The following is a 134655-nucleotide window of genomic DNA, read 5'->3' as shown; positions in this document are numbered from 1 at the left end:
TGTCCCAGAGTGCCTGATATTGGGATGTTTCTTGTCTCTCTTTTGGGTGTCTTTCCTTCTTCTTGGGGGAGGCATTTTACTTGTTTCGTTGAACCTTAGGGGTTCCAAAACTGAACCACTCATTCTGTCTAAAGTTTAATCTTATCTAAGATAGGAAACATGTGCCAGATCATCTTGCCCTTTCTACTATTAAGTCTATAATGGACTTATTACTACTTTATAATTTTCCTAATGGTGTATCATGTTGAGTGCGGCGGAAAAATACAAATATTTTCATCCTGTTCCTTGGTAGAGATGCCCGTCGCGCATTCTTTGGAAAGCATGAACATAGACCTCGATAGCATGTTTAGCCCTGGAAGTAAGTGAATCTAAGGCGTTGACATATGGATATGGGGCTTCCTACGAGAATTAATTGGCTCATTATCTTTATACTTAATTATCTGAAATGATGTTGGAAGGCTCTAGGTACCTGCTTGGGTTATGGGGCGCCGTATGCACCTGATGCGCTCCAACAAAAGCTAGCTCCATAACGGTGCATCATCTGCTGCCCATCCACGCCTCAGGATCCTTGTCCTGGGCCACGCAGTGCTTCAGATGCTCGTGATACTCTTCCTGGCTCTGGAATCGAGGGTTTGTCGGTGGCTTTATACCCGGGGGGCCATAGTAATATCGCTTGATTTGCATGATTACATCGCCACCCAGCTTGTCACTCAGAATAAGGGGCCCAAACGATTCCTTCCTCAGTAATTACAGACCCTTGAAGGAAGAGGACAGTTTAAGAACATATTTACATCACTATGTGATTTGTTCCTGCGATATGTTCTCCAGTTTGATGTAGAACTAGGCGTCGCTGTAAAGAAACAAGGGGTGAAACTTAGAGGGGGCCGGTAAAGGTGAATTAACAACTTGAACTCCATAACCACCAGGTCACTCATAGATTGATGATTTGTTTTGATAAAGTAACAACTTGCGATATACTCCAAATAACTAACGCGTTGGCAGAACTATCTAATGCTCTTCCAGCTATTAATTGTCACCCAGTGCTCGGGGTTTTCTTCTCAGGTAGCCTCTTCCTGTCCAGTACCTTGCCTCCTTGCGTGTGATGGGAATAGATAAGAGCTGTCCTGCTGTGCACTGGTACGTATGTCTGTCAAGTGTTCCTTCAGTTCCAACACGTTGGTGCGGAGCGTTAGTCGATGATCCCTCGAGGGAGTAGGAGAGGCTGGCGCTATAGGGGCCTGGATGATAAGGCTGTTGGACGGGGACACATATAGCTCAAGTTCTTGGTCTTTATGCGGTTCGCCTGTGTAAGATCCCACTTTCAGCGACTCCGGGGGCTCGCTGAAGCTGCCAGTCTGTGGCAGGGGAACCACCAGCATTCGATGCGCCACAACACGGATCAGGTCCCCAAGTGACGTACCCTCAGTCCACACTTCATGCTCCAAGAAATCATCCAAACACCTCCGTGTAGCCTCATTGAGCTCCGCCTGTGACGCATTCCAGGTTCGAGCTTCTTAACATAGAAATAAGCACCGAGGCCCACCACGTCCCGGGTGAATCTGTCCAGCTGATCTTGGCCCTTTAACAGCCAGACGATGAACTCTAAGAAGATGCAGCCCAAAGATCATACGTCTTAGAGTCTAGAATGGGGACTACTCAGTGATTGTCACAGCTTCGGGGGCTTCATACGCTATCGTCCTAACCCTGGTCACAGTCGGTTGCGATCTGCACCGAGTGCCTTGATGATGGTACTTGGCTTGCGCCAAGTCTGAGATTTTCAACGTCCCGAGTCGAGTACCTTTCTCCGTGAAGTTGAGGATGTTTTCCGGCTTTAGGTCTCCGTGGCGCCAGTTCACTGGATGAATACGACAAGGTGACGCGACGCGTATGGATCACGCGTGGTTGTGGCTAAAAGTGAAGACCATAAACCCGACCTTCCTGTCGGAAGACCTTGATATGATGAAGGGAAAGGCCAGTAGTCTTGATGGTAAGCCATCCAAAGTCGATAGTTCTCGTGGCATGCCACGTCGAAGGGCGAGATCGCATCGGCAGTTTAGAGCATACCATGCTAACTGAAGCGTACGGATGAAGGAGCCATGGCGCGTGGAGAGCTCGCAGCGGCTTCCTGGATAAGATCAAGTGGTACTTCGGAATGACTGGGTGGGTGGACTCGGTTGGTCAGGATGCAAGGGTTGGAAGTGAAAAGGAGTTAGAAGTTAAAAAGGAGAAGGGCACAGAGCAGATCAAGCCTCATCAAAGGAAGAGGCAACCGCCAGAAGTGAAGAGTGATCTAAAATGAAAATAGAATAAAAGAATCGACAAAAAAGCTAGGATCGTCCCGTGCAGGAATCGAACCGTAGGAAAACCCCCCTTGAATACTTCAAGCCAACCGCCAACCGGGGATTTTATCTAGCCTCTTTTACGCAGGAGTTTACATCTGCAACCGCTCGGCCAACTGGGACAGGGGCCCTACTGTGCGAGTTGGCGGTCTTTGCGTTGTGGCTGCTGAAATCGTCAGCTATTAGGAATTATATACCCTCTGCTGCATACCGTCCTCTGGCAACAATCAGTTGCCCCCCATTGCCCCCTCCGCCCGTACTGTAAATATCAACGCCAGGCTGAAATCAAGCAACTCTGACTAGTGGCATCTTATCATGCCTGTCAACGTACCCTCTCAAAGAGACGTAGGTGCTGCCCAGATTCCTAGGAAAAGTGAGAACGAGGTGACCCGTTGCTCTTCGAGGTTTCCGTTTCGGATCGGATCCAGCCGCTGACAGACACGGTGTCCTACCCTGCCAGTTGCTCAGCCAGCATTTCTTTCTTAGAATTGACCTGGTTCCGCCTCGGGAGTGGCTGATGGACATCACGGGAACCACCACTCATGTGATCACCTATGGTGCCCGACCTTGACGAGCTCATCGCCCGCTTGCGACTTAAACCAGGCCAGAGTTAGCTCGGGACGATGGGCCGGCCACCTGCAATGTCTGGAATACGAATCAAGCACCTTATTGAGGCTTTGATAGAAGATGTCATGGCAGTAGAATGGTCTCGAACTAGAGACGTCTAACGATCATAGTTCTTTTTGGACATATTTATTACCTCTATCGCGTCGGCGGTGCTCCTGTTCTCGTATCTTGACTTCACCTCCTTAGTCATCTCCGAGGCCCTAGACATTTTATCCAAGTAGCCGGTGTTCGAGAATGAGCTGTTTCACAATACGAGGTGGGTTGAAAGTTGATAGTTAAGACGGAAACTAAGAGCCTGAGATGACAGCGATAATAGTGTAGAAGTCATACTTGGGTTTTGAAGATCGAAGTAAGAAGCAATAGAGGGGCCGTGCTATTCGGTAAAGAAGAAAACCGTGCTCTCTTAAACTTGCCCAGGGCCCCTTCTGAGGCTCGGCCGACGCTCAGATCTAGCCGCAAAGTACCCGCACGAGTCAGTTCTCCCGCTACGAAGACCGGCTCAAACTTTCGCCGCTTGGTTCGAGAAAGGCAAAAAGCAAGAGGCGGGCACTATGCGGGCGACCAAAGTTTGATTCGGAGGTTTGGAAACAAGGTGAAGAGAGGATAAGAAAATCGCTAGTATATCGAAGCGCCTTTTCTTATCGGCCCGGGTCATCAAAATGAACACAAGGTTCGTTCTTGGCGGGGGAGAAGACCATTAGAAGCTTTCCGCGCCGGATCAATGACTCCCCTTTCGCTCAGGAGCGGAGTTGGAGCTAAACCACTTCTAGATTTCGCCCGACTGGTGTAGTCCTACCCAACGGCAAAGATCCCCCAGCATTCTCTCTTCATGGCCAGTTTGCGACAGAGCTCGTCGACGGGCCTTTTTAGTATCCCCGATTGGAATTTCTTCTCGGGAGAATCAACCACGAAACACGGCGATCGCATTGTTTTCGTTAAGTAGTTATCTCTTTTCGGGAAACCTCTGTCTGGGAAACGTATCATCTCAAATGACGCAGCACGCTCTTTCGGCACCATGGAGATCCAAAGCGACCCCATATCTCCGCACACGCCGCGCGATCCGGAGGAACCGGCCCCGCCGGAGCAGATGATACACCTCCGGGACTCCAACGGCTTCTCCATCATCGCGATGAACGGCGCCGGCGCCCGGATCCGCACCGACTGCATGGACCGCGAGGAGGTCGCGAGCAAGATCATCGCCGCGCTGGCCACGGCCAAGCGCGAGCCCGTCGAGGCCGCGCTGGAACTTTCCGAGAACCGGTTCGGGCAGGAGATGTCCCGAAAAGGACGAGGCGCAGCTCGTCCGGAAGTTCGATCGGCACATTCTGCCCATCATCATCCTGCTGTACCTTTGCTGCTTCATGGACCGCATAAACATCGGTGAGTAGGGAGGAACCGGTCGGGAGAGGGGTACTTGCTTGCTTGTTTGTTTGACACGAGGTTTGTAGGAAACGCTCGCCTGTACGGCCTTGAAAAGGAGTTGGGGATGGATGGCCATGACTTTCCGCTGGCCGTCTCCTGCCTTTTCATCACCTACGTGCTGGGCATCACGCCGGCGAGCCTACTCGTTAAAAAGGTAAGAGACACCAGACGGTGACCCTGCGATGGAAGAAAATGATGTTGACAGTACTGCACCTTTCAGATACAGCCACGAAGATTTAGTGGGTGGCCGGCCCCCATGCAAGCTTACAATCTCTCTCAACGTCGTACTAACTCCGCTGCTCATGGCAGTTCCAATCTTGTCGATAGGATGGGGTACTGTTTCTTCATGCACGGGCCTTGTACGAACGAAGAATGAGTTCTTTCTTCTTCGGCTTCTCTTGGGCCTGTTCGAGGCAGGCTACTTCGCTACCGTCTGCCTCTACTTCACATTCTTCTACCGGCGGCGCGAACTAGGGACGCGTATCTGCTATCTATTCGCCACGACGGCCTTCGCCGGCTCCATTGCGGGCCTGATCGGCTACGCCATCAGCTCCCTCAATCTTTACCGCGGTATGCTAGCCTGGCGATGGCTTCTCATCATCGAAGGCGTCCCTTCCATCATACTTGGCGCCATAGCGTACTTCATTCTCGCGAACACGCCCGAGGACGCCACGTACCTGACCGAGAAGGAAAAGAGCTTCCTCGCGGTGCGGCGGCAGCTGGACGGCACGAACCTGGGCATCCCCGACTCGCGCGGCATCATCCAGTGGGACCAGGTGTTCGCGGCGTGGAAGGACTGGAAGGTCCTGGTCATGGGCATCGCCCAGGTCGGCGTCGCGTCCATGCTCTACAGCTACAGCAGCTTCCTGCCGACAATCATCCACGGCATGGGCTTCGGCCCCGTCACGTCGCAGCTGCTGTCGATCCCGTGCTACTTCTTCGGCGCGCTGACGTACCTGCTGTCGGCCTACTTCAGCGACCGGCTGGGCCACCGCGGGAGCTTCGTCGTCGGGGCCTGCCTCTTCAGCATCACCGGGTACGCCATCCTGCTGGGGACGTCGGCGCACGAGGCGCCGCGCGTCCAGTATATTGGTTGTGTGGTCGTGGCCGGGGGGCTTTTCGTGTCCGTAGGTATGCCCATCAGCTGGAGCGCCAACAACCTGCCTAGTCATTACAAGAGGGCGGCGGGGCAGGGGACTATCCAGATGGTGGGGAACCTGGCGGGGGTCTACTCCCCCTTTTGTACCTGCCGCAGTACGGGCCACGCTTCATCGTCGGGCATGCCGTCACCGCTGGCTGCATTTTTTATGCAGGCGTTTTGTTTGCCTATGTCAGCTATAAGCTACGGCAGGAGAACTTACTGCGGGCGAGAGGGGGGCGGGATTATCTCTTCGAGGGAAGGTCCGCGGAAGAGGTCAATAAGCTGGGAGATAGACATCCGTGGTATCGCTACATAGACTAATTAGACAAGTCTGGTACTTGAGACATGACTTCTAGATTAGCGGTAACGTACCCCATAAGCGAGCTACGCAAACAAGCGAGCTGCACACTTTTAATTAACTTTATATTAACTTTTTTTTTTTAATAAGTATAGAATTAAAAAATAAAGAAAAAAGGTTTAATTTAATACTTTAAACGTTTTAAAATAATCCGAAATTAAGTATACGAAAAGCTATAGCGATATATTATATCTTAGAGTCGACGTTATGTAGCCGACGACGCGGAATTCGATTACGATCCGAAATCTTTATAAACTTTCGAAAGTTTTCTAATTTAAAAAAGAATTAATTATTTAATATATTATTAATTTAAATACGCGATCGTTTTTTTCTAATTAAGTAATATAAAAGATATAGCGAATTAATTATTTAATTTACGCGACGCGAGACGCGTCGGCGTTAATTAAGCCTTTAACTTTATACGATAATAACTAGACTTCCGGACGCGTTTTAACCGAAGAATCGATTATTAAAGAGTCTTTTATAAAGATCTTAATACGTATCGCGTATAATTTATTCTTATATAAAATATAAAAGGAGGGTATATATAATTTTAATAAGACCAGGGTTTTTATAAACTAAGTCTCGTTCGAAATAATTATAACCACCTACGATTAACGCGGAAAGCCTAGGGTAAAATAATAAAAGAATTAAAAATAAATTATAATTATTTAAGGCGTTAGGTTAAACGGTTACGCTATCCTTTTATATATTATTTTTATTAAGAAAACGTACCTCTTTTTTTAATATAAAAATAACTTATTACTAAAGGATAAGGTAATCGCAATTATTAAAGATAACTAAACTATAAATAAAAAAAGCGAGGATTAAATTTAATACTTTAATTAATATACCAGGTCTTATATAAAAAGTCGTTATTATCTCTTAGTTTTAAATAGCTACGAAAGTTATTACTTAATAACTTTCGAGCTATATTATATAAAGAATTCGATTATTATATTTTATATAATTTCTTATTTATTATATAAAATTTAACCTTTTAATACCGGTTATTTTTATATATTAAAAAAACGTATAAAAAAGAAATTAAAGGTTTTATACGAGCGTATATTACTTATATTTTTAAGAAAGATTTCTTATTAGCGTTTTTAAAAGCGTTCTAAGCGATTTCTACCGTTTCGAATATATAAAAAGGTTTTCGAAAAATAAGACTTATTCCGTATAATCCGGAATATATTATTTTATAATTAAATATAAAGTTACGTACTATAATACTTCCGGGGACGTTTTTTAGCTTATTTTATTAAATAGACTTTCGTACGTACGTATAAGTGGGTTCCGGGTTTAATCGGGGTTATATTATTATATTTTATTATTTATATCTATTTTTAATACTAGCTACGAGGGGTATCGTATACCCCTCTTAATAAAATAGAAAAGGGGTTCGTACGTATAAGTACGTAACGCTTTTTTTTAAAATAATATAAAAAACCTTAATTCTTATTATTCTAATATTAACAGTTTTTTATTTTAGCGATAAAATTAGCCTGTTCCCTTTTTAGATACGGGCTTTCTTTTCCCGAGGGTCTCGTACGGATAAGTTATACTAATCCGGTATTCGGTACTTATTTAAGTCGTATAGGTAATATTATACCTTTTTAATATTAATTTTATTAAATAATAAATCTTTTTACTTAATTATATTAATTATTTAATAATAATAAAGGAAGTTATTATATATTAATATATATTATTTTTTATTATAAATTAAAAAAAACTGTTTAAAAATAGTAATAATAATAAGGGTGCCGTTATATATCGCGATATATTATACTTTATCGTGGATATAGGAGTTTAATTTCTTAATATACGTTTTTATACCTACGGTAAAGCTGTTTATCGAGATTATTTATTCGAGGGCCTTGTTTAAGGATACCTTAATAAGGGCGTCTACCGGGTTATCCTTATTATCGATATAATAAATCTATAAGATCTCTTTTTCTTATACGATTCTTAGAGGGATATAATATTAATTATAAGCTTTTTATTTATTTATTATACCTAGCTTAATTAAATAATTATAATAAAATTTCGAATTTATATAAAAAATTATTAATATATTTTAAAATTTTAAAGATCGTACGCTTTTTTTAAACGTAATATTTAATATAATACTGTTATTTATACTAGAAATTATACCGTATAATTTATTAATTAATACGCTTTATATAACTCTTTTATATTTCGTTAAGCTTTAATAAATAATATTACTTTAAATTTCGAACTAGTCTTTTATACGATTTATTTTTTAGCTTAATAAGATTAGGTATTTAAGTTAAGAAGTTAAGTCTTTATTATTTACGAACGAGCTGTCGATAAAGATATATATCTTTATATAATAAAAGTTAAGCGGGATATATTTTAAGCCGCGTATTAAGTTTTAAATTTATTAATTAATATGCTAGTTTAATCTCCTAATATCTTTATTTTTTAAGGTTTAAGCCAGCTGACGGTGCTACGGTCACCCCATGTAACGGCGACCCTAAAAACTAATAATAATACTACATAATAATAATACGAATAATTTAATTAAAAATTAATACAAAATTTTAAAAACACCGTTTTAATTTCGAAACGCTTTTATAATACTCTTAATCTTAGATTTAGAATTAGATTTAATTATAACGGCTTCCGGCGTTAATAATAAAAGAGTAATAGCTTAAAGTTCTAATATAACGCTATTTATTTCCTTTTTAATTATTATAATATTTTATATATATATAAACTTTTAATTAGGGTTAAATATTACTCTTTTCTCTTTTTACCTCTTTTTTTCTCTAAATTATTTTTTAAAACTAACTTCTCGTGCTCTAGTTAGCCGATCTAGCCGTTTAAAGTATTTAAACTCTTTTAGAACTTCCGGAATAAAACCCGGCGCGTCGCGCTATTAAAAATAATATTAGTACTACTAAGCGTATCCGCTAACTCTTTAATTTAGCGGTTAGTTATAAATATTAATAACGCTATAGAGAAGAATTATTTATTAAAAACGTCGGGGGGAGGCTTAAATAGTCCTGCCTTTACTTAGTTTTTTAACCTCCGCTTCCGGCTATTAAAGGGCTTATTAATATCGCGAGGAAATATACTAGTTACGGCCTAGTCGCTAGCTATTATATACGGCCGAAAAATAAACTTTTTAGCTAGCTCGTAATACCGGAAGAAATCCCTCTTACTTATATTTATATTATTAAGCCTTATATAATATAAGGTTATTTTTTAATAATAAATATTTTTTAATATATTAAAAGGATTAAAATCTAGAGGTTATAATAAGTACGACAAGTATACCGGAAAAAAGAGAAGCTATATTTTATATTTTAAATACGTTATAATAAAGTCCTCGCTTACGTAGCTAGCGTAATTATTTAAAATAATAAGCCGTTATTAGTCCTCGTTTTTAAGCTTTATATAAAAAATAAAAACCTTATTTAACTATAATAAAGCTAGCTCTCTATTAGTCCAGCCTTTAGGGGATGCCGTAAAGACCTAATCCTCTATAATATCCGTTAGCGAGTCCTCTTTCTCTAAAAACTATTATTACTAGACCTATTAACCTTTAAATATAATAAAAAGAGGTAAATCTTAGCTTAAAACGTTATTATATTTAATTATAAAAGCTTATTTTTAAATAAAAGAGTTTATAATTAATATTTTTTTTATTTTAATAAATTTAATAATTATTATATTCGTTTTATAACCGAGATAATAACTGATCTCGTTAACGTTAAACCGAAACTCCGAAAGGATCGATTTTAAAATAGGATTATTAAGCCGCTTAAAAAACTCGATAATTGTTTTTACGAAAGTTACGTTAAGGTTTAAAAAATTTATCCTTTTAAAAAAAGTAATATTAATAAATAAATAACGAGTAATAAATCTTTTAACTTAATATTTATTAAGTATTATATTAATCCCGTTAACTTAAAGAATCCGTTAAGCGAATATTCGGAAAATAATATACGCCGGTAAATAGCTTAAATCATACTACGTAAAGTATTAAGTTACGATCTAAAACTCTTCCGTTATTATTAAGACTTAGAAGGACTTATTCCGTTATTTCATAATCTTACGAGCGTAAATCCGAACCCTTAAAATTATTCTAGGGATATTATACTTCTCGGCAACTTATTTTATTAACGAGCTATTTATAATATCTTAAATCGCGTATTATAATATTAACTCGTTAAATTTACGGCTTATCGAAAAGAGGAAAAGAAAAAGAAAAAGATAGTATTATTTAATTAATTATAAATTAAAAGCTAACTAGTTTATATATTAATTTATATATGGTTATTACGACCTGACCTAATCATGCGGCTAAGACCCATAAAAACCACCGGGCCGGATTTACGATGCCCCGCCCAGGGTACAATGTCACGGCCACCGACCGCGCCGCCAGCTATACCAATATAAGCGTACCAATACTGTAAAAGCGCACGGCGACCACGACGACAGTATCCTAAACCGCAGTAGGCTGGACACGGCCCAAGGAAGCAACAAGGATAACGTCACGTGATGGATCACGGGGATTACTGGGAACGGCGAAATAAGTCGGTAATCCAACCAACAAGGGGACCACCCGGATCACTAGAATACGAGGGTGAGCCAAGTAATTCAACCGATCAGGAAGGGAGGAGATTAAATATATAACGACGGATGTTCTTTATATATTTTATATAGATATTCTTTACTTTAATAATTAATTTAAATATTAATCTTAACCTATTAATAAAATAAATAGCTTTAACGAAATTATTACGAATACTTTTAAACCTACGCACTTTAATTACCTTCGTTTTTATAAGTTATTACTTATTATATTAATAAAAGCGACTTTTATCGTATATTTAAATACTCTCTTATATTATTAATATAAACCCCAGTACGTTTTACTAGGTTTCTTTTAAAACCTAGATAGCGTTCGTTATATTTTAATTACTTTTATTCTTACGAATTATTACTTAAACCTTTAAATAATAATACCATAAGAACTATATTTATACCTAGCCCTAGTAATACTGTCCGATAAGGAAAGACTCTTATCGCCACTTTTAATACCTCTTAACGGAACCTTATTATAAACGTTAATAGTAACGATAATAATAATAAGCCTATATAATAAGCGTTAGTTAAACGAATTAAAAAACTCGAATAAAAAAGGGCTAATTATTAGTATTATTATGTTAAGCTCGAAAAAGAGCGTAACGAGCTCTTAATTAAAGGTATTTTAAAATAAATACTTTATAATATTAATAAGTTATGCGAAAAGGTACGTTTTTTTTATATAATTATTAATATTATTTAAACCCTTATTATACTAAAAAAAGGTATAAAGATTAATACGTTAACCCTTTTTTAATAAAATAAGCGGAAATTTTCGAAGTTTTTTTATTTAAATTAAAACCTATTAACGGTTCTATAAAAAAATATTCTAAAACGTTACTTAACGAGTTATCCACGCCGCCTCGTTCTTTAAAAATAAAGTACTCGTTTAATTCAAACCTTATTTAAATAAACTCGTAAAAAACGACTAATAAGTTAAGTTATACCGCATAAAGGTATAACGTATTTTTGAAAGTTACGACGGCTTCGAACAAGCTTTTAAATCACTCTTTTAAAACCCCGACGAAAAGCGACAAGCAGAAAAGGAACTTAAAACTTTTAAATAAAAAAGATCAGCCGCTTTTTATATAGTCGAGTTCTAGCGTATTATAATTCGATTAAATTATACCGAAATTATAAAAATTATAATATATTATTAAGAATTAAAAAATAATATTAAAAACGAACTTAGCCGGTTTAACGCCTTTAATAATTTCTTTTTATATATAAAATTTATTATTAAAATTAATACCCGTATATACGAACAATATTATAAAAAATAAGGCGGACCTTAGTAGTAAATTAGTTAAACTTAAACTAATACGGGGCAACCATATTAACATAATTATATACCGCTTAAAAATATTATAACATACGGTTATTATAATAAGCTTATAGATTTCGACGTTACTAAATATAATAAATAAAATAAAAAGCCGCGTAATACTTATTATAATTATTAAAAACTAGGATATTACGTTTAAAAATATTAAGTATTAAAAAAAAAAATTTTAACGAATTTTAAAAAAATAATATATTAATATTATTAAAATAAAAAATACTTTTATAATAATTATTAAAAATAATAACGTTATTATTAAATATAATAACTTATCCTAAATAGTTTATTATAATAATAAATATATTTTTTATTTAATAAATAAAAAAAATACCGGATAATTCCTTAAAACCCTGAAGAATAAAAAGGATTATAGCCAAAGCGTCACGATAATACGAAAGGAGTAACCGCTTCTTTATAACGAAAATAATAATTCAATAAATAATATTATAAACTAATTAAAATAATTAATAAATTACGAATATTTAATAAATATATTAATAAATAAGTTAATAAACGAGATTATTAAATTTAAAAACTTTAAAACCGACAGATAATTAATTATCTCTAGTATTCTTTACCCTAACTTAAAATACCTACGCTAAATACTTATTACGGCCGGTTTTAATCAAAAAATCCACGGTAATTACGTAATAAGGAATAATTTATAAATCTCCCTTATTTACGAAAAAACATTTTACGCTTTTATAAATTTCGTATATATATAATATTTATATAAAATACTTCGCAAAAAAGCTTAAATATAAGTAATTCCCTTAAAAGATCGGTAAATAACTTATTATATAACTATACCCGGATTATATTATTAAAAAGATTTAAACGTTAATTTTAAATAAACGACGCGTATATTTATTAATATAAAAAAACTTACAATAATTATAATAATATTACTTAAAAAAACGAAATTAAAGGAAATATTTTAAAAACTAATACTTTAAATACGCCTAAGAAAAATCGCGAACTTATAAACGTTTAAAAAAAAACGCTTAATACTTTTAAAACATATAAGTATATATTTAATAAAAGGACCTCTTTATTATATTAAAAAACTTATAAAACGTTTATAAATTACCGCGAATTTAACAAACTTTCGAATTATTAGAAAAACCCGAATTTTAAATATTAAAGATAGTATTTTATATAAGGAAAAATATAAAAATACCTCCGCTAACGTATCAAAAAATACCCTATAAAGAACAAAAAGAATAACGGCGATAATACGAGGATCGATTATAAAATATCGTTAATAACCTATAGACGCAACGTTTGAAAAATAGACGCCGCCTATTATAAAAAAACGATAACGGGCAGATTAAAATAGGTCCTTATGCTAAATAACGAATAATCGAGCTATCTATAAGTATATTATATTAATACTAAACGTAAAAAGAGTTTATATTAGAGCGTTACTCGATAACGGAGCGTAAAAAAATTATATTTTATTATGAATCGTTAATTGCCTTAAATTCGAATAATAAGAGAAAAACGCCCCATACCGACTTAAAACTATTAATAAAGGATTCATAATTTACAACGATAAAGAAGTACGGAAGGAAATCGCGAACCTTTTAATCGATATTGGAGAACGCTATAAACGAATTACGTATAATATTACGGACGTCGCAGGATACGATATAATTTTAAAGATACCTTAGTTACGAGTAAATAATTTTAAAATTAATTAAAAAATAGGTTAACTTTAATAAAATATATTAAAAAGAGGTTTAATTAATAAGTAACGGTTTAAAAAACAACCCTTTAATAAATTTAAAGTTTTTAAAATATATATTATTATTAAAAAGCTTAAATTAAACGTTATAATAATTATATTAAAAAAGTATTGATAATTCGAAACACTTTTTAATAAAAAATTAAAAATAGGTTTACCGCTTTATATATAATAAAATTATAAGATACTTTTTAAAAATAAAAAGGAACCCTTATTTATATCTATATATAAACTTAACTAGGAATATAAATAAGCTTTAAAAAAAAAATATATTACGGAAAATCTTAAGAAAAGAATTATTTAACTATTTATATTATTAATAAGCTTCCCTATCCTTTTCGTTTTAAAAAAAAAGTAAGGATAGGAAACCTAAATAACGTATATATATCGATTATTAAAAACTTAACGAAATTACTATTAAAAACCGGTACCCCCTATTTTTAATTAGCGATTTATAAAATAAACTATTATACGCTAAAATCTTTATAATATTCGACCTCTTAAATATATATAACCTAATCCGAATTAAAAAAAAAAAGTGGAAAACCGCGTTCCGAACTAAATACGGCTATTTCGAATATTAAACTATGCCGTTTAACTTAATTAATATATTAATTAACTTTTAAATTATAATTAACTATATTTTACGAAAATATCTCGATAAATTTATTATAATATATCTCGACGATATCCTTATCTACTCCGAAAACAATAAATAATATCAAGAGTATATAAAACTAATACTTTAAAAGCTATAAAACGCTAACCTACTAATTAATTTAAAAAAGAACGAATTCTACCAACGATCCGTCACCTTTATAAGATACGTAATATTCCCGGGCGAAATTCGAATAAAACCTTTAAAAATTTTAATAATTAAAAAATAACTTACGCCTATAAACGCTACAAAAATTAAATCCTTTTTAAAACTAATTAATTATTACCAGATTTTCGTCCCCGAATTTAATAAAATAGCGACACCCCTAACGAACCTAATAAAAAAAAACGAACTATTCTAATAAATAGAAAAAGAAAACGAGGCCTTTTACAATATTAAAGAACGAATCCTTAATAAACTAATACTTCGCGTAATAAACTCGTTTAAACCCTTTAAAATTAAAACCGACGTATTAAACTATATAATCAGAGGGTAATTAAGTTAACGAAACAATAACGAAAGGTCGTACCCCGTCGTATTTTTTTCGAAAAAGTTTAACGGATTAAAACTAAATTATTAAATTTATAATAGAAAATTAATAACTATTATTAAAACTTATAAAAAATAGAAATATTACTTTAACGAAATAATAAAACTAATTAAAATCTATACCGATTATAAAACCCTTACAACGTTTATTACTATTAAAGAATTAAATAAATAATAAATATAATAGTCCGAATTCCTATTAAAATTTAACCTTATTATTATCTATTAAAAAAGTAATAAGAACGGTCGCGCCGACGTATTAAGCCGATAACCGGACCACCAGGAGGAAGTCCCGCCTAAAACGCGGATAATCCTTACCTACGATTAAAACGGTAACCTCGCACCTTTAAAATAATTAAACGCTACGAACCACGTTTAATATAACGACGAATAAGTTACTAAATTCCGATAACTTAGCTAAAACCTCGACCCCGCGAATTACTTTAGGGATTACCTTAAAGACCGCGACGGTTTTACCTTTTACCGAGATAAGATCTATATCCTTAAATAATATCGCGAAAGCTTTATTTAAAAATTCTATGAACACTTCGTATATAAATACTAAGGAATATTTAAAACCTAGAAAATGATTATTAAACAATTCGATTATAAAAACCTCAAGCTAATCGTGGCTAAAGTAATCGGCAAATACAACCTCTACAATAAAGCAAAAGCTACCCGATACCGGCCGTACGGAGAGCTACAGCCGATCTTACTACCGGATAAAATATAAAAAGCTATTACACTTAACTTCGTTATTAAGCTGCCCCTATTAAAAAAACCCCTAACTAAGGTTAATTACAATAGCATCTTAGTAATTACGGATAAACTTATAAAGTATACCTACTTGTTACCGTATAAAGAATTTAGCGATACTAATAACTTAGTATACATATTTATCTAAATAATTATTAATTAATACGGACTACCTAAAACGATTATCTCTAATAGAGATAAACTATTTACCGCTAAATGCTAAAAGTTATTTATAATATAACTTAAAGTTAAATATAAACTATCTATGGCTTACCACCCTTAAATAAATAAATAAAACGAGCGGATAAACTAAACATTAAAATAGTACTTACGCTACTACGTTAATTATAAATAAAATAATTAAATATAACTATTATTTATAACTTAATTCGCCTATAATAATATAAATAACGAAGTTACGCGTATCTCACCATTCTAAACGAACTATAAGTATAACCTGGAAATTATTAGAAAACCTTTGAAAAGAGAGCTAATACTAATTATAACCATATAAATTAAAAAATTAAAAGAACTCTAAATTATATTATAATAAAACCTTACCTTTCTCTAATAACGAATAAAAAAATACGCTAACCGGATAAAGTTAAAGGGACTAACCTTTAAAAAAGGAGAAAAAGTTTACTTCTTATAACGAAATATTAAAATAAAACGATTAAGTAATAAATTAAATTTTAAAAAAATAAAATTATTTAAAATTGTAAAAGTTATTTTAAAAATTAATTATTAATTATTACTATTTAAAATAATACGGATATACCCTATATTTTATACTTTATTATTTAAACTAGCGGCTAAAAAAACCCTAATTAATATATATCTAAAAGTCGAAACGGATTAATATAAGTACAAAATTAATAAAGTTATTAATAAAAAAAAAATAAAGTTTTTAATCTCGTTTAATAAAAAAATTACCCGCTAAAAAATAATATTTAAAAGCTTAAGAAATATTTAATAAACGCTGCGGAAAAATTATAAGCGTCTAAAACAGAACGAGGTTAAAATTTATCGCGTTTTAATTCATTATTTTAAACGCTCCGAAAAATTACGCCTTAATAACCGCCTCGGACTTAACGTGCTCGGCCGCCTTTAATTCGTTTAAAAAATAAAGACCACGCCTAGCCATCTCTACATTACGCGTTATTAAAGAGTTCCGCTATTACCGAATTCGTTTAAAGCGTTAAAAGGCCTTTTAAGCTTCTCGATAAACCTTCTTTAAAGCCGCGCTCGCCTCGTGTAAAAAGTTACTAGCCGCTTGCTCCTTAAAGCGTAAGCGACGGGACTTATTAATAACCCGAGATATTATAAAAACTAATAAACTAGAACTATTATAAGATCGAATATAACGAATATATTCTTTATAACGAGAAATATTTTCTAATATAATTTATTTTTACCCTTTTTTTAAATAAAAAGAGTACGGTGTAACCTCGAAACTAAACTCGTTAAAAAAAGTAATTAAGTTATAACGTTATTTAGTTTTTTTAAACTTTATATAAAGAACAGATTTTTTAACTCGACTTAATATAATAAATAAATATTATAATAAAAAATATAACGGAAAAAAGGAAGGAGCTTATTAAGGACCGATACGATAAACGGGTAAGGATATTTAAAGAACCTAGCGTTTTAAAAATAAAGTAATTAGGAGAGGGAAGGTAATATTACGACCTAACCTAATTATACGGCTAAAACCTATAAAAACCACCGGGCCGGATTTACGATACCCCGTTTAGGGTACGATATCACGGCTACCGACCGCGCCGCCAATTATATTAATATAAGCGTATTAATATTATAAAAGCGTACGGCGATTATAATAATAATATCTTAAATCGTAGCAGGCTAGATACGGTTTAAAGAAGTAGTAAAGATAATGTTACGTAATAGATCACGGGGATTACCGGGAACGGCGAAGTGAGTCGGTGATTTAACCAATAAGGGGACTATCCGGATTACTAGAATACGAAGGTGAGCTAAATAATTTAACCGATTAATAAAAGAAGAGATTAGATATATAACGACGGACGTTCTCTATATATTTTATATAAATCTTCTTTATTTTAATAATTAATCTAAATATTAATTTTAACTTATTAATAAAGTAAATAGTTTTAATAAAACTATTACGAATATTTCTAAACCTATGCACTTTAATTACTTTCGTTCTTACAAGCTATTACCTATTATATTAATTAAAACGACTTCTATCGCACGTTCGGATACTCTCTCGTATTATTAATATAAACCCCAGTACGTCTTACTAGGTTTTTTTTAAAACCTAGATAACGTTCGTTACAATAGTATTATTAAGGGCTATTTAAATTTAGGGGTCGCCGTTATATGAGGTGACCGTAGCACCGTTAGCTGGCTTATATTTAAACGGTAATAAATAAATCGTACGCTATTTTTAATTAATAAATAAAAGTTAAATATATTTTTTTTATTCGATAAGAAATATATTATTAGTTTTTATTAATAACTTTTAAATCGATAGGTTTTAATTAATTAGCTTATCTCTTTTATTTAAAAAGGATATTATATAATTTTAATTAAATCTTACCTCCGTTAAACTCGATTAATATATTTTCGGTTAAAACATTCTTTAGTTTTATATAAAATTGTTCCTTTGCTAACTTTTCTTCCTCTTTTTAAGAAAAAAAAGGCTATAGCGAAGCTGAAGGTATTATTAATTTATATTATTATAATACCGAAAATATCCGGTCTCTCCGTAATAAATAATAAACAGGCGTTATATATTAATAAAGTTTTAATTTTACTAGTCCGTATAAGGGTAATACGATTTAAAATAGCGTTCTTTTAAAATATTAAATCTTTAACCTTATTAATAAACGTGTATAAATTAGTCGGTTTAGCTTATTATATAATTAAATATATACCTTTATAATATTACGTAACTCGCTTTCGTATATTAAAGTCTCGGATCACGGTTAGTTCGAAGGCTAAAAGGAGTCTTTAGCTTATCCGCTAGATTATCGGTAATTAGGTTAAAATAGCCTCCTTTTCTATATCTTTATAGCTCTATATTACGAGCTTAAATTTCTCGTATAGCTTCGTAGTTTTACCCTTAATCTCTTATACGAGCCGTGTTTTAAAGATTTTTCGCCGGTATATTTACCCGGGTCGAAACGAATAAATTCGAAAACTTCTCGTACGGCGAGATTATTAATCTCCTCCGCGTTAGACTTTTAAAATAAATATCCGGACGAGGTAATAACGCCGTTTTATTAGAGCTTAACTATTAAATCGTAATTCTTTTATTTTTTTTAAATAAAAAATACGGCGGTTAAAGCGTTTTAAGGTAGATATTTTTTAGGTCGTCCTCGGCTACGTTATATAGGAATTACCGTAATTTCTTTAGTTATTAGTTTAGTATTTAGGGTATTTACCGGCTATTTCGGATCTGGTTATATATCCGGCTTATCGTACGGTTTTCCGGCCTCTTCCCGGTAGTACGGCTTAATTTAGGTTACTCGAAAGGCTTTCAGGCCGTCCGGGGTATTTACCCGGATTATATAGTTTTTAATAGCTATTATTTTATATAGTCCGGTTTATCCTTCTTTTTTTCGCTAAATTAGGACTTTATTTCGAAGCGAGAGTATTAAGATATTATGGATAGCCGGTCCATTCCGGGTATTTAAGGCTCGGTAAATATCGATATCCGTATATATCTTTTAAAGTATCTTTATTACTTTTTATATAGATTCTCCTCGTACCTAGATCTATAGTAACGGTAATAAGTTCCTATTAATACGAGGATATATTTTAAATACGAGCAAGGTAAGTATTAAGCCGTTGAGGCTAGCCGTATTATTTAAAGCTTTAATAGCTATTTAAAGTATTATTTCGGTATTTATTTAATAACCGAGATCCTTTTATAAAATATCGAAGGCCCTACGTAATAAAACGTGCGTTTATTTAATTTTATTTATTATTTAATAGGTTTTAATAAGTATTTATTTATAAATAATTCTTATTATTTATATATAGTTTTGAAATTCTTTTTAAAAATACGTACCCGGACTATACGAGATATAACTAAAAGGATTTTAATCTATATATATTTAATATTTATAAAAGTATTTTAAATATTTATACGTTAAACGAATATAAGAATATAACCGTTTAAAAAACATATTCGAATTAATTACGTTAAATATGTTTTATTTATTAATATAAATAATATTTATAATAATTTCGTAATTAAAATTATATTCGTTTTATAACGAGAATTTAAATCTTTATAACGCCGGATTATATAATTAATATTAAGAGTAAGATTTCTAGATCTCGTTAAGAATAGTAGGGTCGACGTTGTCGTAGCCGGCGTTTTTTAAAAACGTATAAAGATTCTTTATACGAAGGTATTTAAACCGTTAATAAAAATATCGAAACTATTTTTTCGGTAAAATATAACGTCGTTTTTATACGGCCGGTATTAAAAAACAAATGTCCTTATTTTTTAATTATAAAAAATATTTTGCTGTTTTTTTATATAATAAGATTAAAAATATTATTATAATACGTTTTAAGCCGATTAATATTATATAACGAGAATAAAAAAGGGGTTATAATATTTAAAATATAATACTTAATTACTTTTAATCGGTTCCGTATATCGATTATTTTAATCGACGAAGTAGGCTTTAAACTTCCGAACTTAATTTCGGCGCTCTTCGAGGTCTAATCGATTTGTACGTTTAGGGTTTCTCCTATATAAAACTTTACTTAAAACTTTTTAATTATTATTAAAAATAAAACGGCGCCGGTATTTTAAAGCTCTTTTTAATATGTTTAATTATATAAGTTATTAAGGTTAAATTAATCGGTGTATATAATAATTTTTAAAAAATAAATATCTTTATTAATAAGCCGGTAATAAAACACGGCGTTTATTAAATAAATAATACCTTATTATATATTTTGCGGATTAAAGTAATCGTACTCCTCTTCGTTAATTTTTAGCTCCTCTTTTTTCCCTTTTTAGTCTCGAATAAAATCCTTATATTCGTTTTAAGTAAGGAGTTTTTATTTAATATTATTATATAAGTTTATTTTTTAATTAAGTAATCTATTAATTAATAACTTTATTTATAATAAATTCGGCAGGTTTTTTATTCGAATTATCGAGTTTTATATAATAACTTAGATCGGAATATATTTATAAGTTATTAATTCTTATCCTATTTTAATAATTAATTATTATATAATAATTTTTTATTATAAATTAATTAGTTTCTTTTTATACGGTTATTTATAAACCGTTTATTAATTAAATACGTATTTATAACTAAATTTCGATATAGTTCCTCCGTTAAATATCGTTTTAATAGCCTTTAATTTATTATTATATTTAATAATACGCGAAGGTTTTAAAATAACGGTTCGTATATTAGCTTTTAATTAATAAAGGCCGATATAAACTTTAGAATTCCTCGGTAGGCTCGTATAACTAAAGTAGAAAAAATAATCTCTCTTTTAAATCTTTTTCTAAAGGCTCGTTATACGAGTTAAAGCTTATTTAATAAAAGTTTTAAAACCTTAATAAATTATTTTTTAACGTTTTTACTTTTTATTTATATAAAAGAAGTTATTATTTAATTTATAAAATATTATACGTAATTTATTATCGTATTAAAATACGAGCTTATAAGGTGGTATATCTCGTTTTATTTTTTTTAAGTCTAATGTAATTAAGATAAAATACCTCCGTATAGCCGGAAAAAATATTTAAAAAGATCGTATAATATTAATCCTTTAATATATTTAACCGTTAATATATTTTAATAAATATCTATACTTTATCGTAAAAAATATTATATAATTTACCGGTATAATTCTTTTCTTTTTTTTATACCTTCGAAAAAGTAACGACCTTATTTTAATCGATTTTATTATTATAAATAGCTCGGGTTAAAGAGATATCGTACTTTATAACGTATACTAAATTAGATAATCGTACGGTTTAATCCGGCGGTACCGGAGTCGGAGAAAAAAAAGGATAATATCTTGCAACGTTTAGGTATTTATAAATTTAAGGTTAAACTTCGGGCTTAAAGTGTCCCGTAATATCGCGGATAATTATTCCGTATAGAGACCGGGTGTCTTTCGTTTAGGCGGTGGTTATTTAATTATTTATTTTCGGAAAGAATATAGAATATCCTCTTTTCGGGTTTCCGAAATCGGTTCTATTAATCGGTCCTATTAATATATAAAAGCGGCCGGTAACGTTAAGCTTACGAGCTTAGTTTTAAAGAATCTATTTATTAATATATTAACTCCGTATTTTTTAAAATATATAGTTAATTTAACTGAATTAGTATTTAGTTTATTCGTTAAACTCGGTAATAAATAATTTTTAAAAAGAGGTCCCTTTTATTTTTAATATATAATAATTTAAAAAATATTATATAAAATACGTCGTAAATAATTCGGGTATTATTTTTTCGAAAAGTATATTTAAAGGTTCGAGTTTTTAAAAAGCGAGGTTAATATATCTTTTCTAAACTATTAAAAAAATCCCGATATTTTAAAAAACTTCTTTATACGTAACGTACTTTATAAGCGAGCTACGTATATAAACGAGCTACGTATTTTTCATTAACTTTTTTATAATTAACTTTATATTAATGTTTCTTCTTTAATAAATATAGAATTAAAAAATAAAGAAAAATGGCTTAATTTAGCGCTTTAAACTCTTTAAAATAACCCGAAATTAAGTATATAAAAAATTATAATAATATATTATGTTTTAGAATCGACGTTACGTAACCGACAACGCGGAATTCGATTACGATCCGAAATTTCTATAAACTTTCGAAAGCTTTCTAATTTTAAAGAGGAATTAATTATTCGATATATTTTTAATCTAAATACGCGATCGTTTTTTCCCTGGCTAAATAATATAGAAGATATGGCGAATCGATTATTTAGTTTACGCGATACGGGACACGTCGGCGTTAATTAAGCCTCTAGCTTTATACGATAATAACTAGATCCCCGGACGCGTTTTAATCGAAGAATCGATTATTAACGAGTTTTTTATAAATATCTTAACACGTATCGCGTATAATTTATTCTTATACGGAATATAATTAATAAGTATAGGATATAAAAAGAGGATATATATAATTTTAACGAGACTAGGTTTCTTATAAATTAAATCTCGTTCGAAATAATTATAACTACCTTCGATTAATATAGAAGGTTTAAGGTAATATAGTAAAAAAACCGGGAATGGGTTATAATTATTTAAAGCGTTAGATTAAACGGTTACGTTATCTCTTCCCTATATTATTTTTACCGGGAAAACGTACCTCTTTTCTTAATATAAAAACAACTTATTATTAAAGGATTAAGTAATTATAATTATTAAAAATAACTAAATTACGAATAAAAGAGGCGAGGACTAGGTTTAATACTTTAATTAATATGTTAAGTCTCGTATAAAAAATCATTATCGTCTCTTAAGTCTTAAACGGCTACGAAACCCATCACTCTATAACTTTTAAGCTCTATTACGAAAAAAACTCGATTATTATACTTTATATACTTTCTTATTCGTCGTATAAATTTTAACTTTTTAATATCGGCTGTTTTCGTATATTAAAAAGGGCGTATAAAAAAGAAATTAAAGGTTTTATACAGGCGTATATTATTTATATCTTTAAGGAAAACTTCCTACTAGCGTTTTTAAAAGCGTACTAAGCGACTTCTATCGTTTCGAATATATAAAAAACTCTTAAAAAATAGGATTTATTCCGTATAATCCGGAATATATTATTTTATAATTAGATATAAAGCTACGCACTTTAATACCTTCGGGGACGTTTTTCGGCTTATTTATCCCGTAAAAATTAAAAACCTTAAATAATTCGATTAAAAATTAATTATAAATTAAATATATTTAAAACCGTATTATATAATATTAAAATAATTTTTTAATATTTATTTTAATTAGTTTTAATTAAATCGTAAAAGTTATAACGTAAATTATATACCAAGTTACTTTTTTAAAAAGTAATAACGCGATATTTTAAAAAGTAAATAAGATATTTAGCCGGCGTCGCCGTACGAAAGAAAAACGGTTATAAAATAAAGAATTATTTTATATATAAATTAAATAAAACTTATAGTTTTAAAAAGATATTAATAAATAATTATAAAACGAATCGCGTCGAAAGAGTAGTTATACGAGGACATTTAAGATACGCTTATAACGTTATAAAATTTACGGAAAGCTCGGGCATAATACGCGCACTTAATAAAATAATATAAAAACCTTTAAAAATAATAATTATTAATATATTTAATTAATTTTAAGCGTTATAATCGAATTAATTTATAACTTATAAAGCTTAAAAATAAAAAGTGCGTAGCTCGTTTATATATATAGCTCGCTTATAAGGTATATTAAATAATTCGAAGTTTAAAGTTATTAGTTTATTTAAGTTTAATACGTCTAGGCTCGGTCTTAATTCGCTAACTATAATTAATTCGATTTTAATCAGGGTTATTATTTTATATATTATATAATAAGGTTATTTAAATATATAATTATACATAGCTTAGCTAGTTTCGCGTATAATTCGACAACTTGTCTCCTCCTTATAATATATATTCGGGAAAAAGGGTTCCTCTTTATACGGTTAATTTAGTTCGGCTCTTCCTCCGAATCTCTAACGGCCGGAAATTCTCGGGGCTCCTTAGCACGGTCGTATTTATATCGATAAGGGCGTAAAACCGTCTCTTTACTCTTATTAACTTATAATTATTTTATATAATTATTTTATATAATTATTAATTAATATTAAATAAGTTTTTATATATATATATAAATAAGTTTCGTATTTAATCGAGGTTATATTATTATATTTTATTATTTATTTTTATTTTTAATACTAGTTATAAAGGGTATTATATACCCCTCTTAATAAAATAAAAAAAGGGTTCGTAAGCGCAAAGACGTGGCGCCCCTTTTAAAATAATATAAAAAACCTTAGTTTATACTATTTTAATATATTTATCCTTTAAAGATTAAAAACTTTAAATAATTCGGTTAAAACTTAATTTTAAACTAAATACGCTCGAAACTATATCGTATAATATTAAAATAACTTTTTAATATTTATTTTAATTAGTTTTAATTAAATTATAAATGTTATAATATAAGTTATATACCGAGTTACTTTTTTAAAAGGTAAAAACGCGACACTTCGAAAAATAAATAAAATACTTAGCCGGCGCCGCCGTATAAAAAAAACGGCTATAAAATAGAGGATAACTTTATATATAAACTAAAAAAAACTTATTATTTTAAAAGGATATTAATAAATAGTTATAAAACGAATCGCGTCGAAAGAGTATTTATATAAAGACGTTTAGAATACGCTTATAACGTTATAAAATTTACGAAAAGCTCGGGCATAATTATTACAACCCGACCTAACTATACGGTTAAAAAACCCCACTCACCGGCACGGACCTACCATGCCCCGAACAGGCTACGATACTACAATTACGGACCGCACCGCCAGCTATATTAATACGAAGCTAAACCCTCCTTAATAACGAGTAACGCCACCACCGCGCCTAGCGATAAAGCGAACGCGCTTATAAAATAACGGCGACCGTTAATAAGTCACGTAGCACGGTAAACGATTAAAAGAAATTACTAAGTAACGCGGAGCGTAATTAAACGAGATTATTAAATAATGTAAAGCGTAATTAAGCGAGATTATTAAGTAGTGTAAATTATAATTAAAAAAGATTATTAAATAATAATAAATTAATAAAAAAAAGATTAAATATATAATAATAAACGTCTTTTTTATATATTTTATATAAATATTTTTTATTTTAATAATTAATTTAAATATTAATTTTAATTTATTAATAAAATAAATAATTTTAATAAAACTATTATAAATACCCTTAAACTTACGTACCTTAATTACTTTCGTTTTTACCCGTTATTATTTATTATATTAATACAAGCGATTTTTATTATACGTTTAAATACTCTTTTATATTATTAATATAAACCTTAATATATCTTACTAGGTTTTTTTTAAAACCTAAATAACGTTTATTATATTTTAATAACTTTTATTTTTACGAGTTATTATTTAAACCTTTAAATAATAATATTATAAAAACTATATTTACACCTAGCCTTAATAATACCGTTTAATAAAAAAAAACTCTTATTACCGCCCTTAATACCTTTTAATAAAACCTTACTATAAATATTAATAATAATAATAATAATAACGAGCTTATATAATAAGCGTTAATTAAATAAATTAAAAAACTCGAGTAAAAAAGTACTAATTATTAATATTATTACGTTAAATTCGAAAAAAAGCGTAACGAGCTCTTAATTAAAAGCACTTTAAAATAAATACCTTATAATATTAATAAATTACGTGAAAAGGTACGTTTTCTCCGTATAATTATTAATATTATTTAAACCTTTATTATATTAAAAAAAAGTATAAAAATTAATATATTAATACTTTTTAATAAAATAAGTAAAAACTTTTAAAACTTTTTTATTTAAATTAAAACTTATTAATAATTTTATAAAAAAACGTTCTAAAACTTTATTTAACGAGTTATTTATATTACCTCGTTTTTTAAAAATAAAATATTCGTTTAATTTAAACCTTATTTAAATAAACTCGTAAAAAATAATTAATAAATTAAACTATACCGTATAAAAATATAACGTATTTTTAAAAATTATAACGGCTTTAAATAAGCCCTTAAATCATTTTTTTAAAACCCCACCGAAAAGCGACAGGCGGAAAGGGAACTTAAAACCTTTAAATAAAAAAGATTAGCCGTTTTTTACACGGCCGAGTTCCGATATATCATAACTCGATTAAACTATACCGAAACTATAAAAATTATAATATATTACTAAGGGCTAAAAAATAACGTTAAGAACGAACTTAGCCGGTTTAACGCCCCCGATAATTTCTTCTCGTATATAAACCTTACTATTAAGATTAATACTTATATATACGAACAACGCCGCGAGAAATAAGGCGGACTTTAACGGTAAACTAGTTAAACCTTAATTAATATAAAACGATCACGTTAATATAATTATATACCGCTTAAAAATATTATAATATATAACTATTATAATAAGCTTATAAACCTCGATATTATTAAATATAATAAATAAAATAAAAAATTACGTAATATTTATTATAATTATTAAAAATTAAAATATTATATTCGAAAATACCGAGTATTAAAAAAGGATTTCTAACGAGTTTTAAAAAATAACACGTTAATATTATTAAAATAAAAAATACCTTTATAATAATTATTAAAAATAATAACGTTACTATTAAATATAATAGTTTATCTTAAATAACTTATTATAATAATAAATATACTTCTTATTTAATAAATAAAAAAGGTACCGAATAATTTTTTAAAGCTTCGAAAGGCGAAGAGGACCATAGCCGAAGCGTCGCGATAATACGAAAGGGCTAACTCCTTCTTTATAACGAAAATAATAATTCAATAAATAATATTATAAACTAATTAGAATAATTAATAAATTACGAATATTTAATAAGTATATTAATAAACGAATTAATAAACGAGATCGCTAAATTTAGAAAGCTTAAGACTAACGGGTGGTTAGCTATCCTTAGCGTTCTTTACCTCGACTCGAAATACTTACGCTAAGTACTTATTACGGCCGGCTTTAATTAAAAATTTATAATAATTACGTAATAAAGGATAACTTACGAATCTCCCTTATATACGAAGGATACTTTACGTTTTTATAAATTTCGTATATATATAACGCTTATACGGAATATTTCACAAAAAAGCTTAAATATAAATAGTTTCCTTAAAGGATTAGTAAACGACTTATTACGTAACCATACCTGGATTATATTATTAAAAAAATCCGAATATCGATTTTAAACGGATAACGCGCGTACCTACTAATATAAAAAAATTTACGGTAACTATAATAATATTATTTAAAAAGACGAAATTAAAGGGAGTATTTCGAGGATTAATATTTTAAATACGCTTAAGAAAAATCGCGAGCTTATAAACGTTTAAAAAAAAACACCTTATACTTTTAGGACGTATAAGTATATACTTAATAAAAAAACACTTTAATATATTAAAGAATTTACAAAACGTTTATAAATTACCGCGAACTTAATAAACCTTCGAATTATTAAAAAAACCCGAATCTTAAATATTAGGAACAGTACTTTACACGAAGAGGAGTATAGAAACACTTCTATTAATGTATTAAGAAGTACTTTATAAAAAATAAAAAGAATAATAACAACGATACGAGGATCGATCGTAAGAAATTATTACCTATTTATAAGAGCAGTATCCGGGAAATAGACGCCGCCTACTATAAAGAGACGATAATAGGCGGACTAAAACAGGTCTTTATACTAAATAATGGATAATCGAGCTATCTATAAATATATTATATTAATAATAAACGTAAAAAGAGTTTATATCAGAGCGCTACTCGATAGCAAAGCGTAAAGAAACTATATTTCATTACGAATCGTTAACTGCTTTAAATTCGAATAATAAGAAAAAAACGCCTTATACCGACTTAAAACCGTTAATAAAAGATTTATAACTTATAATAATAAAGAAGTACGGAAAAAAGTCGCGAACCTTCCGGTCGATATTAAAAAACGTTATAAACGAATTACGTATAATATTACGGACATCGCAAAATACGATATAATTTTAAAAATACCTTAATTATAGGTAAATAATTCTAAAATTAATTAAAAAATAAGCTAACTTTAATAAAATATATTAAAAAAAGGTTTAATTAATAAATAACGGTTTAAAAAGCAACCCTTTAATAAACTTAAAGTTTTTAAAGTATATATTATTATTAAAGAGCTTAAATTAAACGTTATAACGATTATATTAAAAAAGTACTAATAATTCGAAGCTCTTTTTAATAAGAAATTAGAAATAAGCTTATTATTTTATATACGGTAAAATTAAAAAATATTTCTTAAAAATAAAAAGGAACCTTTATTTATACCTATATATAAACTTAACCAGGAATATAAATAAGCCTTAAAAGAGTATATTACGGAAAATTTCGAAAAAAGAGTTATTTAACTATTTATATTATTAACAGGCTTCCCCATCCTCTTCGTTTTAAAAAAAAGCAAGGACGGAAAACCTAAATAGCGTATATATATTAATTATTAAAAACTTAACGAAATTATTATTAAAAACCGGTACCCTTTATTTTTAATCGGCGATTTATGAAATAAATTATTATACGTTAAAATCTTTATAATACTCGACCTCTTTAATATATATAACTTAATTTAAATTAAAAAAAAAGGAATAAAAAACTACGTTTTAAACTAAGTATAACTATTTCGAATATTAAACTATATTTTTTAATTTAATTAATATATTAATTAATTTCTAATCTATAATTAATTATATCTTATAGAAATACCTCGATAAGTTCGTTATAATATATTTTAACGATATTTTTATTTAGTATAAAAATAATAAGTAATATTAAAAATATATAAAATTAATACTTTAAAAACTATAAAATATTAACCTATTAATTAATTTAAAAAAGAGCGAATTTTATTAACGATCCGTCACCTTCATAAAATACGTAATATTTCTAGGCGAAATCTAAATAAAATCTTTAAAAATTTTAATAATTAAAGAGTAGTTTACGCCTATAAGCGCTATAAAAATTAGATCTTTTTTAAAACTAACTAATTATTACCGGATTTTCGTCCCCGGATTTAACAGGATAGCGATACCCTTAACAAACTTAATAAAAAAAGACGAACTATTTTAATAAACGAAAAAAAATAAAACCTTTTACGATATTAAAGAATAAACCCTTAATAAATTAATACTTTACGTAATAAACCCGTTTAAACTTTTTAAAATTAAAACCGACGTATTAAATTATATAATTAAAAGATAGCTTAATTAACGAAATAATAACGAGAAATCACACCCGGTCGTATTCTTTTCGAAAAAGCTTAACGAACTAGAGCTTAATTATTAAATTTATAATAAAGAGTTAATAATTATTATTAAAACTTATAAAAAATAAAGATATTATTTTAATAAAATAATAAAACTAATTAAGGTTTATACCGATTATAAAAACCTTATAATATTTATTATTATTAAAAAATTAAATAAATAATAAATATAATAGTTTAAATTCTTATTAAAATTTAACCTTATTATTATCTACCGAAAAAGTAACGAGAACGGTCGCGTTAACATATTAAGCCGACAACCGGACTATTAGGAAGAGGTCCCGCCCGAAATACGAACTATCTTCACTTATAACTAAAACGGCAACCTTATACCGTCGAAATAATTAAACGTTATAAACTATGTTTAATATAATAACGATTAGGTTACTAAGTTCCGACAATTTAATTAAACCCCCGACCCTACGAGCTACTTTAAAAATCGCCTCGAAAACTACGACGGTCTCACCTTTTACTAAAACAAAATCTATATCCCTAAGCGGTATCGCGAAGACTTTATTAAAGAGTTCTATAAATATCTTATATACGAATACTAAGGGATATTTAAAACCTAGAAAAGAATTACTAAGTAATTCGATTATAAGAACTTTAAACTAACCGTAGCTAAAGTAATCAATAAATATAACCTTTATAACAAAGCTAAAGCCACCCGATACCGACTATACGGAGAATTATAGCCGATCCTACCACTAGATAAAGCATAGAAAACCATTATATTTAACTTCGTTATTAAGCTGCCCCTATTAAGGGAACCCTTAACCAAGATTAATTACGATAGCATCTTAATAATTACGAATAAATTTACAAAGTACACCTACTTCTTACCGTATAAAGAATTTAGTAATACTAATAATTTAGCGTACACATTCCTTCGAATAATCGTTAACTAATACGGACTGCCTGAAACGGTTATCTCCGATAGAGATAAACTATTCACCGCTAAATTCTAGAAATCGCTTATGGCATAACTTGGAATTAAGTATAAACTATCTACGGCTTACCACCCCTAAACGGATAAATAAATCGAGCGAATAAACTAAACCTTAAAATAATACTTACGCTATTATATTAATTATAAATAAAATAATTAAATATAATTATTATTTATAGCTTAATTTATTTATAATAATATAAATAACGAAGCCACGCGTATTTTACTATTCTAAGCGAATTATAAATACGACCCGGAAGTTATTAAAAAACCTTTAAAAGGAGAGCTAGTACTAATTGCGACTATATAAGTCGAAAAACTAAGGGAATTCTAAATTATATTATAATAAAACCTTACCTTCCTTTAATAATAAATAAAGGGATACGCCGATTAAATAAGGTTAAAAGGATTAACCTTGAAAGAGGGAGAAAAAGTCTACCTCTTACGACGAAATATTAAAATAAAACGATTAAGCGATAAATTAAACTTTAAAAGGATAGGACTATTCAAAATCGTAAAAGTCATTTCAGAAACTAATTACTAACTATCGCTACTTAAAACAATACGGATATACCCCATATTTCATATTTTATTACTTGAGCCAGCGGCCGAGGAAACCCCAGTCGACATATAGCTAGAGGTCGAGACAGATCAGCACGAGTACGAAGTCGACAAAATCATCGATAAAAGAACGAGCAACGGCCTCGTTGGTCTGGCGCTGGAGCTCCAGAAAGTGAGCCTCTGCGGCGGACTCTTCCCGAGACAGGCGGTCGTGCTCGTCCTGCACACGCCGCAAGGAAGATAGTAAGACCCCGGTGCTATCGTACGCATAGCTAGCACGAGTGTACTCCTTGTACTTACTAACGTCTTCTATTATTACATAAGACTACCCCTTTGTAAAATAGCGACTGTAAGGTATAACTTCGAAACTAAATTTAGAAAAGGCTTCGATAAAGTCCGTATAACGAACGGTGAAGGAACGATTAGGCTTGATTCGAGATTTTTCGACGCGATTATCTATAATGAGCATATATTATAATAAAAGCGATAAGAAACGAAGAACTTATTATAAAACTATAATAAACGAATAATTAAGGTATTTATAAAGTTAATACTTTAAAGATAAAGTAATTAAAAAAAAGAGAATAGTATTATAACCCGACCTAATTATATAGCTAAAAGACCTTATTTACCGGTACGGAATTACTATACCCCGAATAGGCTACGATATTATAGCTACGGACCGTACCGCTAGCTATATTAACACGAAGCTAAACCTTCCTTAATAACGAGCAATACTACCACCGCGCTTAGCGATAAGGCGAACGCGCTTATAAAGTAACGGCGACCGTTAATAAGTTACGTAGCACGGTAAACGATTAAGAGAAATTATTAAACAGCGCGGAACGTAATTAAGCGAGATTATTAAATAATATAGAGCGTAATTAAGCGAGATTACTAAATAGCGTAGATTGTAATTAAAAAAGATTATTAAACGATAATAAATTAATAAAAAAAAGATTAAATATATAATAATAAATATTCTTTTTATATATTTTATATAAATACTTTTTATTTTAATAATTAATTTAAGTATTAATTTTAATTTATTAATAAAATAAATAACTTTAATAAAACTATTATAAATACTCCTAAGCCTACGCACCTTAATTACCTTTGTTCCTACCCGCTATTACCTATTATATCGATAGAAGCGACTTCTATCGCACGTTTAGATACTCTCTCGTATTGCTAACATAAACCCTAGTACGTCTTACTAAGTTTCTTTTAGAACCCGGATAGCGTTCGTTATAATAATACGCGTACTTATTAAAATAATATAAAAACCTTTAAAAATAATATAAAACCCTTTAAGAATAATAATTATTAATATATTTAATTAGTTCTAAGCATTATAGTTAAATTAATTTATAACTTATAAAGTTTAATAATAAAAAATACGTAACGTATCCTATAAACAAATATCTCACACAAGCGAATGTCTTACTTTTATAAATTTCTTTATAGCCTCATCTTGTTTTTATATTTTTTTATATCCGAAAATGCTATAACTTTAAAAAGATAATAATATAATTCTAGCGTTTTAAGCGTTTTAAGAAAACTTAATTTTAAGTATATAAAAAGCTGTATTAATTTATTACGTCTTATTAAAAACTTTATAGCGTAAACGAAATAATTAACCTATACGATATAAAATATTTACGAATTCTTAAAAGCTTTTAAATTTTAAAAAAATGCGATTATTTAATATATTATTAATTTAAATACGCGATCGTTTCTTCCCTAACTAAGTAATATAAAAGATATTATAAATCGATTATTTAATTTACGTAACGCGGGACGCGTCGGCGTTAACTAAGCTTTTAACTTTATATAATAATAACTAGACCTTCGGACGCGTTTTAATTAAAGAATTAATTATTAAAGAATCCTTTATAAAGATCCCGACGAGTATTACGTATAGTTTACCTTTATACGGAATATAATTTATAAATACGGGATCTAAAAGGAGGATATTTATAACTTCGACGAAACCGGCTTTTTTATAAACTAAATCTCGTCCGAAATAATCGTAACTACTTCCGATCAACGCGGAAAACCTAGGGTAATATAGTAAAAGAACCGGGAATAGGTTATAATTATTTAAGGCGTCGGATTATACGGTTACGCCATCCTTCCGTATATTATTTTTACCGGGAAAACGTACCTCTTTTTTTAATACGAAAACAGCTTATTATTAAAGGACTAGGTAATCGTAATTATTAAAAATAATTAGACTATAAATAAAAAAGGCGAGGACTAAATTCGATATTTTAATTAATATACCAGGTTTTATACGAAAGGTTATTATCGCTTCTTAATCTTAGACGGCTACGAAAGCTATTACTCGATAACTTTTAAGCTTTATTATAAAAAAATTTAATTATTATATTTTATATATCTTCTTATTTATTATATAAATTCTAACTTTTTAATATCGGCTATTTTTATATATTAAAAAAAGTGTACGAGAAAGAAATTAAATATTTTATACGGGCGCATATTATTTATATTTTAAAAAAGGACTTCTTACCAGCGTTTTTAAAAGCGTTCCAAGCGATTTTCACCGTTTCGAATATATAAAAAAGTTTTCGAAAAATAAGACTTATTCGGTATAATCCGGAATATATTATTTTATAATTAAATATAAAGCTATATACTTTAATACCCCCGTGGATATTTTCCGGCTTATTTATTTTTTAAGAATTAAAAACTTTAAATAACTCGATTAAAACTTAATCTTAAACCGAATACGTTCGAAACCGTATTATACGGTATTAAAATAACTTTTTAATATTTATTTTAACTACCTTTAATTAAATTATAAAGGATATAACATATATTATATACCGAGTTACTCTTTTAAAAAGTAAAAACGCGATACTTCGAAAAATAAATAAAATATTTAGCCGACGCCGCCGTACGAAAAAAAAACGGCTATAAAATAGAAGATCACTTCGTATATAAACTAAAAAAACCTATAATCTTAAAAAAACATTAATAAATAGTTATAAAACGAATCGCGTCGAAGGAGTAGTTATATAAAGACGTTTAAAACACGCTTATAACGCTATAGAATTTATAGAGAGCCCGGGTATAATACGCGCACTTATTAAAATAATATAAAAGTATTTAAAGATAAGAATTCCGATTAATTTTAATATATTAAATACGTTATAATAAAATTAATTTATATTTTATTAAAAAGGGTATAAAAGAATGGGACATTCGCTTATATAGGATATTCGCTTGTGAGATACGTTACATGTGATTATATAGAACCAGGAACCCCACTCTGCACTGGACAGACCATCTCAGCCTGTAAGGTCCTCGGGTCCCTCCTGGGTCTCAACCAGTGCATCGGGTATGGGAAAATCAGCCTCTAAGTTCGCCATGCGGGGGGGTGGGGGTGGGTGACCCTCCGTAGGGACGTGATGTAAAGTAGTATTGTGGATGATCTCAAAATACCTATTTTGACCGCGTGAGAGCCGGTCTTTGCAATCCCACCAACATTCGCCCGACCCGCTGTCGGACAGCCTTGACTAGTATCGGTACTTTCCGCCAGCTGACACTGACCTTGGTGTTCCGAGTAAAGTAAGAATGGTTACATTGCTTCTCTCCTGGAACACAAGCGCGCCGGCGGGTCCGTTGAATGAACGCATCGTAAAAACTCGCGCCCTGCTCCGCAGATACCTCCATCGCCCCCTTTGCCCGGAATTCCCCGGCCACTTAGAGTGGCGCGCCTCGGACATCCCCATCGATCTAACCCTCGGCGCTGGGTGCGGCTTTTTCCTGCAGCCTGGGAAGGGGGAAGGGGGGGTGTTCATCTGATGCAGTGGCACGATGGGGAAGTTTGTAAGTAATACATCACTGCACAGTTTTAATGGGCCAAACACGTGTAGGGTGAGCGCGAGTAGCCCCCTTGCGTTCAAACCCCTTTTCCACATCTGGGCGCCTTGCGCAACTGTCGCTGTCAGGCTGACGAAGTTGGTAGAGTTTCTTTCTCCTGCTTGGCATAATTTGCGTCAAATTTGTAAGCGTGGCTGGGCCATTTTGACTTTACTTGACATGACCAAACTCTACCCATCCCTGCAGGCCATCAACTGCATCTTACAGAACAATCGGAGGGAGGTTTGGTCGTACGGGCCACCAGCGGCGGCGCGATATATACTCGAAGGATGCGACCAGGAGATAACGTTTCTAGCTTACACAGCCGTCTCTCCACGACGGCGCAATCCCGCCCAGACCACGCGATGCCGTTTCGCGCGCAGGGCAAAGAAAGAGCCCCTCGTCTACGGGTACGGAGAAAGCGCGAAGAAAATATCGCGGAGGGAGAGCCTGTCAAAATAAACTTTCTGGGCTAATTCAGCGACGACAGCGCCGGGTTGCGACCTAGGCCGGTTCGAGACTTCGTGAGACTCGAATGTGGATGCGCGTTTGATCTCCCAAGACCTTTTGACCGGGGTCATGCTGGGCACCAACAGGGGTCCAAAAGGGAGCTGGGGGCGCTGTTGTTCGAGAACTTTGGTTGAAACCACGGCCCAAACCTAATGCAATTGCCAGAGGATCCAGATTCCAGAGTTCTCTGTTTCTTGCGGTCTGGCCAGATTGAATCCCATCAATCAGATCTATCGAACATGAGACGAATAGAGCGAACGGAACGGAATAGCCGCCAACGGTGGTGCATATAGTTCCCGCCTCATCCTATATTTCTGCAATAGGACGACCTGAACTGTTTCCCACACAAGGCTTCATCCTCTGCCACGCTCGTCATTCTTTACAGATCAGCGGTTTGCATACCACTCTTTTTCTTAGTTTTCGGTGCCGGTACCCGTAATATTTCACTCCTTTTTTCAACTCGTTTCAAGATGTACACTCAATCCTCGCTCCTCGTGGCCCTGGCGTCACTCGCCAGTCTCGGCGCCTCGCAGAAATGCAAGCTCCAGTTCGACGGCCGCGTCCCCACGGGCTTCGCTGCCGCCGAGTTCGACGCCGACAACGGCATCTTCAACCCGTCTAATGTCGTCGGCAAGGGCCTGAAGCTCAGCGAGGTCATCAAGATGGGGGTCGTGAACGGGTCCTTGGTCAGTTCGCATCCGGTACTCACTCTGGCGCTTAGGAATACTAACCAGAACTACGATAAATAGTTTGACACCAAAACCCAGCCCGTCGAGGTGACCATCAACGACCAGTCCATCTTCGCGCCCAGCGCAACCAACGTGCAGACCGGCTTCCGGCGCGCGGAGCTGCTGATCGCGAGCAACAACGGGACCGACGCATCCACGCAGGGGGTCAAGACGCTGCACTTCAGCCTCATGAAGGACGCGGCCCGGCCGCTCAACTTAACCCACGAGTACCAGCTTGTATTTCTCAGGACAACTCCTTCAGCACCAACCAGTTTGTGCTCAAGACGGGCACGATCCTCGGCGGCGACGCGGCGGCGGACCCGGATACCCTCCAGCTGTTCGGCAACGTCAACAGCAAGCCGCTGCAGACGCTGTTCAGCACCAAGTTCACCGAGGGCGTCTTCCACAACTTCGCCGTCACCAACGACTTCAACAAGAAGTAAGTCTCCAACTACTGAACCAGACGAGTTTCGCATAGCAAACAGTGTTATTAACATTCGTTGTCTTCTTCTAGGACTACCCAGGTTTTCTACTCGCAGGACACCGCTGTGCTCAAAGAGCAGACCAAGGCTCTCGCCAACGACAACAGCGGACAGGGCCAGTTCCACTTCGGCGTCCTGAAGAAGGGCCTTGGCGGCGGCAGCGACATCACCAAGGAGGGCATCCAGGAGTCAGGCATCAACGAGGGCATCGTCTATGGTGGAATATTCATGGAGGACAGCTCTACCGGCTGTGTCAGCCTGTCACCTTGAGTGGGCCGATGATGTTTGACGATGCTCTAGTCAAGTCGGGTCCCAGAGTACGAGTAAGGGGCTTTCCTTAATTAGACTTACTTGGGGGCTACTGGGCCTCTAACACCGTGGGTACAACACCTCGGCTGTACATATATTACGATTGATTCGTTCCCTCCCTTACTTAGGAGTCGCTACATGCGGATTGCATCCTCTACTGTATATAGAGCCTGATACAACTTGTCAAAAGACCCTATAGACCCAAGCCCCGTGACACAGTCGTACCCCTTCGTCGCCTCATATCCAAACTCGACGTCGTCATGATACACACACTGGCGGCTGGTGCCTCCGACCACGTCATCCAGCGCCCCGCGCACGCCGGCGCTCGTGTAAAGCGCCGGGTTCAGCCAGCCCAGACTGGCCTTGCCCGCTTTAAGTCGCGCGTCGTCGATGAGCGCGACCAGGGCCGCGATGACGGGCGTGCTCGCGCTCGTGCCCAGGATACTGGTCTGCAGCCCGGCCCACTGGATCAGGTAGTTGATGCCGATGGTGCTGAGGTCGGGCACGGTGCGGCCCGTGGCGTTGTAGAAGCCCGCGTGCGAGGGGCCCATGGCGGCGACGTAGGACGCGGCGTCGCGGCGCTGCCAGGCGGGCGTCGCGAAGTAGTTGCTGAAGCCGCCGGCGCTGAACGAGGCGGCCTCGAAGGGCGGGCCGCCGCTCGCAAGCGTCGCGCCCACGGCCGTCACGTAGGGGCAGCTCGCGGGGGAAGGTCGGGATGAACATGGGCCGGCCCTCGCCGTCGTTGCTGACGCATTGCGTCGCCTGGCCCGTGCCGCGGACGCCGCCGTCGCCCGAGGCGACCAGCACCGTGGTGCCGCGCGCGGACAGCTGCGCGAAGAGGTCGCACACGCGCGCGGCGTAGGCGCGAGGTACCGACTGCTCGTCGTCGGCGTAGGAGATGCTCAGGACGTGTGGGAAGTGGTCTGAAGCAGCGGGGAGGTTCAGAAGATGCTCCAGGAACTCGAGGTACGGCTCGTTGTCGCTCCGGTCTGAGGGGGCTCCCTGGTCGTCGAGCTTGGTGCCGCGCCCGCCCGTCGGGAAGTAGGTCACGCGCGACGGCCAGGCCAGCGCCACCGCGTATTCGACGTCCAGGCTCGCTTCGGTGCCAGCGCCGCTTGAGGGTAGTTGCGGGTTTTGGCCCCCGTTCACCAACACCACGTCGAAGCTACTGCTACTACTACTACTGTTGCTGCTACTGTTTGTCGTGGTGGCGACGTAGGGCGCGTACTTCTGGAAGAAGACGTTAGTGTCGGCATAGTGGACGTACTGGTCCAGGAAGCCGGCTATGCCGATCCGCGCGAGGGACGAGTGCTGGGTCCCTGTGGGCACTTCGGGAAGTCCGAAGAGCTTTCGCAGACAGCCGGGCGTCACGGAAGATGGACATGTCTGTTCTTGTCGGTTGCGGACCCGTGGGGCACCGGGAATGCCCTGAGAATCAGCACGGTTCTGGACGGGAGGGGTGAAATGCGATATTGGATGGACCAAGTCGATGTGGTCCGCCAGGTGCGCAGGTATCGAGTGATGGAGGGATCTCAAGCTCGTCATGGATCCCTCGAATGAGTACTCGGCCACCTCGGCGTTTAAGAGCGCATCGATCACCGATACTGGGGCGGCGAAGTCGATGTACGACATCCTGACTTTCAGATTGTCCACGCCATTGGCTCGCAACCACCCAGTGACCGACTCTACTGCATTTGAGTCCGGCGCACGGTATTTCTGGAGATCCTCCCGAGTCAGGTGAAAGCCGTAGTCGCCGTGGCTTGGATTGCTGATGATGTCCAGCCGGGCCTTCAGCGTCGCCATTTGCGGTTGGTGCAGATGGATGGACAATGTCATGGTATCCTCCGCATCCGCCTTTCCCTCGAATTCCCATCCTCGAGGCAATTGCTTCACCTGCGCAAGCAGGTGTCGCTCACCCACAGCTGCCCCAGAAGTAAGGCAGCTCAGAGCCAGGAGGCGGTAGATGAGCTGCATGCTGACATGCAACAGACAAGAACAGCTTGTGAGCAGGGCAAGAAACCTAGCCTCCAAGAAGACTCTCTGTTGGTGTTGATCTTGTAGTGGTCTGCCGTACTGTCTAGTCCGGAGACGATACAAGCGCGGAGCACATCCCCGGAGATTGTGTTATCGCACTTCTTAGTGATAGGACAGTTGAGTGCTTAGCGACGAGATCCTCTGCAACCTTCCTGGATCCTGCTGCAACCTTTCGATATGGGATATCCACTAATGTCCTTCACGCCTTACCAGAAGGGCAAAGATCTGTGGCGGAGGATACGATAATTGCCAGATTGCGGGCATTTAGCCGGACTCGCTCGCTACCATCTCCAGAGCTGACAGGGCTCATGACGCAATCCCGATGCTAAATTCGAGGTTCGTTAGCTTCAAGAACCTCGTCTGAGCTTACGATGCCTTCATCCCTGATTTGTTCTTGTGACTGCAAAAGGAGAGGTACTTAGATGGCGTTCCATCCTGAGTACTTAAGTATGTGTGCATGGCCAATAGTGTGAAGCCGGGGTGGGAGGCGGCTAGATCTACCCAGGATCAACATCGTGTACAGTAGGTAGCACACTGCTGACCCACCCAGCGCTACAGGGAGTCTGAGCTAGCTGCCGAGCTTGTAGAGAGAGTATGTAAGAGAAAGAAAATTCAGTATCGCCATACAGATTTAGAGTATGTGCACTTGTTTAATGGCAATATAGGTAGCAAAGGGGCTCTTTTTGCTCGTGACGCTGTCCACAAACGCGTCCAGTGCTGGCGTGTCGCTACTGCGAGTGTCGACGGCCCCGAGCTCAGTAACCCACTGACCAAGCCCAGAGCCTCCGTGTTGGGTCAGCCATAAAAAGTCAACATGCACTACACTAACTCCGATAACGCTCGATTGAGTCATTCTGAAAAGCTTTCGAGTAAATATGCCTGGGAGCCAATGGAGGGCAGAACATAAAGAAAGTCATAAATCGCATCCACCCTTTCTATACAATCATCAATAAGCCTAATCCCTTACATTCGAACGACAAGATCCACCTCTAAAGCATCTTGGCGCAGGGGAAGCGCGCCGGGCTCATAACCCGGAGGTCCTTGGATCGAAACCAAGAGATGCTAATTGCCTTTTTCTTTTTTTTCTTTTTTTCTATTCTCACAGGCCCTCCTTTCTCCCTCGTCGAGTCTTCCAAACACGTCCATGTCTGTTGGAATTTTTTGGTAGCTGTACAAGCTGTGTCAAGATCCTTCCGCCTGGCCAAGTCACTTGCTCGAAAAGTGCATTAGTCCCTCGTAATGGTATTTTGTGTCTTTGCCCTCTACACGCGCAACATGCCCACACTGCATGGTCCGGATCGTCCAGGTTGCCCAGGTATGTTTATATTCATTAGTCGACGCGTGCTCTCAGACTTCAAGTCCACCTACTCTGCCAGCTTTGTCCCGATCCGCGCCACCATCGCCCTCATTGTTGTGGCCTGATTACAAGTCAAACTTCTCCCCTATCAGCTCCTCGCTTAACCTCCACAGTTTCTCTGCAGATTCCGCGTTCTTGGCCCACGGCGCTGGTTCCGCGATCTGGCAATCAGATACGAATGGCTCATTTGAGGCTGCAAGGTGCAGAGTGAGTAAATGGCAACTGCGGTGATCAAATCCAGGGGACTACTTACCGTTGAGCGCGGGTCCAGGGCCGCGACAAGTGTCGTAGCTGATCCCTCGTCCAGCGTTTTCCAGTACGTAGCTGTTTTTGAGATTGCCTCGGCCATCTCGGGGTCATGTTCCCGACCCAAGTTGGTGTCGATTGCTTTGACAAAGTTAGCAACCCGCTGACAAGCCTGACGAAACTCCATATCGCCGAAAGATAGGGGAGGGGACGACGTAGGAAGAAGACTCACCTCCCGGATGAACTGCAAAGGACGCAATGCCCGTGACTTCAATCGCTGCTGCAGGGCCATAGTGAACAGGATGTTGGCGCTCTTGCTCTGCCCGTACGCGACGATGGGCATATAGCCGTCATCGTTCACGCGGTTGAAGGCGGGAGGCATGCCCGACGGCTGCTTCTCCTCGTCGGGCACTTCTTTGCCTTCAATGTTGATGTCGTGGAACCGCACCGGGGAGCAGCGGTGTCCCTGACTAGACAGGTTCACAATGCGCGTCGCGCCCGCCTCGGAGGCCTTCGCCGCCGCCTCCAGCAGCGGCATCAGCTGCTTTGTGAACAGGAAGTGCCCTACGTGATTGGCGCCGAACTGCAGCTCGATGCCCTCGGCCGTGAGCCGCCGCGTCATGACGACGGCGCCCGCGTTGTTGATGAGGAGGTCCAGCTTCGGGATGCGCGCGGCAATCTCCGCGGCGGCCTGGCGGACGGCTGCCTGCGACGCGAGGTCCAGGAGGACGGTCTGGATGTCGATGCCTGGGTGCGCGCTCCGGAGCTCCGTGGCCGCCTGCTCCAGCTTCGCCTGGGTCCGGGACGCGAGGATGATGTGGGCGGGCCCTGCGCCGCGATGGCGCTCGCTGTCGTCTGCCCGATGCCGTTGGGGGCGACACCGGTGATTACCACTTTTTACAAGGGGCTAGGTTAGCATCAAATTTACAGCATCGTGATGATGTCCAGGCGGGGTGTGCTTCTCGTACCATTGCGACCTTTGACCTGGTCCGCGAACGTCTTGGCTACCTCAGACCCAGCTGTCTTCTCTCCCCATGTCGGATTTGATGCCATTGTCAAAAAGGAATATGGATGCACGATGTAGTGTCTTGGTGTTGCATAGAGTACTACGACCCTAGGTGTGTATATCACTTTCAGATGGCCTTGGGATCGATGACGCAATACGAGTGGATCGAACGATACGCCAAAGATTCGGGAACTGTGTTTATCGCCCAAGTCTCATCATATAATCCAACCTCACTTCGTCTCACGGCATTGTCGCCAATAGCGATCGTCGTCAAATGTATTGTCGGTTTCGGCTGGGTCCTCCCGCGGTGGCGTCACGCTTCTTGGCTTTCTGCAGCAGCCCGACAGGAAAACCACCCTCATTGACGGCCATTTTTCTTCTTCCGATGAAGCCTGATCTGCGCGGCGCTCATGATCTATTTGGGACTGTCGCACAAGTGCCGTCGGCCGTCTATCCTCTTCCGACGTTTCGGCATGGTCACGTTCTTCCAGATTCCCCCTTCCGCTGGCAGGGAGCATAGGCTAAGCTTAGATCCGCCAATCATACAGTAACATGCTCGATTCCATGGGCTCTATCAGCGCTGACTGAGGGAACATTCCCCGCGTGAGTCGGGGTAACTTCCCTGTAAACCCCACCCCCGCATGCTACTCTCTCAAAGGGGGGGAGGAGGGAGGGGGCATACCATGGGTTGCATATCAATAGCGGGGCGTTTGGCATGTGCGAGGTCGTCGTCGGAGATGCTACCATGCGAAATGTGACGACAGCAACTTACAGGACGTACACTGCCCTCTCTCATTGACTGGCGATTGTGGTGCTTCTCGGTCTATTCCCATCGCTGTGGCTATAGCTGATTCAAGACCAGAGCGCAAAGTTAGAGAACGTTTAGAACATCACCCCATTACATCTGCACAATGACAAGCAATGGCACGAAGAATGGCTCGATCCATAGGCCGAAAACGGGCATCAAAGTCATCGTAGTGGGAGCCGGTAAGGACAACCCGAAGACACTCATCATCTGCAGCAACAATATGTAATTAGAAGCTCATGACTGTGTCACCTCAAAACAGGCTTCGGCGGCCTCGGCGCCGCGATAGAATGCCACCGCAACGGGCACGACGTCGAGATCTACGAGCAGTTCGCCGAGCTGAAGTCGCTGGGCGACATCATCTCGTTCGGCCCCAACGCGGGCCGCATCTTCCACCGGTGGGGGACGGCGCCGGGCGAGGTCGCGGACCGCATGCGCGCCTTCAGCATCGACCTGCGCGCGTACGGGTTCAACATCCACAAGTACGACACGGGCGAGGTCGTCATCAACCAGCGCACGCCCGAGCCCGACCGCGCGGCGCCCAACTTCAACGGCCACCGCGGCGAGCTGCACGCCATCGTCTACGAGCACGCGACCGTCGAGCTCGGCATCCCGATACACCTGGGTAACAAGATCCGGAACTACTTCGAGGAGGAGGGGCAGGCGGGTATTATCCTTGATAACGGGGAGAAGGTAAGTAGATTAACAGCCCGTAGGACGTGATGAGACATGCGCGCTTCAGCTAAACAACTGGGCTAGGTTGCGGGAGATGTCGTGCTAGCTGCCGACGGCGTCCGTTCCAAAGCGCGCAAGATCGTGTTGGGATACGAAGACAAGCCCAAGAGCAGTGGGTACGCCGTTTGGCGTGCTTGGTAAGTCGCATACGCCCTACCAATGTCATATACCCCCCTGCCAGCGGGTTCTCCCTCCTTCACTTGCTAATTTATACTGCTTTATCGCTTGGTAGGTTTACCAACGAGGACATGCTCGCAGACCCAGAGACGGCGCAGTTCTGCAACAACGGCGACACCTTCAACGGCTGGATCGGGCCCGATATGCACCTGCTCTTCAGCACCATCAAGAACGGCGCCGACTGCTGCTGGGTGCTGACGCACCCGGACGAGCACGACATCGACGAGTCGTGGTCGTTCCCGGGGAAACTGTCCGAGGTGCTCGAAGCCCTGAAAGACTGGGACCCCATGTGCCGCCGCATCGTGGGCAAGACGCCCGCGTCCCGCCTCGTCGACTGGAAGCTCGTGTACCGCGACCCCTTGCCGACCTGGGCCAGCCCGGGGGCGCGCATCTTGTTGTTGGGCGACTCGCCCACCCGTTCCTGCCCACGAGCGCGCAGGGGGCCGCGCAGGCCGTCGAGGACGGCGTCACCATCGCGACGTGCCTACGGCTCTGCGGCGGGAAGGAACACATACCGACGGCGGTCCGCGCCCATGAGCGGATCCGGTATGAGCGCGTCCGGGAAGCCCAGAAGACGGGCGAGAGCACACGCGATATGTGGCACAAGACCGACTGGGACAGGGTGAAAGATGACCCCACGGTCATCCAGTTCCCGCGGCTTGCTTGGATCTTTGAGCACGATGCCGAGAAGCATGCTGAGAAGGTATATGAAGAGGTGGCGAAGCAGGTGTTAACAGATGGTGCTTGATTAAGGGGGCTATTCAATGAGGTCCAATTACTTGGCTCTTTTTTATGGTGTGTATGAGCTAGAAGACATATTTGGAGAGACATAGATCAGCTTGATGAATATGATAGCCATTGGGGTGAGAATATCGGTCGTGCCAAAGCTTCGATCCCGCACCATGCCGAACATTCCCACATAAGATCAGCCAGTCAGTATCTACACTAACCAACATACACCAGGTGTGAAAGGGACAAATGCACACATTTAAGTGGTTTCATAGGCACAACAAAAAGTGTAATATCACACATCGTACCAGAGTAATCAGATGTCACAGGAGAACGTATTTAGCACGTGCGGGCGACCTCTGGTCCTCTATTACCATATTATAGATAAAAATTATACCCTCGTCCTCGCCATCCCCCTTGAAATATCACCCGGACAGCCGCCTGCTTCAGCATCACACCTATAAAAGGGGAGATGACCGAAGCCAAAGAAACCAGAAACTACCATTTTCTGTAGCTGGTACCAACGTCGTTGCCCTTGGGCTTGACCACCAGTCTGCTGTTGCCCTGCGAATTAGGCTTGCCTTTGGCACTCTTGCCCTGTCCGAGGTTGGACTTCTCCACCAGCTTGCCGTGAATGGATTGCGTGCCGGGATCACATGCAAGATCGAAGAAATGCATAAGTGCCTCGGAGCTTCCTTCGTATCTGTTGGCGATGGACGGTTTGCCATCTTCGCTGACGAGTTTGAGGGGTACACCGGCGGCTTGAGGCTTCGGGGTCTTCTCCAGTAGCTCTCTCTTCACAAGGCGGCCATACAGCTGCATGCTTATGTTAGCGCTGCACTGAAATGGGTGCGGGATCTCCGGGTACATACCTGCCATTCGTACCAGACGTCCCAGCCGCCCCAACCAAGACGGATCCCGTTGGGCCTGACATGAGCAGGGTGGTGCCCAGAGAACGTCAAGGTCCGAAAATCGGCCATTTCACCAGGCGAAACGTAGTCCGGGCTATCGGAGATGCAGACGCCCTTCTCCTGCTCCGAAGGATTCATGAACTGGCCCTGCTCCCAGTCGCTACGGACAATACCGGCCTTCTTGAGTCTATCGAACGCAGGCCCCAGGTACTTGTTCATGGTTTCCCAAGGCTTGTCAGAGCCGTTGTCGTTGATACGCTGCGACCGGCGCGGATCGTACTTGGAGTCTGCGCCCTTGGGCTTCTGATGTGGCCGATATGGCCTCGGCGGGTGGTTGTACTCAACGTAGCCCTTCTCCAGCTTGCTATAAATCATCGTCAGCATTTGAACTATGAAAATACCATTGAGAAAAAGTGACTTACGAAATACTCCCTAGTGGAACAATCTTCTCTGGTCCTGGGCCAGGGCCGAAATTGACGTCTCTAGGCTGGGGGACGACGACAATATAGACATCGTCCCAGAATCTGGTGTTACTTCCTCCAATGCCCGCGTATTGCGGACAGAGGAACTTGGTTTGATCATTGTTAACCATCGAGTGGCCTAGATACTCGGGCCATAGCCTGACTCGATGATCTTCATGTCGTTCAGGACCTTGGCGAGGGTGGCCTCTTCGTTGCTGGGGCGGGTACGCCATTGAGCTGGGTATCCGTGGATCAGTTTCTGGTCCTCTTCCGTATAGGGTCGTTGGGCCAACTCCTCGAATCCGGTCTTCTTGGCAAGAGCAGTGGGTGCGGATCCCACTGTCGAAGAGCAGACGGCCGAAGCCAGGGGTTCCACGGAAGCAGTGCCGGGACGGACAGGGACAGTCACTTGTTGTGAAACGGCAGCCTGTTTTTAATTATTAGTATGACCCAACTCAATGTGCAGTTGAATGGTTCTCACAGTGGCTGGTGTTCTCATATCATGGACGCTAAGCCTTTTGCCCTGGAACTCGGCGCCGTTCAGCATTTTGGCTGCCATGCCTGCAATACGCTCATTCGAGAAGAACCGGACACATCTGCCTGTCAGTACTAACCGCCAAAGTTAGCGGAAATGTCATTACACAGAAGTTTGGCAGAGTGCTAACCGGGATCATCACCGAAACGGTCGGCTGGCTTGGACTCTCAGTGAAGGGTGCATTCAGGGACCTCGTGCTTCGAAAGGTAGTATTCGAAGGCTCCCTTGGAGGTTTTGGGGTCGATGCCCGATAACCAGACACCGCGGCGTCCGGCTTTGACAGATTCAACCCAGCCCTTCTGGGACAAGTCAAGGTTGACGTGGGCGAACATGTTGGGTGTTTTATAGATACGCGAGTAGGGATCAAGAGGGCTGGAGAGGGACGATCGGGGTTAATTCTTGAGCTACCTCCTACCACGTCACAATATGTCTTCTGGTGATTGGTTTTCAAATTTTATCTGTATTGTTCTCGGTCATGGCAGAAATAGAAACATGTGTTTTACGACACTATAAATCAGCTACATCCAACCAGTATTGATTTTACTTGGATTTGAATTTAAAAAGCAGATTTTGGAGAAAATGACATGCTCAAACTGTTGGAACAGCAGGAACTAAGGTTTTCCATATTACTCCAAAAGGGGTGCCACGTACCTGCGCGCACGAACCCCTTTTCAGTTTCATCAAGAGGGGCATACGATGCCTTTCGCAGCTCGTACTGAAGATAGACATGAACAACAGAATACAGCAATATAACCCCGATTGAACCCGGAACCCACTTGTACGTACGTACGAAAGCCCATTCAACACAAACCACACTTGTGACTCTTGACAGTGTCGACACAGACCTTCTAGGACTTTCTCAAAGTGATGGGTGAAATCAAAATGCATGGTAGCCAGAGTCCTGAACCTAATACTGGCCAGTATCCTGAAGGTATTAACACTATCATCCACCTATTGCCATGTTCTGTATACTACGTAAAAGCCCGACTTTTGAGGTATCCGTCCCCAAGAAGACTATCAAAAAAATCGTCTTCTAGACCTTAGCGTCGGCAACAACGTGCTGCTTGGTGGTGGAGGAACCGCCGTCTCCCTCTTCGTGGGTGGCATGCGGCATCTCTGCCTCTTTATCTTTCTCGAGGGCAGCATGTGCGCCAGTGCACTGGTAGCCGCGGAACTTCCTCGCCGGAACACGGGCTTCGAACTGTTCGGGAGTTTGGACAGTTAGGTGTCATTGGCCCCTTATGTCATTTCGAAAGAAATAGCAGAGGAAGGTTGCTGGAACATGGACATACCATTTCATCTATCTGCTCAAGGGTTCGATCCTTGGCTTCAGGGAGGTAGAAGTAGATCCAGACCATGGTGATGAAACATGAAGGCGCCCATATGTAGCCGTACTTGGGACCCCAGTTGAGCGAGTCCGGGTTGATGAAGTAGGGCGCCGTGAACGTCGTAAGCCACTACCAAAAATCATTAGTAAAACTCAAAGGACGATGTATCCTATTTCAAGGGAATGAAAATGGCTCCTTGTTTGTCATATCTAAGAAACGAAAGCGAGAAGCAACAATATGACTCACAGCACCAAAGAACCCAATCGCAGTAGCGATCCCGAACGTGTACGAGCGCAGCCGCTGCGACGACAGCTCCCCGCCAGACAGCCAGGCGTAGGGGCTGATGAGCCCATTGTAAGCTACGATATAGACGACCGAGATGGCCACGATGACCTTGCCCGTCCTCGCGGTGCCCGGCTCGACCGTGTAGACGATGGCGATGATGAGCTGCGCCAGGCCGCATAGCGCGAACCCGGCCATCATCATGGGGCGTCTATACCCCCACCGCGTGATGACCAGGTTGCTCATGACCAGGCCCGCGACCCCGACGCCAGTGAGGATGCACGAGTTGGTGAAGGCGTCGCCGACGTCGGCCATGGAGAAGAAATACGTCCCGTACGCTGGTGCACAGGGCCCTTTTGTCAGTATCACTTGTACTTGAGAGGGGCGGGAGGGAGAAACTTACAGATCAGGAACATGGCGCCCGAAGCCGCCTGCGTCGTCAGCCCCAACACGGCGATGCTAGTGCGCCGGCGGTCGATGGGGTTGCGGACCAGGTCCAGCAGCCCGATGCTGGACTGGAGCCGGGCCTCGGACGCGAGGGCCGCCTCCATCTCGGCGAGCTCGTCGGCGACGCTCCAGTGCGCCGGCGGTGGCCGGAGCCACGTCAGGCTCTTCTCGGCCTGGGCCGTCTGGCCGCGGGCCGCGAGCCAGCGCGGGCTCTCGGGCAAGAAGAAGAGGGCGAAGAACAGGATGCCGGGCACGATGTGGACGGTGCCCAGAGGGATGACGTAGGAGCTCCGGTCGGGCCTTTCGGCGGTGCCGTAGTCGACTAGGTTGCCGACGAAGCTGCCTGTAATGGGAGGGTTCGGTTAATTAGCATTATTGAGATCCAGAAAAAGATGCGGCAGGAGTTTTGCTGAAAACCTTACCTAGCGCCACCCAAAGAGTGAATGCCGAAATACCAAGACCTCTGAATTTCGCTGGCACAATTTCCTATACACAACTATTAGACCAATAGCACGCCAAGAAACACGTCAGAACCGTTCTCAGATTGCCAGCTTACCGTGATGTAGAGCTGCGCATGTGTCATGAGCAGCCCATTCGCCAGCCCAAGGATAAGCCTCCCGGCGTAGAGGCCGCCGATGTCGACCGTGGCTTGCATGATGGCAACGGATACGAAGACAAGAACGCAAGCGATCCAGAGCGACAGCTTGCGGCCGACCCAGCGTGACGTGAATCCTGCCGAGGAGGACGAAACGAAGGCCCCTATCGACTCTCAGCGTCAGTATTGTTCTTTTTGGAATAACTGAGATGTCTCAGGTGGGAATAAAGGCAACTCCTTGAATAAACGGCGAATCCATCCCCCCGAGACACTGGGATAACAAGAACTAACGACTAGAACGACTTGGACTAACGACTGGAACAACGACTAGAATAGGAAGGAATAAACCCCGAAAGTCGCTTACCAAGCACCATGAGCGAGGAGATGAGCTGTTGGCGCTCCGATGAGAATGTTCCACTTGGGCAGCGCTTCCGAGGGAGGCTCGCCAAAGACCTGGAGATCTCACTGTTAGCCCACAGTGACATGTCTGTGCTAGCATTGGCTCATCATAGAATACGGAACCTTGGCATCGGTCGGAACTACCAAAGGAGTGAAAGGGGTTGACGCGCCTTGAGAAAACCGACCATCGCCTGGAGACCACCGATCACGCCAAAGTCGAGACCATATTGGAACGAGCTCAGTGACACGAAAGTCATGGCCACCAAGGCTTTGATATGAAGCCTGGCGCCTGCCTCTTTGTTCGTGTGTATTGGAGCCATGATGAGATAGAGAAAAGCCAATAGCTCTATAAATTGGAAAGAATACCGATGATAGAGCCCATACTCAAAGTTCTACCATTTGAAAAGAGGAAACGAAGTCAAGTCAACTGAAAACCCTAATCAGAAATCTCCAAGTGATACCCTTCAGCTAAGAGGAATCACCAATAATGGCACATGTGCCGGTCCCGTATCGACAACGGCTGCACGGCATCCTTTAAAGTCCCGATGCCCCAACCCAGCATCTAGGTCACACACACACACGCGCGCAAGGTTAGATCTGCTCAAGTCTTGCTTAATTGCAGTTGCATAACAGCGGCGCACACTCCCCTTCAGGTTAATTCTGGGGCCGATCGCCATTGAGTGTCCACGGATGGGGGGACCCAGTTCGGCAGATCAACTTGGACAGGGGGTCGCTGAACTAGACTTCCCCGCACTCGACCACTTGGCTGCTACCTACCCCAGATCCGATGCCATGCCTCTGTGGAGGGTTGAGGGTGTTCAAGGACTTGTTTACATAAATGTATGGGTAGCAGCAGCAGGTCATATGGCTGATGGGGTAGGATTACAATACGTGTGCGACATATGCATCTGTCCTCGGACCTGTCCCCGATAGGATATGAGTTACACGAGATGCTAGGTCTTTCCTTACCCCCTTCGCTTACAACAGATCAAATTGCCCGCAAGTATTCCTCAGCCTGATACTAGATATGGTATTGGTGGCTTTTCTCGGATGCTTGCATATGGTCATCGCCACAGTGTGGAGTGTCTCGCCTGTTGGTGAGTCCAGAAGCTAATGGATAGCTGCACAGTGGATGGCCACGTATATACCTAATGCATGTCATTTAGTCGCTGTTGCCACTGTGGGCTCGTAGTGTCACTGATTGAAGAAGTGCGGTGTGTCAGGCATCTTTAATGTGAAGTGGTGCAGGCCAGGGGTCGCATCATTTGCAGCGTATTTCAATGCTCAGGGGCTTACAAGAAATTTCAAATAGTACTAGAAGGAACATGAAATCGACGGGACAACCTATGACCGCCGACATCATGAAGTTAAGGGATAGGAAGGGAAACAAGTTAGGAAGAGGGAGAAGGAAAGAATTAAAAAAAATAAAAAAAATAAAAAAAATAAAAAAAATAAAAAAAATAAAAAAAATAAAAAAAATAAAAAAAACCTTGAAGGTATTAGAATTATGTTTGTTATGGCTACTAATTCTATCTATCATGGAGTACCTGGCTTCTTCTACACTCCATGCCCTCTTGTGGGTATGTATCATTCTATGGCTCGTATCTAGTGAAAAAAAGGCGCAATCTGCTCGCAATAAATCATCATCTAGGTCCTTAGACCATTGTATGGAGATGCATCTCCTTCACTCTGCTGATTCTTCTCCGACTCTTTCAGTTCTTTCCGTTCAGCCCTGGCGAGTGACCTCTGTCTTCGCTCCTCGCGCCATTTAGGCCCATTTTTCTGGATAGCCCACAGTACAGGTCCACCGGGTATTAAGAACAGTGACGCTATGATGGTGTACGACCATCCACGCCCAATTGCCCTGATCATGATCTCGATGATGGCGGTCGCGACCGCACCGGACAGACAGCGCACAAAATTGTTCGCCGCGGTCGCCGTGGCCGGGGCCTCCGGGTATAGGTCCACAATCAGGGTGTTGATGATCTGGAAGCTGCCCGTGACACAGAGGCCGATGAAGAAGGTCAGGACCAGCGGCACGGCCACGTGGAGCTCGGCCTGCAGCACCCAGCCGTACGCGATGTACACGGCGCCGCCCACGAGGATGAGCGGGAAGATGAGCTGGATGCGCACGCGCTCGATGGGGAAGTCCTTCAGGTTGTCGCCGCGCTTGCGGTCGATCTTGACGCCGAGCTTCTTGGCCGTCCGCCGGTAGTTCCAGTCGAGGATGAAACCCTGCGAGATGGAAGATGTCATGCACGCGACGCCGACGGGTAGGTAGCATAGTCCGAGCTGGATGTTGTTGTAGTGATAGATGTCCGCGAATTGGGTCGACAGGGTTGCCGTGCAGGTCATGAAGCCCACATAGATCAAGGCGTTGTAGCCGAGCACCAGGGCCATATCCTTGTTGCCCAAGACGCGAAGAGTGTTGAAAGGATTGGGGATGGGGAACTTCCTTTTCGCTTGGGGCGGCCTTGATTCGTTGATAGGTATTCGTCGAAATCGGATGTAATCGAGCAAGGTCATGTTCCATCCTTGAGGCGGAATCGAGCCGTTCCCCACAATCTTCCTCCCGTTTCGGGGACCGCCAGGATGTAGGGGACCAGGAAGACGACGGACACGATGACGCAGAACCAGAAGACGGACGGCCAGCCCAGATACTGGGTCAGTAGACCGCCGATGACGGGGCCGAGGACGGACCGACGGTAATACCGGCGCCGACGATGCCCATATACCGACCCCTTTCGGAGCTCGGAGCTATGTCGGCAACCACACCGTACACCAGAGCAATGGTGCCACTGCTGCCACCGCTCTGCATCATGCGAAATACGAGCAAAGCCGCAAAGTTCCTTTGGAGGGCCAATCCGATGTTGGCTCCCAGGTAAATGACCATGGCGATGATGAAGGCCGGTCGCCTGCCGGCGGCATCGGCCAGATCGCCGAAAATGGTGGGCGCCAGGGCCTGGAAGATCATGTAAGTGGTAAGCGACAAGTTCGCCTGGCCGATGAGCACGCCCAAGTCCTTGGCGATGGACGGGAGCGCGGGAAGTAGATGTTGGCGGTGGTCGGGGAGATGAAGGCCGAGATGCAGTTCATGGCCACAATCCAGTAGATCATCTTGGTGGAGAAGACGGTGTAGGCCGGTCCGCTAGAGGCTCGCGAGACCACCGCCAGGTCCTGCTCGGCCTGGTCCGCATCGTCGCGGACGGTGCCGTTGAGGCTGGGACGGCTCGAGCTCTGGGAATTCCTCGAAGACGAGGCCGCGGGTGAGGTAGCGCTCGGGTGAGTCCGAGCCGACGACGGGCGCTCATCGTCGTTGGAGAATGGCTGGGCCGCGGGTTGGCTCTCGTGTTCTTTCGTTTCGGCATTCATAAGGACGATGGGCGGAAGGTTAGGGGACGGGAATGCAAAATTCCATGGCGGATGAAATAATTTTACCAGTTCAGCCGGTGAAGGGGGCAACGGTGTAGATAAAAGATGGACCGGCAATGGTGGGGGGCGATTTCGGATCTCAAAGAAGCATGATAACAGGAGCGTCCATGAGAGGGTATTTTGCGCTGTTGGGTTATTCCCGTAGAGGCCAACCCACCCTTTGGCGGGTATTCGGATTTATTACCGCCATGCTGCAGGGGCGATTTGCGATTTGCTGGGGATTGCAACGGTCGTGAAGGCCACTAATCCGTCCTAGTGTCGGCTCTTAGAATTTTTCGTTACGTTTATCACCTCGGTGCTCGGTGTCCATCTTCGGTCTTAACTGAGCCGCCTGACACTTTTCTCGTGAGAAAGAGAGAGAGCTGGTGAGGCTTGAAAATCAACTAATACCGAAAGGTTACGCCTGAATGACCAGACGACGTTCAAACGATCAGTCAGCCAGGGGCATGCATACTGTACCTTACTTACTTAAAGTTCAGGTTTGAACGAGACTGGACGAAGAGCCGCCTCCATTGGCTGCGACTGATTGACTGATTCCTGCGCTGTTGTGGCACTATTTGCAGCCACACCTCAGTAAATCTGTGGCTAAGCACTAACGTCAGAGCTCCGTACGTGCGCTACCACCCAAGCTGCATCGTGGCTTCCTTGTTTAGGTAGAGAGCAGCGAGCGCTGTAGAATAAATTTGGTCAAGTGCTGATCAACACCACCCGGACAGCGACCATTCCAACATTCTACACTGTAATACGGTTAATGGCTAACGACTTAATGATGTGATGCCAATCGTTTCCACTATATCAAAATGACCGACATCACGCCCCTCTTCGACAGCTTCCTGTCGCAACATAAAGCTCCGCCTACCAAGCGTGCCTTCAGTGCCGATAGTCTTGACGAGTTCCTCAAGGAGGCCTACAAGATCAACCAGGCCATAACCTCACTGCATACCGACTTGCGCAGCATCCGCCAATCTTATCTCTCCACCGCGCCTCCCCGAAGAACCCTCATCCGCTCCGCCCAACATGACCGACAATCTCGGCCGCTCACCGATCGCGAGCGCGAGGAGATCGACGCGAACTCCAAGTCCATGCTGCGTCAGCTGAATGCGAAAATCCGCGAGCTTTCCGATGCCGAGAATACGCGGCGGGAGATGAAGGCCGGTCTGATTGCCAAGAAATTCGGAAGGGGATTGGGGGCTTTGGGAGCTTGGGCAGCCGGGGGTGGAAAGACCAGCAAGACGGTGGAGCACGCCACGGCGGAGGACAAGGCGAATACGCTGAATACGCACCGTGAGAGCGTGCTCTGGACATTGCGACAGCGGCTACAAGAGTGCGTCAAGACGCAGCAGGACATGATGGAAGTGCGACTGCATCGCGAGATGGAGAAGAACCGTAGCGTACTCGCAAAGGCTACGACATCGAACATGGCGAGCCTGGGAATTATGCCTGAAAGCCCCGGCAAAGAAGGGAGAAGCAATCTCAGTCACTACCACCAGGACAGCAACCATCTAACGACGCGGCGCAAGACTTGTCACCCGAGCAGATTCAGATGTTCGAGCAGGAGAACCACGATATGCTGAAGCATTACGAAAGCACACTGGACCAAGTCAGGTACGTAGAGTACCTACCATCTCCCACGGTTTAACTGTTTTCTTCACGATGCTAACTCATCACCCACAGGACGGCCGAGAAGTCCTTACTAGAGATCTCGGAATTGCAAATACAGCTTGTCAATAACCTAGCGACACAATCTGCACATATCGAACAACTAGTAACAGATTCGTTCAACACGGCGGAGAATGTCGGAAGGGGAAACACGCAGCTGAAGAAGGCGACTCAACGGCCGAGCATGGCCAAGTATATGTTCTACACAACGGCCGGACTCTGTTCATTCCTAGTTGTCTGGGATCTCATAATATGAGCCAGCGACATCGTAGTCGAATAAACCACCAATACTCGCATATTCCATATCGTCACATGCCTGAACACGATGCCGCTGATATACCCATAAATGGATACTGGCTGCTAAAGTGGTCGGTCAAATCATCACATGTCAATACCCAGATCGGTTGAGAACGGGACTGTTAGTCTCAATATCGGGATTGGTGCGCTTCAAAGGAGGTAGGTCCACTCCGGTCGCGGCACCTTTCCATCCTGTAGGAGAATTTAGTGGTCTGGTCAACCTCAAGGAGATTTATCTAGGATTGGTAGTATCTGTCAAACTTGAAAATGAGGTTCGAGAATCTTATCTTATGTAGTGTTTTACAGAGAAACGCAGGTAGACAGCCACTACAGCCAACAACCGAAGATGCCGACGGTTTAACGTAACTTTTAGTAGCGAGTGAGCTGATGATACGATTTTGGGGCAAGGGAAAATGCCTCGGCGCCGGGTGTGAGATCATAGGCGACTCAACCCCCAAACCGGGCAAACCCACTACCCACCACCACCAGCACATGACATGATTGAGCTGTCTTAAGGAACCGGGCGTGTCATGACAGGAACCATCAAGCCGACAAGGTCCCACGGCTTCTTCCCCAACCGGGTATGCACGGTATCAATTAGATCTGACAGTGGACGGGTCTGCGCGGGCCTCGCTTCATGTTTTTCTGGGGAGTTTATTATTAGTTGACGTTGTTTCAATACTTGCCCATCAATAGTCGCCTTTCTCTCACGCGTCCTCGACGATAATTGCCTCAAGAAACAAACACCACGACGCCGCCCAGACGGACAAACTCCAGTTTACCGGTCCTAGCATCTCCTTTGGCCCCTCACCCAGACTGCCCAGACTCATGCGGTTCTCCCCTTAAACAGGAAACGATTAGCAGCTACCCACGGAGTTCAACAGTGAACCCCTGCGTTTGAGACCCTACAGGCCCCACGGTTACCTCAATCAGCCCATCGAAACGACCTGAATCCAATCCTCCTACCCGCCTGTGACCAACAAACCAAACGACTACAGCGCCAGCTCCAGCTCCGGATCCTTCCCCAGCCCTTTCGCCCGCGTCCCTGCTGCCAGCCAGCGTTAGCGTTATTCTTAGTACCTATCCCAGTCCCTCCCAGTCCTCTAACTTATTAACCTAGTCGCCCGTGGGGGAGAGAGCTATATCTGCCTTCCCGTTCCCGTCTGCCTGCCTGCTGTCTTTCCAAAATGCCCACCATCAATCCCAGCAACAAGTTCGACCCTTCCTACCACGCCAATTCAGTCCGCCGAGTGCACAGCATAGTCAAACAGATGTCGCCGCCGTCAGCAACCAGTTTCACCGCCGAGGTCGTACCTCAGGCACCCGAAGATCCTCTCTTTGGCCTGATGCGAGCCTTCAAGGCCGATGAGAGTCCCGACAAAGTTGACCTTGTGAGTCGTACCACCTTTGGCATCACGCGATCGTGCGCGCGAGGGGTATCGGGATTTTGCCTGACAATTCCCAGGGCATTGGTGCCTACCGCGACAACAACGCAAAGCCTTGGGTTCTGCCAGTAGTCAAGAAGGTATGTGTTTTATCTTTCTGTGATCTCTTCATTTACGTCATTGTCGACATCGGAGCGCTCCGACGAATGGCCTCAACCCACCCCACCTCCACTTCTCTCGATGACCATGATAGCTAATTGTACTATTACACAAACAGGCAGACGAAGCCCTTCGCAACGACCCCGAGTTAAATCACGAATATGCGCCGATTGCCGGACTCCCGTTTTTCACCAGCAAGGCGGCCGAGCTGATCCTTGGCGGCGCCGACTCGCCTGCCATCAAGGAGAAGCGAGTAACATCAGTGCAAACCATCTCCGGCACCGGTGCCGTACATCTGGAGCCCTCTTCCTCGCCCGATACTGGACTGGCAACAAGAAGGTGTACATTTCAAATCCCACATGGGCCAACCACAACCAGATCTTCGGAAACGTAAATGTGCCCATCGCCAGCTATCCCTACTTCTCCAAGGAGACCAAGGGTCTGGACTTTGATGGCATGAAGTCCGCCATCCTCGGCGCTCCCGACCGATCCATCATCCTACTACACGCTTGCGCCCACAACCCTACTGGTGTCGACCCGAACTTTGAGCAGTGGAAGGAGATTGCCCAGGTCATGCGATCGAAGAACCACTTCCCCTTCTTCGACTGCGCCTACCAGGGCTTCGCCACGGGCGACCTAATGAAGGACAACCTGGCTGTCCGTCACTTCGTAGAACAGGGCTTTGAGCTGGTGATTGCCCAGAGTTTCGCCAAGAACTTTGGTCTGTACGGCGAGCGAGCCGGGTGCTTCCACGCCGTGACTGGCCCCGCGCCCGACGCCGAGTCGACCATCACCCGCATCGCGTCGCAGCTGGCCATCCTGCAGCGCTCCGAGATCTCCAACCCGCCGCTGTACGGCGCGCGCATCGCGGGCACCGTGATGAACGACGCGAAGCTGTTCGCCGAGTGGGAGGAGAACCTGCGGACGATGAGCGGGCGTATCATCGACATGCGCAAGTCGCTGCGGGCGAAGCTGGAGGAGCTCGGCACGCCTGGCACCTGGAACCACATCACGGACCAGATTGGCATGTTCAGCTTCACGGGCCTGACGGAGACGCAGGTGATGAAGATCAGGTCCGACGCGCACGTCTACATGACCAAGAACGGCCGCATCAGCATGGCGGGTCTGAATACGGGGAATATCGACTACTTCGCTAAGGCCCTAGATAAGGTGGTTCGGGATACGCAATAGTTAGTGGACGATGGATGATGCGCTAATTAATGGGGGGGGCATTTTCGGCCGCTCAGTGAGCTCAGCTTCTTCCGACCCAGGCGGATGGATGTATTGATGTCGGGAGATCTTCATTTTCGTCTCCATAGATGGCAGGACCAAAAGTTACGTAGTTCATGAGATATGCTCTTAGGAAGATCAATATATACTTGAGTGCTCAGTAAACATCAATATGCACCTTGATCCGTTCCACATGTGAATGATTTAGGTCGTGAATGGATCCCCAGTCCGAGATGACCAAGAACCGTAAAACTAAGCGAACACCAATTTGAGTTAACAAAAACTATAGTGGTTTATTAGGACATGACAAACTCTAAAGACGATGTGCTGTTAAGGCGGCGAAGTTGATGGGTGTACCATGAAATGTCCTTAACTGAGACGCGTCGCGTATCGAGCTTCATCAATTCATGTTGCTCCAGTGAAACGCCGAAAACCCAGGTCGCCCAGTCCTAACCTGCATGTACCTAACCCCTAGCAAGAAAGAACGTCGATGTACAACACCAATAATTTCCATGCCTCGGACGAGATTCATTCTCTTGCTACAACTCAATCGTTTTTGGCGCCATTTGCATTATGAATATTCGCTCTAGTACCTTCTTTCCCACGAAACAACCAGGTTTACAACCGTAAATCATGCCGCGTGTCCTACTACCTGGAAGCGCACTGGCGCTGCTGCTGCGACGGCTTCGTCCAGTGCCGCACCTCGTGCAAACACTACGCCAATAAAGGCCGATCCAGACCGAGACGCCAAGGCTTCACCAGGGCCTTCTGCCGCCTCTTCCAACAAGAGGAGTAGACAGTCGAGAGCTCGTATGACGAAACACTGCACTGCTTATCCTTGGAATAGGTCGCTAATGATGCGCCTAGGTCGCTCTGGTTCCACCTCGCCGCCACCAGAGCCACTACAAGAGAGGTAGGCATATATGTGACTTACCACATGGTGCGTATCGGATGCTGATATACTGCAAATATATAGCTTCATGGTAGAAGGCTTGGATAACGATGATCGCTACCATATGGTCGAGGACGAGCTCCTCGCGGCAGCTCGGCAGTTCACAGCACACCTACACGCTGCCGAATACCTGCGGCTGAAGGCTGCGGCCAAATCCCAGAACGCAGCCGTCATCAGCCAAATCGCGCGTCCCGTGGTGGGCGGCATGTCGCGGCTCGCCGAGAAGAAGCAAGAGCGAGCGGATCTGCGTAGGAAGCAAAGCGCCGCTCTTCGCAAAGCCAACCAGGACGACTCCGACTCGGACGACGACGACGACGTTGCTCCGAACAGCGCGCTCAAGGGGACGTCGCTGTACACGCTGATGGCGAGTCCGCGGAAGCATGCGCCGCGTTTGGGCAAGTTCGCTGGCTTTTCGACAGCAACACGCGCGGCGGCTGGGTTCGGCGCCAGCTCCAGCGAGGTCGCGGAATCGTCGCGTCGGCCCTCGCTGTTTTCTTCATCTCCTACGCGTCGTTTGACGGCTTCAGCTATAGGTGTGGACGATGAAGACAGCGACGATCTGGACGTATCGCGACGACCGCCCAGTACGAAGAACAACAACATAAGGCCGACGACACACAGCAGCATTCGTGATGGCAATCGACCGCAAACACGTGATCCCGTCTCGACTGCAGGCATGAAACGGCCAGCTGCTGTTACGAAGACGCCGTCATCATCTACGTCAGTCTCGCAAGCGACTCCACCTGTCGTAGGGAAGTCAGGTGAAGAATCAGACGACGAGTTTGACAACGATCTCTTTGGTATTAAAAACAGAATCACAAAGCGCAGCACGCGCGACCGTAAACGGGCTAAAACCACACAACCTAAGGAGAACATCAAAAGTACATCTTCATCGAAAGACTTCATCCCAGGCTTCTTGTGACCCTAATAGCCATGGAAAGGGGTCTCGTACGGCCTTTCGGCTTGGGGCGTGATGCGCGCCAAGTGCCGTCGCTGCTTGTTCTCCCAGTCCACCAGAGCCGAATGTTGGGTGACTCGGTTATCCCAAACGACCACTGTTCCCTCTTCCCACTTGACGCGCACGTGGAAGTCGGCTCCCCACGCCAGATGACTGTATAGGAAATTCAGGATCGCATCCGACTCCTCCTTCTTCATACCGACAATGTCTCGCGTAACTGCGCAACCGATTGATTAGCTTCCAACAGCCTGCTTTTCGATATGCATCGTTCTTTGTTTGCGACTTACATTGGGGATTGACATATATCGACTTTTCGCCTGTCGCTGGGTGCGTTCTCACAATGGGGTGTACATTTGCGACCGGCTCCCGGCGGACGATGCCACCCCGCGCATGTGACGCGGCGGCTTGTTCAAAGCCCGAGTGTGTCGCCTGCAAACCATGCAAACGCTCCTGGAACAGCGGGCTCAGTCTGTTATACGCCTCGACGGTGTTGGCAAACAGCGTGTCGCCGCCCGTCTCCGGCTTGTCGAAGATGTACAGGAACGTCGTCCCGGGCGGCTGCTCCTCGTACGAGACGTCCGAGTGCCAGGCGACGGAGCTCGTGCGCGACGCGAAGAAGGCCTTAGAGGACTCGTCGCCCTCGCCGCGGTGCACGAGGTGGACCTCGGGGTACCCTTTCGGCGCGCCCGATGCCGGGTGGATGTGGTGCCGGCCGAAGTAGCCGCCGAAGTCGAGCGCGTCCTGAATCGGCAGGTCCTTGAAGTCCTGGTCGCGGAAGGCGACGACCTTGCGCTCGGCGACGAGGCGCGCGAGCTGGTCCTTGCCCGCAGCGGTTAGGCGGCTGAGCTGGATCCCGCGGACTTCGCTGCCGGCTGACGGCGTGAGCTTGGTCGCGGTGGCGCCAGCGGGGAGCAGGTCGGGGTAGGTGGTGTCGGCGTCCTTGCCGTGCTCATAGTGCTCGAAGGGTTCGAGGGGCGGGTACTTGGTGTCGACGTCCCAGGTGGGCAGGTAGTGAGGGTACTGGACAATTGTTTATGATGAGCGGTTTGGGTTACATTACATGTTTTCTTGGGGATACAGCAACGACTTACGGTGGCGCCTCCTTCTTCGGCGTCCTTGTTGTACTTGGGCGGCTGCAGCTCCTTGTAGGCGCCGAAGTGCTGGGGTGTTTTGAGGTTCTTGGGGACAGAGACGGGCTCGGCCACGGTCACGGTCGAGGTCACGGATGGTGCCATGATGGTGAGGTCTTGGTCGAGGTCTGGGAATACTCAATCTTGATTTGATTGGGATCTAGGTTATGGCAGTACCTCAAGGAGAACGGAACGACTTTATGAATACATATATATTTATATGTGTGTATATGCGATCGAATGCAACATCCAACCCCCGCTTGGAGTATACCTGCTTGCTTGGTGCAGGTATGGTGCGCATCACGCAATCTAGGAGCACTATCACATACTCTACCCTGACGAGGCCCGATCTGCGATGCGACACGCCCTATTGCCATGTCTTTGCCCCGAGTAATTCCCGGTATCTAGACAATCGATCATGACGATGCCACGATCTACCGCGGCGCGGCCATTGCGACTTCACATAGTCCTGGCAGCCTATAGGATCCTTATCGCCGTTGGCATCGGCATTGATATGCCTGTTTTGGAGAGGTCCGCGTTGGTAAAGGAGGGTTGATGTTGCTATCGGGGTAGCTTAGCACGCCATCCATCTCCTCCCACCATCCCCCTACCCCCCCGGTTCCAAGGTTTTGGGGAAGACGAGCAAAATCAATCCCGATAATTTGCTTGCTGGTGCTTTCGGATATGTCCACTGCTGCTGCTGTTTACCAATGAAGTTTTGGTTTCGGAGCAAATGCTCGAATGGCTAGGTACATGTCATGCTTCTACATCGGTCCTGTCCCACAGCGTTTGTTGTGTTGGTGGCAGTTGAAGTTCCAAGGGTGCGTGGCGGCGAATTGAAGAATAGTGCTATATACTTATGAGGTGCGCGACCAATCTAACCAAACGTATCTTGTCTCAGTTGCCCCTTCTCATAGCATGCGCACCCGATCACGGCCGTCTGCCGCCCCCCGGGGATGTAATTTTCAGGACAGCGGTTGTCCGGGGATTACCGAAGCGAGTGAGTCGGTGGAGCGCGGCCAGAAATCTAACACACACCCCGCCAAGAGACAGATATCGAGTTTCAAGTTTTGATCGCCAATCCTACAAATCCCCTTGATGTGTACCTGCCAGAATGCCTGATGATAGAAAGAACAAATTGGGAAGGCGCGGCTGGTAAGATTAGGTAATTGGGCGCCAAATTGGGGGAAAGAGCGACAAAGATGTTGCAGGTGCAAATGGAGAGGCAGATCCCCAGTTTAGCTTCTGCGCTCAGACAGCCTGAGACAGAACTATTGATCAGTAGAAAAAAAATCCACTCTCTCACTATTACTCATTTGGTATGTAGACGAGAGCTGCCCCAATGACTTCGTCTTTCTTCTTTTCTTCAAAACCTAAGGCTCCTCGCCATAGTTTTCTTCTTTGGCAGAACTAGAGACGCCTGCCGAGCCAAGGCCTGGCCATGTCCGGATGGTGTAAGACCCGACCGACCGTGGGAATCGACTCCAAACGCAGCGTCGCCCATCTATTTCAAACCCGGCCATGTAACACGCCTCAATTGCAGGAACCGCACTGTTGTCTTTTGAAAGTACTCGACCATAGACATGTCAGCAACAGATCTTCGTCATGACAAAAAGACCAAACAGATGGAGAAGCACGGCCAGGCATTGGATTTCGGGAAACAAGCCGAGCTCCGGTCCGGAGACCCCTGCCATTATTGATGGAAGACACGGGGTTCAGGTTCCATTTTTTCGAAGGAATTGCATGCGACAGGTCTACGGCTTGGTTTGGATGGGATATGCGAAGAATACAAGGCATTGCATCTGGCTAAGGTGTGCTCGATATCATCCGGTCTGAGAGACGCCGACGCAACGGAGTCTGGTGTATTCGCGCATCCGTCCTTGATCATATCGGCACATAAACATTGCGAAACACCGGAGGATCTCTTTGCGCCCAACGAACCTTCGACACAATGCGCCATGTGCCAAACACTTCGAAGCCAACGCATGCTCTGGTTCTTCAAGTCGCCGGCATCATATTTATGCCTCTTCGGCGGCCAGACTGTACTACGGGCGATCCAGGATACCTCTGGCACTGGAACGCAGCACTGGATCTGGCATCAAAGATGATATCTTCTTCTGTGTGCTTCTTGACATGCCTTAGTCAACTACAGCATGGTTGACAACAGTCGAGGCTGGAACCTTTTTAGCAGCCAAGACTTGCGAGTACCCGAAGCATCGCGTATCCGAGGGAGAGTTTGAAGATGACGATTCAAGCCACTACAGATGGATTTGAAACTCCAAGACCGTTGACTTTCTATGGGTTTAATCCATGAAAACCGGCGACTCTCTTGTACCACGAAACCTGGGCTGCATGCCCTCTCACTTCCGTCCTGACTATTGGCTGAATATTCAGTCTTTGGGACCAGATGCATTCTATGGCCGCTGCATAGATCCCATGGCTATAGACTACAGTCGACTCCGTGGCTGGCTGCAACCGTGTCATAAGAGCTGTCAACTGGAGAGTTTGATCAAGGAGGAGGATCGGTTCCAAAGGATTATGTTCTACCTTCTGGGTTGCCTAGAACGTGTTGTCTTCAGAGTACCCGCCAAACGGCTGCAGCGATATGGTGCCATGAGTTACGTCTGGGGCAATACTAATCTGGCTTCAGGACCTCAAATCGACACATTGCCTTTGCAGCTCTCCTCGCGTTGTGCTGATGTTATAGAAGATGCCATTGCCGTTACTTTGCAACCCGGATACCTATATCAATGAGTTGGTTGCTATTGCATCTTTCCACCTTCCTCCATCAGGCACGAACAGATCGGACGTCGTGTGTAAGAACACGGAATTGACGGTTATAGCAGCAGCGAGGACGAATGCTGGCTATGGCCTTCCAGGCGCTGGCAGACGGTCGCGCGACCCCCAATCACCGATCAGCATTGGTAATCATCAATTTGTAATCAATACTGTAACGTCTCTAAAGGAGTCCACCTATCAGACCCGTGGTTGGAGGTGACCCATCTTCTCGGACCAGCAGGGTTCTATGAACGCCGCGACAAATTCAGGGCATAACAGCAACGAGAAATCCGTGCCTGCTCTCCTCCACGCTTCTTTGGTAGCACCAAGGACTGCAGACATCTGCAGGATGCTGGCATACAGCATGCGAGTTTCCGAAAAACCCCCGGTAGAGTGGAATGACGGGCGATATTCTCTCATCCGGCAAGGTATTCGCTCTCTACGCATCTGACCACCTCGTGACCGAGTTTTCCCTGCGCAAGTCATCGTATGCCTTGGACTCCCCGCAAGCATTGCACAGCGTGTTAGATAGGTTCATCTACGAAGCTCACGCCACCTGCCACCTGCACGATTTGCCGTTTATGCCGCACCAGAACGTTATGTGACGTGGTGCTTGCAGGGGCCAGATGAGCACGCATTTCACTTCAAGCGCGGGCTACTTTGGACTCACGGCCTGGACAGAACGCGCAAGAAAAGGCGCGCGGAGCTTCCGTCATGGAGTTGGGCCGGTTGGGAAGGGAAGGGCGTGTTCAGTGGTTGGCTACCACCACAAACCTAAGGTGGTATGGAGCCCGCGGGACTCTGCCGCCAAATTCGAATTCCCACTTTCGATCAATTCCTCCCTCCCACGACCCAACCAATAACATGGAGAATAGAAAATCCAGGTTAAACCTGCGCCCGGTGCATACCAGGCGTCCAGGCGCCCGAACAGCAGGAACCATGGGCTACCAAAGGAGCTTCTTTTCAGGGCCACCTTATGCAGCATCCTGCCCCGCTCCGCATAGGAAACCCGGTTCCCAAATGAGACAGGAACGACTTCGGCGTATATCTTGACGACATGGTGATCAATCGCCATCTCCATCTGACCGACGTTGAAAACGAGACGATCCGGGAAAGACCACCGAGTGGTCTCGCTCTACGTACGGCCCTTAATATCCGGTGCCACTACGTCCTGGTCGTCCGTAAGAGAAACGGCTTATGGAGGGAGATGTTTGGCGTCATCGGTATGAACACCAGGTTGGACCAATCCTTCGGTTGTGCAGGAACGGCTTGCAGGAGATCTGCATTCTCATTTCACCATGCCATTGGTTCTGCCATTGGCAATACCAGCTCGACCACGTTTGCAAAAAGCCTTCATTTGCGCTCTCTCGAAATCCCGGTCCGAGTTGAAACAAGTCGCCCAATGACCGTTTGCTTGAAACTGTGCAGGTGGCAGGTGCTGACACCGGGGCGCCAGACGATCCACCAACGACGAATCACCTCAGACCAGAAACAGCCAACTAGGTGCTAGGGGACCGGATGTCACGCTTTTCGTACAGTAAGCCTCACGATTTGTTCTAGAAGAAAAGCCGTCCCGAACGATGCCGAGCGAATTAACGTCGATTCTAGGGACCAGCTACTACGTACTAATCTGGCGCCGCCTTCTCCGGCCCCAGCATGTGGGCCGGAGGTCCTGAACTAATCAAGTAACCACTACTACCTAGTGCCGGCACCACGTCCCAAAGAGGAATCTTCGGGTCATTGTTCCAGAATTGTTCCTAACGCTGGAGCCGCTAGTCGGTCCCGGAGAAGATCTCGAGGTGATTCGCGTGCGGGCCGCAAGCCTCAAGGATCTTTAATTTACCCACAGACCTAACGTAGTGAGTGGTGTGAGTGAGGGTTTGCGGGAAATATGCCACTCATGAGCTGATTCTGGGTCGTCCAACGTGAGTTAGCACCGTTTCCTGGCTTCTGTCCTGGCTTCTGTCCTGGCTCCTGTCCTGGCTTCTGTCCTGGCTTCCCACGTGTGCTCATTTCGGGGCGCCAAAAGGAAAAATAGGGGAGGAAGGGAAAACAAACCCGGGGCGTTGGAAATCGACAAACATGTACCTTCGGATTTACACATTTTCTGATATATATTGTCGACGGAAGCCAAACTCGAATTCGAAAATGCTCTTTGAAGGCTAAGCCGGTGTCTGTCTATCTGCTCTTGCTGCTGTTTGCCTGCTCCTCCAACCGTCAGTCGTTATCAACAAACCCACTCTCGTTAATTGAATTTTCCTTCTGTGAGACAGAAGAGCAACAAGCAAGATGCAGGTCATTAATACCATTGTCATGGCTTGCGCCATGGGCGCGGTCTCGGCCAGTCCTCTGAGTCTGGGCACTCCAGAGATCGACCTGGGTTCGGGTTCCAAGGTCAAAGCCGCTGCTCCTGCTCCTGCGCCTGCGCCTTTGCCCCCTGCACCGATCAATGCCAATCTCAAGGCGCCCAAAGTCCAACTGCCACTGCCCCAGCGCACGGTCTACCAGTTCCCCAAGACCACACCTGGGTCGAGAACCTGTTCGTGCGCGACAACGGCGACATCCTGATGACCATGATGTGGCCCCGGGCCGCCCTCTACCTCCTGAAGAACCCGGCCGCCAGCCCCGAAGGAACCGAGCCCACCCTCCTCCACACCTTCGACGACTACCAGGGCTTACTCGGCATCGCCGAAATCGCCCCCGACACCTTCGCCGTGGTCGCGAGCAAGTTCAGCGGCATGGCCGCCGTCGTGGCCAATGGCAGCGCCGTCTGGGAGGTCTCGCTCCAGGACGTCGCCAACCCCAAGGTCCGCAAGGTCACCGACCTGCCCGAGGGCGGCTTCCTGAACGGAATGGTGAAGCTGCACTCGTCGGGCTGCCGGAACGTGCAGCCCGCTGACCGCAAGACGGTCCTGATCTCGGACAGCTTCAACGGCGCGGTCTATAAGGTCAACACCAACACCGGCGCCTACGAGGTCGCGGTTAAGGTCCCCGAGATGGACCCCATCGAGGGCGCCGCGCTGCCTTTCGGCGTCAACGGCATCAAGATCGTCGGCCACTTCCTCTACTGGGCCAACTCGGACCACACGAGCATTAACCGCGTCGCCATCGACATGGCGACCGGCGTCATGCGCCAGGGCGCCAAGGTCGAGACCCTGGTCACGCTCAAGGACACGGCCTTCCTCGACGAGTTCGACATCGACGAGGACGGCACCATCTGGGGGCGTCACCAACGCCGACAACACGCTCGTCGCCATGCGCCCCAAGCAAGGGACCGACGCCTACGAGATCGTGCTCGGCTCCAAGACGGAGATGACCCTCGCCGGCGACACCTCGGCCCGCTTCGGCAAGGGCGCCGGCAACCGCCGCACGCTGTACATCACGACCGGCGGCGCGAGCGTCGTGCCCGTCAACGGCACCAAGACGGAGCCGGCCAAGCTCGTGGCGGTGGATACTCGGGAATACCTGAACTTGCAGTAGACCTAACACTTTTGTCGGTCGTGACAATAGTTCTATAGAATATATCATAAAAAAGCGATGCCCAAATTTTCCGCTATGTACTCTTGTAATGTTTACAAAATGACGTTCGATGTCTCTCTCACTATAAACCATTTTGATTTTTCAAATTGATTGGTAATGCTTTTTTTTTTTTTGGTCGTGCGTTGTGTCGCTTGGTAATACGCCCCTGAATTCTTTCTTTTTCAATATGCAGGCGGCTATTGGCCGATATCGCCGCAAAACCCAACTCAGAAAACTGGAATGCTCGACTATCACGCTTCCCACACACACATACTTTCCTCCTTACCAGTTGCATCAATGGTACTTCCGCTTGTAACTCCATGCCCTCTTGCCTTACTAATTCTCCAATTTTACTGAAGATTCAACTTCGGAGCCCAACGCCAATGAAAGCGACGCTGTGCAACCTCTAAGTAAAGGATTTCTGACCGTCCAGATAGCCATCTTGACTATGCAAACTACTTCGCGGTCCCTGTCTGCAGCGCAGGTCTGTCACCCGAGCGATTCTTGGCTTCGGATGGTAGCTCCATGCTATGTAGGCGTAGAAGGCTTGATGCGGCTGGCATGTGGTCTGCGACTTTTGGACGATCCGGTCCAAGCCTATAACTGGGCAGAAGAGCCGAAAAGTATCGGAATCTGATGACGCGTAGTCGATTCTTCGTCGAGGGAAATAAAGGGAGAGCTATGGACTATCGTCGTCGAACAGCCATTCAAAGAACTTGAGGATTGCTGGCTTTGTCTGATGTTCCTGCTTACTTTTTCCCCACACTCCTTTGGCCCCCTTTCCCCCCTTTCCCGCTTCCTCCGGCTAATTGCACGGGGATTAGTTGCCAGCAACATGGATGTTGGATGAGTATAATTCTTTTTGAATACGGACATTCTCAGTGGACTACACTTTCAGGCCTTTACATGCTGGTAGTTGCTATCTTATAATATATTCTTAATAGTGAGCACCCTAAATGGTGAGCTATATGGCCTCGGTGATTCCTATTAGTCGTTAAACAAGAAACCCACACTATTGGCATATGACCGTGATCAGTAATCGATCGATCTTTTGCATTGAGAGGGCTGGTTGGTTCCGCTGGAACGAACCGGATCGGCAAGATTTTCGGTTTCTACTTTTATCTCAACTTGCACAGCCACTGGCTCTGCCACCTACATGATGAAGAGGCGCATGCCGTGAGATCAACAACAGAGACTTGCTTTCATGACCTCGCTTTGCCACACTCTCTCAGGGGTGTTTGCTTCGTATTCCCATGATTTGCTTCTGCTCGAAATGAACGACTCACGTGACGATAATAGCTCATGGTCCGAAACAGCTGCGCTGCGTGTCAAGTTCTAGATAGCGGACACCAGAGAAGGTGCAATACGCTTTGCTCTGGGTTCGACAACCTACCGTGAACAGATCTTGTTCCTTCCGCATTATAGCAGTCAGTGATCTAGCAGTCACCTATGGTTTACGTCTAGCTTGTATCTAGTTCGAAGGTGAACAGCCAGCACGGCCCTGATGCTCTTACGCTAACGGCGAAGGTATCTTACGCGGATCTCTCTGCCTTCTTCTTACTCGTCGTTGCGAGATGGAATATTCCGGTCAGACTCGGTGTCCGATCAGCGCTCCAGTGGTGTTTCGAACGCGCTCGTAGGTAAAGGAGAGCCGGAAGCAGTAGGTTAGCATTCGTACTTTATCGAGGATATGTTCTATACTCGTTGGCTAGGCCGTAAGGTAGCTGGATCTGGCTGTCGAAATCTTGACAGTATACCCCTACAAATATCCTGACCACCCTGAGAAGTGCCCTCTTCGTTGAAAACCTTTGCCTCACTGGCGAAACCTTGTTCTTAAAAGCTGCCGGACTATATTTACACCAGAACACTTGTAGGCAGCCTCGGACCAATTCTCTCGCGGTGTAGCTTCGAGTCGACTCTGCGGAAGCCAAGTGCTCCTGAGCCGGAGCGGTGGGCACGCTTCACAAGGAGCACCCAACGCGATAATCCACGTACTTGATGATAGGTGGAAACCATGTAATTCTCTTTGCTGCTTGACACATCGGTTGTGCAAGCGCTATAGAAACGAGTAGCAGGGACGTTTTGCTGGTGCTTGCGAAAGCAATCAATTTAACTCTTGCGCTCACACAACTGATATGGTTGTAAGGATATTATTAGCGTGTTTGAAGAAGACGAAGGAGATGGAGCTTTGTGGTGATATTTACCAGCAGCAAGCGAGTTGTTGGAGTGACGGTTTGCCTCGCGCTGGTTTCTGCAATCTCGCAATTTTGACGTACGAATACGCTTGACGATCTTCGCTTGATTGCTTTCTTCCTGGAGCAACAGTTTGAGGTCAAACAACAACTGGGTCAGATCAGCTTTCAGTGTGTGTTCAATCCGACACGTTGAGGTTAGCTATAAAGGAGCACCTGTGACGATGTGGTTGGTTTCGGTGCAGTTTATCATGGAGAGAATATGTTCCATTTGTACCTTTCTTTCTGGGGTATTTCGGAGGTTCTGTAGGGCGGTCGATGCCCAGGTCAAGGTCGGCGTGTCCAATCGTTGGGAGGCGATGGAAAAGGGCCAAGGGCATGAGATGAGATCCAATTCCGCTCTGCCTTTAGCCGCCACCTGGTACGAAGGAACGGCTGTCCCCAAAGATCATGACGACCCTAAGCAGCCCGCCGTCGTCGTCCAGTCCTCAGACACAACCGCAGGAAGACGATATCGCCAGACAATGTTGACCCGAAGGCGCTCGTCACTCGTATCTTTGACGCATTGAAGCCAACCACAAACAGTATCGACAAACTACGGACAGCCGTTGGCAACGTCCAGACCACGAAGAATCGTTCTTGTTGGTCATAAAATCCGTGCCCTCGCCGTTGCTTTCTTGCCAAGCTACATTTGTCTGGCTTCTGTACGCAACCTTCCCTCCCGTCTTTCGTCTTTTCTTTCCCTTAACTGCCAGGCACAACAATAGATGAGATGAAATTCCCATCTTCACAACCGCCATTCGGCATGTTTCTTATCTATCATATCTACAACAGCTGGGATTTGTCTCCAGTTCATCAGATATGCGGAAACGGTATTCTTTCCTTTTTGGCTTTGCTTCAGCGTCGGGCCAGCCTTGTAAATGAGGAACTCATAACGATCAGGTTACCACCAGACACATGGACTCAACACGAGGCAATCATATTATATCCAGGGAGTTCGAGACCTTAGTAACGTTTCGATGTTCACGGCTCCCGTGGATCGACAAAACCTTGTGCGACAACTTTATCCTTTTCTTGCTCCCTCATGTACTGTTTATTAGGCGAACACTGATTCTTCGCAGAGAAGCACAACACGAGCCTCAGCACTTCAAACTGCACTACCTTCTGTTTCCGTTAGCGCTGTATTTCTTCACTCCTGTTCGATCCACCAACACCCCTTTCGGGACTATACGAAACGTTTGACGCCTCCGCCATCATCGCCGCTCTGGGCTCTGACTGTTGGATTTAGCCAGCGTATCCACGATTGCTTCCCCCGTCACGTTCCATTGTTTCCCCAAATTTCCGTTGGAGATCCAGCTGCTCATATGGGATCATGCTATAGCGGCTGACGACAACCGTGTCATACCAGTTATGCATGACTCCCGGCTCGTTATCCTGACGGACGACCTCCTGGTCACTCCCAAGTTCTTTCTCGTTTGCAAGGCCTCACTGAGGTCCGCGCAGACAATGTATGATGTACGACTCCCATTCTCCACACCGACCGGAAAGCAGGATGTCGTGCGACTAAGTAGCGCGCGGGATATCTTCCTAGTCCTACCGTGGGGGGTGGTGTTCGTACTTCGCCCGGAGTTATTTCGACGGACAGCCCTCCCGCTTTCCCGCAGTGTGCTTCGCAGCATCACACACATACTGGGGTATAGTACAGAGCCCGACCATCGCTGTTCCCATTACGGTCTGGGGCATATTAAGCTTTCACATATACGCTTTTTCCGAAACGAACACTCGGCTGGCCCACGAGCTCTTCGGGCCATTCTCTGCCCAAGTACCTTACTGGGACACCCCACAGGGCTGTTTATGCGCGACGCACAAGATCCAAAGTCCAGGATCCAAAGCCCAGGATCTCAAGCGAAGGCGAAGAAGTGGAGGGGCCGTCTAGGATATTGGTACTTTAGGCCGGTGGGTCATTGTATATAGGGGTAGAGTGACTTAAGGGCCTAGACGTGCTAGTCACGGCGTAGAAAGGAGGAAAGGAGATGGTTTCGTCTGCATAGGACAGGGGCAACATACCCGGATCGTTCTTGTTTAATGCTATCTTGCCAGCATACATTCGTCCACAGGCCCAGTTTTACGTTTTTATACAGTTGCTTTCTCCTAGTCCAATTTGTTTCGTTCTATACCATTTGTTCTGTTCTGTACCATGTCGAATCATTTTAGGTAGTGCGTCACACCATCATAAATCTCCCACGAGCCATTACCTCTTCAGGTCTGCCAACGACTCCGAAAACACCAAAGGAGACCTTCCTTCCGCAGGCATCGGAAACGGTCTTGCTTTCCACCTAACCCTCCCGTATGTGAGATTTCCTTAAAGACATAATTTCACCTCGCCTCAGAATTACACCTGGACAAGGGATGAAACACTCGCAGCTGTTCCATCATCACAACCTTCCATCTCTTCCCTCAACCTACATCACCCGTCATCCGGTAAGCCACTAATTCTTTTGAATTCAACTCTCATAGCTCAGTAAGCTAACTCCGCTTTCACTCGCAGTGAAGTCTCCCATACTAGAACGCGAGCTTTCGATACATCCATGATCAACTACACAACAACGAGCAAATGGACAGCCAGCACAAGAAGAACGTGCAAGACCATGTTTCGAAAAGTCCTGTAACTCCAACACCTTGCAGAAACAGCGGTCCTGAAGAAGATTCTCGTGGTCCGGGTCCTCCTCGATTACTTCCGGTCGACGCTCACGGCAAACAAGTTTAAACGCGTGGTAACCTTGACCCTCCATGCGGCCGCACGAGGCTGGGCAGGACCACAGCCACCACGTCAGCAGCAGAACGGTCATAACGCAGGCCTTTACTCGACAGAAACAAAGAGGAGATCAGGAACACCTCTCAAGGCAGTCAAAGGATACGGGCCTCGCCGACAAAATCCCATCGAAGAGAAGACAAGGGTCCGATCCGCGAAACGCAGTATACCTCTTACGAGACCATATCGCCCTCACTTGTGTTACATCGGACTCGACCATGCACGCCGAATACGCGGAGTATCGCTGCCCAGATCGGCGGCGGCCCGTACAGAGCAGGCGACTTGCTTAACCATCACACCAGCATTACCCTCTACAAGAAGCTCATCCCCTTCTTGCGGCACATCGCCGCTGAACATGGCTTCAAAGGCAACTCCGCTGCCATAAGAGCGCGGGAACATGTAAGTAGAGCAGACGGCCTGTTCCCCAAGGCATGGCCGCTGTACATCGACCGCTTCTAGATTATTCCTCGATAACTGATGACTACTCCTCCCAGTTTGATGTCGATTCTTGCCTCCTGGTTGATCTTGGTGTCACCAACTCATCGCTGCTAGTCCGTAGGTCGTTTCATAAGAACATGATGCGGGTTCTGCATTATCTATATATCATAAGCTTCCAGTCCTCAACTTGACGTTTTGCCTCGTTTATCCCAGTCTGTGTTTTCTATGCAGTTGAACTAGTTGTACTCCGTCCATTAGTATACGCTCTCGATGTGTTGTTCGTTGTGACTTCAAGCCGGAAATTGTTGTCCTCGATGGTTTCTAAGCTCATTGGCCAATCATTCTCGCCGTCGCGTTCATGTCGCGTCCTTTTCGGAAACACGAGTGTTTCCGAGAGGAAAATGTACCTCCCACGCGCGGTAAACCACTTTCCTTCCCAAAACCCAACCTACAACTGCACACGCAAATACACACAACCCTCTCATCTCCCCCAACCAACTTTTTGAAAATTCCCAGCCAGCATCAGATCAGGTAAGGTTTGACCCGCACCTCTTCTATCCCCGTGCCTTTCAGTAAACTAATGCAACGTCCCTCCGCAGCGACGGCCGTACGCGTTCTGACACCAGTGCACTAGCTTGGCTTTGCTCACCTCACCGTCGACTTGCTCCCCAAGACACATCTTGGCCCGGCGGAGCTCCCTCAAGCACTTGTGTGCCCTTTGCTCTGCTTTGCTCCTTCATGCGTTGCGATTCCCCAGCGCTCGACATAGTTCATCTTCCTCAGCTTTCGCTTTTGCTCCGGCTTGCTTTCACCTGGACTCCGTCTGAACTTGAAAAGAGGTCAGTCACTTCTAGCATTCTAGCTTTGCGTCTCCATCTAACCGGTTTGACCACCCCATCCCAGAATGTCGACACTCCAACACTTCCCCAAGCTCACGCAGTTGCCGAAGGAGCTGCAACGGATGGTGTGGAAGGAGGCCATTTTGGCCGACTATGTTGACCGCGTAGTGGCTGTGCTCCACAACTCGAAGCAGATCGTACTTACGAGCGACCTGAGCACCCCATCAAAGTTCCTATCTCTCTGTCAGGCCTCACGCAGCGCTGCAGAGTCATACTATGACGTAAAGCTGCCGGCCATCAATTCTGGCATACCTGGAGTCGTCGGACTCAGCACCACACTTGACGTTTTCTTTATAAGTGCCTGGGGATTTACCCTCGGCATCAATGTCTTCGGTGGCTTGTTCGAGATCTCGGCCACGCCCCTTCCCTCCGAAGAGCTCGCCAAAGTTGAGCGGGTCATGGAGCACCACCTTGACCTGGAAGACATGATTTACCAGGTCGAACCTGCGTTCGACCGCGCAGTGTTCCAGTCAGTAAGAGTCTGCTACCTGAGACTCGACCACCAGAGACCGATCCTTGCCAGCCTGGCCAGTCAATCCACTGGTCCGGGCCCGCACACGCGCGTGGACTTACTGGATTATTGCACAAACCCGTCCTGGTACGAGGAGCATGTTGTCACTGAGGTCAATGAAGAAGAAACCGAGTAGGCCGCAAACATGGAGCCAACCTATACTGAGAACAGTAAACATGTCAGGATGTACGAAAGGGGTGTCTGAGAAGGTTCTGTATACCAGGAGAAGATCATGAGTTATGGATTTTTGCCGTATGTTTCGTCATATGGCGAAGCGAATTGAGAAAGGGATCGACACCCTGGTGGATCACCTATAGCAATATACTGCTTCGCGAATGGTAGTGTCCACTCGACTTCTTGTGTTTAATATATACTGCCCTCTTCCCGTATTTATTCTGGAACGAATTTAGATTACGTTGGCTCATCGTTGAATGGGTCGCATAGTCGTGGCTCTCGCCGTCGCGACGTTGTGGGCGGAATCACGTGGGGAGAAACACATCTCCCACACGCCCCAGAGACATGCATCCTCGTCGTCGAGGACACAGTAGATTGAGAATACTCTTCTTCCCAGGTTCTGGGACTGCGTTGATTTCCCTTCAATCCTTTGCACTTAGGCCTGACAATCGACACACACTGCTATTTCACCATCCTGGAGACATACAACTCCCCCTCCGTCATTAATACATCAGTGAAGATGTCGGCTCTAAGCACCTTCTCGCCCTTTTCTAGGCTACCCACGGAGCTACAGGTCAAGATTTGGGAGCGGGCCATGGCGAATGAGCACAACGACCGCGTAATCCTGCTGACCCATACGTCGGGGCATGTCATGTTGACACAAGACTTGTTGAACACAATCCCCAAGTTCTTTACCGTGTGCAAGACTTCTCGCGACACGGCCAAATCGGTGTATGACGTACGACTACCCGTCGTCAAGAACACATATAAGCTCGGCGCTATCCCGCTCAGTACCAGGCTGGACATATTCATTATCAGTCCCTGGAGCTTCAGGGTGGGAATCGATCCCGTCGCCAACAGCGCGCCGTTCCAGCGCTCGGACGCTCGGCTCGACCATGACGTGCTGGCGAAGATGGAACGGGCCATGCAGCACCGGTTCGCATTAGATGGCCCAACTGTCCACGACCGGCCCCTCTTTCGTCGGTCTGTCTTTCGCTCGGTTAAGGTCTGCTACCTCCAAGTTGACCACCAGAGCTCTGCACCCCAGAGCATCGCTACCCAGCCCGGCGGTCGTCATGTTACGCCAATAGACTTTTGGATCCATTACATGGATCCGGCCATGTATAGAGAGCTGACTGTTGAGAATGACGAGTAGCCTAAAAGCCCAAAGCGCATATGGTTGGGGCCAAAGCTGAGATATTGGAAGACAGGAATAAAGAACAACGCTTTGGATACTATAGGTGGAGGAATTATCATGGGGTATGGAGAACTTTGATAAGGTTGAGTCTCAATCTTGGTGGACACGGCAATGCTGGGATGCAACGTCATATAACGGCAATGGGTTTTGGTATATTTAATATATTGCTGTGCCCCAAGTCCTACAAATCCTGGAGCCTCCGCTCTGCCCCTTCTCCTAGTAAAATGATGTGTTGGTTTGGTTTATCCTAATTCTCTCTGGGGTTCGTATGTTTGAAGTAAATGATATGCCCTTTGTCTTTTCCCCCTATTTACATCCCCGACTAGTATTTCTATTGTCTTCTCGGTTTGTCACTAGTACAAGCTCAGTTTCTTGATAACTAAACCGTATATAGTACTTATTCATTACTCATGAAAATAGGCGTTTGCTCGTGGCTGGCAAGGCAAAGTTATGGCGAGCGCATTTCTAGATTGAGTTTCGACAAGCACCAGCTGGGATGGAATTGTTACACTGAGTACTTACGCATATTTGAGCAGGTATCTTTACAACGATTTCTGTGCCTGGCCTGTAAAAGACCTGTCAGGGTTTAATGGTTCCTGCCGGGGATACCGGTGGTAAGCTGGGTGAGCTACTCCTTTGCCGGGCAACCGACAGCCCCACCCTAACAACCACCGACAACTTCTTTCCTCTAAGCGACACTGTTGCCGTCATCAACCTCTCAAAAAATACTATAGAAGAATCCTGCTTTACAAACCTCAGGAACCAAGAATTGGTCCCGAAGTCAAGCTCAGAAAACTCTGACTGCGTGGTGCTGCACACAGTATTCTTTCTCCCCACCACCAATTACCGATCAACACCTTTGTCTCCTAATTACAACAACAGAATCAAGACCCGCGTTCACGTCAATTGGTAAGAAAGCAATCTTTTCAATCCAACTTTGTGACCTTCCTTTTGGTAACAGACTTCAGTCTGCACATGGACTAACGCTGATGCCCATCTAGAGAATTATTATTTCAGTGTCCAGCAGGCTTAATATGGCAATCGATCTCAAAAGAACCTGTTAACAATTGAAGTGCGTGTGGTGATCCAACAGGTTTGTCCCGCCGGTATTTTCTCTTGACTTTGACTAACGTAGGACAGATCTTTCCATCACAATGGCTACTCTCACAGGGTTCTGCAAGTTCAGCGAACTTCCCAAGGAGCTACAGCGCATGGTCTGGGAGCGGGCTGTGCTCGAGGACAATAAAGACCGGATCGTCCCTGTTGCTTTCGATACCGAGCGCATCGTGCTGACCCACGAGCTGCGGAATCCCTCCCCGGTCTTCAAGGTGTGCCAGCTCGCGCGCGTCGCGGCCACCTCCCTGTACGACAAGCGCATTCCGATGGTCAAGTTCCACATGCACTGGCCAGACAACAACGTCCCGGCGTGGAACCTCTTTGTCAAAGTCGTCGACGAGGGTATGAGCGCGGAGGAGAGGGAGAACGACGGCCACGTCATCGGCTACGTGTGCATCAGCACGCAGCTCGACGTCTTCTTGGTGAGCCGGTGGCATTTCACCTTTAAGCCAAGAATCTTCGACGACGGACCGGAGTACATGACCACGCGGCTCCCACGGGACATGCTGTCCCAGCAGGAGCGGCTCATGGAGCAGGAGATCGACAGAGCCTTTGACCACCTGCGCCCGGACTGGAAGTGGACCGACGCCCTTCAGCCCCAGTTTGATCGGAAGGTCCTCAGTGCAGCCCAAGTGTGCTTTCGCGTCCCCCTCGAGGATCCGGCTTCGTGCAAGCGTACTCTCCTGACACAGTTGTGCGATGATTGCTCTTCTCAGGAGGTCCTGCAGTACCCTAAGTACACATATGGTATTTACAGATGGCTCTCCTTTTTTCTCTTCTAATTAAAAATCTTGCTTGGTGCAAGTTCTTCCAAAGGCATCATTAAATTAGTCCGCCCTTGGTCTTCCATAGTCCGCTGTCAAATCCGTGCCAATATTACCATGTTGTACGGTTGCAGACGATTTGTTAAAGCTTTCATCAAATAATGCACGGCATTGGATGGTAACTTCTTGTATCGATGCTTGCACAAACATAAGCCAGAGTGAGCCCCAAAACTCAGTTGCTCAGCAAACATATTGCCAATGGCGCTTCTCTGTCGGATCAGGAACGCTTTAGTGACAAACATGAATTAGGTGAGCGTGACACTCACTGGATGGGCGGGACACTTCGGAATTTCAAGTAGCCAACAACAATGCAAACCAATATACAGCATCTTCCCGTAGTTGTTTCCAGGATTGCCCTAAATCACAACTGTTTTGTTCAAATAGACGACATGTTGCTTTAGAGGGATGATTGCGGCCATCCTGCTGGCATCAGCCAATGAAGAGTCACATGACAAGCTTTGTGATCACCGGGTCAATCAAACAGGCGGTGCAAAATCAGTTTGGTGTGTTCTGCCAGGGGAACCGTGTGTCCATTCCAGTATCCCGGGACTATATTAGGGCTACCCCCCCTAAAAAAAAAAAAAAAAAAGCCACTGTTGCAACTTCTACTAGCTAAGTATCAACGGTCTCATTGTCCTGTATACACAAGGGAGAAAAGTCCAATGTAGGCTGTGGTAGATCCAGCAGGTTGCACGAGCCCGTTTCATCACGACCGATGGTGGTGTCACAAACATGCGGAGCAAGAAAAGGTTCTTTACCACTTTCCCAAGAAACCTGAGTATCGGATGACTCTACAGCCGCCCGGCAACACGGAAGACGTGGAGAGCAACGAGGCTGTCTTTACCCTCCTGTACTTTCTGATCGCTGCAAGGAAAGCCCTGGGCGAGTGGTTTTCCCCTGGATCGATCACACCCTCAACAACGACTCGTAGTTGCTTAGAATTACTTTCTTCGTCTTGTTCAACACCAGTCCACCTAGAAATACCACTGATTGTGCTGTTAAAAACCATTCACACAGTGTATCTATGTACCGTGAGTTGAGCTCCAATGGTTACCTGGTCAGCCGTCACCCAAGGACTGCCCCAGTGGCAACGGCTGCAAGCGCCCAGGGATTATTGTACCATTATTCTTTCACGTCTCCGAGTATCAAGCCAAGATGTTTGGGCTAATAGCCCTTGACGTTCTCCTTTATTATTAATATCCTCGATTTCCAATATCCGTATAATAGAAATAGTTCGAGTCTCGTTATGCACCCGTGGGAGCGGGTTTCTTTTTGTCCAAATGCAGTAATGACTGTGGAAGTAAGAGAAACGGTTATCTCGCCGATTGTGGGGACTGTGTAAGCTACCGGTATCCTGGAATCAGTGTGCCTTTCCATCCGCCCTACGAAAGCCGCGTCTACTTCGAGGCTTGGTGTTTTTTCTTTCCTGTAACCCTTACCCAAGCACACACCTACAACACGTGCAAGTCGCGTTAAATCTCGACGACATCTTTCTTTTCTCTTCTACTCCCTGTCTCACTCTTTCTCAACAGCACTTTTGAACTTTTCCCTTGCTCTACACAGCCTTCCCTCTCCCTTGCTAAGTACAACGTTATCTTCCGTTGTACTTTCCCCTTGCTTCAGACAGCTTTCGCTTGCTTGACTCTTGCTTACCTTTCCATCTCATATTGGGAAATAGGCAACATGGCAGTTATGAAGGTTCTCCACACAATATGCGCCCGTGTGATCCGCGGACTCATGAAGGCAAAATCACTGGCCAGTCATGCCCGCGTCCGCATACCGGACGAGGAGCAAGGCCTGATGTCGCACTGTGAGGTGAGTAGGAAGATCCAGCATCAGGTGATGCGATGGAATGTAAGTGTGCTGACAACAACACAGGCCGTCATCGACCCAGCTGGCTGCTGGGGCCCATTGACCGACCACAGGGGACGCAAAGTGGTGCGAAACGCATGCCAAGCAGGAAAGGGTCATCTACCGCTTCCTGAAAGACACCGAAGACAGATGCAGACTCAAGGGCCTTAACAACCTCGACGAAGTCGAGAACAAACGCGTCTACCTAATCTTGATGTCCCTCATGATTGTTACGCGCGAGGCTCACCGCGACTGGTTCTACCTCGGTCAGAATTGCCCGAACCATATCAGACACGAGGTCGAGATATCCGACGACTGGGTAAGTGTCAAGAAGCACCTCTGGAAAATGGAGTACGGGATATGTATGGAGCAATCCGAGGTTTCTCTTCGGGAAGTCATACGAAACATCTTGAACGGCATGTCGATTCCATATTCGGTCGATGTACTGAGAGAAAACGTGCCTTGGGTATCGGATGAAGAATCTCAGCAAGCTAAGCTAGAAGGTATTTGAGAGCCTAATCCTTATAGCCATGTGAAAACAGAACACTTGACTAACATTTCAGTAGTTATAGAGAGGTTTAGGAGAGACTTAAGAGGAGTCGAAATAATCGAGCTCCTTAATCGAAAACTGCTACACCAGCACAGTTAGCCGACGACAGTTTCGAGTTCCAGGAAAATTTATTCGTTAATAACTGGAAGGACCAGGATTGGAATGCGGTGTCGCAAGAACCCTGGGGTGTTTGAATCTCAATTCTGCACCAACAGTACAAGAGATGGACTCGGGTCTTTTTCACACTCTTGCCATCTTTACAAGAGCTCAAGCGGCCTCTCAGGCTCGGGGCAAGACTCCAATACGGTCAGGTCTGTAACTATCCTACACACATCCCTAGCACTCCGTTCAGAACCGAGGGCCGCATCGCCACCTTGCCCGATCTCCTGCATCGTCTCTACAAGGAACAGGGCCACCACACTCTGGCCAGCCTGCTGCCCGCTCTACGTGCGATCCACAACTTTGTCCTCGACAGCGAGGGCGACAGTGAGGGCGAATACAAGATACTTCCACACCATCGAGGCAGTCCGAGCCAAGCTCAAGTCTGCTGTGCATTACCTATACGACTATATCATCCTCGCGTCCCGCCTGCGCTCCCACGACGGTCCTATGGAACCCGACATCGAGCGTTCTCTGCAGAAACTCGATTTGGATGAACTCAAGTACGCCGGCCTCGGCCGCCCTCTCGATGCCACACCCCGACCCCCACGATAAGCCTAACGTCGCACGCAAAAGTGGATATCCACTAATGCGAAGATTAGTGGCCTTGATATACTCCAATGCGACACCTAATATGATTCTGGACCGGGCTCGATGGGAGATATACTGGGTGCAATATCTTTCGCAGTATAAACAAGTGTCAGCCCCTCTTTGGGGATAGCGTGCTATTATGCTAGCTGTTTCTTTCGTGCATACAGTATAGCACCGTAGTGCAGTTCTCTTTTGTTGCTTTCTCTTCTGCAATACAGCACTTTATACATCATCGTGCAATAACGTTTAAATCAGGACACTCAAGTAATCATCTAACAACTGCTCAGAACATGTGGCTTCAGCTTAACTAGAAGATACTCGAAGCCATTCAACCCACATAATTCTTAGTACAGGACACTTAACTAATAATTCAACAGTTATCCAGCGCGTGTGGGAGGAGCTACAGGGAGTTGAGATCATTGAATTACTCGATCTGAATACTGCAACTGCAGCACAACGATCCAACCAGCCTACGTGTGGGCATTCATGTACGTCTCCAACCACGCCAACCAGGACTGGGACGCAGTTCCAAGTGACTCCGATGACTTCACATATCATCAACAACCGAGCAACCGAGCAACCGCGCCAACGCTGGGCTCCCGCGACGCCCCGCGCGTCGCGTTCCTGCGAAATTCCACCCCGAACTGCCGGAGAATATGGTGTATTGTCCTTCTAAGTCGGTTAATCATAGCATGTGTGGATCATTTGACAAGCCAGCAACATAAAGATACTACACTCAAAAGGGTTGGGTCTATAATATTCGAAGCTTTACCTCTACCTACGCTGAGCTTCCTATATAGCAGCCAAAATGAATGTTCTGGTGTTCCTTTTCCAGTTTTAACTCCTGTTTTTTCTACCTCGAAGCAGAATACCCCGGGGATGGTTCATAACCTCACAAGATCTCAACGGGCAGTATGTGGAGCGGCCTGGAAGGTCATGAAATTGTTCAGATTCTTGGTTAAAACACCAGGGAAGAACCTTGGGTACCGAGTAAGGAGTTCATCACAGCTAAACGCGAAGGTGTTTAAAGTCCAGGCCCTTATGTCTCTAAGAGTGGAACACTTACCTAACGCTTTAACAGTTACCCGAAACATCTACAAAGGGTTGGACGGTATTAACATCGTCGAGCTCCTTGGCCAGAGTACTGCCACTCCTTCCCAGTTAACGGATAGTAACTTCGTATACGTCGCCAACGTCTGGGCCAGGAATACCTCCACCATAAGCTAAGGCACCCCTCCACGGACCACCCCTTCACGGACCACCGCGTTTCGCGCCATAAACGCGTTGGACCCTTGGATAATAATATGGATTTCTCTTACCACCTTTGCCTCTTAACTATATATACTATTATTATTTTATTCGTTTTTTTCTAGTTATTTTTCCATGTTATTATTTAATACTTAAAAACGCGCGCAGGCTGCGATACGTAACGTAAAGCTCGGACTAGGTATTCGCGAAGCCGTCCGTAGATAAAATGCCGACCGATCGTACGTCATCCGGCGCCTAGCCGGTATACCGACGCGATAAGAGCTAAATAAGGACCGGCAGGCATTATCACTATTTTTAAAGACTTAATTAACGAATTAAGCTATCGGCTAAGCTAAACTAGGCTTCGCGCTAGCGCTCGTTAAGTTTAAATATATAGCTTAACGAATATTAAACGCTTTCGAGGCGTCCTATACGCTAAGGTAATATTAATATATTTAATTTTTAATTAAAAACGAGTTTATTAAAACTATTAAGTTTAAAATAATTAATTATAACCGCGTTAATAAAGTAATTATTATTAATATTAATATCTTTTTTAATAGATTTAATACTTTAAATTTAATTAATATTTTTTTAAACACTTTTATAATATTAATAAAATAAGTATCGGCTAAAGCGTTAATAGTAATTACTAAGTGGTTACCGAAGCTATTAGTTATTTAACCTTTAAAAAAACGTCGAAAAAAAGAAATAAATTACTACCTTAAAATGTATAAACTATAATAAGGTAGCCCTCTCGCCGCTAATTATTTTTAAAAGGGCCGACGTTTAAAGCTAGTAGTTTCTAAACTAAAATAACCATCTTTAAAATAACTAGCGGTTTAAAACATCGCTTAAAAAATAGATTAATAATTTTATAATATTAAATTAAATTTAAAATATTTTTATTCCTTATATTTAATTTCGTTATAATAATAAATAAATCGTTTTAATTTATAACGATTATAATTTATATATAAACGAAAAAATTTTTATAGTTTTATTTTATTAATAAAATATAGCTTGTTTTTTATAAACTATATTATAATTATATTATATAGATTTTAAATATAAAGGTCTTAAAACTATTAAAAAAAAGCTAAAGATCTTTTTAAAAATATATTTAAACGTAGTCTTTAAACTTAAACCTATTAAATTAAATATATTAAAAGTATACCGCTAAATTAAGATTAATATTTTAATTCTTTTAACGATCTAAAATATTTAAAAAATAACTAGGATTTATTCGCGAGATTAATCGAAACCTTTATTATTAAAATATATTATTTTAAAAAATAAAAGTGTTATTTAACTACGTTTAAAACCACCCCTAGTAATTAATAAAGAATCGACGCTTAATTTCGTCGCTAAATTAACCTTAACACTTATTAAAACACTTTTCAATAATTAGGCATTAAGAAATAATAATTAAAAACTAGCCGCTATAAACCTTACTTTTAATCTCCCTTTTTAAAGACTCTTTATTCGTAAGGCTAGTAAGGCCCTTAATGAATAAGCTAATAGAATCGCGAGCCTCGAGGCTTAAATTAATTATCTTTAAGCTAAAGTTAATAGAAAGACTATTAAAATAGGGTCGTATTTAAGGACGAATCCACCGACGTTAAGGTGCTAAGCAGGCCGCAGAACGATATAGAGGGAATAGAAGACGATAGAACGGAAACAAAGGACTATATTATTATTAGAAATACTAGAAAATAGCATGTCCTGACTAATTTTAGCTATAGAAATGACTTGAATTGAAAGGGTGTGTTTGGTGGGTTTTCTAGTCCGCGAAGGGGTGGTCCGTGGAGGGGTGCTTTGGCTTAGATTGGAATGTTGTGAGTGCTTGATCTCCCTCTGCAACAACAGTAGAGGGAAGGACTTAGGTCTTCACCCTCCAGTACATGGCGGCTTGCATCTACTATGGGCTAAACTGTGGCACCTTGTTCATCAAAGACGAAATCACTTCTTCTTGGATCATGTTGATTGGATGAGGCGGTTGGGAAGAATACATTGGGTGGAAGCGTAAAAGGGTAGAAGGCCACATTGGATGCAAGGCCACGGTGGATACATGCCGGCATTTGATAGAAAACCGCATTGAATACAAGGATTGATTAGATGAAAAGACTGATCCAGAGAGCCGCGAATCAGTTGGCAGAAGTCTATAGAAGACAGCTACTATATTCAATGGTCTTTCTCAGTTATCAATGATTGTATCACGGCGCTCCTCCCGCACACGAAGTTTCAAGCCACAGGTTGAGAATCCAAATTAGTTCGGTCTATTTCATATCATCAATCACCAAACTGTTGGACAACAGCAACGACGTAATCCTCACGTTGACAAAAGTCCATGCTGCCATTTCTCTCTTTGAATATACTGACCAGCTATGCACTGGTAATCATTGGAGTCGAATCAGAGCTGGCAAGAAAACGTGGACCAGACCAGGGCCATAAACACACCCACGAGCGTTCCCATCAATATTCCCATGATCAGAGCCACTGTTCAAAGCGGCAAGACTGTTTCAGCCAAGAAAGCAGTTCAGAACAGCATGGAGGCGTTTGAGATCGCAATATACTCAAAGTCATGATAGTATTTAGGGTTTTGTGCCTGGCCATTGTGACATTACTGCATGACATACAGGCAACATTTACTAGCTCAAGCCCGGGCTTATTCAGGGAAGTGAGGAATACCCAGGTCTGGCTAGATATATTTGGGCACATGTGAGGTACTGCTCGCTACCGAATGACATCCCAGAAGCTCAATCCACAGGTACTTGAGAGATCAGATTGTTATAGGGGCCAATAGCACTATCGGTGATAGTGACAGAACTGTGAGCTCTTCCCTATTCGTATCAATTTCGTCCAACTTTGTTGGTATCGTCTTTCTTGACTCTAGCAAAATTATCCACGTCAACATTCCCCGAGTCCGAGGAGCAACTCCAGATCAAACCGAAGTGCGATAATACCACGATTTTCCACACCTGTTTCTACAACGCCACTGTCTAGGAGACATTACGATCACTAACAGCTGATAAGTGTTCCTTTCTGTTCACGAACAACTTTGCCAGTGGCCCTTCTCCCTTACGACGAAAGAACGCTGACACTCGTGAATACAGGCTGACATCGACACGTACCGCTGTCCCAACACCACGGATGACCATTGGGATAACTGGTGTGACAAGCACCGCTATCAACACACTGTTTCCCACGACTTCTACAAGGACGTAGAAATGGAGTAGAGCCGCCTTCGTGACGATGCCCTTTTCAACTTAGACAACGTGCAAAGCAAGAGGGAAAGAACTCCGGTTTCTCTCCATCGTCCAGGTGGCCAGGACGGCTCACACCGACTGGTTCTACGAAGGGGCCCCCGAAGCTGGACACGAACAGCACGAATACGAGCTCTGGTCGAACCGTAACTCGGTGCAAAAGGAACTCTACTGGATGGAACATGGAGTGGTTACAACAATGTCTAATTCGCTCATACGAGAGGTGATTAGGAATCGCGTAAGCCAACTTTCAGTTGCCGACTTACGAAAAGCTAACAATCGAAGAAATTGAAGCATCTTCTAGGGAAAATAGTAAGCAATACTCACAGCTCCTAAATCGTCGGGCCTGCTAACAGTTATACATTAGATAGGGCATCATTCATGGTAAGTCTCTTAGATGAGCTACATACCATGGATGTGCTGAACATTAATAGTGTCGACCCATCCACGGTGGTAGCGACCAGATTTTCCTACGATCCGTACCTTTTCCCGGAGAAGGACTACTCGACGGTAGACTGGGATCTCGTGCCTGCATCTTTCGACTAAGGCGTATTAGATCTAGAGATCTTCGGGGCTTGTTGTGGTCCTCTCGCTTTGCTGGCCTTGGTTGACACTTTAACGACGGTCATCCCCTTCACGACGAAGAATGAATTGCTTTCACAACAAAGTCGCCGGTGGCATGGACGTGGGAAGACGAGAAGTGGGAGGTCGTATTGGATCCAGAGTGTTGGGAATTAGAGGACCCGGGACGCGAAACTATGCAAGGGATAGACGGGTATGGCAAGCGAGTTAGATAGCGTCAAAAGCATTGGCTGCCCATAATAATGAATTAGTAGACAGAAGTGACGCATCCTGTGGAAGAGGCGACGGCGATGGTGAAAGTTGCACGATTTGTGGACCAAGGAAAAGGGACGGTGAGAAGAAGAAGGGACGGCGAGAGTGACACGACGACCTATGGACCAGGCACTTGTGGTGGTGGTGGTGGTGAAGGGGAAAAGAGAAAATGGCCTTGGTCTGGCTGTGGATGATCGATATGCCACCCAGAGGCCCTTCCCTCCGAAACCAACTTTCTTGAGCGTATGTCTGAAACAGAGCTGCGAGGGCGATTGTGCGGCGATACCCGTCTGTAAAGTCAGCCTGGTTACTCCATGTTGGGCACGAATATTGTGGCCCACCTGGGGTCAAGCTGCCAGACCCTTTTCTTTCAATCATTCTCATTCCCTTTACTCTCTCCCTTGCACTTCTAGCCTCAAAGCTACGAAGCACCCCGTTGTTAGGTGATAGGCAAGCCGGAGGACACAGGTTCTCTGGCCGATTAATCGGCCAAGTGTCTATCTTACCCAGACCTTCGGTCCAATACCAGCAATCCGTGAGTGCCGCTCGAAACGCACAAAACGGGTTGGCTGCCTCTCGAGAAGATCGGCAAGAGCAACCCGACCTCCGCCGGTTTCGAGGGCCTCATGAACCTGTCAGGACTCAGCGCTGTTAGGCGGCCCAGCTTCGGCGCCATAGTATGGGTGCTCGGTGACGCCATAGAAGCTTTGTCGAAGACCACGAGGCTGCTTGGAAAGAGAATGGCACGATCGTGCTGGGTGATACAGCGGCCATTGGCCGTTCCTGAACGGGACTCCGTTTTGCTGCGGATATGACCTGTCCTTATCGCGGTCCGCGGAAGCAAGATCCAGTAGTCGCATTATCACAAGCCAGTAGGGGGCTATCTCTGCATGCCGACCACACGCTCATAGGGGTTGGTACTGCTGCCCCTCCTCCAGCTTTGGGCAGATGGACAAATTTGGTGAGGGGTAACATACAGGATAAGGATTTCTTGGCATACATCCACTGGTGTCCTGATGAGAGATGAAACAGGATACTAGCTGGATTGATTGACACTTCACACATTCACCCCCGCGTGACCGCAACACCTCATCTTGGTCTTTCGTGGAGACAGGAGTCGGGGAAGGGCCGGGGAAGACTCATCGTGACTGGAGGGGTAATGTCCAGCACGCGGATGTCGTCCTGCGCCACAGTGTGGCTCGAGCAAGGGGGAGTTAGGAGGGGGTGGCTAGTGCAATCCTCACAAGACCGGGCGGCAGTGCGGCTCGGCCGGATTACAGGAACATGGGAGGCCTTCGACCAGAGCTTCGATGCAGTTTGATTCGTCGGGCAGAGCGAAACCTTCCCCCCGGGGGGGGGGGGTTGGGTTTGCCAGCGGTTCTCAAGGTTTCTCAGGGAAGTTTGCATGGATCGGTTGGTCGCGTAGGGCGACTGCATGAGTGTCGGTGGGGGGAGCGGTGTTTACGTGGAGCAATAGGTTGGGCGATAACCTCCACCGGCCGCCAGGGAATTGGCCAGTCCAGCTCCCGAGCGCGCGGGCAGCGTATCAGAGCGCACCACAACACGCGATCCACCAGATGCAGACCGCTTCCTCGGAGCGAAATGAGGAAACGCTTTGAGTCAACGCAGGGAAACTTGCAGCGCGCCCCCGGACAATAGCATGGCACGATAGCGACGGTCTAAGCTCCAGGTATGAAAATGCCATCCTTTTTCGCGCCGGGAGGAATGTTTCTCGTTTCCTCGGTCCATCTCTCATCACACTCTTTATCGAAACAAAACACTACACACACGCTGCAAGCCTAGATCACTTAGCTGTCGATAGAGGCTTGTGGCTATACCACCACCACCGCCAGACACCATGGCGCCCAAACCGCCCTCCAAAGAACGCCGCAGCAAGCAGCCGCCCACTGTGGAGGTTTCTAGCAAAGGCGCTCCTCTCTCTGAGGTGTCGTCGTCGAGCTCAAGATCGCCGCAGTCGCAGCAGCGCATGGAGCTGACCAGCTTGAAGCGCATCATTAAGGAGGACCGGACTGACAAGGCGCGCGCCATCATCGCCGTGGTCAACCCCTCCGCGGTGCCCGAACTCGAGCGCAAGCTTCAGGGCTCAAAGTTGAAATTTTGGCGTGGTAAGTAAAATCATATGCCCCTTTGCTTCCTATGCACTGCAACATCAGGGTTGCTAACGAGCTGTCCTAGGCAAAACGACCGTTAAGATTACGAATCCGCGGTCGCTCCAGTCTACCATTGAGCTGGTGCAGTCGGACAAGAGTGCGCCCCGCCATCTCACGCTCCTTGTGGGGCAAGATCTCGACACGATCGATTTCAAAGTCAGCGCCAACATGAAAAGCCTGAGCATCTTCCGGCACGAGGACAGCAATCTGGGGCCGCCCCCGGGGACCCTGCTCATCTCGGGCTCCTCGACGTACGCCAAGACGCGCCTGGACCAGTGGCAAGCCAAGCAGCACCAGAGCCACGCCGTCTACCTGGGCCGCGGCGTCGGCATCCGGATCGAGAGCGACGTGCTCAACGACCCGGCCTTCAACAACGGCGGACCCATGAACCGCGACCTGCAGGTCCAGCAGCCCGCCGCCGACCCGTCCGCCGGCCGGAAGCTGGTGCCGGCGGGGCGGCGGCTGGGGCGACTCGTACACGCTGTCGCTGTCTAACTGGACAAGAACGAGGTCTACGAGCTGTTCAACAGCCTGCACCACACGCCCGATGATGACCACCTGTGCTACGACGAGCGCGGCAATACGCAGATGGCGATGCGGCCCGAGCGGCCCTGGTGGGAGAAGTGGGAGAAGCCGATCGGCCACATCATCGGCATCCTGACGGGCGCCAAGAACGCGCAGTCGATGCGCGCCACCGCCGGCGGCCTCTTCGTCGAGTACCACTTCGGGGCCGCGGCCCTGAGCATCGGCGCCGCGGGCCTGCCGCAGGCCATCACGCTGGCGGCGGGGCCGGCCGCGATGCTGGGCGTGGGCGCCGCTGCCGCGGCCTACTTCGTGCCCTGGGACGCCGTCTTCAAGTGGCTGTGGGGCGTCATCCGGAAGATGTTCCAGAGCTTCCTGGCCGTCTGGGAGAGGCTGATGCGGTGGGTCGCCTCCAAGCTGAGCGGTGCTTCCTCTTCCGAGGGGAAGAACGGCAATCACCCCATGCCCCCGATTGAGTTCGGATGATGGGGTAGGATCAGAAACAAAGAAAAAAAACATTTGGATTCTTTGAGTTTCTTCTCTCGTTTCTAGACAGAACGGAAAGTGCTGGCACAAGGTGTTGGTGTGCCCAGGAATTTTACCGTTCAAGCATCAGATTGATAGACTGCCCGATTTTGGAATGCCAGCAGCATCCGGGCAACATGGGTTTTGGCGTTTTATACCGATTGTCAATTTTCTTTCTTCCAATCGCTCTTGTCCGAGGCAATTGATCGCATCAAATAGAAACAGCCTACATTTATAGAATTCCTCAATGGAAATAAATCACACGAATGCGTTTAACCCAATGCTTGCTTTTGTATTGTAGCTGCGATGCTACCGACTCTCCATCCCTCTTACGTCTATTCAAGAACAGTATAGAGGCCCAAGCGAAAAAGGCCAACCGCTAGCTACTTGGTAGATATTTGTTGAAACGGTGAAAACTTTTCTGTGGGCAAGAGCATCCGAAGTAGAAAAACTCGCGAAGTATATGAGTAGAGATCTCGATCCTTAGATGCAGCGAATAAGCATTTATTACTGTGTTTCATTACACTGTTTCCCTCCATCGCGATGATAGCTGCAGGTAAACCTTAGCCCCGCCAACTCGAAAGGCAGTTGGCCGCTGTGCCCCACCACCATTCCAACGCCTGTGACACTCGGCAATCCAGTGATCCTCCATCCAACAATTACTCGTGCGTCATGATGCTTCCAGCAATGAGGGATGCACCACATTAGCCGCAACACGTACACACCCACTCCTTGACTCTCTCTGCAATTAGTGATGCGCCGATGAGCCGCCAAGAGCTTCGTTCTCGTGGTTTACTCCTCTGATCTTCGTCCAGGAACTCCGCCATGTCGGAGGAATGACTGCAGAAACGCTCTGCAGGGTAACGCAGGCCTGGACCTTTACCCTCGTCCAACCTCTCGCGTAGAGGGGGGCGGTGAGGATAGACCGCCGGAACTAGAGAGGAAGGAGAAGATCGCCCGCTTGTGCACACCATACTGTAGACGAGACGGAAAATAAATTCGGTCAATATGGGGATGTGCTCGAAGCAGAAGGCCTGATGGCCGCCAGCACCAGTGCCGCCCAGCCTCCATCATCCCAGCCGCCGCCCGCGGCAAAACCCAGCAACGGCCTGCTGACCAGCAGCAACATTCTCGATCCCTCCGTCAATAACGGCAACACCCGCGCCGACAGCGACGCAGCAGCAGCAGAAGTAGCGACACCGACCGAAGCTTCCCAGCAGCCGCCGCCGCCCGTGCTAGCACCCGAGCCGGTATTCCCCCTGCTGCAGAACAACGCGAGTCAAGAGACGCTTTCGCAGACCGCGCCCGCCCTGAAGCGCAACACCGGCAATGCGGCCCAAGACGACACGGACGAGGAGCCAGCCGTGGCCGAACCCTTCGTGCGTACGCGCAGCCCGGACGACGCCTTCGCCGCCGCCCGCCAGCTGCAGGAGGACACGCCCGCCGACGACTACGACGAGTACTACTACGACGGCGCCCGCTCCCGGACGCGCCTCTTCTACAGGATGCACAAGTTCACCCTCTACGAGACGGCGAGCCGCTACTATATTGTCGGCGGCGACGTCACCGAGAAGCGCTACCGCATCCTCAAGGTCGACCGCAACACCCACGAGCCCGACTCGGAGCTGACCATCACCGACGACAAGATCATCTACAGCCAGAAGGAGATGAACGCCCTGCTCGACACCATTGACGACGGCAACAAGGGCACGGGCGGCATTAAACAGCGCTGTACGACCTGGGGCCTGCTGGGCTTCATCAAGTTCACGGGCCCCTACTACATGCTGCTGATCACCAAGAAGAGCACCGTCGCTATGATCGGCGGCCACTATGTATACCAAGTCGACGGCACCGAGCTCATTCCCTTGACGCCGGCCAAGTTCCGGCCCGACGTGCGCAACACAGAAGAACCGCGCTTCTTGGGTATCCTCAACAACCCCGACCTCACGAGATCCTTCTATTACAGCTATTCCTACGACATCACGCGCACGTTGCAGCACAATATCAGCCGCGAGCGCACGGCGCTGGCAAATGGACAAGCGGGAACCATCAGCGACGACTTCAACTCCATGTTTGTGTGGAACAGCCACCTGTTGCAGCCCGCCGAGAACGCAATTGACCAACCCTTTGACTGGTGCAGGCCTATTATACATGGCTATATAGATCAAGCTGCCTTGTCCATATACGGTCGCAGTGCCTACATCACCATTATCGCGCGGCGGTCGCGGTATTTCGCGGGCGCTCGCTTTCTCAAACGCGGGGCCAACGACCTGGGCTACGTCGCCAACGACGTCGAGACCGAGCAGATCGTCTCCGAATCCCTCACCACCTCCTTCCACTCGCCCGGCCCCAAGCTGTTCGCGTCGCCCCAGTTCACATCCTACGTGCAGCACCGTGGCAGCATCCCCCTATACTGGACGCAGGACAACATCGGCGTGACGCCCAAGCCGCCCATCGAGCTCAACCTCGTCGACCCCTTCTACACCGCGGCCGCGCAGCACTTCAACAACCTGTTCGAGCGCTACGGGTCGCCCATCTACGTGCTCAACCTGGTCAAGGCGCGCGAGCGCACGCCGCGCGAGAGCAAGCTGCTGGACGAGTACACCAACTGCGTCAACTACCTGAACCAGTTCCTGCCCGACGACAGCAAGATCATCTACAAGGCGTGGCACATGAGCCGGGCCGCCAAGAGCCGCGACCAGGACGTCATCGGCACGCTCGAGAGCATCGCCGAGCACGTCGTGACGACGACAGGGTTCTTCCAGAACGGCGACGGCGACGTCTCGCCGACGCACGTGCAGAACGGCGTCGCGCGCACCAACTGCATCGACTGCCTCGACCGCACCAACGCAGCGCAGTTCGTCATCGGCAAGCGCGCGCTCGGCCACCAGCTGCACGCGCTCGGCATCCTCGCCGACACGAGCATCGACTACGACACCGACGCCGTCAACCTCTTCACGCACATGTACCACGACCATGGCGACACCATCGCGGTGCAGTACGGCGGCAGCCAGCTCGTCAACACGATGGAGACGTACCGCAAGATCAACCAGTGGACCTCGCACAGCCGCGACATGATCGAGAGCTTCAAGCGCTACTACAACAACTCCTTCATGGACAGCCAGCGCCAGGAGGCCTACAACCTGTTCCTCGGCAACTACATCTTCGCCCTCGGCCAGCCCATGCTCTGGGATCTCTCGACCGACTACTACCTGCACCACTCGGACCCCCGCGCCTGGATCAACCACGTCCACCACGACTATATCCGCTGGTTCACCCCGCGCTTCCTCGAGCGCCGCAGCCTGCCGCCCTACGTGCCGCCGCCGCTGCTGGTGTCGTCGGCCGACGACAACAGCGCCGACAACAATAATCCTAACAAGCAGAACAATAAGAAGATGGCCATGATGAAGAAGCAGCCCGCGTCCTTCTTTGACGACTACTGGCTCGAGTACTACCGGCCGTCGACGCTGTCGTCCTTCCTCAAGATGTTCCCCCTATAAGATGAACAGCACCATCAAGTACATCCCCTTCAAGTCCACCCAGGAAGGGCGCTACGACCTCAGCCCCTTCCGAGTCCGCATCGAGGGAGGGGAACGGGGCGGCAACACTAGTGGCGGTGGCGGAGGAGCTTCAGATTTTCATCAAAGTCCACGATCGAAGCAGCAGCAACAGTATCACCATGATCAACAGTACCACCATCACAACAACACGAACAATCAGCAGCTCAGTCAGAATAGGAAGAAGAATTCGGCCACGACCAAAAAGGAGGTCACGATTGTAGACCCGCAAGAACGCTTCCGTCGCCGCGGCGGTGATGACGACATGGACGAGACGGAATCGGTCATGAGCGAGAGGACGGGAAACAATAAAGGCATATCTATACAGCGCTGGCTACAGCCCAACGTGGCGTCCGACAGCAACAAGGGACCCGCCACCGCCGTGCCCCACAGCATCATGAAGGAAACCCGGCAGAGGAACTACTACAGCACCAACAATAACAGCCGCGGAAGCAACAACTACTACAGCAGCACCGCCAACGGAGGAATGGGCGTGGGTCGGACTTTGGACGTGGCCGCTCGTAAGCAGACGCCCGCCGAGAAGTCGGCCCAGGCCCAGCTCATCTTCGCGAAAGTGGTGCACGAGTCGCTGCACCCGTCGGTCAACGCGCAGGACATGGACGACTACGCGCGCTACATCTTGCACGCGCAGTCGCTGCCGCTCGTGGTCTCGTCCAACGAGGCGCCCGCCGACGTCGACGCGTCCGAGTACCGCGACTACCTCAACGGCAGCTGGCAGGTCGACGGGCTGTCGGCGTCGTGGGCGAGCAGCAACACGGCGGCGGCGGCCCACGATGCTTCGGCGTTCGCCATGGATGGGAGCACTGCGGCTGCTGCTCATCATGTACCTGACCCCTTGTCGAGAAAAGAGCAGGACCTTGCGGCGTATTGGGATCTTCTGCGCATCGGCGATAACCCGCTCACGGTCACGGAGGAGGACCTGCCCAAGAAGCGGTATAAGGCCTATCGGAAGTGGCTGCGCGGCAAGAGCCTGTTCAAGCAGCAGCCCCTGCCCAGCGAGAGCGGTATGGGTCTCAAGGCGCAGTCTCAGCAGTACGTCGATTGATTCATTAATTGAATACATATACTCTATTTCAATGGGGCTATATCATCATGATGTGGGTTCGTGAACAATGGCGCGAGCAGGGGCTCCTTCTTGATGAGGGGTGACACGAGGTCGTCGAGCAAGATGTTGTTCGCTTGCTGGTCTTCTTGTGAGTTGTTGTTGCGGATGATCGAGGACAGCATAGCGGCTGCTTTCGTCACCTGCGCTTCGAGCTCCTTCTTAGTCGGCGCCTTATCGTCTGAGGTTGGCCATGTGTCTTCGTCAGCGATATTGAGCCAGCAGACGGTGAGAATTCGGATGATTTCGTTTTGGTAGCCAGGTATACGGGGCCAACAACAGCGGAGAACGGCCTGGAGGAGATGGATGGCGGCCAGTAGGGACTGGGGGTGCTTCGTGCCAAAGGGGTTGGCCATGACTTCGGATATCATCGGGAAAATGTCCTGTACGTATTTACGAAGCTTTCTGTTAGCATGCGTGTGTCTTTAGGTATCCTTATGGCAGTTATCGTAGGTTGGCGTTCTGCATGAGGTAAAAGTGTCTGGAAGGAGGAAAAGAAGGGAGGAAAAGAAGGGAGGAAAAAGAAGGGAGGAAAAGAAGGATAGGAAGCAGGATCATACCTTCAGATATTTCACGCTCAATATACCCATCCCATTCACAGCATGACTCAACTGCTCGCAGAACACACATGTAAGATGTATATGATCCTTCGCGTGGAAGTAGCCCGTCAAGATACCTTCGCGGATGATCCGATCAAGCAGCTTCCTCTGCGAAGTAGTTAGTACCGTAATTGTCGCTTCACTGCCCTTGTGCGCAGCAGCAGCATCAGAATCCGCTGCCGCCGCCTTCCTCAGGCCAGCAAGCTGGAACAGAGCCGGGTAGGCCGCGTCCAGAATGCGTCGAGACTCGTCCTCGGGCGTGATGTTGGGAAGGAAGTGCACGGCCGGGAACACGGCGTCCTCGAAGACGGAGGCGAGCCCGACCTGGTCCATGAGGCCCGGCGGGCAGCCCGACCAGAAGGCGCCGAAATTGCCCAGGGCCCGGACCTTGAGCGCCGTCTCGGACTCGTCCAGGAGCGTGAGGAGGACGGGCGTGAATAGGTGCCAGGTCTTTGCCAGCAGCGGCACTTCCGTGGTATCGCCGGGGGTGGCGGACGATGCCTGCGCTTGCTTAGTAGTAGTAGTACTAGTAGCGGCATTGGTCACGGCCCATTCGAAGATTGTGACGGCGTAGACATGGGTATACTTCCACGACTTGGCGGTTCGGTCTTCTAAACTGTGGAAGCCTGTTCCTCGACGAAGGCAGCTTTACGGCCGGAGGCGGTGACAGTGGGCGGGCGGGATTTGGAAAAGAGCGGCCGCAGGTGCTGTGTCAGGAGCGTTTCGGTGATGAACTCGCCCTTACTGAGGCTCCCGGAGAACTGAGACTGCAAGATGTTACTAGCCATAGCTGCCGAGGCCTTGCTCGTCCATTCATCACGCGGGTCGGTGTATGCTACCACGGAGAGCAGATTTGGGGGGTTCAGAGTGAAAGTGTGGCGATTGGTGAGAGAGTGGAGGATATTCAGTCCGAGTTCTCCCTTGAATGAAAATTGACCTGGAGCCGCTGAATCTAGATCTGAGATGCGGAAGGTCAACAACATGCTATCCAACATTGGGAGTCCTCAAAAGAGAAAAAGGCGGATACATATATACCATCGTCACTGTCGTCATCTTTTGATGCCGGTAAAACCGGGAGTATGATGCGGCCGACATAATCGCTGATTTCTGATAGCGACGCAGCTGTGTCCTCGGTCTCCTCTTGAGGGTCATCCTGGGTGCTGTCGAGACAGGCTTGTATGACACGGAGACACTTGACAGTATCCTGTGACGGATGTTAGAAAGCTATACATCCTTCGTTGATCTCCTGAAGTAGCAAAGACATTTCATTGATTCTTTCTCTCACTGACCGATATGGAGGACAATTTGTCTAAACCTGCCGCAATTTCTCGCAGTTTCATGCCCGAAGGTACGTCTAGACCAGTTCAAGTCAGCATAACTCCTGAAAGGGGGGCCAGGAGGTTCTCACTCACATTCTACAAGCCCTGGGCAGATGCTGGATGGTGGTGACCCAGTCGCATCGCAGAGCTTAACGGCCTCCAAAATCGGGTCCATCGTATTTCGGGATTCAACCCAAATCAAGCAACACAAACGCCAGACAGAGGCTTCTTTACGAACGCTCGCTGCAATTAGGGCTGCAGAAGAAAAAGGGTTTCAACGGCTGAAACAGACGGCAGATATAGACGATCGATTCGCTTGTTGCTACGTGTGTTCCAATTTACTTCATGAAGTGTGCTGTGAGAATGTGGAGGAGCCCAGTCGATGTCGAGGTACGGAAGGTACGATATTTCCATGTGGGGCTACATGAACAACAACCAACATGACCGCCGTTAACAAAACCTTCTTATTTCACAATCTTCAGTAACAGCAATGTTCTTGTGATATTAAAAATTCTAGAGTCTTCCAATATTTAGTTGCCTGTTAATAATATTATAAGATTATTAAGCCAATTAGCTGCATGGAATTCATTCGGCCCGAAGAGACTCTGATATGTATCGCAGTTTCAACTGGCCTTCCTCGTATCGATTTGAGAACATCAGTTGTGAGATTTGATTGCGGGCAGCCCAAATGAAGTGCATTTCTGGTCAATCATAGTCTATGGGTATCGAGTAAGCGCTTTTCCGCCCTACCACCAAGACCGTCTAAACTTCAGTGTGTATCCTAAGCAAATCTACGCAACTATGGGTGCTTGCATGCCTAAATCAGGGACACTACACTATCGGGATCCCGAGCTGAACCGCCTTGCTTCGCACCTCCGCGACAGCGCCTGCCGGGTCTGTCGCCTTGGGGTTTCGTAATTGCCACGCCACACAGACATCGAGAGCCTCTGCCATCCATCTGCCCGGTTTCACCGATAGAGCCTTCGCCAGCTGCGTCCCGTCGATGATGCGCTTGAGTAGTGGCGCCTCCATCACGTCAAGCTCCTGTAGGTGGTCCAAGAACAGCTGCCACCCTTGCAAGAACCTTTCCTCCTTGCCTGTGTCTCTCGTCTCCGCGCTGAGAACCTGCGAGGCTTCCACCAAGATGCCGAGAGTACCTGCAGTCTCCACTGGCCACCGCGAGCCTCCCATTGTCGGATGGCCATACCAAATCGGTCCCGTTCGTGGATATAGGAATCATTTGCGCAGACGGCCTTTTTCAAGGCCATGATGTAAGGTCGGTGCTTCTCAGCGGCCGTGATCACTTCGCATACCTTGTTCGGTGCCTTGATTCCCTCCCTCGCTGCTAGCGTGGCGTAAGGAGGAGTCTTCTTGCTAGTGGGAGCTGTCTGGCTGAAAGGGGCCCAAGGCACCACAGCCGCCAGTACCCAACTAAAGTAGGCCGCCTCCTTCGTGTGGACGAGCACATCATAGATGGAACCTGGTGTTCGGGCTTCTCTCAGTCGATCAAGACACTCGTATACGGTTCGCCAGTTGGATATGTCAGGTTGCGGTGCATCGCTTTTGCTCGGGTCAGTAAAGACGGTATGGTAGAGCCCAAGGGTATTGATGCGTTCCAGCGCGTCTTTAGGGTATTCGCCTGCCGAATTAAGTTAGAATCGAAGTCTAAAATATGATGGAGACTGTTGTTGTTACCTTTCAGCATTTTCTCTACTTCTACCCCTACCCTCTCGCGGCTGATTTTGAGACGCAGAGCCTGCATAACCCTGCTCTCGCCCATCACCTTCTCGGCTTCAGGATCGATGGTAAATTGCAGCCGGCTTGCAAATCTTATCAGACGTAACACTCGAAGGGGATCATCCATGAAAGTCTGAAAGGGCTCGAGCGGAGTCTTGATCAGTTTGTTTCCCATGTCTGCCAGACCACCAGTGAAATCCTCGACTTTGCCCGTGTTGAGGTTGTAGAAGAGAGCGTTCACTGTCGCGTCTCGGCGGAGTGCATCTTCTTCGGCAGTGCCGAACTCCACCTGAGGATTACGGCTGTCGTCGCTATAAGTCTCCTTACGCAAATTAACGAAATCGACATCGAAATCGAAGAGCTTGATGGTAGTAGTCTCAAGATGCTTGGATTTCTCTGGATTCGCCGCAATCTTGTGCAGGTTGCCGATGTCCGTGGGCGTCACGCCGTGCTTTTCCACCATTTCGGGGATCTTGCACAGAGCGACGATTTCAGCACTGAAATGAGCACCGGTCATTACATTGATGGCAGTATCGATGTCGTGAGACTGGATGCCCAGGAGCTTGTCGCGAACCCAGCCTCCCGCCCATCGCAGGACAACGGGGTCTCTTCCCTCCTGCGTCTCATCCACATGACGCGCTACTTCGAGAAGAAGAGACTTCAGCCTCTCTTCTTGAGGCGTCAACTGAATGGTGGTGGTTGCCGTCGGTTCTGCCATTTTCCGTATTTGAGGCGAACGGCTCGCGAAGTGTTCCTTTTCTGAAGCGTTTGACTTTCGCTTGGACATGAGGGCATGCGAGAAGGGACGAGAGATAAAGTAGGCGTAGCGTGGTCCAGAAACGGACAGAAAGAGCGTGTGTGTGAAATGATATCGCAACAAGGCCGGCCTCATGGGCGTTTTTCTCAGATGACTCAGATCATCGGAGTCATGCAGATTGCGGTTGAGATGAGATCCAGAACATCAAGACCTCACGCTTCCACAAACAAAACAGTAATTATTGGACTGGCAACGTATCAAAGTAAGGTAAAACCGCGATTCATCTGCACAGCTCTGGTTCTATGGTTGGGTTGATGCGCCTTGCATTGCAAGATCAAGCAATCACAGGCACAGGAAACAGCTGGTGCAAGCTGGTCGGCCACGAAGTGAAGTCGTTGCCAACTGCCAGCAAACAAGGCTGGTTCCGCCCGAGGGAGAAAAAAACTGCCCCGCCCCCACCAGCTTGAAGTCGCACCTTCTACCTGCAAAATACCTAAGCTTGTCGTCACTATTCGAGGTCAACTGCGATGGTGTCGCTGGCTGGGCCTTTGAAAGCTCATCACACCGAAGCATCCGTCCACCAAGCATCAATAGCCACCATCTCGAATGATGATGGTCTGTTTGCGAAGCAAGCACGATGCTTGCTTCGCATGTATCGCGCATATTTCAGAGACTTTTTCTTCCACTGCAACAGGATCCTGCACCAGGATGACAAATGCCCACGCTTTATCCGACCGTCCCTGCTCTGTTCCTACATCTTGAGTTGCTTGAATGTTTGGGTAGGCCCTAGAAGCCAACCGCATCTGTTCTTTCTTTTCGCTTAGAGCTGGATTTCACGGCACAATCGAATGTTGGGCATGCCGGGTCCACCCAACGGGCTGTGCGTGTTTCAATGGCTTACATACCTGATTTGGCTCTTCAAGTTTGTCAAACAACATGAAAGCTGCCAGAGTCAATTGGAGTTGCTCGTCCTGTTGTACCATGTCGGTTTCATGCTTATCCCATCGGCTACCCCTGTTAGAAGGGACGGAACACGAGAAACATGTTCGAAAATCCTATCGCCTAGTGTCGCCTCGTGTTGCATTCCGCAGAAGAAACAAAGTTAACTATTACTTGTCACACATTAGGCAAGTGTCGTTCAGGCTCTGGTGGCGCTCACTATGTGGTTTCTCAACTCTCACGAACACCCAAGCTTCGGAAGACTGTCGGCAATCATGGCTATGAAACCTGCCAAGACAACTACCCAGGTGAAAGTCCAGATCTCCCGCCTGCGCATCCTCAGTCCTTTATTGGCTCTCTGGGGATATTAGCTTAGGAATAAACTCAATGACCGTGCAACCTGTCGTCGGTTCAGGTGGCAGTCCGTGGTCTGCGGCGTCGCCTAAGCGAAGAAGGGCCTCTTCTAGGGGTGTTCGGTTTCATACCCCACAAGCCCCGTTTGGTTCTGTTGGACCAATCGCAACTAGTAGCGGCAGGAAACATCGTCAAACCTTAACCAATACCATTTAAGCTTAAGCTCTTTTTACTTCTGCAGCCCCGGTGCCTGAAGGTGATCACACAAAACCGTGCTGATATCCATCCTGCGGCGTCCACGCTCGGATCAGGTTATCGACGGTGACACTCTCTTCCGCGACTTCCTTCCCTGCAGGAAACTCCTGCCTGTGCTTGTATGCTACGGAGCTGTGGCGTATCCACTCACTGGACTTCGACTCGGCTCGTCGAGAGCGACAACCAGCCTCCCCCCTCTCTGGCGGGCGATTGTTGGAAAGCTTGGGTACCTAGTGTACAGTACACTGTCTCAAATGCGATTGGCTAAGCAGCAGCTGTCAAGCAGTACGTTGGCTAGTACCTAAGAGGTGACATTCGATATCATGGCTGAGCCTCACGGCATGTCCCCCGCAATCAATGCTAGGTCCGGCTGTTCGGCCGGTCATATGGCACTTCCATTATCTTCATTGGTGTGTTCTGGCCATCTAGCCCGCTACGATACCAGGGGTGGTCCTCTCATTCAATGTACGGGTGATGCTCGGACATGCACCATCCCATGAGCGGGCTGGCGGGCTGGCTAGGTAACCGCTGCTGGGGTGACCGCCTCTCCGGATCATTCTCACCGTCGTCCGATGTCGTTAACCTCTATGCATGACCAGAGAAGCTATGTTTCCATTCCGCCTCCTGGCCTTCTTTCTGGGTGCAGGGTGGAAGCTAGAGTGTTAGGGATGGCCGGAGGCCTGTTTGTCGTAGCCATTCTGGGGAACGTGTAAGTCTCCTTGCATGTTGTAGAGCCAACGAGGACCGTGAGCGGCCTCAAAGAACGGAGGTTACATGCCCGGGACAGTATCATCGCGCGGGAGGCTTCATCTGGTCCAGGGGCGTATAAGAAGGGCGTCTGGCCCGGTTGTAGAGATGCCTTTTCCCCTTCCATCATCATCAGCATCATCAGCTTCTTTAATCTATCCAGCTTCTTTTCGCTTCTTCCCCTCCACCTTCTCTCTTGCACTTCTTCTCCTGCCGGTCAGGTTCTTTCTGCTTGCGACTTCATCCTCCTTCCATTCACTATCATTCCCAGCCAAAAAAGAATAATCAACATGTCTTCCTTCAAGTCAATTGTTGCCCTCGGGCTCATGACCACTGCCCAGCTCGTGGCTGGTCACGGTGCCATCATCAAGGCTGTCGGCAACGCCGGTGGCTCTGGCAGTAAGTAGCAACACACTCACACACACATTGATGTTTCTTGCATCTCATACTTGACGGCAAATACTCACACTGTATCTAGTGGCCCTCGGTGTCCAGACCGACACCCCCCGCGACGGCACCCGCCGCAACCCCTTCCAGCAGGACTCGACCCGCTTCAAGGGTGACAGCAAGGCGACCGTGGGCGAGACCGTGGGCGGGGGCGACAACGACCTTGAGGCCGGCACCAAGGCCATCATGGCCGAGACGGGCACGATGCTTCCCCAAGTTACCGCTGGTGGCGAGGTCGACATGACGCTGCACCAGGTCAACGCCGACGGCGGCGGCCCCTACACCTGCATGATCAACATGGACGGCACCGCCGCCAAGTGGACCGACATCCAGGTCACCCAGTCGCCCCCCGGCGAGAACTCGCGCAACCGCGACGGCGCCAAGACCGACTTCCCCCTCAAGGCGGCTATCCCCGCTGATGCCTCTTGCACTGGTACTGTGGCCGGTCAGAACAACGTCTGCCTCGTCCGCTGCCAGAACGCGGCTCGCGCCGGTCCCTTCGGCGGTGTCGTTCCCGTTCAGAGTAAGTCATTAAAACCCCCATCACTCCCATTTGGGGCGATCGAATCATGGTTGCTAACGACAGTACCTCACACAGTGGCTGGTGCTTCCACTCCCGCAGCCGCTCGCCGGGCTCTCGCCAAGGTCATCAAGCGCGACATCGATGAGCTCAAGCACATGCAGAAGCGCGCCAAGACCTTCACGCCCGAGGACCTCGCCGGTCTGGACGACGAGGAGGAGGACGAGGAAGAGGAGGACTAAGTTCTTCCAGACCGCAAGCAAGCAGCAATGGCGGGAAGACGAAGACGATACCCTTCAAACATTCTGAAAATGTTGATGATGATAGTGCAACGCGGGATCATCTGGATTGCTGGCAGATGATTCGTACTTTATATATACGCTTTTATTTCATACCTTTGTAGATATCCAACGGTTCTTCCGACCTTTCAGTGGGATGGCCTCGATGGCGTACCGGGCTCTTGGGTCAAGAACATAATACAATCCTTTTATTTATTACTTTGAAGTCTTTTTGCAACCTGACAGCTTCTCCCAATTGATTGCGGTTATCCAAAGTCTAGTTGCAACTTGCATCGCTATCCCTGTCCCTGTTGCGTCTTGCTGAACAGAACAGGGATTTGAGTGAACCATTTTGGAGATCTAGACCAAACATTGCGGGGAAGTGGGGTGGATTTCCATCATGTTGCTCTATCACGAGATCAGCCCGCCAGCTCTAGGTTAGGCGTATTCACTAAAGCCCACCTTCACGTTAAATCTAACGACAACTACGGAGGCGCAGTCAATGATAGATATTCAGCTGGCTTGGGATAGCTTTGCAGCGTAGGCAATGACCATTGAATGATGTTCTTTATCAGTAGTCGTGACGATGATGGTATCACTGAGGAAGATGAGCTCTGGACTTTGGATGTTACTGTATCCATCTTCCTCCTCCGGCCCCCTGTCGATTTGTTTCGCCGCTTAATATGCGGGTGCATAGCCGCTGGCCAACCATTCACCCACACCACTGCCTCGTAGTAACCATGGTACAAGGTATCAGCCGAACCAGGCGCGTCAAGATTCATCTAAGACGAGCTAATCTGTTATGGGCTGCGGAGTAGCAAGCGAATGACGTCAAAGGAGTTACGTAAAGCGCATCATCACGCAGAACCGAGGGAAAATAAAGAGCATATAGACTTGATCCCGAATAGAGATAAGATAGAGATGGGTGAGGTGATCAGCATTCCGACCGACCGACCGGCCCTTCTGGTCCGGCCTTCCTCTCAGGTGTGGTAAAAAGCCGCATTCCAGCTCAGCCACCGACGCTGTTCTCATCAGGTGTTCGGGCTACCCTCTTGGCATGACTCCTCGTGGATAGCTTCAGGGCGTACGCTCTACAAGGGCAGAGATTAGAGGAAGTTGCCCCCGTTCGGTAGTCCTATTGGGAAGTATGAAGCTGTAAGGTAGCGTTCAGATCTGCATGGGCATGGGTAGGTTACTCACCTTGCCCAGACGAACCGTGTCATAGCTTCGTCCAGGACTACCGTGGTATTAGTTCAATGGCGGGGGAAAGGCGGGGCATAGCAACGTGGGAACGACATGCTAACCTTACGCATACGCAACCACCAACGCTCGGTTTTCTGGCAAAGCCATCTTGCCATCATGGTAATTAGTGGTAATAGAATGCGAACGGTGGTGATATTCCATGCCGCGACAGCTACGCAAGGAAACCACACCCGCCATCAAACTCTGAATCATCAAACGAATTGCTCCGGTAGGTCAGTCACATCATCATCATCCTTTGATGAACATTTGAGGGGCGGCGGGAGGATCAATTGACTGCCCCTCACGGGTTATCAGACTGTCTCGGAGTCTCTCCATCTGCATGGCGGGTAGAGAGGGGCTCTGCCGGCAGCTAGGTAACGTAAGAGATGGGTAGCTACTGCAAGTTCCAATGCAACCTCTCCTCCGTTTTGCTATTGGACAATACCACGACAATCATCGCTTGATTAGGTAGCCCACACTCGTAACTAGTTGGCTGTGAGTATATTTCCAGCTGTAGCTGCTTCCCTACTACGTAGAAGCCTTAGCCAGCTTTGCTCATCGGGCAGTCGTCATGATCACAAGTCCTAGTCATTCATCAGCCCTAGCGGCCTGGCAGATACCGGGCACTCGTTTGACCAATCCCATCCACTTTGTGAACCTTCACCACTGGCCGGCTTCCGTTTCTGTTTAGTTGTACGAGTGAATTTGGGGACGCAGAGGCAGAGAGACCAACCATAAAAGAGAGGAGATACTACTGCTAGGGGGGAAGGGGCGAATTGGCGATCATGTGGTGTGTGTCTTGGTATCACTAATAGAAACAACCATGAACCCACGCCGGCGCGTTTTGCCTGCTACTTTGGTCCACTGCACCTGGAACGACGGACTTCCTCATTCGTCAAGTGATGTTCGCTGGAAGGGGATAGTGGTACGTGAGAGGCATATTTGCCAGCATACAAGCGAGGCTTGGCCTGTACGTAGCTGCCGTAGATCAGACACCCCTTGAGCTGCTGTCCGACGTCACTCAGCAAGTCCAAGAGATCGCCTAGGTTAGATCCAACTTAATATCATAGCATGCGTCCCTCCTCCACGCTCTTTATCTACCCTTTACCCCAGATTCTTCCTTTGTCTTTACTCCTACCGCCACATCATTAGTTTCACTCGACTTGACCTATATATTTCTCAACAAGATTGAAAGACTCTCTTCCTTCTTCTCCTGGAATACGCAACACATATTAATACTATCGTCGAAGAGAAAGATCGACGAAATTACAACTCGCACCATTCACAATGGCCACCATGGAAGCTCAGAACGGTAAGTAGTGACGTCATCCGTGCTCAAGCAACACCTACCCTCGTGCTTGAGATACCATACACAATCTCCTCCCCCTAGGGAAGATACCGATACCCAAGTACGCAAGTAAACATCCTCATCATACTAACTTACAATCATTCCTCAGGCTCCTTCCACCCAGTGGAAGGCGGACATACCAACCCCCACGCCGCCCTGGACCACGAACATGAACAGGAGCAGCAGCACCACGAAGGTGGCGTCCAATTCGCTGACAGCTTCGGCAACGGCAACGCGGAGCATCATCCTGTAACAGCCCACCCGGAGGCGGTACATCACGACGACGACGCGATGATGCAACGCCGCGAGCGCAAGGGCTCCAAGGACTACTCGCATACCGACGAATGGGGTAAGCTGTCTCTTCTTCACCTTCTTGTGCTTTGTGCCATCAAACCTTTGCCACCCACAGCAGTTATGATGCTTCTTGGGCTTAATTGAGAGAAAGAGCAAAGCTAACACGGAGTGACCAACCAAACAGACGCCTCCAAGACCGTCCCCTCCCGCTTCCAGCAGCGTAAGGGCTCCATCTTCGCCACCCCGTCGTCGCGCGACGGCCACGTGGAGCGGAACCTCGAGAAGGACGCCGAGTTCCATAAGAAGCACTCGAAGCGCTTCAGCTTCTCCAAGGTCAAGGACAAGGCCACGGACATGGTCGGCGCCAGCGGCGAGGGCAGCGAGTCCCGACGGAGGCGCAGTAGTGCGGGGCACTCGAGCTCGGGGTAGAGCCAAGCTAGCTCGACCACGACGTACGCACACCGGCGGCCAACCTTCGATGTGGGGAGGTTTGAACGGCGGAACGAACGGACAGCATATACATACGGCTAAAGGGAATGGGAACGGAAATGGGGACTATTAGCGATCTCAAATTATTCTTCTTCTTCTGACTTTCCGCGAGCCTTCTCCCGAATGTAGTGGTGGCTGTGGCGGAAAGATCCGCCTGTATTATCATTGTAGTGTTTTTATTACTCTCCCCCACACGATACCTAGTTTGAGATTCGGAGATAGTCTTAATTAGAAGGCACACCTTCACCCCAAATCGGTCAAGAATAACATGTGCTACATCCAGGACTTGTATGTATGTGCTGCGTGTATGCAAAATTCGTATTATTCTTCTGTGTTAAGAAAATTGTTATACATACATACAAATAGTTGGATACATCGCTCTCCTTATGACACAGAGAAATCGACCATTATAACAAGTAACCACCGGGCCCAACACCGTAGCCGCCAAATCCTGTAAATCGGGAAAGTCAAGCAGACGAGGCCGCATTTGCGATGGTAGGCGTGAATATGAATTGCGATAGCCGTACGAGCGACAGAGAGAAAAGCCTAATAAGTGCCGAAGCCATCCTGGTTTCGCGATCCTGTGTTGGTGTTGCATATAGACATCGAAAACAAAAAAAAGGAACTTAGAAAGTCCAAGTAGGAGTCGCAAAGGAAAAAGTTGATGGCGCCTTGCCTGTCTTGTAACCTCTTTTCCGCCGCCCTTTCTTTCTCTCCCTATCCTATCGCTGCTGCAATGCATTCCATAACCGCGGATTTGGCAAACTAAACTACATACACAATTTATGAAACGAAACGGGCCGACTAAACTCCTAATATCGTACGTAATCTAAGTAGAGCAAAGAGGGAGAGAAATCTTCAGTCCACATCATCATCATCCATGCCATCAATATCAATAGCATCAGGATTGACGGGTGCCGCTGGTGGTGCCCCCCCATTTTCAGCCGGCGCCAGGGATCCTTGGATGCCCGTGTTGGACGCCACGAAGCCGACGGGGGCGCGGGCTTGGCGCTCCAGCTGCTCCATCACGTCGGCCGTCTCGTCGTCCACGTCCTCGCCGTCTCCGTTGGTCATGGCGCCGCCGCCGGCCTGTTGCTGGCGCGCGAGGGCCTGCGAGGCGATGAAGTTGACGTCGGTGTTGTACTGCGCCTGGACGGAGCGCTTGATGCGCAGCATCTCGCGGTACGTGTCCTCGTTGCCGTGCTGCACCTCGAATTGCTCCCACTTGGTCCAGAAGGCCGGGTTCGTGCGCGGGTCGCAGAACTGGGAGGCGTGGCCGTAAATGGCGCGGGCCCGGTCGATCTCGCCCAGCCGCTTCTCCATGTCGGCAAATTTGAGACACATGTCGCGGGCCTCCTCGTCCGGCAGGGCGGCGATGGCGCGCTCGTAGATGCCTCGCGTCGAGGGTAGGCCGAAATGGAGGCGGATTTGGTGATGTAAAAGTTGAACATGTCGGCCCGGTCTCATCCGATACAGCCTGGGTGGCGCGGTCGTAGATGCGCATGGCGTGGCGGGCAAGTCCGCGCTCCTCCTCGAGGTTACCATACATGAGATAAAGTACCTTTGCGAACTTGGGCGGAACGTCCTCCACTGCCTGTTCAAACAGATCGCGCAGGCGCTCTATGCCGATCTTACGATCAACGGCTTTGGTGAGGTAGAGGTTCCAAAGTTCGAAGGCCACCGGGTAACTGAACAGATCCAGACCACGCTCGAAGATCTTGAAAGACTCTTCGTAGTATTGATGCTCCTCCAGCAGGTTGGCGTAGTTGACGACGGTTTGTGGTGTCGCAATCCGGAGTTCGAAAATGCGCTCGTAGACCTTCTTAGTTTCCTCAAGGCCACCAACACTTTCCACCAGGTCGACGTAGAAACTCCAGAGTTTCCAGCTCTTATGCACCCTTTGTTGAGGTGACAAGGTCTCGTCAAAGTAGTCTACCGTCGACCGCTTCGGGGCCTGAACAGCCTTAGCCATGATCCGCACGGCCTCGTCGAAGTTCTCGTTGCGCAGTTCCATCTCCGCCCACTCGATCCACATTTCTGCCAATTCAGCAACCGATTTGAAAGGAACTTTGACAGCCTTTTCCATGATGATCCGTGCATTTCTGATATCGCCCCTTTTTTCGTAAAATTTGGCATAGTTTGCCCATAACTGGTGGAAAGGCCCAACAGCCTTCTTGGGTTGAATAGCCGCGATGGCATCGGTATAGGTCTGTACCACTTCGTTCTGGTTGTCACCCCATAAGGCGACTCGTTTTTCCCACTCTGGTACCACATTCGGATTCTGTCGTAAGAGGACGTCGTTCAGCAGGAAAGGACGGCGATCCATGAGCTGCTCAAAGCGCATCATGCGGATATCCAGGTCGAAGTCGGCATCGTCGTCTTGCGTGCCCTCTTCCGCTCGTTTCGACGCCATTTCCATCAGAGCGCCGATGACGGACTCCTCAAACTCGGCATATGTATCGAAGATCAGGGTGAAGTCGCGCACGGTCATGACAGTCGTGATGCCCTCTTCAAACACATCCCTTGCTCTTTCAAAGCTTCCCCTCCTCACCCAATATGTCGCCAAGCCGCACCACAGCTTTCCCCTTTGGTCGGCAAATCTGTCAATACCACTCTTAATGATGCGCTCAACGTCGATACCCGTTTCGTAGCCAGTCTCGACATTATTGGCGTGTTCGACAAGCAGATCCACCATCTCGCTCCACAGTTCGTAGTGACCCCTCCCCTGCTTGCTGTTGAAGCGGGGGTTGTTTAGTATGCTGATGTACTGCTTGACAGCCTCGGTGTAAAGCCCGACTTGGATCAACAGCTCGATAAAGTCTTCAGCATCCTCAGGGTGGACCTGCATGTAGCGGCGCCATATCTTCACACCTGTATCTCCTGCAGCTGAGTTCGCAAACGGCCTGTACAGTGCCCATATCCTATTGTGTTGCGTGATGGGCAGTGCCCGAAGCGCTCGATCGAACGTGTGTCGCGTGAGCGTTACGAGTGGTTGTTGCAGCAGAAACTTGAGGTACATTTCCCATATGCGAGGCATCTTGTTGAGGAGAATCAGGGCTCGTTCGAACAGCGCATTGACTTTGCGGAACTCGTCAGCAAAGATGGCGGCATTTAGTTTGACCACGTGCTTTGTTCGGAATCGAAGATACTAGGTTAGGTGTTAATAGCCTTTCACGACCAAGAGTGGGAATAGGGTACACAATGCGCAGGGGGGTAAACGAACCAGCTTCCAGAGTTTGTAAGATCGCGGGAGCTGAATACAGGCGCGTTCCATGACGAAGGCTTGCTCATGGACGGTGCCCTGCTGTAGCTTGAACTCGATGTACGCCAGCCATGGTTTAGTACTGCCGAGATCTCGGAGGATGTCTTGTTCGTAGACGGCATCTTCGTCGGTCTGTGAGGGTATGTCAGCTCCAGTCCAACGCGATCCGAGACGGAGGTGTGGCTTGAGACGTACAACGAGGTGGAGGTCTGGCTGCCGAGCAAGGACAGTCGAACCGTTGGGAACCCCCATGGGCGCCATGCTAGGCGGATGTCTGTCTACCTAGCTGGGTCGTCGTGCCGGCATGCAGGGGTCGCGGATTTGCGTGTAGTGGTGTATGGAAAAAAGAAAGAAGCTCGATCAGAACATGTTGAGTATTCGATGTTTTTGCGGGCGCCGGGTATAGTCTGGCGATGATCGTGCGGTTGCGCTTGTTTCGATTCAAGCTTCTTCTCTCCCAACCTGCAAATCTTTCTTGTCCTAGTTGCCAGGCGTGGCGTCGTCGGCGGACTGCTGCAATGGATGGAGTCGGGATTGGGCAGCCGTCTGTGATCTGTCGTTTCCCCCTCCTCCCGTTCAAGTCGCGAACTGATTCCGTTTGGAGTAAGTAAGCAACTTGGTGGAATGCAGCGCAAGCAGTGGACATTGGGGATGAGACGGGACGAACTGTTCACTGCTGCTGTTATTTTTTTACTTCGCAGAATGCTGGAACGTCTGGGAACCCGGGTCGGCAAAAAGGCACTCCACCCGCTGTCTAACGTCCCCACTATTAGGCGCTCACACGAGGAAACAACCCTGCTTCCTCAGTGTGTTCAGTGAGGATCCATTGGGAGCTTTGGAGCACTTCTTGATCATCAGGCTGTCCAGTAGTTGGCTAGTGCGGGACGGGCTGGACCTTAGGGCTTGACCTTCTGTAACCGCCGATGGAGCCCAGCCACCAAGGCCAAGCAGCAGCAGTACGCAGTCGTAACCGTACAGTGTGGCCTTAGGTAATGGCGGTCATGCAAGCTCCAAGCTGTTGCATCACCGCACAGGCATCCCAGCAACAAGCACAAGCACCTGCACCTGCGACACATGAGTTGAAGGAGACCCGAGAAGCTCAATTGCCGTTAGATCGTTAGTGAATTGCGCGACTTCGAAGCCATCACACACCACAAGCAACATCTCGGTGCAGTCAACAATCCCACGCCCTCAACTAACTACCTATTTCTATTTCTTTCCCTCGAAGGTTTGATCTTCTCCGAGTCAGCCAATACCTTGTATTGTCGAGGCCGTTGGCCAAACCCTCCCTCGCCCTCCATATCCATCATCAGAAAGCTAGTCCACCATGTCTGGAGCTGGGGTATGTACCTATATGTTGCACTCGACTCAAGCCAGTCAGTCGCATTAATGATTCCCTTAGGACCGCGAGGCTGTCTTCCCGACGAGACAGTCGTTGGGTCTGATGAAGTCGAAGCTCAAGGGAGCTGAGACCGGCCACAGTTTGCTGAAGCGAAAGAGTGAAGCCCTTACCAAGTAAGTCTAGCCCTATTCACATGGCCATGCAATAATCTTGGTCCCTCAGCTAACTTTTTGTTGTGCAAAGACGCTTCCGAGGTAATACCAATGCGACCCGAACCTAAGTAGCTCCCTGCATGCTCGATAATAACCTTTACCGCAGAGATCACACGCCGAATCGACGAGGCCAAGCGCAAGATGGGCCGTGTTATGCAGGTCGCTGCTTTCTCGCTGGCTGAGGTTTCATATGCGGTCGGAGGCGATATCGGCTACCAGATTCAAGAGTCGGCTCGTCAAGCCCGGTTCCGCCTGCGAACCAAGCAGGAAAACGTCTCGGGTGTCCTCCTGCCTGCTTTCGAGAGCTACCAAACCGAGGGAAACAACGACTTCGGTCTCACCGGTCTGGGCAAAGGTGGCCAGCAAGTTCAGAGATGCCGGGAGACATATGCGCGGGCTGTGGAAACCCTGGTGGAGCTGGCCAGTCTGCAAACGGCCTTCGTCATCCTGGACGAGGTCATCAAGGTGGTGAACCGGAGAGGTAAGCAGGCTATAACACCTTGCACACTCAGTTTGCCCGGATAAAATGCTAACTTTGCTATAGTAAACGCCATGTATGGTTATCGTCCCTTTCACAGTTGTGATTATGTATACTAACTTGGCCCCCCAGCGAGCATGTCATTATTCCCCGGACGAAAACACCATCAAGTGTAAGGATTATTTTGAAGCGCCGCAAAACCTCCCTTCTGATCTTCATTTGCTGACATTGTGCAAGATATCAACTCTGAGCTTGACGAACTCGACAGAGAGGAATTCTACCGATTAAAGAAGGTTGCCAACAAGAAGCAACGCGACACTGCCGCTGCGGACGCCGAGTTGAAGAAGAAGATGCAAGCCGAGGATAAGAACTCACGATCAGGAGGTGGTGCTGCTGCGGACATCCTAGCGGAGAATGAGGACGACGACGTCATCTTCTAAGGCGGTCGGTTGGTTGGCTTTCCCCGAAGAAGTTGCTTCTGTACCTAGGGGGCCGGAGGATTTGCATTGGCGAGTCGGGCCGGGGCACAGTTCAGTGTCGTGCCGTGTTCAATTGTGTGTGAAAGGTATGCTTTAAGGCGTCTAATAAAATTGATATCCATGCCACGTGCTCTTTCCGACCACGCATCAGATGGAACTTGTTGCTGCTTCGATATGCGAGCGGCTAAATTAAGGCTGTTATCGGTGCGAGCCTCTCATTGCCGAGCCGGTCATACTCACTGCTTTATGGTCCCTTTTAGCCGGCCGATCGGATCCTTCTATGTGGGAAAGCAACGACACTCGATCGAGTCAGACCTCAGCTGGTCCTACTTGCATATATGTACGCGTCGCTCTGGCCAGCGGTGTTCATGTCACCAGCACTGCCAACATAGCATGTAGTCTATTCTGCGAATTGTTTGTGTTGAATGCACATGCGGCATCGCTATCAGCCATTATTGGCGCTTTCGAACCACTCGTGAGAAACTCCGGAATCATGAACAAATCCGACGAAACCTGCCATTTCAGGATCGAGGCAAAGCAGTATGTCGCTCAGCGCCCAGAACCAGGAGCATATGGAGTAAGGCTCAGCAGTGGCCATCTCACGCTCGATCGGTCACACCGGGCCTGCATTCCTTCCTCCCGGCAAGGCCAATGCGTTGACCACCAGAGCACCCTGACGTAAGTGTGGTTCACGTCTCTTCCTCCCCTACGTTTCTGTGGTACATTATCGATGTGTCAAGGCCCGTCGGCCCATCTAAACTCTCTGGTGGCAGGATCGAGCGTGACCGTCCCCGGCGAATGCCTCCTAGCGTGGTTGGCTGGGGTTTCCAGGCAGAGGGCGGCTACTGTGCCGTGTCAGCGGTGATTCCCATCTCGATGGTATGGATACGAACTAGGCATCAGTCGTCGCCCGGCCAGAGCAAGAACAGTTCCCAATACATTGACTGTGGCGCTGTTCTGGAGAATGAGAAGGGAACAAATGCGCGCAAGGGTCATGGCACCGATGCTGCCAGACTTCAATAGTCTGAGAAGCCCACGACCCTTATAGCAACTGACTGCATGCATGGTCAGCAGATGACATGCCAGGGCTGAAGTGAGAGTTGCGATAGACCCCATCCATCGAGAAGCCTCGCCCTGCCACTCGGGCCCAGAACCTGCCTGGTACCATGAGTTGCGAGGAACTGGCCCCCGAGCCTAGCACACCCAAGCAGCTCTATATCATGATTTCTCTCCCCTTGGGCATCCGGCAGCCAATCACAGCAACCAAGTCGCGTCCACTTTTCCCAGAGCTGTGGCGCCTAGCTTTCTGTTGGCACTCAGCACATACGCGCCCGACCAATGGCGTATTCCTGATCCGAGCGGTTGGCTCCTTCTGTAAGCAGGGTTATCGTCCCGTTCCATCTTAACTCTTCCCCCAAGATGGGCCTCGGGCTCGTCCCCGAACGAGCAAGGGTTTCGCGAAAACGTTCCTTGGACAAGGCAGATTCGTTCAAGAAACATACGTCGCGGTTGTTCGGGACCGGCCGCACGTCATGACTCCTTACTTCCCTCCCGAGGTTGAGGTTCTATGGCAGCAATTGGCCAACCCCCTGTTCAGTCAGTACTGCCGTTTCGTATTGGCCACGTGCCGCTCTCCGACGTCCTCGAGGGTGTAGGTTGGCTTACTGTTCGTCTGATGTTAGCAGCAAACCCCTGCGTGCCAGCCCCGGGAATCCCTCGTGACTGCAGTGTTCCTTCGACTGGTTGAATGATGATGGCATACGTGACCAGTCTAATTGGTTCCTGACCACTTCTGAGCCCCTGGCGCAGAAAAAGGTGGGTGTGAGAGTGGGTGTGGGCAAGGCAGCAGAGGTGGGAGGAGGGATCATCAGCTCAGCCACACCGCCGAGAGTTGCTTTTTTAAACCGTCAATGAGAAAGATACGACATGCAGTCCGACGTGAAAACCGGCATCGCATGCCACACACCATAACCTACTTTTAACCCCGGCAGTGACTCAGCTAAGGCGTAGTAGCAGTCTGGTACCTGTCAACCGTGAAATTCTCCAAGTTCGTCAGCGCTCGTGCTATACCCTTTTGGAGATCGCCTTCCCGAAACGTGATCCCTGCCGACATCCTGCTTCTCGGCTGCCACGGCCATGGAGCGGACGATCCAATAGCAGCTGCGCCTCCACACCACCAACCGTCGGTACTTTTTTGAGTTGGTGATATTTCTCTCTCTCGCCATCAGAATCAAAACAAGAATAAGCTGCTTGTTTGCCTGCTTGCTTGACTTGCTTACTTGCCTGTTTGTGTACCTGGGCCCATCCCGATTGGCGGGAACCTCTTTTCGTCTGACCCTCTTCCTCGTAAAAGCCCGTCAGCGCTTCCACCACTCCTGCCAGTCCACTATTGCCCCCGAACCTTGCTCCCACCGTCATCTCGAGTCACTCGAAGTCATGAGCTTCCCGCTGCGCCATTGGCGAGGTGATAGAGGCCCCCAAATAAAATCAATAGACTCGTGCAACAGTTTGCCTGTAATGGGATGGGATAGGAGGGAGTATTGGTTCGATAATGGACTTGGCTCTAGGCAAGGCACACCACCACCCGGTAGTCATCAGGGGCCGGTCAGTCATGAGTTCTTCGGGACAAACATGTGTAACTAAGCTGATTCTGGGTGGTGCGGAATCTTATTCCATATAAAAGCCCCTGAGACGGGGAGAGTGCTCGTGATGATTAGTAGAATAAGTCTCATCAGTGGACACAGATCAGCAGCCGTTCCTTCCTGCTTACTAGTACTCTTCACACACATACATCATGATGTCGTTCTTCCACCGTACACTTGCTCTCTTCCTCGCCGTGACTTCAACGGTCACGGCTCTCCCCACCAGTAACGCGGCACAGAACGATGTACCCAACCAAGGAGTTGGTCATGCCGCGCCTCCACCGTTCAACCCATCCGCTCCCAAGCCCAGACTCCTCCAAGTCTCCCATGAAGAGCTTGCCGCGGCTATAGCCAACGTGACCTCGGGCCGTCCCTCTCCCAAAAGGAGAGACGGGCATCTTCCTCTCCCGTGTCTAGGCGCTCTGTCATCGGCGCCGACAACCGCGTCTACTGGCCCAGCACGGACTACCCCTATTCCGCCATGGGACGGTTGTACCGTTCGGACGGCATCGTCTGCACGGGAACCCTGATCGGCCCGCGTCATGTTACTACGGCCAAGCACTGCCTCCCGACGGACACGTCGGTCAGCATCGAGTTCCAACCCGCTTACGATGGGGCAGACCGGTTTACCAGCGCTTACGTCACTGATGTGTTGTCCGTTGATGCTGGTGGCTCTGACCAGGTAAGCAAATAGCCACTCACTCACTCACTCACTCACAGAACGTTCTTCGTTTTTTTTTAATCCTATACACTACATCCATCGGAGAGAAGATCACATAAGCAGACAATCAAGCCTCCGTTGACTAACTCGGTGCTACAGTGCAACTACAAAGACGACTGGGCTGTCGTGATCCTCGAAGCCCGCCTGGGCGATGCCCGGGGGTACATGAGCTACGACGTGATGGACCCGTCCAAGGCGGACCAGGCCATCTTCTACAGCTACGGCTACCCGTCGGACAAGTCCAGCGACGTGAGCAAGCCGTACCGGCAGGAGGACATCACGGTAGCCGGGCAAAACTCCTTCCAGTGCGACCAGTACGGGCCGCTCAACACCAACGCGGACGCCAACGGGGGCCAGTCCGGCAGCCCGCTCTGGCTGCCGCCCGACGCCAACGGCGCGCGCGTCATGTGCGGCGTCATGTCCTCAAGCTCGGCTACCGTTACGTTCTTTGCGGGCGGCGAGGTCTGGGCGGGGGCGATTCAGTATATGCTGTCGTCCTATCCCTAGGACAATAGCCATCCTCGGCTATTACGTGATTGGCTGCGTTGGGAAGCATTGATACTTTCCCCACTCATGTGGACTGTTCGGAGTTGTGACCTGAAGGTCTGGTTTCTTGTTAGTCTATCACTTGGAAATTCAGGATAGGATACCTGGAAGTGATGTTAGTTCCTGCACACAGATCTTTGGGAGTAACCATACCTTTGGTTCTATTCTGGGATAATAATTGTATCGGTTTACCTGCCTGTATGCTTTCCACTTTCGCGCAATTTCTTGCCTTAAATATTTATTTCGTGAAGGACGAGTTCGTACTACTCTTGATACGACCCTATTAAAGCCATTAAAGAATCTCGACGATGAAACAGATATAAAAAGGGCCACTGTCGCACAAAGAAATAGGGAGCGGGGCGATGTTCAGTGACGCCAAACAACCCCAAGCTTGTGGTTTACATTTTTAACTACAGGAATCAACCGTCTTCGGATCACATATCAAGCAAGCCGGGAGAACCGGGACGAGAGTGGCATTCGAGTTGGTGTCATCGTAGGTGCGGATATGACAGATCATATACTGGCAAGCACTGACAAGGTAATTTTGGGGAGGGATTATCATAGACAGGGGCTCGAAAGAACCGTGATTGCAAACGCAAAATCTGACAGCAGTGAAAGAATGTGAGTTGGCTCATGTTGTCATGACGTCCAACCATATGATCTTCGGACTTCGGCAAAGGAGGTGAGGAATGCGAAGTTAGAAGAAGTCAAAAATCTGATTGCTTCACGCTGTCCATGCTCCAGGCAATGACTAAGGTCCGATGATTTACCCGAAGCAGCATCCCGAGATACAGATAAGATAGCTGTTTCCCCTTTGGAATGCCTTTCCTACATGGTGTGATACTTCCACAGAAATAAGTACCTGTGGTCTTCTGCCCTCTAAGATAAGTAAATACTTTAGCTCCTGTCCTCCTTGCCGTCTACATGTCAATGATTTAATACCCAAAACATAACCTCAAGTGAGCGTACCTCAGGCCTAGGTCATGCTTTTCATTTATCCACGACCGAGTATTGGAAAACGCCCACCTGGCCAGTGGGTGTACCAGACCGAACTTAGAGACATACGTTCTCTCAACTACCATCAAATTCTGTACATGAGTCTGTTTCCATGCCCATCCAACTTAGAATTGGAATAACGACTGTGCACCATGATTGTCTTCAGAATGTCTTAAGTCTACCCTTGTTACTTCTATTAAGTTTAGTGACACTAAGGGGGGAGGATCAGTTACTCAGTCACTACCTACGTTTTCCTTTTGCTGGCCAGCTTCATATTTACAGACTCAAGCTGAAGTTTCGACCAGCTACGCATTCATTCCCTAGTATTAGATTAATAAACTACTCTTGCGCAAGACAATCTAGCTATGGGCAGATTAGACCTGGCCAGTAATGGTATCACCACACGCTCTTAAGTGAATAATTAATAATCTACAGTTTACATGTATGGCATGGTACAAGCTAGATCTATCGCATGACCCCATCAGCCTAAGAAGAAGCGATCTTGGGGATATAATAGGGGCAGGTAGTGCACAACCCTTACTCAACAAAAATGGGTTGCCTTCGCTTGGAAGACCCTTTGGGCAAACGATATTTAAGTGTATGACTCGTATTGATTGAGTAGTTGGTACATCTCATCTAGTGCAACCCCCTGAACTCTGAGCTACGCTTACTGGCAGGTTGTGTATGCGAATAACGGTGTGGGAAAATTGCGGTATAAACCATCAAAAAGAGGGAACTGGTACATACGACCATATCCTGCTGAATACTAGGGATCCCGTCCGCTCTCCCATATATAAGCAGCAGAGAGCCGAATTAGTACTAGGGTCGGTGACGACCTGGGAATCCTCGGTGTTGTATGTTTTGCATCTTTTGCCATGTTGAGCGAACGGACTCTCTCCTGTTGGAAATTGTAAAAAAATAGGTATTTATGAGATTTCCATGTTTTTTAATTTCATCGATCGCAGTAGACACTTACTCGGATGTGTTGGTCCAGCATTTCTCCGGGCACAGTGGTAAGATCGTCTGTGTGGGGCAGTGGGGGGGCTGTCACCCGCTATCCCCTTAATCCCGTCAAGGTTCCCGTTCACCACCTCATCCCTTCGCACGGTATTCCGCGCAACACTTCTCTCCGGGTTCGCCGATCTCATCGCCGGGAGCAGCAACAAGGGTTTCAAGGCGTCACACGTTATTCATCATATATACGATAAGATATTCTTTGGCGCTACCTTAGATCGCCAACGTATTGGATGCGCAAAATCGAATGCACCAGCCACCCACTATCGTATCATGTCTTCCGCCACAGTCTTCGACTCGGTCCTCTTCCGGAACATCTTCGGAACCAAGAAGTCCGCGAGTGTTTCTCGGAACGATCTTACGTCGCCTACATGATCGAGGCGGAATGCGCCTTGTCCAGAGCCGAGGAGGCCGAGGGTGCGATTCCCGGTGGCGTCGCAGACGTGATATGCCAGCACAGCAATGTGGCCAAGATTGACTGGAAGCTGCTGGGGTCTCGGACAGAGATTGTAGGATATCCAGTCTTCCCCTTAGTGGAGCAGATGGCATCGTGGTGTCCCGAGAACAAAGTAGTAGGAAACCCCCCTTCAGAGGTGGTCAATCAAGTGGCACGCCCCATATGGTGAAAGGCTTGAAGGCAGCAATCCCGACTTCTGGTCAGGGGGCTAATCTATGAATGGGTACAGCGGGCTATATTCACTGGGGAGCAACTACCCAAGACATTATGGACATTGCGTCTGTGCTGCAGATGAGGAACGGCCTTGGCATCGTCGAGCGCCTGATCAAGCGCATAGTGCAGACGCTGCGGACCATGGCCGCCAAGTACCGAGACACGCCTATGGCCGGCCGCACGCACCTCCAGCATGCACTGCCCGTCACATTCGGCTACAAATGCGGTGTCTGGCTGGCCGGAATGCAACGCCATGTCGAGCGTCTGGAGCAGATCAAGGAGCGCTGCCTGTTGGTGCAGTTCGGCGGCGCCGCAGGGACTCTGGCCTCGTTAGGCGACGATGGCTTACGTGTAAGAAAGAGGCTGGCCTCCATACTCGGTCTTCGGGATCCTGTCATCACATGGCATGTCGCGCGGGATACCGTCGCCGAGATCGTCAACTTCCTCGCGCTCGTAGGGGGCAGTCTTGGCAAAATCGCTCTTGACCTCATGATTATGTGCTCTAATGAGCTGAACGAAGTAGCCGAGCCATACGTTCCGCACCGAGGCGCCTCTTCCACCATGCCGCAGAAGCGCAACCCGATCTCGAGCGAAGTGATCCTGGCCCAGTCCAAGATCCTGCGCGCCCAGGCGGGCCTGCTGCTCGACGCCATGATCACCGACTTCGAGCGCGCATCGGGGCCGTGGCACCTCGAGTGGGCCGCGGTGCCCACGGCCTTCATCTCGGCCGTCGGGTCCCTGCACCAGGCCGACTTCGCGCTCGCGGGCCTGCAGGTCAACGAGGGCGCCATGCTGGCGAACCTGCAAGGGACGCGGGGCCTCATCGTCGCCGAGGCCGTCATGATGGCGCTCGCGGCGCATACGGGCCGCCAGGAGGCGCACGAGGTCGTGTACCGGGCGTGCGCGGCGGCGTTCGAGGACAGGGGGTCGCTGCTAGAGGCGCTGCAGGAGGTCGAGGTCGTGGTGAAGCACATTGAGCCTGAAGGAGCTTGAGCGGCTCTGCGACCCGACGCAGTATATGGGGACTTGTCAGCTCATGGTGGACGAGCTCTTGGCACAATAGCAATCAACAATAGGGGGCGAAAGGGGATGATATGGTGGTGGTGGGTGTGAAGTTGCGCAGAGAGTTCGGTTCATGTAGAAACAACATTTTAGATACTTCTGGGTGTATGAATGACTGCATGATTCCATTGCCTTGCATCACTCGAGCATATATCCTTGGTCACTGCGCGGGCGCTTACCAAGAGGTATTTCAAAGTTGTTGACTCAGAGCCATCGATCCCCTAGAGACAAGGCAATATCAGATGATCGATTGATGAAAAGTTCTAACGTGGGTAACCGCCATGAGTAACCGACGTACATAATTTTATGTTTTGAGCACTGTCACCTTTGAGCCTTGACGATCCTTCAGGAGAAAATGGCAATCCCTCTTTAAAGGGTCAGTACAACATGATGTATACAACCGCTGTTATGATGCGGATGCCTTGGTAATGGGAAGTAAGAAGGCCGTTACTATATGTACGATTTGCTGTCCCCTGACTGTGAAACAAAATCCACTGCTTCACCTACTATAATAGATTACCAAAGGTATACGCGCTTTTTCTATAAAATTTCTACACAAAAGTTCGTGCTTACAAGCATCCACCTGACTGATAAGATGTATTCCACCATAATCATCCTCACCATATTCTTCCTGGATAGTGATGTTTTGGCTGGGGTTCAGAATGAAAAGGGGGTATAGGTTGCTAACCACAACGTCCACAACGATGAGGTTGCCAAGTAATGATGGCTATTGCTTCTTCTTCTGATGTAGTGGGAGACGTAGAATGTGTTTCCGCTGCCTAACATGCCTTGCCATACACTCTATTAACGAGGTCAATTTTGAGCCCGATACACGTACTGGCCTTCAGAAAGTAGGGCTTCCAGCTGAGTTGAATGAACAAAGTTGATTACTCCCGAGCTAACCTAACCCATAACGCCCAAGCCAAAGCAGCCAGCACACAGGCAATTAATTAACATTGTAAAGACTGACAGGGTATAATAACGGTGAATTCCAAAAACCAATGACTCCATTCTCGCTTGTGCTAGATAATAAAGGCACCTAGGAAGCCCAGTAGAGAGATTATGAACTCGACTTCTTTCCCATTAGCCCCACTCGGCCATTTGCTCAGGAGATCCGGCACCGATGTCGTCGGGTTTACTGTTACTTCCGCGGTTGGTGTTATTGATCCCGGAGCCGACGAAGCCGTAGTAGCCACAGTTGTGTTGGAGCTCCGGACCGCGCTGGTAGGGCTGGAAGTGTGTGGGGATGATGAATCTTCGCTTGTGGCCGTGGAGGTCCCGGAATCCCCTTTGGTGATGTCGCTTCTTGTTGTTGCTGTGACGCTCACTGTTAGTCACTGGAGGCTCAGGCAATACTTGCATAAAACCCATGGCAAGGTCTCATCAGCTCACTCACTCTCATCTGAGATGCAAACAATAGTCGATGGGTATATAGCCAAGACGGCAAGTGTCCAACTCAGGTAGGCAGTAAGATGCATGATGGCGAATAGGAAGACGAGACAGAGATGGCCTAATTGAGACCCCAGTTTGCTTGCCCCGGATGGTTCGAACGAGGAAGAGCAGCAGACCGGCCGTCTGTACGGGCCATTTTAAAGTGCTCAATGTCGTTACATGCGGCTAGGAAGCCGAAAAAGCTTGTCATATGGTGGCGTCTGGCTGACGCGGGTCCCCGGAAACACGGCAGTTCCAACGAGGATGCGCGGCTGGTCCAATCAGGAAAGGCCCTGGTGCTAGGGCTGGGAAGCTTAACGGAAACTATTGCGTGGCACGCGAATGGGAAACTGCATTGATGCACCGTGTTGTGGTGCCGAATTTCCGTGTTGAGAACATTCTCGGGTAATTAATGGGTAGGATCCGCGCGCGGTGCGACTGGTGCTAGGGAAAAGGGAATTGGAGGGCGGGTGGACTAAGACCTTTTTAGAGAGGGCATCGTATTCCCCTGAGGGCTCGCGCTCGCTCGCTCCGTCGCTCCGTCGCTTCTAGCAAACAGCGAAGACCATTACGTCGGTGGCTTTCAATCAACGCGGCCTGAGGAACATGGGCACGTATACTGCAATATAACGACGTTAATAATTTAGGTATTTGACTGAAGTGGAGTTGCGACTCTTGCAGCTCAGCGAAGAGACCTCAGATGCCTGCAGTTGAGAGCGTCGGTGAAGACTGAAGTCGGAAATGATGCTTGGCACGGGTGTGACTCTTCGGGGTCTACGTGGGTCCACCGGGGATTGTTACGTGGGCCCAAAACCTGCCATGCACGTTATTTGGTTGGCCCAAGGATTCAGCCCCAATCCTCAACGTCGCCTCGGCCACAACTTTGATCTGAGATAAGCCCCTCGCTGTGGCTGGATCACTCAGTACTTTTAGTGATTGAGGTCATCAATTGTTGCCGCCTGGGGGTTCAGTGCATCGCAGCGTCTTCTACCATCTCGCGAACAAACCACCACAAGCAGACAAACAACTGAACACTTCTACATCTCCTCAAACCTTCCATATTGACACTAAAGAATCCTCACTACACCAGCTTCTAATGTCAGTTTCGCAACTCTCGCGGCTTCTGCCGCTGCCTGACGAGGACCTTCAGCAAGTTTTGACATACGCCGCAACGCTGTCCAAACCCGAGGCAGTGGAGCATTTCCGGAATCTGCTTGGTGATTCACCCGACGCTGTCGACTTCATCTCTTCCTTCAATTCAAGGCGCCAGGACCCAAAGTCTGCCCCTGCACCTCAACCCTCTTCTTCACAATCCAATCTGGATGCCGTTCCCAAACCTTCGCGGAACAACAAGAAAACGAAGGCACCCCTCCACACTCCAGCCCCACGCCAAGTCACAAACCTCGGCCCTGCACCAGGCACTGTCTACCACAAGAGAACTCTCGAAGATGACTACCGGTCCGGTGCATCAAGCCGTGCTGCCTCGCCGGCCAAACCACCGCCCAAGTCAGCCACCCCGCCTCCGCCTAAGCCGCCTCCATCTGCCGCCGGTCACCTGATCTCAGACCTGCCCAAGTCAAAGCCAAAATCAACCCCTGCTTCCCGGTCATCTACCCCTGCACCCAAAACCAAGGTCAACATCTCGGGTGGCACGGCTATGCATGGTGCTTCTTCAGCTCTGTCAGACCTAGATGCCGCCATCAGAGCCCTGGAACTGACGACGAACCCGTCAAAGAACAGCGATGCCTCGAGGAATGCAATTGCGTGGCGGCGAGGCATCCTCTGCTTGCTGCTGCCCCTAACTGTCTGAATTGCGGCAAGGTCATCTGTATCAAGGAAGGACTAGGGCCATGTACTTCTTGTGGTACGCCGCTGCTGAGTTCAGCCGAGGTGCAGTCCATGATCAAGGAGCTAAAGGCCGAGCGTGGCCGTGAGAAGCAGGCAGTCGACCGGGATGCTCACAGAAGAGCCGATGTATCCCGAACGCCAGCTCCATTCACCAAGCCACGTGGGACAAATGAGGATCCATCCTCTGCTGAGGCCAAGGCCCGCGAACATCGCGATCGCCTGCTTGCCTTCCAGAATCAAAACGCCCGCCGAACCACAGTCAGAGATGAGGCTGCTGACTTTGACGTGACTGGCGCCATGGCTGGTACTGGGGGGAGCATGTGGTCTACTCCCGAGGAGCGCGCTCGCGAATTGAAGCGACAGCAAAAGGTCCTGCGAGAGATGGAGTGGAATGCTCGACCAGAATACGAGAAGCGGCGTCAAGTGGTCAGTATCGACTTAGTCGGGGGCAAGGTGGTCCGGAAGATGGCCGCAGTCGAGCGACCAGCCAGCCCTGTGGAAGAAGACGTTGTTGAGATCGTCGAAGAAATCCCAGCATCAACCTTTGTCAGCAATATCGGGGGCGGTGGCGGGGCGTTCAGTAAGAACCCGCTTCTCGGAGGATTGATCAAGCCAGTTTTCGAACCCAAAGGCAAGGGCAAGGGCGCGGAGCTTGAGGGGAGAAAAGATCGCAAGACGAAATGGAGACGGGTTCAGGACAATCTGAACGACAACTCTGAAGTGATTCTGAACGGTGGAGCTTACGGGACTCAGCCTAGTACGGGTCAACCTATTACCGCTGGTGGCGGCGACGAGCCAGATTGCGGATAAAGCATGGGGCTTCTAACAGAAATCTTTCAAGGCCCAATCCAAGGCCTTATTCCCCCCAAAGCCTCTATAGCTGATGAAGTGAAGAGTCTGACAACGTTGATTGGTTTGTATATGCTATTCTTATATACGTGACATGACCGCTATGTGCATTTTATCCCGCCTTCCACCACTTACGACACGGTCAATGTGGCAGTTTGTAGGATATCCCGACTACTAGCGCCGACGCTGATGGTGAAGACCCCAGAAGGCACGACCCAGTTCTGCTGGGCTACGTCCCAGTAGCTGAGGTCTCGCCTCCGGAGCGCGAACGTAGCGGTGCCCGACGCGCCCGCTTCCAGCGGCAGCTTCTCGAATCCGCGCAGCTGCTTGGGAGGGGCGGTCACCGACGAAGGGTAACCCACGTAGAGCTGTGCGACTTCGGCGCCCGTCACGGCGCCCGAGTTGGCCACGCTCACGGTTACCGTCGCGACGGTCTCGAAGAGGTCGGCGCGGCCGCCCGAGACGATGTCACCAGTCGCTGGACCTGATTTCGGGGCACCGTCTACGGCGATGCCGGAGTAAGTGAAGTTGGTGTAGGCTATACCCGAGCCAGGTCAGCACATATTAGGGGGAGAGGAGATGTGAGCATAAAGGGGGAGAAGTTGAGACTTACACAAGCCGAAGCCAAATTCGTAGCGTGGATCAATGTTGGCCCGATCAAAGTGGCGGTAGTCGATGTAAAGACCCTCGGAGAAGCTGTCGCTGCTGCCGCGGCTCACGCTGGTGCCGTAGTCGCCGGCCGCCTTGGCGATGGTGTAGGGCAGCTTGCCCGAAGGCGCGGTGGCGCCGTAGAGCACGTCAACGAGGGCGTTACCGCTCTCCTGCGACGGCAGACCGGCCCATACGACAGCCTTGACGCTCGGCAGCGCCAGGATGGTCTCGAGCAGGATGGGGCCGACGGAGTGCACGACGACGATGACGTTCTCGTTGGCCTGCGCAACGGCCTGCACCAGCTGGTTGCCCAAGTGCCACGGGTCCAGGTTGTTGCGATCCCCGGCGTGGCCCTCGACCGTGATGTAGCCCTCGCCGGCGTCGGCCGTGATGAAGACGATGGCGGCGTCGGCTCCGCGGGCGGCCGAGGCGGCAGAGGTGCTGTCGGAGGCTTGCAGGTTGATGGTGGTGCCGTCGCTCTGCGCCCTTGTGCGGATCGCGTCGGCGGGCGCTACGAAGTAGGGGTAGTTGGCGGTGCCCGAGCCCCAGCCCATGCCGAGGGCGCCAGTGTTGCAGCCCCGGTCGACGCACGCGTTGATGCCCTGCGGGTTGTTGGCGGCGGCGGATCCAATGAGGGCCAAGCTGGACGGTTTCTTGAGCGGCAAGATGCCGCCGTCGTTCTTGAGAAGCACGATACCGTCCCGCGCGATAGCCCGTACGTTGGTCTTGTGGTTCCCCTGCACGTTGGCGTTGATGTTGATGTTCGGGTAGCCACTGTCCTGCTTGGTCAAGTACCAGGCGCCGAGCACGCGGCGCACCATGTCGTCGACGCGCGACTGGGGCACGCGGCCGCTGCTGACGGCGCTCGCGAGCTTGGAGCCCCAGAGCACGGAGCCGCCGTTGTAGTCGGAGCCCGGCATGGTCATGTCGAGCCCGGCGTTGGCGCTTTGTTCCGTACTGTGCTGGGCGTTCCAATCCGTCATCACGTAGCCCTGGAAGCCGAGCTCCTTCTTGAGCAGGCCGTTGAGGCTCTTGTCGTCCTCGCAGGACCACGTGCCATTCAGCTTGTTGTAGGCGCACATGACGGATGCCACGTTCGCCTTGACGGCGTCGGCGAACGGCCACAGGTACAGCTCGTGCATGGTGCGGTCGTCGACGTTGGAGCTGATGGTGTCGCGGCTTAATTCTTGCTCGTTGGCGATGTAGTGCTTCACGTTGGCCTGCACGCCGGCGGCCTGCATGCCCTCAACCGTCTCGGCCGTCGCGATGCCGGACAGGTACGGGTCCGCCGCGAAGCCCTCCCAGTTGCGCCCACCCTGGGCGATCTTGCCGAGGGGCCCCGCGACGGGGCCCAGCAGCACGTGCACGCCGCACCCTTTCGCCTCCTCGCCCAGGAACTGCCCCCGCTGCCGCATCAGCTCGCGGTCCCAGGTCGCGCCCGCCTGGATGCCGGGCGTGAAGGCGGTCACGCCGTTGCCGTAGCGGATCCCCAGCGGGGAGTCCTGCAGGCAGAGCTGGGGGTAGCCAATGGAGCTGATGGCGGCCGTGTTGCCGACGCAGGGGCCCTTGTTCCAACCGACGCCGGTGACGATTTTGATCTTCTCCTGGGTGGACAGCTTGGCGAGCGCCGAGTTGGCTTGGTCGTAGGCTGCGGCCCAGTCGGCAGTCGATTGGCTGGCGGCCACAGAGGCCCCAGCCAGTATTGCTGCAATATCTTGATAACGCATCTCTCGTGTTTTGCTTTGAAACAGAACAGATGGTGTGGTGCCTTCTCCACGGCGCGGGAACTTATAAGATCTGCTGGGGAACAGTAGTGCGTGCCTGAGAGAACGGGACCAGTTATTCCATCTGAATCACCAGGCAACTTATACCGTGACAAGAAGGGCACGAGGGAAGCATCAATACTACACCGAGTGTGCCTCGGAACTTGGCGACATCGCTTGGGGTCCACTACGGCCAATGTAACTGGAGCCACTGCGGTGGGAGATCGTCAGATCACGATGCCTTGTACGGCAGTTAACGGAAGACCACAAGTCGGAGCGAGCTTTTTCCTGGGTATGCAGACATATAAGCACACATCTAGCCCGGCATTTTGCCATGCGCAGGTTAGATTGGCACTTGGCATGGCTCTTGTCCTCTTCCCCCCCTCTTTGGGCTAGCCAACGAATACGCGCTGTCGGCAGGGCTTCCCGTTTGGGCGAGCACGTTACCTCATTACCTAACAGCATCACAAGGTTCAGGTTCGATGCGCCATGTCATGGATGACGGAGATTTGAGAGCAGGAGGAAAAGGCAATGGCATTAGCCGGCCCGTGCAGCCAATGTCTCTCTCATAACGGGGGGGTGGGCCAGTAGGAAGGCCGGAGCAGTCGACTCCGAACACAGGGATCCCCGCCCCTAACGGCGCCTTGGTTCCCGTCCCTGCCCACCAATTTGTCCAATTCTGGGGAGAACGTTTAGGCGGCCCTGCCACTTTTTCCCCCAATGATTCGAACTCTTCTCGAGCAACCGCCTTCTCAAAGGCCACTTTTCATTTGCACGTCATCTTTTCCCGAATTTCAGCCATCTATTCGCCGACATACAGCTGCATCCATTCAATTGCTGCTCAATAGGAGTTGCTATTATTACTGCTCTGAGGGAAGGGACTATGAATTTAGCTGAGACATCCACGTGAGAAAACCCGATGGCGTGGGCTGAGTGAAGCCCGCCCATCATTAGTTGGCAGCGCCCCTGTGCTCGCCCGCCGCAATACGCTGGCAGATCTCCAACAGGGCGCGCCCAGCCCACTCGAAGTCATCCATCTCGAGATAGACCTGCGCGCTCATTCTGGCCCATATCTTATCATTCCCATAAAATAGAGGGATGAACGTGTTGTAGTCTTCCATCAACTTTCCCAAGATCCACTGTATGACAGCAGGCGCCTCGGCTGCCGATAGAGCACTAATACCGTCCGCTTCCGCGCCAGCACCGCCCTCCGTAGTAAATTGGATGGGCAGCGCCACGTTCGTCAAGCTGCACCGGCCCAGCGTCCCCGTGCTGTTCTCCAGGACCTCGGTGCCCAGTATCGCCGCCGTGCGCGTGCCGCCCTCGCGCGCGAGCGTCTGCGTGTACTGCAGGATCTTCGCCTCGCCGCCCAGGACCTCCTCCCGCCACCGCAGCGCGTCCGTGACGCAGAGGTAGGGCGAGCAGTCGATGGTGCCCGTGAACTCGAAGTTGTGGACGAACGGCGAGTTCCTGCTCGGCGGCAGCGGGTTGAGGCGCGGGTTAGTACTGTTGCTGGTCACGTAGCCGTGCGACGTCGGGACCGAGGACCGGATCAGGCCCTGGTGGCGCACGGGTACGTACAGCACGGCGCAGCCGCGCGGCACGAACAGCCACTTGTGGCAGTTTGACAGGAAGAAGTCCGGGTCCAGCGCGCCGAGGTCCAGGCCGATCTGGCCGATGCCCTGCGCGCCGTCGACGAGGCTCAGGACGCCGTGTGCGCGACAGGCCCGCGTCAGCGCTTCGAACGGGAACCGGATCCCGGGTAGGCTGGAGACTGTGTCGAAGACGCAGAGGCGCGGGCGCTTGCCCTCGGTGGCGCAGCGCGCCACCGCGGCCTCGAACGCGGCTAGGGCGTCGCGGTCCTCGAAGGGGTACTGGAGCGGGATCTCGCGCGACGACACGAGCGGCGGCTGGCCCGGCGACTGGTGCGAGTCGACGATGTAGTCGATGGTCTTGCCGCAGCCGCCGTACACGGTGCTGAAGTAGAGCAGCACGTCGCGGCCGTCGGGGTGCCAGGTCAGGTTGCGCAGGACCGTGTTGATGGCCACGGTCGCGTTGGGCACCAGGACCACCGTCTCGGCGGGTGCCCGCAGGAGCGCCGCGGCGACCTCGCGCGATGCGTCCAGCAGCTTGGGTAGCTCGTAGCGGATGAAGGGGTCCGGGCGCGCGTTGGCCCGGTCCTGGTAGGCGCGGAGGCGGGTGTGGATGGCGGTCGGCCAGGCGCCGAAGGACCCTAACGGTGGGTTGCTCCTTGTCAGAATTCGCGACTGCTGCCTGTAGATGAAGTGGAGGGTGCCTGCTTCGTGCCATGATGATCATCATTGACTACACCAAGTAATGTGGCTGGCTACTCACCTTGGTTGAAGTTTCGGTAGTCCGCATCAAAGGGGAACTCTTGGCGTAGGCTATGCCCGAAGGCCGATGAGGCCCCGTCGGCGAGCTGAGATGTCGTATTGGAAGACGCCATGGTGATGGGATATGGTTCAGCCAAAACTAATTGCTGATCACCAGGATAATGCTGACTGTATACCTTGGTCTACTAAGTAGTGACGGCGGTGCTTTTATAGAAGTGTGTTGAATGCTCTCATCCTATACACTCGCACCGCCATCGGCTCGCATTGCTAGTGACTCATGTAAGTGGTAGGGATGTTTTCAAGGGGGAATGAAGAGATTGGGGGGTGGGAGAGTCGAATGAATGAACCCCGCTATGGCCGATCGCAGCCGCAATTCATGTGGGGAAGACGTGTCAAAGCAAAGGCGTGTTTCGATGCGTCATAATTATCGTCCGGAGTAGGTAACTACCCGATATGAAGCTTACAATAAATACTCCGGGTCACCTAGCGGGACGTTAAAATAAGGAAACAGGGTGCTTCGTACTCCGTAGTCGCTCAGCGAACCACTGGGCCCGGTATTCACGCACAGGAGTTATGTAATTATTCTCATTTATACAGCTGATCTGAGGAACCATGAATGGCCCCTGAGTACTGTAAATTTGCCTTTTCTAACTAACTCGAATTGGGCACAGTTTTATAGATTGAACTCAGCCTGCTGCCCGGACTAATACGTGCGCCCAGGATAGGTATTCAGGGTCTTATCGGCCCTTCTTCTGCTAATATGGGTATATAAAAATATAAATCATATATATATTCACCGGACCTGCTGCCTTACAGCAGCCCCTGTCACCTTGGCATTCATATATTAAGATTTCAGAGCCCACTCTCGTTACCATGCCTTCGTTTCCAACATTCAAAGAGCGTTCCATGTCGGAGCAGCCCGCACGTCTCACCCCTGAAGCGTACCGGCTGTTCTGGACACTGCAAGGGCCTCTCGCCTCCGCTATCTCGGTCATGTCGGAGGACTGGCGCGACAAGGGGTCCGAGCCGCGCGAGCCGTACGTCCAGGAGGGGAACACCGGCCACCAACGGCGCCGCCGCCACGCTGCACCCGTCGCGAGCGCGTCCCTGACGGAGCCCAAGATCGGCTCCATCACCGCGGTCGTTGACACGCTCGAAATGTGGGAGTACTACTGGATCGAGGACCATGAGGCCCACGCCGGCCCGGACGCCGTTGATGATGATGGTGCCGCTGCTTGTGTCTTTGGCCGCCTCCCGGCTGACTATGAGGGCGACGAAAGCGACGCTGGGCTATCTTCCAGAAAGGTGTTCCCGGCGGATGGAAGCTCTTCCCATAGTGTTACATACGCCGAGAAATGGGTTCACGTGCGCTCACACGCGGTGATCGGGGTGGATGCAGGGCTACTAAGAGTAGTTGCCTATATGGTTGATGTCTATTGAAATTGCGCCTATCATCGATCGCCCTCTGTTATGTAGGATTGATGTCGAGCTCTAAAGCTCTCGGCATCGTTGTACAACCCACCCATTTATATAGTAAACTGTCCGAATAACACCTTGGAGTACATGATGCAAACGAGGTGCATTTGACATCCGATGCTACTCTCCAAATCGGAGTGGACTGCATATATCGTGAAACCATATCGTAAGCATTGGTGAGATTGGATGGTCTTTAGTAGGGCTATATGATAGTGGGCCATTGCATATACCGCAAGAGTACGCTGGGTGTTGTCTATCTTCATAGAAAAGGTCCTGGTATATTCCAAAGTTCCGCTTGGCAATGAAACCTTTTGTTCCTATGTACAGCATACCTATGTAAACAATGTCAATCTTAATCATCAGCCATACCGAACCGCCCCCTCCCTCCTCTCCCCAAACCAATCCTCCGCCGCCAGCGCCTCCTCCGCCGCCGCGTAGTTGACGACGGTGCTCTTCACGCCCGTGTACGCCCGCAGCGCGTCGACGCCGTTCTCGCTGCCGACGCCGCTCGCGGCCGTGGCGCCGCCCCACGGGCTGCTCGGGTCGTTGCGGTGATGCGTGTTGACCCAGACGATGCCGGCGTCGATCTGCTCCGAGACGCGGAACCCCTGCGCCAGGTCCCGCGTCCAGACCAACGCGCCCAGGCCGAACTCGCTGTCGTTGGCCAGCGCGATCGCTTGGGCTTCGGTGTCGAAGCCGACGACGGCGATGACGGGGCCGAACGCTTCTTCGCGCCAGATCCGGGTCCGCAGGATACTTTGGTTATCACCGCCCTGGCTGCTGGAGACGAGCACGGTCGGCTCGAAGAAGTAGCCCTTGGCGAAGTCGACCCCGTCGAGCTGGCTCTGGCCCGCCATCCGCTTCCCGCCGGTAAGAGCCGCAGCATTCCTACTCCCGACCGCCTCATCCACGAGCGCTGTCACGCTCTGCAACTGCTTCGCCGAGACCAGGGGCCCCATCATCGAGTCCGGGTTGCTCGGGGACCCCATCCGCCGCGCGATGGACTCGGTCTTGGCCTTGAGCTTCTCCAGCACCGTATCGAGCACCGAGTTCTCAACGATGATGCGCGTGCTCGCGATGCACGTCTGGCCGCTGGCCATAAACGACCCGAACACGACGCCATTGACGGCGACGTCGAGGTCCGCCGCCGCGAAGACGACCAGGGGCGCCTTCCCGCCCAGCTCCGCCGTATAGCGCGCGAGGTTGCCGCCCGTTATACTACCAATGGCGCGGCCCGCTGCCGTGCCGCCCGTGACGTCGACTTTGCGGATGAGGGTATGCTGCACCAGCGCTTTACCCGTCGATGCGCCGTACCCGGGCAGCACGTTGAAGACACCGTCGGGCAGGCCCGCCTGTTTCAGCAGCTTGCCCAGGGCCAATGTCGTCAGAGGTGTCAGCTCGCTCGGCTTGGCGATAACGCAGTTGCCCGCGGCGAGGGCGGGGGCCAGCTTCTTGACGGCGATCAGCAGCGGGTGGTTAAAGGGCGTGATCTGTGCAACGACCCCGAGCGGGACCCGGTCGACCCAGTTGTGCAACTTTCCCTGGGCAGGCAGAACGGCCCGTTCTTCTGTCCGCAGCAGTGCTGCGTAGTACTTGAACCACCGCACGAGCGAGGGCACCTGCGCCTGCATCTCGCGCACGGCCCGGCCCGTCTGCCGCACCTCGAGCGGGATCAGCTTTGGTAGCTCGCTCGTCAGGAGCGTCGCCGCGGCCTCGAGGACATCGGCTCGGGTGTGGCGGGAGGCTTTGGACCAGGTGCCGGATTGGAAGACCCTCTGTGCTAGCTCAATGGCTTCGCCCACATCCTCGGAGCTGGCGCTGTGGCATCTGCGCTCTCGACGTCAGTGGAGGATGTTCTGTGATACAGGCGAGGCCTGATATAGAGGTCTGATAGCTTAAACGTACTGTGCAAATATCTCGCCAGTTGCCGGATCTTCAATAGGTATTCTCATAGTTTGTTAGCTGCTGTGTACTCTCTTGGGGCTTCGTGTCACGTAGATGCTTACAGTCCAGCACGGCCAGGTCGTTCTTGGCCATTGACTCACATATGGTATGCTTCTGCCATCCTGCATAGATGCTTTCGATATAGTCAGTTTGAACTTTAGGTAACGGGCAACCACAGGAGACACAAGCACGCGCAATGTTGATGGTGGTAATGAGGTTAATTATCTTCGTAGTCGGAGGAGAGTAATAAGGTTAAGAGCGGGGCCATTGGCATTCCCCGACGTTTATGCATCCTCGGATGACACTCCGTGGGGCCGGAAACCGTCGGTATATCCCGATAAGAGGGAGACACAATAAGCTCAGCTTCTATTTCCATAAGAGCCGCTAAACCATATGGACTTTGTGACCACCCCTGCACCCAGTCAGAACCCAAAAGTAAGCACGAGTTCGGAGTTCATTATCTGGTTTTAACGGAATAGATGGTCAAGGTTGGTGGGCATCATCAGCTTTCATGGCCAATTTAGGACTCCTTTCAACAGCGTAGATAAGACTAGTCAAAAGAAACATGCTGGGCCAACACACCTAGTACATAGGCATAGTATCCCAAAGGTTTCAGTGAGGTCGTCAGTATGTACGTCGTGAACTCCTACATCAAAGAATGTGTTGATCAAAACGATTGTATGTGGATGAGAGGGTGTCAAAAGTCCTCCCAGTTATATCCATCACCAGCTCATCCACCAGTGCATGATACCCCTACAGAATGTGAAAACCCCAGTAAGTCCTTCATCGCGCCCATATGTCCTTTCATCCTTCCCATCACTCGTCCATCGCCATCACAGTACCATGTCCATTGCGGCCTGTACGCGCAGTAACACTACCTAAGCTTCTCGAGATACCCTTGCTTCTCACCTTTTTTGCTCCGGCTGTTTGCGCTCTGCGTCGGGTGCAGAGCCTTTAGTTGGACGTGGTAGCTGAGATCAGCTGATGTTAGGTCGTTGAAGGTAGACATGACAGTAGTATTATTTCGAATATCAAGCTCAGAATTCTGAGCGCGCGAGCGATGCAGATTGCAAATGAACTTACGCATGCCTCCAAGCTTCGGGTCTGAAATCTGTTTCGAGATGATCTCGGGTGCTGACTCGGGTGACGACTCGTTGCCATCGCTGGGCGATAGGTTCGAGGCGCTGTCGCCTGCGCCATGTCGCTGCGCTTTGCGGAGGTTGACCCAGGAGCCCAGAGACTGGCCGAAAGCTGTGATGCGGCCGACGAATAATGCCAGCAAAACCGGCATGCACAAGCCCACCATACCCAAGTTACATTCGCAGAGACTGGGATTGCGCGTCTTAGTATTGTCTATTCTGATCTGATCGGGAAAGAAGACGAGCCGCAGCCCCCCTAAGAGCTTCCTCACCTGGTCATTAGCACGTATTGTCCGGCCCATGTGATGTCCGTGAAATCCAGTATCGAATGGTTGTGACGGAAGATTATATTAATCACACCAGCTGTGGTAGCCCTGCAGGAAGCCGTCAGCGTGAAAACAATCTCCTTCAGTGGATTCTTTACTTACAACAGTCCTGTAAGGAAGATGAAACTGATCCCCCACTTTCGTTTGTACGAAAGGCCGAGGTTGGGTATCTGGTGCATAGGAATGAACAGAATGTACAGGTCAGAGAACACACTGACATAGGCGGCAGCTGTGATTAGTTTCGTGGGGATATTCGCCATTTGCTTTTGGTACCCTGGGTCTAGGTATCCGCCTTTTCCCGGGACGGCGCAGACTAGGTAAGAGATCAGCCAGGCGATGTAGAAGGCAACCACCACTACTATGCCTGCCCAAATCATAGTTCTGATGTGATCTTTGGTACCGAACAGTCGCAGGTAAAACACAAAGAATGCACACTTGATCAAGGTGTTGGCTGAGCGAACCAGAACCGAGTTCACCATAGCTAGCTGGCACATATGTGAGCAATGTTGAGCAGCGTTGGGGGTAATGCAAGGAGCCATACCTTCGAATGATAGATCCATTGGCGGAGGGTAGTGTCCCATAGGTGAGTACCGTCTGGACCGCCACCCGGCTTGTCAAGCACTGCAATTGATAGCATCGTCAGCAGGAGGGATCTTTGAGACCGGGACATGCTGTATTGCAGTACTCACTCATTAGAACTTCGATGTTTAATGCGAGAGTAAACACCTAGGTATCGGTCATGTCAGCTTCAAACCATCGCTATCGTTTCGTTTTCGGTGCAGGAGCTTCGCGCACTTACAAATGCTGCGACACAAAGATCTGGGAAGAGGGTGTAAGTAGAGAGGACAGCGATTGTAAATTAAGATTCGGGTATGAACACTTACGATCATCGGCACCCCAGGATTTGGTTACTCTGAGGCGGGTGTATACCCTGCCTACAGTGAACAATACCAACAGCGCAGTCATCACAGCGATAACAATGACCAATTGGTATGAATGGGATTCAGGGTTGTCGAAGTTGGACTCGACACCTGGAGGCGGTGGCCGTGCAGGAGTGGTGTCCAGATAGTCATCCTTCATGGCGACGGTGGGCGAGCGATGGTTCGTTGTCGAGAGTGTGATCTGGTCGCCAGTGTGTACAGCTGCAAAGAGCAGCGCTGTATTTCTCTGTAGGACTGGCTACTGAGAAGCGTGACGGTGACAGGAAACGACCTGGGCCGGGAGATGCCCACGGATACTTAAGCTGCTCGTCTCCAACTGTCCTCATGCAGGCTGAGCGAGGGATAGGTCGGTAGCATACATGGGCGGCTTGTTTGCTTGCTTCTTGGTGCAATAAAGTGGCACATTCACTGCAACCCCAATGGTCCTTGCGTCGTTTTTCATTTTGCCGACAGGCCATACGGTCGCACCGCGTCAGGCAAGGCGTCATGTTTGCGCGCATTATCGAAGCAGCTTTCGCCGCAAGAGAGAAGAGGGGAAGCCGATCGTGGTCGCATCAAGGGTGTTCGGGCCGAGCACGGCCAAGTAAGGAATAGGCCATTCGCGAATAGAAAGTCACCGCAACTAGACCCAACAGTTCATGTCCGAGCCCCATGCAAAACCAGAATGAAACTGCTGTGGCTTGGACTTGGCGCGAGAAAAAAGTCCCATGCTGGTGGAAGTATGCAGAAGTACAGAAATGCCAAATGCCACCTCTTCTACCACACTGATCAATATCTCCAAGAGATCTCATCTCCAAATCCTGTGGTTGTAGGTCCCCGCGAATACATCGCGATTATGTACAATGGGCTTGATAAACTGCGCATGTGGCCATCGTTCATCCCTAAATGATATTTTCTTTTAAGAACCTACACCTTTAGAAATGCTCCTTATTGGTTAACGATGAACGTAGGAGTCATTTCCAGTATGCTCTTTCAACCAACAGGGCTTTACTCCTGGCATAATTTCTCCTTCCTGGCAATTCCGAACATCCACAATTCAAGACCATGAACCCCATGATGAATTACATCACACCTATTACTAAGCTAGAGCTCAGCGTCCTTGTCTTGTTTCTGTAATGTCGCACGCAAAAGTGGAACTCTATTATATGCGTGCGGTATACAATTATATGTATAATGTAAGACATAAATATGTATGTATGTCGATATCAGTATCTGAATGCGCCCGTAGTTGCAGGAGCACAGGCTCCTGAAAGCCCGAGTCGCAAGCTCAAGTGCAGAGATAACTCAGTACCTAACTATGGCGGTCGTGGAAAAGCCTCTCCCCTGAAGAAGGAAGAAAGACATGATAAACCACCAAAGAGCTTCCCACAAATCAATAATAACCCCTGCGCTCGTCGCGACTCTGTTACATCTTTCCGACGTGACTGGCCGACTTACAACTTCTGTCCGGCGATACGGTGTTTGATCTCTTGATCCAAGCCAAATAGCATCGTGGCCCTTGCCGCGTATGCACGCTAGATAGTAAAAAAGCTTATCCATTCAACGTGAACCCTACGTACGTCCGACGTGACTCTTGAGGTGAACGGGCCGTCAAAAGTAGAAACTAGACATACTCAGTAACTCAACATCACTGAATCCAAGCTTGGGAAAGCTTGAGTCAGTCAGTACGTCGCGCCCAGCTCATAACCTAACAACAACAATCGCAATACGCACAAGCTCTGCGGTTTTTGTATTTTTCTTTTTGTCATCCTCCACTGACCCTGAATTTGGGAAGTGATTCTCGTCCCGGACATCGTGGTCTCTCCACTGGATCAGAACATAAACACCGAAGTTTGCACGCTCACTCGTCCTTTCCTCACCAGCTTCATCGCACCTTTGCTGGTCCTCTACCCAGGACCACACCATATCGCGCATTTTGTTGTGCAGAAATCATTCTTGGTACTATCGCAATCGGCTGCCTCCCAAGAGCGCGAAGCGCGAAGCGCG

The 134655-nt window shown here is 47.5% G+C and overlaps 38 protein-coding genes across 38 annotated transcripts; 22 read left to right on the top strand and 16 right to left on the bottom strand.

The window, feature by feature from the left end:
- Positions 1-3981: 3981 nt before the first annotated feature.
- PG994_013418 (uncharacterized protein) lies at positions 3982-5810 on the top strand (the record flags this gene model as incomplete). The annotated part of the gene is given in 5 exon segments (XM_066864827.1): positions 3982-4226; positions 4237-4346; positions 4415-4542; positions 4760-5708; positions 5731-5810. 5 exon segments carry the CDS (start codon positions 3982-3984, stop codon positions 5808-5810), a joined length of 1512 nt encoding a protein of 503 aa, XP_066709788.1.
- A 30232-nt stretch (positions 5811-36042) lies between these two features.
- PG994_013417 (uncharacterized protein) lies at positions 36043-37052 on the top strand (the record flags this gene model as incomplete). The annotated part of the gene is given in 4 exon segments (XM_066864826.1): positions 36043-36258; positions 36322-36537; positions 36549-36739; positions 36815-37052. 4 exon segments carry the CDS (start codon positions 36043-36045, stop codon positions 37050-37052), a joined length of 861 nt encoding a protein of 286 aa, XP_066709787.1.
- A 173-nt stretch (positions 37053-37225) lies between these two features.
- On the bottom strand, positions 37226-39065 carry PG994_013416 (tripeptidyl-peptidase sed3; the record flags this gene model as incomplete). Its single annotated transcript, XM_066864825.1, has 2 exons — positions 37226-37748; positions 37813-39065. 2 exons carry the CDS (start codon positions 39063-39065, stop codon positions 37226-37228), a joined length of 1776 nt encoding a protein of 591 aa, XP_066709786.1.
- A 1482-nt stretch (positions 39066-40547) lies between these two features.
- On the bottom strand, positions 40548-41781 carry PG994_013415 (uncharacterized protein; the record flags this gene model as incomplete). The annotated part of the gene is made up of 3 exons (XM_066864824.1): positions 40548-40643; positions 40736-41583; positions 41697-41781. The coding sequence occupies 3 exons, from the start codon at positions 41779-41781 to the stop codon at positions 40548-40550; spliced, it is 1029 nt and encodes a 342-aa protein (XP_066709785.1).
- An 864-nt stretch (positions 41782-42645) lies between these two features.
- On the top strand, positions 42646-44199 carry PG994_013414 (uncharacterized protein; the record flags this gene model as incomplete). Its single annotated transcript, XM_066864823.1, has 5 exons — positions 42646-42721; positions 42802-43232; positions 43299-43411; positions 43507-43795; positions 43828-44199. The coding sequence occupies 5 exons, from the start codon at positions 42646-42648 to the stop codon at positions 44197-44199; spliced, it is 1281 nt and encodes a 426-aa protein (XP_066709784.1).
- Positions 44200-44678: 479 nt separating this feature from the next.
- Positions 44679-45683, bottom strand: PG994_013413 (uncharacterized protein; the record flags this gene model as incomplete). Its single annotated transcript, XM_066864822.1, has 3 exons — positions 44679-44996; positions 45053-45455; positions 45514-45683. The coding sequence occupies 3 exons, from the start codon at positions 45681-45683 to the stop codon at positions 44679-44681; spliced, it is 891 nt and encodes a 296-aa protein (XP_066709783.1).
- A 1437-nt stretch (positions 45684-47120) lies between these two features.
- PG994_013412 (uncharacterized protein) lies at positions 47121-49458 on the bottom strand (the record flags this gene model as incomplete). The annotated part of the gene is made up of 8 exons (XM_066864821.1): positions 47121-47288; positions 47380-47544; positions 47662-48035; positions 48101-48487; positions 48567-48630; positions 48701-48903; positions 49111-49192; positions 49324-49458. 8 exons carry the CDS (start codon positions 49456-49458, stop codon positions 47121-47123), a joined length of 1578 nt encoding a protein of 525 aa, XP_066709782.1.
- A 1327-nt stretch (positions 49459-50785) lies between these two features.
- Positions 50786-52510, bottom strand: PG994_013411 (major facilitator superfamily transporter; the record flags this gene model as incomplete). The annotated part of the gene is made up of 3 exons (XM_066864820.1): positions 50786-51798; positions 51839-52100; positions 52241-52510. The coding sequence occupies 3 exons, from the start codon at positions 52508-52510 to the stop codon at positions 50786-50788; spliced, it is 1545 nt and encodes a 514-aa protein (XP_066709781.1).
- An 860-nt stretch (positions 52511-53370) lies between these two features.
- Positions 53371-54485, top strand: PG994_013410 (uncharacterized protein; the record flags this gene model as incomplete). The annotated part of the gene is given in 3 exon segments (XM_066864819.1): positions 53371-54046; positions 54061-54175; positions 54245-54485. 3 exon segments carry the CDS (start codon positions 53371-53373, stop codon positions 54483-54485), a joined length of 1032 nt encoding a protein of 343 aa, XP_066709780.1.
- A 1228-nt stretch (positions 54486-55713) lies between these two features.
- Positions 55714-57261, top strand: PG994_013409 (aminotransferase class I and II; the record flags this gene model as incomplete). Its single annotated transcript, XM_066864818.1, is given in 4 exon segments — positions 55714-55917; positions 55992-56051; positions 56189-56354; positions 56372-57261. 4 exon segments carry the CDS (start codon positions 55714-55716, stop codon positions 57259-57261), a joined length of 1320 nt encoding a protein of 439 aa, XP_066709779.1.
- A 1019-nt stretch (positions 57262-58280) lies between these two features.
- On the top strand, positions 58281-59174 carry PG994_013408 (uncharacterized protein; the record flags this gene model as incomplete). The annotated part of the gene is made up of 1 exon (XM_066864817.1): positions 58281-59174. The coding sequence occupies one exon, from the start codon at positions 58281-58283 to the stop codon at positions 59172-59174; it is 894 nt and encodes a 297-aa protein (XP_066709778.1).
- Positions 59175-59176: 2 nt separating this feature from the next.
- PG994_013407 (alpha-ketoglutarate-dependent taurine dioxygenase protein) lies at positions 59177-60445 on the bottom strand (the record flags this gene model as incomplete). The annotated part of the gene is made up of 3 exons (XM_066864816.1): positions 59177-59427; positions 59498-60230; positions 60302-60445. 3 exons carry the CDS (start codon positions 60443-60445, stop codon positions 59177-59179), a joined length of 1128 nt encoding a protein of 375 aa, XP_066709777.1.
- A 4962-nt stretch (positions 60446-65407) lies between these two features.
- Positions 65408-65686, top strand: PG994_013406 (uncharacterized protein; the record flags this gene model as incomplete). The annotated part of the gene is made up of 1 exon (XM_066864815.1): positions 65408-65686. One exon carries the CDS (start codon positions 65408-65410, stop codon positions 65684-65686), a length of 279 nt encoding a protein of 92 aa, XP_066709776.1.
- An 8-nt stretch (positions 65687-65694) lies between these two features.
- PG994_013405 (uncharacterized protein) lies at positions 65695-66636 on the top strand (the record flags this gene model as incomplete). The annotated part of the gene is made up of 1 exon (XM_066864814.1): positions 65695-66636. The coding sequence occupies one exon, from the start codon at positions 65695-65697 to the stop codon at positions 66634-66636; it is 942 nt and encodes a 313-aa protein (XP_066709775.1).
- A 5206-nt stretch (positions 66637-71842) lies between these two features.
- On the bottom strand, positions 71843-72040 carry PG994_013404 (uncharacterized protein; the record flags this gene model as incomplete). The annotated part of the gene is made up of 1 exon (XM_066864813.1): positions 71843-72040. One exon carries the CDS (start codon positions 72038-72040, stop codon positions 71843-71845), a length of 198 nt encoding a protein of 65 aa, XP_066709774.1.
- A 943-nt stretch (positions 72041-72983) lies between these two features.
- On the top strand, positions 72984-73625 carry PG994_013403 (uncharacterized protein; the record flags this gene model as incomplete). Its single annotated transcript, XM_066864812.1, has 1 exon — positions 72984-73625. One exon carries the CDS (start codon positions 72984-72986, stop codon positions 73623-73625), a length of 642 nt encoding a protein of 213 aa, XP_066709773.1.
- A 558-nt stretch (positions 73626-74183) lies between these two features.
- Positions 74184-74819, top strand: PG994_013402 (uncharacterized protein; the record flags this gene model as incomplete). Its single annotated transcript, XM_066864811.1, has 1 exon — positions 74184-74819. The coding sequence occupies one exon, from the start codon at positions 74184-74186 to the stop codon at positions 74817-74819; it is 636 nt and encodes a 211-aa protein (XP_066709772.1).
- Positions 74820-76015: 1196 nt separating this feature from the next.
- PG994_013401 (uncharacterized protein) lies at positions 76016-76759 on the top strand (the record flags this gene model as incomplete). Its single annotated transcript, XM_066864810.1, has 1 exon — positions 76016-76759. One exon carries the CDS (start codon positions 76016-76018, stop codon positions 76757-76759), a length of 744 nt encoding a protein of 247 aa, XP_066709771.1.
- A 1725-nt stretch (positions 76760-78484) lies between these two features.
- On the top strand, positions 78485-79163 carry PG994_013400 (uncharacterized protein; the record flags this gene model as incomplete). The annotated part of the gene is made up of 2 exons (XM_066864809.1): positions 78485-78655; positions 78759-79163. 2 exons carry the CDS (start codon positions 78485-78487, stop codon positions 79161-79163), a joined length of 576 nt encoding a protein of 191 aa, XP_066709770.1.
- Positions 79164-85935: 6772 nt separating this feature from the next.
- Positions 85936-86160, bottom strand: PG994_013399 (uncharacterized protein; the record flags this gene model as incomplete). Its single annotated transcript, XM_066864808.1, has 1 exon — positions 85936-86160. The coding sequence occupies one exon, from the start codon at positions 86158-86160 to the stop codon at positions 85936-85938; it is 225 nt and encodes a 74-aa protein (XP_066709769.1).
- A 998-nt stretch (positions 86161-87158) lies between these two features.
- PG994_013398 (uncharacterized protein) lies at positions 87159-88479 on the top strand (the record flags this gene model as incomplete). The annotated part of the gene is made up of 3 exons (XM_066864807.1): positions 87159-87426; positions 87497-87915; positions 87982-88479. 3 exons carry the CDS (start codon positions 87159-87161, stop codon positions 88477-88479), a joined length of 1185 nt encoding a protein of 394 aa, XP_066709768.1.
- Positions 88480-89555: 1076 nt separating this feature from the next.
- On the top strand, positions 89556-93141 carry PG994_013397 (uncharacterized protein; the record flags this gene model as incomplete). Its single annotated transcript, XM_066864806.1, has 2 exons — positions 89556-91939; positions 92004-93141. 2 exons carry the CDS (start codon positions 89556-89558, stop codon positions 93139-93141), a joined length of 3522 nt encoding a protein of 1173 aa, XP_066709767.1.
- Positions 93142-93164: 23 nt separating this feature from the next.
- On the bottom strand, positions 93165-95001 carry PG994_013396 (uncharacterized protein; the record flags this gene model as incomplete). Its single annotated transcript, XM_066864805.1, has 4 exons — positions 93165-93581; positions 93759-94423; positions 94543-94755; positions 94833-95001. Coding segments are annotated over 4 exons (1464 nt in total), but the record flags the coding sequence as incomplete, so codon positions are not given.
- A 946-nt stretch (positions 95002-95947) lies between these two features.
- Positions 95948-97640, bottom strand: PG994_013395 (uncharacterized protein; the record flags this gene model as incomplete). The annotated part of the gene is made up of 3 exons (XM_066864804.1): positions 95948-96241; positions 96274-96755; positions 96812-97640. The coding sequence occupies 3 exons, from the start codon at positions 97638-97640 to the stop codon at positions 95948-95950; spliced, it is 1605 nt and encodes a 534-aa protein (XP_066709765.1).
- Positions 97641-100195: 2555 nt separating this feature from the next.
- PG994_013394 (uncharacterized protein) lies at positions 100196-101114 on the top strand (the record flags this gene model as incomplete). The annotated part of the gene is made up of 3 exons (XM_066864803.1): positions 100196-100304; positions 100384-100875; positions 100951-101114. The coding sequence occupies 3 exons, from the start codon at positions 100196-100198 to the stop codon at positions 101112-101114; spliced, it is 765 nt and encodes a 254-aa protein (XP_066709764.1).
- A 2565-nt stretch (positions 101115-103679) lies between these two features.
- PG994_013393 (uncharacterized protein) lies at positions 103680-104463 on the top strand (the record flags this gene model as incomplete). Its single annotated transcript, XM_066864802.1, has 3 exons — positions 103680-103704; positions 103850-104089; positions 104219-104463. 3 exons carry the CDS (start codon positions 103680-103682, stop codon positions 104461-104463), a joined length of 510 nt encoding a protein of 169 aa, XP_066709763.1.
- A 918-nt stretch (positions 104464-105381) lies between these two features.
- PG994_013392 (Pre-mRNA-splicing factor syf1) lies at positions 105382-108046 on the bottom strand (the record flags this gene model as incomplete). Its single annotated transcript, XM_066864801.1, has 4 exons — positions 105382-105917; positions 105973-107671; positions 107747-107917; positions 107981-108046. The coding sequence occupies 4 exons, from the start codon at positions 108044-108046 to the stop codon at positions 105382-105384; spliced, it is 2472 nt and encodes an 823-aa protein (XP_066709762.1).
- Positions 108047-109112: 1066 nt separating this feature from the next.
- Positions 109113-110257, top strand: PG994_013391 (vacuolar ATP synthase subunit D; the record flags this gene model as incomplete). Its single annotated transcript, XM_066864800.1, has 5 exons — positions 109113-109127; positions 109188-109300; positions 109371-109381; positions 109446-109820; positions 110055-110257. 5 exons carry the CDS (start codon positions 109113-109115, stop codon positions 110255-110257), a joined length of 717 nt encoding a protein of 238 aa, XP_066709761.1.
- A 532-nt stretch (positions 110258-110789) lies between these two features.
- On the top strand, positions 110790-111319 carry PG994_013390 (uncharacterized protein; the record flags this gene model as incomplete). Its single annotated transcript, XM_066864799.1, has 2 exons — positions 110790-110974; positions 111037-111319. 2 exons carry the CDS (start codon positions 110790-110792, stop codon positions 111317-111319), a joined length of 468 nt encoding a protein of 155 aa, XP_066709760.1.
- A 1774-nt stretch (positions 111320-113093) lies between these two features.
- PG994_013389 (trypsin-like serine protease) lies at positions 113094-114166 on the top strand (the record flags this gene model as incomplete). Its single annotated transcript, XM_066864798.1, has 3 exons — positions 113094-113221; positions 113290-113620; positions 113759-114166. The coding sequence occupies 3 exons, from the start codon at positions 113094-113096 to the stop codon at positions 114164-114166; spliced, it is 867 nt and encodes a 288-aa protein (XP_066709759.1).
- Positions 114167-116448: 2282 nt separating this feature from the next.
- Positions 116449-117878, top strand: PG994_013388 (uncharacterized protein; the record flags this gene model as incomplete). Its single annotated transcript, XM_066864797.1, has 2 exons — positions 116449-116787; positions 116964-117878. The coding sequence occupies 2 exons, from the start codon at positions 116449-116451 to the stop codon at positions 117876-117878; spliced, it is 1254 nt and encodes a 417-aa protein (XP_066709758.1).
- Positions 117879-119030: 1152 nt separating this feature from the next.
- PG994_013387 (uncharacterized protein) lies at positions 119031-119318 on the bottom strand (the record flags this gene model as incomplete). The annotated part of the gene is made up of 1 exon (XM_066864796.1): positions 119031-119318. One exon carries the CDS (start codon positions 119316-119318, stop codon positions 119031-119033), a length of 288 nt encoding a protein of 95 aa, XP_066709757.1.
- Positions 119319-120474: 1156 nt separating this feature from the next.
- On the top strand, positions 120475-122036 carry PG994_013386 (C2HC5 finger protein; the record flags this gene model as incomplete). The annotated part of the gene is made up of 2 exons (XM_066864795.1): positions 120475-121042; positions 121114-122036. 2 exons carry the CDS (start codon positions 120475-120477, stop codon positions 122034-122036), a joined length of 1491 nt encoding a protein of 496 aa, XP_066709756.1.
- Positions 122037-122206: 170 nt separating this feature from the next.
- Positions 122207-124453, bottom strand: PG994_013385 (uncharacterized protein; the record flags this gene model as incomplete). Its single annotated transcript, XM_066864794.1, has 2 exons — positions 122207-122613; positions 122689-124453. 2 exons carry the CDS (start codon positions 124451-124453, stop codon positions 122207-122209), a joined length of 2172 nt encoding a protein of 723 aa, XP_066709755.1.
- A 986-nt stretch (positions 124454-125439) lies between these two features.
- Positions 125440-126956, bottom strand: PG994_013384 (Hercynylcysteine sulfoxide lyase; the record flags this gene model as incomplete). Its single annotated transcript, XM_066864793.1, has 2 exons — positions 125440-126722; positions 126845-126956. 2 exons carry the CDS (start codon positions 126954-126956, stop codon positions 125440-125442), a joined length of 1395 nt encoding a protein of 464 aa, XP_066709754.1.
- Positions 126957-127716: 760 nt separating this feature from the next.
- PG994_013383 (uncharacterized protein) lies at positions 127717-128283 on the top strand (the record flags this gene model as incomplete). The annotated part of the gene is made up of 1 exon (XM_066864792.1): positions 127717-128283. One exon carries the CDS (start codon positions 127717-127719, stop codon positions 128281-128283), a length of 567 nt encoding a protein of 188 aa, XP_066709753.1.
- A 395-nt stretch (positions 128284-128678) lies between these two features.
- PG994_013382 (uncharacterized protein) lies at positions 128679-130271 on the bottom strand (the record flags this gene model as incomplete). Its single annotated transcript, XM_066864791.1, has 2 exons — positions 128679-130146; positions 130225-130271. 2 exons carry the CDS (start codon positions 130269-130271, stop codon positions 128679-128681), a joined length of 1515 nt encoding a protein of 504 aa, XP_066709752.1.
- An 866-nt stretch (positions 130272-131137) lies between these two features.
- PG994_013381 (uncharacterized protein) lies at positions 131138-132808 on the bottom strand (the record flags this gene model as incomplete). Its single annotated transcript, XM_066864790.1, is given in 4 exon segments — positions 131138-131674; positions 131689-131776; positions 131831-132209; positions 132613-132808. The coding sequence occupies 4 exon segments, from the start codon at positions 132806-132808 to the stop codon at positions 131138-131140; spliced, it is 1200 nt and encodes a 399-aa protein (XP_066709751.1).
- Positions 132809-134655: the final 1847 nt, after the last annotated feature.

This window comes from Apiospora phragmitis, assembly GCF_038363925.1.
Source record: "Apiospora phragmitis strain CBS 135458 chromosome Unknown utg000011l:1.0-3236445.0:1.0-3240683.0, whole genome shotgun sequence".
NCBI lineage: Eukaryota > Fungi > Ascomycota > Sordariomycetes > Amphisphaeriales > Apiosporaceae > Apiospora > Apiospora phragmitis.
The sequence above is the reverse complement of the archived record's forward strand: the minus strand, read 5'-3'. Positions and strand labels throughout refer to the sequence as shown.